The sequence below is a fragment of the Psittacula echo genome (genome assembly GCF_963264785.1).
Source record: "Psittacula echo genome assembly, chromosome: 1".
Lineage (NCBI taxonomy): Eukaryota > Metazoa > Chordata > Aves > Psittaciformes > Psittacidae > Psittacula > Psittacula echo.
The window spans coordinates 108,741,151-108,863,046 of record NC_137735.1 but is presented as its reverse complement, the minus strand read 5'-3'; the positions used below and the strand labels follow the sequence as shown (position 1 = coordinate 108,863,046).

Below are 121,896 nucleotides of genomic sequence, written 5' to 3'. Positions count from 1 at the left end.
TTCTCCACTGCAGCATCCATTATATGTGAGCTCTTTGCACCTTCTGCAATGACCCAGCTCCTTGACAGCAGGAAAGCTCCTGAGCAGCAGGAAAGTTCACCAGTGGTTGAACAAGGAGAAATCCAAGATTTCAAATAATTGACAATACTGTCAAAAACTTAGCTTCTGCACATTATATTGTCTTTTTCTTTCTGCTCCTTCTGCTGTTCCCCAAAACACATGTTCCTTCGGCACACTGCAGTCTAATCTGCTCCTAGCGTTTTATCTACCTAACAGAGCCTCAGCGCTCCCAATACAGCTTCTTTGTGCACTAAGTCACTTGTGGACAACTGCATCCAGGCTCAGTGCTCCAAGAAATGAGAAGCTGGTTGTTGAAAGCTTCAACTCACTCTCTGCCAGTCCAGTCTGGCTATTGTTTTTGTCTCCACAGCAGGCAATACCCACTTCTTTGAACAAAATAGCCCTGGACTTTGGTCTGAATGCAGATTTGAACTTTACAAATTGGGTCTCCCCCAACTAACAAAGTGGGCATTTTACTCACTTTCCTGCTAGCAGTAACAAAACTCCCTGCTCCCGTGCACAGCTGGGAGCATTTTAGTCAGGCAATCCCTCTGTAATCTATTATAACTTTTTTCTTCCTTCCACAGTGCGTTGGTGAAAATCCGCTATTGCCTGGCCATAATTCTCTCTGAATACAGGCTCCAGCAGAGCTCCTGAGGGGAGCAATTCAGGTTCCTGAACACAGATGTGCAGTGCCATAATAAACTATTTAGGCTAGCCAAGATACCCACACCAGGCTGGCGGATGTGATATTGGAGCTATGGAAGATACACACCTTTCCAGAGGGGCAGTCAGTGCCCAGGCAGTCTTGACAAGATCTCAAACACCTGCAGACTGTCCAGGCAACACCATACCATCAGAGCGGAAGATTGCTTCTGTGCTCATCAGCTGAATGGATGAGTAAGTTTGGCCCGCATGTTATCAAGGTTCAAAAATGGATCATTACATGATGGTATAGAAACCAGCACTTTAGTGTTTATACTAACATTCCCACCTTTGCAAGGACAAACATCAGTATGTTTGTATTATAATCCTTATGCCTACAGGTAACTACTTATGTATCTTATACATGCCTGCATCTGCCTGCATGTGTCAGATTTTCCAATCCTTTCGTCAACTAAATCTATTGGCCTGTGGGTTAAACTCTTTGGAGGAGAAAGGGAAGCTTTGTTCCTTGAATTGCTTTAGCTTTAGGATTCTTTCTTATCTTGGTTTAGTGAAAACTCTAGCATTAGCTACACTTTGTGTGCAGGAGAAGTTTCTCATTAGAAAAATTTGGCTGGACCAAGACTCCTAAATCTGCCTCACATTCCCAACCAAGATCCCCTCTTCATAAATCCGCATCCCACTCCATCAGGGACAACTCAGGAGCTCAAGGACAGCAACACACACAATGGCTGCAGGTCAGACCAAAGGTTTAGCTCTCAGTCTCAGATCATGGAGTATAAGCACCTATCTGGGAAATGTTTAGGTAAACTCAGCCCATGGCACAGGGAACTACCATTCTTGGAAAGCAGAGGCTGAGGGGCCAGCGCACACAAAGCAGAGACCTGACGTCTCTTTTGGGCTGGGGGAGCAGTAAGGAAGCAGGAAGGGTAAAAGCAGGAAAGCAGCTATGATACAGAGAGCGCAAGGAGAGATGGTGGCCTGCTTAACCTGGTTTCCATTACCTATTTTGGCTGAATAAGAGTGAATTTCCTTAATTGCAAGAACATTATCTCTGCAAGGGATTGGACTGGATAGTTTGGCTCTTGTTTCTGCCCTTCATTTGTATGCCCTGGGATGTTGGCGAGACAAAATGCTGCATAAATGCATGGATAAATACCCTGCAGTGTAACACTCAAATTCAATGGGACCACAGCATCATCCTTCCCATGCTCCCAGGACTCTCCTCCAGTTTACAGATCTCACTGTTTTGTGCTGGCTCCTTTGAGCATCTGGCCATTTTCTGCCCATACTGCACAGCTCCATTTCACAAAATCTAAACCTCAAACTGAAAATGGGTATAGTAATACATCCTGGAAGGGAGATGTGTGTGGAGATATGCTAATTGCTAATGGATAAAGTCCCAATAGATGGCACTTATTTCTCCTAGACCAGATCAAACTTCCTTCCATGCATTGCAAGCAGCTTTCCACGTGCATCCCTTTACAATAAGCTCTTAACAGCAAACACGCTACCCTGCTTTTTGTACAGATCTGTTGCTAAAAAGAACAAGTATTATGGTTTGAAAGTCGCTTTTTTGGAGCATCTTGTATTTTATTTAATAATATAACATAAAAGCTAAAGAAAACAAAAGTGACCCTGACATTGATAAAACTTACACCTAACCCATCCAAACTGGAATCTCAAATCTTATGACAAGGAAAAGATATGGAAAAGCTTTTAAAGAAGTAAAACCAGGATGTCTGATACAGTGCTGCTATTCTACAATGCCATTTTAATCCAGTTACACAACTAGAATTTAGTAAAGTCACTACAAAGCTTTCCCCATCTCTGAACTGAATTAATTATTCCCATTTAAAAATATAATCACTTTAGCTAAAGTAACCACAGTATTGTTGTCACAGCTCTGTGTCACTGCAGCTAGATAGGATACCTTAAATCTTTCTCAAGCAATATAGCTGAAAGCAAACTCTTGCAGCAAACAGGTTGAATGCCATATCACAACTACATGACATCCCTTAGGACTGATAATTCCCTTGAGTTTAGGACATTTTATATAAAAAACACTGTTCCTTGGAAAGCAAACAGTTAATTTCATCACTATTTTAACCTCATTGGCTGCAGGTGTGTTTCCTTCAAACCCCATTCTCCATTCTAAAATTTCTTCTTTTTATCATCTGTTTTTGTTCAAATGTTGTATAACAATAACAAACCAGTCCCCTTCAGAATATTGGACCTATTCTAGAGGTAGCATATAGTTAGTCTAGTCTAGTGCCTGAGAAGACAAGGGCCTGGCACACCTAACAAACTGGCTGCAGGGATGTCTGTCCCATGAATCACAAAGCGGTGATTTCATGTTTTAATACAGACCATGTAAAAGACCTGGTTTTACAGCACATGTTCTTAAAGAGCCACATCAGCCATAGCCATGGGACAGCGAAGCCCTGAGCAAGGTTTGAAAGGACTGGTGAGGAGCAGGATATTCTCAAACTGGCTGTGAGAATGAAACCTGTCACAGGGTATACAACCCCCTCTGAATACTATGGAACTGCTCTCTCAGACCCGGTTTGAGCCACCAGAACATCTGATCCACTGATGAATATTGAAAAGTCTGAGCATGGCCAGCAGCAACACTAGCTCCTTGTGTCCCATATAAACTGTAGATTTATACTGCGTTGTATGTGTGCACTGAGGCTTTCCACAGTGGCAAATTAAAAGCTTCAGAGTGAGCCAGTAAGGAAGTTTTTTAATTTTTTGGCGTGCTGTTTCGTGGGATGCTGAGATTTGGGCTGAACAGATTCATTTTCATAAAAAGCATTTGACTCCTGGGGAGATCACAGTTCTGTATGAAAACATGAATGCCCAGTCCCCAGCTACTTGAGGCTGGAGTAGAGATGTTGTTTTCAGTGCTTTACCACACTATAGACAGAGTTTGTGTCCTTTCCCATTGTGGACCCCTGCCCAACTTTGAGGGAAGTCTTGTGGCACTAGAGTGGGACTGAGTCAGTAGGAGGACCTCAGCTATTCTGTCAGAAGGAATATCCAGTTTCCTTCTCCCTGGGAACCACAATATAATTTCCAAAGAGATGTATTTAAAATAAAAATAATTCAAAACCTGAATAATTGAATGACTAAATTTGAAAAATATAAAGCTTTTTAAAGACAGACATGATCAATTCAAGGGTTATTATAACATGTTAGATCAGAGGTTTGTCTTGCTCCATTACCCTGTCTCTGGCAGCAGCCAATACTGTGTGCTTAGGGAAGCACATAGTGATTGTTCCCAAGGAAACACCAATCCTCCAGCAATTTGCAGCTCAGGCTTCCTAAGACACAGGAAGAGTCTCTGGAAAAAATGCCCCTCCATGAATTTTACTTCTAGGAATCTGTGCAGCTACTTTTGTAAAGTTGTGAAGTTTTACTATCTACAATATCCTGTAGCAAGGAACCACACAGTTTAATTCCCCATCATGTGAAAAACCACCTCCTTTTTCATTTTTAGTCTGATCTCTGCTAATTATGCACCTACTAAACATCATTTAGTCTTTGCTTACACATTGTCAAGTGAATGCTGAAATAAAATATGCTATCATCACATCTACTATCATTATCATAGTAGTCAAACAGGTTATACAAAAATGGATCTAGCATAGCAATATCCCTATGAGGCAGCAAGAGTAAAAGGGTTATCTGCGTTGGCATTTCAGTTTGCACCATTAGTGCACTTCTGAAATTAATCTCCTAGTTGTCCCTACCTAAAATGCTTTTTTTATATATTGTAGAGAGGTCACAGTAACAGCTGGATTCACCCTAAATGAAACTAAATTAAGATGCATACTAAGATGGCTCCTAAGCCTCATGGATGTTCAGCACTATGGATCAGACTAGACTTTTTTCAGGGAAAAAAACAACCTGTGAGGTTGGTGTGTGTGTGGAGGGTGAACATCAGCTCCTTACCTTCAACTTTCAGTCTCCAAACCCGATCCTTTTACACTTCACTGCTTGGTAGTGTAGACAAAGCCTACACAACTTACTCAAGGCTATAGAGAACATGAAAATAAAGCTCAACCCTCCTGAGCTGCTTCTTACCTCTTTGAGATATGTAACACAGTTAAGTGTGCAGTTACAACTTACTGCATCCAGACATTTCAGGCCTCATATCAGGGTGCACATTTGATCTATCACCAGCTGCAGTCAGACAAGATTCCCTCCCTCGCCCCTCCTTCCCCCCCATCACTTGGACCTGTCCCTCTCATCTTTCTTTTCCACAGAAAAAGTGCTTTTATTTCCATCAATGAGTTCCGCAGTGACCTGGAACAATTCCATCCACTGGCTTCTAACAAACCAACTTAGTCATGGATGATGATATAATTTGACTAATAATAGGTCAGCAGTGCAAATACTGGGAGGTCAGAAATAATATAGCATGGTGATGACAGTCTCTTTGTGCTGAAAGGATAAGTGGGCAGTATTACTTTTCTAATGAGATTTATTGACCATAAGCTGAAGGTGAAGAGGATGCAAGTCATCCCATCAGTAGACTTTCTTCCACTGTTTAACAAGTGGTTATTTGCTCTGCTGTGTAGGTTGTTTACAGTTAGTCAAATCATATCATCTGAGTATCTTACAGAATACCAGCATTTCAATTCCTTAGTGCCAGTTGGAGGGCTTATAGCACTGTCATTTGGCTTCAGGGTTTACATACATACATAGTCTCTGGTTTAAGGGGGGCAGTGGGAAAGTACATTACTTTCTGGCAAGTTCAGTGTATTTTATTTTCATGTTCCATCAGGAAATAATTGTATTTTTTAAAAATGCCTTTCTGTAAATACCTTAGTATGTATTTTCTTATTTGTTATACTGCCAAATTTTGAGGAGATTAAGGACTGGATTAGAAAAACCCCACATTGACATACCTAAATATCACAGCTAGTTAATCTGTCTTGACTCTTACGACAATCTCACTAGGCATTTGCAGGCCTTCGGAAACCTGGCCATGTGGAAAATGGTTTGCAGATCCACAGATCTGTCAAATATTTGTTGGTTTATCCATTTTATCCCCACACTCCTCACCCCAAGAGTTTAGTTTTTTGGAAATAAAAATAAGGTTGATATGTTATAGAGGGTCTAATGCATTTAGCATTGTAGAAGAATTACAGAAAACAGGGAGTGGGAAGAGAGACAAAGAGATTTAGTCACTAATGAAATTCTCTGGTCAAAACTAATGGCAATGCTCCATTGAGACTTCAGGAAAGCAAGTTCAGGCCGTGAACCGCAACTACCACAACTAGAAGAGAATAAAAGCACATTGTCTAGACAAGACATGTGCAGTGTAAATTCAGAGATGGATGCTACTTGGTTATTTTAGCATGTTGCATTTATGAGCCAGACCCAGGGCTGCAGTTACCTGAGTGCTCCTTATTTGAGCATGAATTAAGTTTCATGTAACATTTACTAGCTGCAGAACAGATCAGTGCTTGTTTGTAGCGACACAATAACTTACACAATGTTCCAAAGAGTGTGGCAGGTCCTGAAGAGCTGTAGAGAGCAGAGAGGAAGAAGACTTGTGTATGCAATTAGAATTGCAAAGGAAATTAAATAAGCAGAACATCATTGCCAGGTTGGTATTTAGCCTATAAACAGGCTATAATATACTTGCTTTTACAAACTCCTCCTTCAAGAAATCTGATGTAAACTCCTTAATATACTGCAAATAATTAGGTTCTTGGATTTCCTTTAATCTCACATGTGGGACTTAATCTTGAGTGAGGCACCTGTGGTTTGAAGCTGATTTGTTGAGTTCATCTGTATCTGATAGTCCCTGACACAGCACTGTAAATTAGACATGGCTAATTTGGTTATAGCTATGTTATCTCTTTTTGTTATGACATCCTCTGTCTCAGAATGAGCACTATCCGCACTGCATTTAACTCATCTATGTTTTCTTTTCCAAATGATCAGGAGCAGAAGTGAAGGAAAACAAACGTTTGTAACTCCCTCTTTTCCTGTCAAACCAAGCCTGCAGTCTGCCTTCCCAGCCTGGGGATCTGACAATAAAATAAGATTACTTTTGTAGACTCCACTTTTTGACTGAAGTCCTCAAATTCCAGTCAAATGGAGCAGAACAGGGTGATCTAGACTTTTTCATTTAAAGCTCACACCAGTTTCCAGAAAGACCCTGATATCAGAGTGAATTCATTTCAACAGCCTTTTCAGTTACAGACCCTTGCTGGCCCTCTGCTCAGATTCACTGGCAGCAGATATTACAGACAGAATTGCCTTCCTTCAGTGACAGTTTTTTCTGTCAACACATTAATGGTCTTTATTTATTTATGGCATGCAGTTTTTTCCTGTATTGTTGTATTTATTAATTTAATTTTTCTAAAACGTCTGTGTATTTAATATTTTTTAAAATAGTCTAATAAGAAGATGAATGCTAAGACTAATAGAATGACTTAAAAGATGAGATTTGTTTCATTCATCCTGAACCATAATCTTGATGTGCTTTCTGTGAATGGGGTGAAAAGAAATATTCATTTCTCTTTGCTTTTTCATACATATCAGAAAAATAATAGGATTTAAGCTTCCAAACCTGCCATTAGTAGTTTCCACTGATATATCCACAAAGATCGATCCCACAAGACCCCTGGAAGTACTTCACACGGAGGTCTTCCTGGACACAGCTCTGTCAGACTGGGAAGTCCTGTTGGTTTTCTTCTGACAAGAACCGGCCAAGTGATAGCACCTCTCATTCATATCCCGGAGTCTGTGGTCTATAAATAACTCATCTGATTTACATACAGGTAGCTATCAAATGCTCCTATCATCCGAGCAGTTGCACTGATATTACCTGGCAGCCACTCAACCACTCAGATCTAAACCCATTGGGCTGGCATTTCTTTAATTAGATGAAAAAAGGAAAAGCAAACCCAGAAGCTGCCAACTCTTCCCAGCTCCTTGTTCAATCTTTCTTTCCACCTGCATTGCTCTTCTGGTTTGGTCAGTTCTTGGTTGAACATATTCAGCTTCTCTGCCCAGTCACTTTCCAGTCTGCATTTTCCATTTCCAAGCTAGACAAGATAATACTGAAAAATCTGCTCCAGATGTGCTTCATTTCTTATAGACACCTTTCCCTACAGACAACATCTGCTTTCGCTTATCCTCTCTGAGAAGCATGGCAAGATGACAGAAAACAGCTTTTTTTTGTCTACACAAATCTATTTTCCTGTTATCTCTATTAGACTAAACCTCATTTTCCCTTTTACAGTGGCTTGTTAACAAATAGTTTTGAAAGCCCATGAGCATGAAGCTGTGCTAGCCTTTATTCTGCTGAATTCAGTGATGAAATTCCTGTTGGCAGAAATTACTGGATCCAGTCCCACATAAATAAAGCCAGCTCTTGACTACTGGAAACAGAAAAGTGCCACCAGTTTAGATATGGCAATATCAGCCGTGCCTAACCTGTGTTGTCCCACCAGGGCAGGCCCCAGGAGGGCTCAGTGCTCTAGGGTGCCCTGGAGACGGAGTGCAGATGCTGAAATCCAGGCAGTTAGTGACAGTCAAGATGCCCCCTGGTTTCCACCCTCTTCCAGAAGGGTGTGGATCTCCTAGAAGTCCTCTGTCACATCCTGAGCAACACAGAGTTGTCTCTGACATCCCGAAACACCAAAAAATGGCACTAGAAGCCCATGGTTAAGCAACTGAATTCCACCTTTCAGGTCCTTGCTGAGAGTGGTGTTTCTGACTGAATGTCCACTTTCACAACATGTGGTCCTGAGGCCATGCGGAGACAAACAGGACAAATTCAAACAAGACTCTTTTGCTTACCAGTGTGCCTGGGGTCATTGTGGCAGGACTAGGTGGGCTAGCTGAAGGATACAGGGAACTAATGCACAGGGACTGATACTCTGGGGAGGAGCCACTGCAGCTGAGCATTATGGGTGATCAATTGACCAAATTCCCTGGAGACCCCAGACAATTCCTTACAGATTAACAGCCCTGTATCGTTTCACAGTCACCTTTCAGGTAGACCTGCACCTCCATCAGTGGGTGTTTCAGATTGAAGAGCTGTTCCAGGGAGCTACTGTTTCCTTAGAGCCGGCTTCACAACATGGCCTCTGGTCTTCCCAGCTGCCGCTGCCTCTCCTCCCTTCTCCAGCTGGCTCTGGTGCTTAGTAATCCCTTTGCTTCCCACCCGCTCACCCCAAAAGCAAGTATTTATGTCATTTTGAAGGCTTCCCTCAGTTCAAGGAAAGAAGCACCCAAGGACCAAGAGCTGCAGGTGGAAGCTCTGTATTGAGCCCTTAGAGTGGCTCTGGAGGACCAAACCACCCCTTGAGGGCCCTCCCAGCTCAGGATAGCCCTCCCAGCTCCCAACTGCAGACTGCAGGAGCCAACAAAAGCCATCCCCCTCAGCAACATGGTTGCAGAGCTGTTCTCTGCGGAGCTCAGCACTGCAGAAGATACTTTTCTTTTTGGCCTCCCCAACTACTATCACCACCTTTCCACTGTTTCTGTGAAGTTTCTGGGTTATAAATTTAAAATATTTACAAAATATGTTAACATTTTTGTATTACTAAAGATACATATGAAGATAAGCCAATTAATAAAATCTGTGTTCTCCCTTGGAGCCTCTGCAACCCAAGGTGACAGTACAACTTGCTTTCGGTAGCAAAACATCAAAATGCGTATTTTTCAGGTACCTGTCTCTATAACCTCCATAAAAGAAATGGGTAAAACATGGTGTAAAGAGGTGAGGTCTCTTTATGATGTTGAATGCCTGACAAATCATGAATTGGATAATATTGCTTTAGAAAGCTTGGGAACCCCACACTGACCCTATGTGGCTGGCACTGGAGAAGCCATCCAGATCCCTGACACAGCATCCAAGCAGATAAGAAACCAGGTCTGGTACAATGAACACAGTGTGGAGCCAGTGTGGCTTCCCTGTGTGCCTGGTGCTGTGTAAAGACACAATGAGCCCTTCTCTCTATTACAGTTGCGTTTCTTCCCTCCATGGGCTCATGCATCTACCCTCATCTGCTTCTGGACTCCCCCCAGCTCTCAACAGTGCACATCTGCCCACCCAGCTCTGCTGAGCACATCCCTGCTGGGAGATCAATCCTGTTGGCTTGTATTTTTCCTCCTCCTTTCCTCAGTAGGAGTGTTTTCTCCATTTTGCAAGAACATAACTGACTGCCATGGAAAAGAGGATGAACCAGTTGGTTCCCAGCCCTTCTTGCCAACCCACTGCCTCCATGTTTCAGAGGACATGGGGTTCCAGAGAAAGGGGGCATGAATTCTGCTTGCAGAGATACCAGAGGCCCTCCTGACCAAACTGCTTTTTGAACTGCTCTTCTCCCTCTGCTCCCCTTGTAGAGAAGGTGCTGCAGAGGCAGTCTCCAGACCAAGTATTGACTACAAAACCACCTCTGAAGAGGGGGATCTCTGGATCTCACCTCAACTGACCACTTGTGCCTTTTCAGTCCTTCTGCCACTGCCTAGGTAAGCCCATCTCTAGCCAATACATGGAGTTCTGTTTCAGCTGCTCTCTAACGCTGCTTCGGTAAGCCGGGAAAGATCTAACCCTGCCTCAGTAAGCCAGGAAAGATCTAACCCTGCCTCAGTAAGCCAGGAAAGATCTAACCCTGCCTCAGTAAGCCAGGAAAGATCTAACCCTGCCTCAGTAAGCCAGGAAAGATCGAACCCTGCCTCAGTAAGCCAGGAAAGATCTAACCCTGCCTCAGTAAGCCAGGAAAGATCTAACCCTGCCTCAGTAAGCCATTCATCTGCAGATCTGGGAAAGCTTGTGGGTTTTGGGGAAATAAAAAAGCTGCTCATTTTGTCAATGCTGTTCAATGAGAGCAATCTTTCAGCCACCCACGCCTATCAGCTAACTGTGCTTGGCCAGACATCAGAAAGTCAAGCCTGAACCGCCAACAATTTCAGTATAACCTTTGCCTAGGAGGAGCCCGGAAAAGCCCAGATGTTTTCAGACTGCATTAATGCCTGCTTCTTGGCTTGCTAACAGATGCTTTCCTGCCTCTATCCACTCATCTCATCCGTATAAATTTCACTGGTATCTGTCTGACAGGGAGGCAGCAGCTCTACAAACATGGAGGCTTGTGGGGGCAAAACATCTCACTTCTGTTTGACTGAGGCATCAGCAGCTGAAATACTCTTTCCATGTTCCCAGCTGTTCCACACCTGATAAACTTAAGGAAGGGAAGGTCAGGTGTGAAGCTTACTCAGGGTAGGGGTAAGAAACTGTATTCACAAACATTTACAGAGAGATCAGCAGCCAAAGGTACATGAGTTTGGAAAGAACAGATCTGCCTGCATGTGTTGAAGAAATATCACTAAATTAAGTCTCACGTATATAATTAAAGACAAAGTGAAGCTCACTTTTACTGAAGAAAGCAAAGTTTACCATGACCTGTTAAGTAATGGGGTCTGAATTAAAACAAATATGAGATCCAGTGGCTGCAGAGGGGGTCTCTGGTCCATCAGAAGTGAAGCACATCATAAGTTGAATGCTGCAGAGTCCCTTTCTTCTTATGTTTTGGGCAGTTGTTTTACAAAGTACTTTGTCATCTGTGGATACCACAGATAACCTGACACTTCCTGGTAAAGCTGGACAAATGGTCACCCGCTCAATATGTACAAATGTACAGCAATTTTTCCACTTTGGAAGGGAAAAAACATTCTCTTCTAATTTCTAAATACTAGACAGCTGGCCACAGTTACAGCACCATCTAGTACTTTTTGGTTAGCCTTAGTTAAACACATATTTGTAATTTTCAAAACCTAAACTGTAGTTACGGAGTTATGATGGTATCCGTTACACTGATGCTTTTTTATCATTATTACAACTTCTGCCCAAAATGTTGGCAGTATTAGGACAATTCAGCAGCATGTAATTTAACTTACCTCACATCCAGAGTTGAGGGTGGTCCCTCTGATCAGGTCTGAGGTCACTGATGGGGCAGGTTCAGAGAAAGTTGCTCTTGCCTTTGCTAGGGTCAGCCCAACTAAGGAAACCCAAAAGCATTCCTCTTTTATCAGCTCTCCCCCACCATCACTGCGTGACCTGCACCAGATCTCACTCATGTGAGAACCGTCAGCTAATGGCAAGACAAAAGAGCTAATCACCATCTCAGCAGTCAGCCTGCAAAGGTCACTCTGCAAGAATTGCTGGGTCAAGATATTGATTGTCTGTGGTGTCAGACGTGATACAACTGGTTTTCTTTCACTTCATTTGATTTTTTTATTGTTTTTCTAATTTCAGTGATGTAAGGGAATCCATTTACATCAGAGAAATACCAATGCCAGACTTACTTAAGCTAGCTGTGATCATAAAACAGCCATGCTTTGCTCTTGTAGGATCTCCCTCGCAGGACGGGAAGGAAAGCCCCGGCTTGCTTTGGTTCAAAGTCCCAGGTCTTCTAATGGGACAAGCCAGCCTTTTAACACAGACCCTAAATGTGTTGTAATGCACCAAGAACATGATTGTAACATGAGTTTGTGGACCTCCTGTGTGGCCTCTCTTCCTGTAGGGACTGACAAAGTACCATCCCAAATGGAAATATCTTACAAAAGAAGGGATCTGAGTCTTCTCTGTTGCTCTATGCTTCACATTGGCGATTGCACTTTGAAGTGATGAGGTACGTAGATTTAGTTGTAAGATGTAAGTTTAAAAAAGGGTGGCCATAAGCTGTCCCATGAAGGTGGCCATCTTCGTGTGCTCTAGATGTGATTCAGAGTGCCATGGTAAAACATTTGGGGTGTGAAAGCATGGCGTGTCTTTGTCTGTCTGCAGTGACCCCAGGACAGGTTTTCTTCCTGCAGCTCTTCGAGATGTCTCTTTTGGGTCTGGTGGACGTGTTTAATTTCAGTTGCTCAGTTAACAAATAAACACTCAGTGACAGAAGAAAAGAAAAAGAAGGATGCAGGGAGTGAAAATAAGGGGACGGAGAAGAGAATCCAATAAAAATAAAGGGAGAGGAAAAAAAAGGATGAAATAGGATGAGGTGAAAGCAAAAAAAAAAAAAAAGGGGGCTCATTACAGAACAGATAATGCATTCTCAGCCACAGCCGGAATGAAAAATCTTTCATCAAATCAATGGCTTTGGAGACTTGGTGGGTGTACTTTATGTCTCTCTTGTCTAGTAGCAGCAATTTCCACACAGCCTCACACCTCCTGCGCTCACCACAGGCAGCAGGGAACAAAGATGCTCAGAAAGCAGGAGTGCTGTTGGGAAGGGCTGTGGCATTCCTTGCTGTTGCAGAGCAGGGAGGACCCCTTGGATCACACCAGATGGGTAATTTGAGGGAAGGGCATCCTCCACAGGCACGCAGGGAGCCCTGGTGGGATGGGCAGGAGCCAAGGTGCGAAGAGGGCAGGCAAGGGTGTGGGACTGCCTGCAGGCAGGTATGAAACCTCAGCCAAACTCAGGGCCCTGAGATATAAATCGGATTCTGGTCTCTCTCGCTTTCTTTAGAAGAAACGGCATTGCTTAACTAATGGCTAAGCACATGCTGTACAGACAGAAGCGGCTCTGGCATTTTTATCAAAACTGTGTTCACTTCAGACTTGGCCAGGAGAGGACAATCAAGTGCTATTTTTGAGTACGACTGACAGCAGGGCCTTGGAATAAGCATCTCTAAGAGACCTCAGCTGACATCTTTTAAAGAGCCAGCAAAAATCCCAAGGAAGGGAAGGGAAGGATTTTTTTTCCTGTCAGAGAGAATGCCTTTTCCACAACTCCAAAGGAATATGTTTAATTAGTTCTGACTGGGTGTTAAGTATACTAAAAAACTAAAGTGAAGGAGCAGCCAATGCATCTAAAATTGAACCTTGCTATACCTTTCAAAGGAGAAGACAGAATATCAAGAGAGTAGGTATGCCCACAGTAGGAAAAGATTGCAGAATGCTGTTGTACACAGATTTCTATTTTCTCAAAAATTGAAAAAAAAGAAATAAAAAGAACAATAGAATGGTTTGGGTTGGAAGAGACCTTAAAGCTCATCTAGTTCCAATCCCTTTGCCATGGGCAGGGACACCTTCCACTAGACCAGGTTGCCCAGAACCACAACCAGCCTGGGCTTGAATATCTAATACTAAGGATCACATTTATTTACTCCAGTTCTACTGAATTCCGACAGCCTTGTCTCAAATTCTTCTTGGAACTACCATGGATTCATTTTGAATGCCTCAAAATAAGTTACTTTGCTGTCCTTAGCATCATTTGCTTATTTTTGAGATGCACTAGATCATCACACAAAAAGTAGATGAAAGTGCAGTTTTTCCACTGTGTGAATATTTTTCCTACTGTTTTTACAAATAGTACCCTCACAATTCACTAGCAAAAAAAGTTAAATGAAACAGATTTGGGGAGAAGGGGGCGGAAACATCCAAATATTTTCTACATTGACTCTTACTTTTGTGCTGATACAGCACACGGATCATGTACAAAAAGCAAAATCATTTTCCAATGGTCTCATTTAGACAAGACAAAATGCAGCCAAGGCACTTACTTCAAGCAAGCTGACATCCCTCAGTCATTCTGCCGTTTCTGTGGAGGAGGAGCAAGCAGTGTTTTACGTTCACAAAAGCTCAGCAAACCAAGTCACAATGAAATGATGTAAGGGGAATTACAACCAGAGAGGATGTGGAGGAATCTGTGCTCCTCTGACACATATAGCACGGCCGCAACCTGAGCCTGGTACATACACAGGCTGCTGTTTAACTTCTGCGAAGGACTACCTACCTGGGAAAGGCCATCCCACAGATCGATATCATCCTGTGATGGGTTTCTTGTCCAGTTGTACTAGTGTTCTCACTAGTATCAAGAGTGAGAAACTTGGGAGATGAGCTGTCAAGCTCAGATGGGTAAGGTAAAGGCAATATGATTATGGCATGAACACCTTCCCCGTTCCAGCAGGTGTGAACTGCTCCTCAGGCATCAGGATTTCTTATTCCAAACAGCCTAGCAAGCCACACCTAATACATATGTATACACAATTTTCTTATGCAATATGGATTAACACCACCGCAGAATACAGAAAAGTCACATCTGCATACCTGTAAAAGCCTTTCATAGAATACTAAATCTAAACTGCTGAAACATTGCAAGAGGCTCACCAGAGGCTATCATTCACAGAAAATGTTTTTAAGAGCCCATACTCTCTTTTTCTGCCACAGCTGGCACCTACTATTTTCTCCATCAACAACAGTTTCACAAACAGACCAAAAATAGAAACACTCCTTTAGAAAACAAAGATATCAAGATCACATTGACTGATGAGTAGAGCATATTCTCTGTGTTCAGTGGAACAAACAGTGTATTTTTACTGACACTCACTCCTGGAAGGAGTCATCTTCACAGCGGTATATCTACACACCACTTGATGTAAGGTTGGTGGTGTTCAATTGGTGACCTTATATAATTAGATATTAAATAATAATTGCATTCACTTCAGTTACCAGTATGCTTGAAATACGGGCTGTCATCCACATACACTTGCTAGTTCAATTATGTGTCATTACAAGGACGTACTGTATTTAATCTGGAAACTGTCTCTGTTTTAATTCCATTATACCGACATGGATGTAAGAACAAAACTGCACTGCGCCTGCTTTCAGAAGTGCAGTCTGTCACATGTTGGGGACACTGGTTGTAGCTCGCTGTGCTCCAGAAGCCATCTGGGGCTATGCTTTTCACTCTACCCCACGCTGTATGAGGCAGGAGATTTCACCAGGGCCAGGCTCGCAGCACTGACTGATTGCATGTGTTCAGGCACAGAAGCAGTCATGAACTGGATAGGCAAAGCAGATGCAACAATATTTTTTCATGGGCCAAATTCAGTAGTAGTTTGAGTTTCTGGATGAGACAGGAACACATTAATGCTACAAAAGCTCCAAATTAATGGAATTACTCACGGTGCTGACAAGCAATTTGCCATGTTGGGGTGTTACAGTCAGTCTCCAGCAACTTCCAGCACTTACCATACACTAGTTAGGACAGCTAACCTGGAAAAGCAGACAGCATTTCTTTCCAAATCATGAAATAGCATTTGTCATCACTGCACCAACTTATCATGTGTGGAATGTACTGATTCAAACACTGTTATGAAACTTGTTTGTTCTTCATTGCTATTGTCCTTGGCTGCTGTGCCCTCCCTCTGTAAAAGGTAACTATGGAAAAGTAACTGTAAAAAGTAACTATGTAAAAAGTAACTATGCTAGGATTGCATACACTATGCTATCTTGCCTTCTCTATCTGCTAACACATTACAGATCCATCAGGAAGTGGTTTTAAACTGAAGAAGTACTTCAGTCTATCAGAAACTTGATCTGAAATATCCCTGGTTTTAATTATTTCTCTTGACTAAATTACTCAGAACCGTCCATGTACACTGAATGCTTACTAAGGCAAACTGTCTTAATCCTGCTAGAAATAACTCTCAGGCAATTTTTCCTGCCAGAAAACTTGCCCTAGAAGCAGTCCCTGTGACACACAAGAAGCCTTCCCATCTATGCAGGGTGCCTGACTTGTGGCAGAACAACCTGAGAGCTGTTGCTTCTCGCATTGGGAATCTTGCTGGCACCTGTGAGCCTTTGCTCATTTGATTTTCGTCTCTCCATACTCATCTAGTGTCAAATGAGATAGTTTATCGTGTAAATTGAGCCTATATAGTATCTGTAAGTGTGTCTTATTATTACTTATTCTTTTAATGGTGTGCAATTTGTTTTCCAAGGCACGTGATAATAGTTCTGTGTATGACTGAGCAGATGACTCTTAAAAAGCAGACTAATGAACACCCAGCAGCCTATACTTGTTCTCATTGTTTTCTTCTAAATACTTATTCACCAGTGATTTTACTCCCCTACAATTAAAATGATTTGAACTTAGATCTAATCAGTCCAAAGAGAGCACAGCAAAAGAAAAGCCCTCAAAGCACATGCTTTGTCACACAGTGACAATTTTGTAAGCACGTTCTCCCACTTGAACAGCTTTAATGATTTGCCAGTAAAAACTACAAATAGTTGTACTCTGCCCCATTTACAACAAATCAAACTTTATTGTTACAGCTTTGGATGAGAGAAATATTTAATCCTTCCTATCATTACTGAATTATCTAGTTTTTCTATGCAGATCTACTAAAAGTTCAGCCGTATCACAGTGACCATGGCACTAAACACTGTTTAATTTTATTGTACATAAAACATAAAATCATTTACCAGATCAGTGTTCTCATATGACATCAGGACTATTTAAAAAGCTGTTCGCAATTTGCAAAGATTACTTGGGACAATGTAGAAAAGCAGGTCTCCAGGAAGTAGTGGTAATCCTTCATCTATCTTATTTTTACTCAGAAATGCAGACAGAAGAAGGGGAGAGGTGTGTGTCTGTGGTGGTGTGTGGTTTCTCCTTTAGAGAAAGGAGAAATTAGTAAATTAGTTTGTTCATCAGTTTGATCCTAAAATTAGATTTCTGTCCCAAAGTTCTTTCCACTGTAATTAAATACCGCTTACAAAGGAAATAAAGGATCAAAAATTGCAGTCTAGAGAATCAGATGGAAACAGTTTCTGTATTTTTGGTATTAGGGTACTTACTTTTCTTACACCAGCAAGAAAAATAACTCAGTGGTATAAAGGGAGCATTTCAGTCTTCTTTTCTTGGACTCTGTTAGCATAATGAAACATTTTACTTTCCAATCTAAATCAGAATTACATTGGCTATTAATCCCTGAAGTCAACAGCAGCTCTGTAATCTGGAGTTCTCCAACATCTCCATCAGTTAGCTGAATGACGGTCACCTGCTATTAAATATGTCTGCTTCACATAATTTGCCTACAGAAATATGTTAACTATTTATTGAAACCATAAGGACTGTAGAGGTAGCCAGAGACAACACTGGACACATTTTAAACTGATAGCATCCTAAAAACCAGGCTGTGTATGGGCTCAGGATGCTCTGTAAGTGTGGGGGGAACAAATACTGTCAAGAAGGTATCTTTCAGTCAAATTTTGTTTACGAGAATGTGTTATAAAATCTTACTTTAAGGAGTGAGAATGCTGCAGGCAAAGAAGCTTCCCTGCCACAGAGAATGGAATGAAGAATTCTGTACGTACACAGCAAAGCTGCTATTGTCTTTTATTTGCAATGGATCAGAGAGGATGATCCTTATCATTCTTCTTGAAAGATCATTCAGGTCAATAAAAAGATTCCCTTGAGCTTCAGGGGCTTTTGTATAAAAGGAATGGACAAATGCCTAGTGCCAATAATGACCAATAAAACAGAGGACTGTTTTGAGTGGGGAATGTGTATATATACATTGAATTAATTTGCTTATGGGAGATATATCATCTATTTTTTTTCCAGTAAGCAGAAACCATAACATACTTCTGAGTATTTCCCATCTGACTTTGTTTATTTCCTCATATCTTAACAAACGCAACAAACTGAAACATGGAGCTATTTATTTTCTGTTCTGTGATAAAAAAGGTACATTACTTTGATGCCCAGAAATTACATTAAACATTCATTTATTTGTGAGAGTTTCATTATATTATTACATATGCCTCGCTTTGGTGCATAGCAAGTGTACAGTTTAACATGCTAATCTTATTACCGATTTTTAAAAGGTACAGAGCTTTACTCTATAATAGACAGGAGGTACAGGTCTGAGATTTCCATGTATTGTTGAGTACAGATGAGATTGGAATTTGAGCAATATGCCTTATCCTTGTAAGAGGCTACTTTCAGTGAGAGGTACTTGTTTAAGTAGAAACAAATATAATCTTACAATCAAATAATAGGTAAAAAAAGGAGTATTTTTTTTTAATGTGTGCAATAGCCTGCTAGCCTCTTGCTATTTCTGATTCTTTTTTGCATTTCCTCCTGTAGCCATAGCTGGATGGCGTTTTTTAAATATCTAGGCTAAACTTTTCAGGAATAATTGGCAATTCTGGATGCCTCTTCAGAGTTATCCTACTGGGACCTGAAAGCGAGTATTTAGCACTTTCTGACAACCTGACTCCTTCAAGGTAGTTAATACTGAGGTGAAATTACCAATATTTACCAAACTTCGTCCATCCAAAGACACCATATATTCATTCCAATGAACTCTGATATCCGTTTTGTTCCATATCTTCAGTCGCTCTAGTTTTCTGGCCAAGGAGCAATGGTTAATATCTACCTGAACATTTAGAAAAGTTTTAAATTTCACTAGGCAGCCGAGCACTTTTACACACTACTTATTTATACAGACAACTACATCAGGCTCACTTAAATTGCTCCACCTTATGTCTAATCAACATAATAGGTTGTTATTTGTCTTAAACTATAAACCAAATATTTAAACAAAACAAAACAAAATGCTACGGCATTTTACAAAAAAGTATATGACATAATAGTTTGTGGTAATGATTTAGGTTGGAGTGGCTCACTTGTCTGGGAATTTAAACACTCTCTCAGAACCAGTACTCAGAGACAAAGATGTGAACATTGACGATGTTACGATGGGATACCACTCCACCCATGACGTAGTTCATCTCCAGCTTCAGGATGGCATGGAAAGGTCCAACAATGGGCCTTACCTGGCGAACTACACCTGTTGAGATAGAAATAGATTGCTGAGATTAATAGGAGAATCAGATGGGTTTGGATGAGCTACACTCCCTTTCATTTTCAATATAGCTGATGGAAAGTTAGATCCACAAAGAGCTTGCAAGAATGCTTGTAAAATAAGAATAAAATACAACTTTTAAACCAAAATACCTTAAAGAAGATCTAGAAAGAACACTAAAGTACCGCTAATGCAGAAAAACTACATATTCTGAAATTAGTAATGGGGGTTTTTTTACATTTTATTCAGAGAGATAAATTCTGTAAGCAGTCTGCTTTTAAGTAGAGCATAAGAAGACTTTCCCTAGGTAAGGCAGCACACACATTGCCCTGAGAACTACATAAGCATGCACACCTGAGACTGTGTTGAAAACCACATTTCACTTGGAACAGTAGAAATGAGTTGTAATGCAACAGTAAAACCAACATTTTCCCTATAAACATCAGATAAAAATCATCTGTGAATTGTTAGTGTGGACAACCCCAGCAGAGGAGTTTAGTGAGGAAAGTGAGACTATTACGGCATCTGTTCCTGTGTCATTCCTCACATGGATGGTGGCCATTCCTTCATCAACTTCAGGGCTTGATAATGAGGAAGGAATTGACAAGGAAGAAGTGAGCTATGTCTTTTTGGGCTTTAGTCCTTTTGTTTGCTTTACACAGAGAAGCCCCAGTGCTGGGATGCAGCAGGATGAGGACTGTTGGGGGCTGAGAGTGGTGAGGTCCTCAGGGAGGTGGCAAGGCAGGGCTTCTCCAGATCAGGCTTGTCCCACCACTCCAGCCAGGCAGCAGGGCAGGCCAAGAGGCAGACAGGTTCATCCAAGGGCCCACATCACTGGCCAAGTTCATAGTGATGACACTGGGCCAAAGTCAAACTGCAGAGGCAATGTGTGAGTCAGAGTCCAGAACAAGAGGACATACAGCTGCGATGGAGCTGGAGACAAGCCCTCTTCCAGCACTGCTCAGGCAGGGACTGAAGCTGAAATGGGGCTCCTGGCCTATGGGCATAGTGTGGGAGAGGACCTGGGGAAGGCCCATTTGCGTCATGAGGTCTTACTCATGCCTTGGCAAAAGGTGGCTAAACAAAGTACTTTTACAGTTTCAGACCTATGCAAAAGAAAGTCCACAGGAGCTTTGCCATTGACTCCAAAGGATCAAGATCAGATCATAAACATGTTCTCACTTCAGGGTCATTTTCTAGGTCCGGTGTCACAGAGCAGGGAGGTACCAAACGTCTCTCATCTGAAAGGTCGTATCCAAAAGGTCAAAATCACATAAATTTGAGGTCAGCCAGCAAGCAGAGGCAGTCTGGTGGAAACCCCCTTCCTCAGGCACCTCCTTCTGACAATTGACTTATCTGACAGGGTGTTTGATTCAGAAGGAAATGCACAGTTCAAGAAAGGATTATTTAAGATCATAGAATCATAGAATAGTTAGGGTTGGAAAGGACCTTAAGATCATCTAGTTCCAACCCCCCTGCCATGGGCAGGGACACCCCACACTAAACCATGTCACCCAAGGCCTCATCCAACCTGGCCTTGAACACCGCCAAGGATGGAGCATTCACAACCTCTCTGGACAACCCATTCCAGTGCCTCACCACCCTCTCAGTAAAGAATTTCTTCCTTATATCCAATCTAAACTTCCCCTGTTTAAGTTTGAACCCGTTACCCCTTGTCCTGTCACTGCAGTCCCTGATGAATAGTCCATCCTCAGCATCCTTGTAGGCCCCCTTCAGATACTGGAAGGCTGCTATGAGGTCTCCACGCAGCCTTCTCTTCTCCCGGCTGAACAGCCTCAACTTTCTCAGCCTGGCTTCATACTGGAGGTGCTCCAGTCCCCTGATCATCCTCATGGCCCTCCTCTGGACTTGTTCCAACAGTTCCATGTCCTTTCTATGTTGAGGACACCAGAACTGTACACAATACTCCAAGTGAGGTCTCACAAGAGCAGAGTAGAGGGGCAGGATCACCTCCTTTGACCTGCTGGTCATGCTCCTCTTGATGCAGCCCAGGATACAGTTGGCTTTCTGGGCTGTGAGCGCACACTGAAGCTGGCTCATGTTCATTTTCTCATCGACCAGCACCCCCAAGTCCTTCTCTGCAGGGCTGTTCTGAATCTCTTCTCTGCCCAACCTGTAGCTGTGCCTGGGATTGCTCCGACCCAGGTGTAGGACCTTGCACTTGGCATGGTTAAACTTCATAAGGTTGGCATCAGCCCACCTCACAAGCGTGTCGAGGTCCCTCTGGATGGCATCCCTTCCCTCCGGCGTATCAACCAAACCACACAGCTTGGTGTCATTGGCAAACTTGCTGAGGGCGCACTCAATCCCACTGTCCATGTCACCAACAAAGATGTTGAACAAGACCGGTCCCAACACATATCCCTGAGGGACACCACTCGTTACTGGTCTCCAGCCGGACATCGAGCCATTGACCACAACTCTTTGCGTGTGGCCATCCAGCCAGTTCTTTATCTACCAAGTGGTCCACCCATCAAATTGATGTCTCTCCAATTTAGAGACAAGGATGTTGTGTGGGACAGTGTCTGACGCTTTGCACAAGCCCAGGTAGATGACATCAACCGCTCTGCCCCTGTCCATCAGTTTCGTAGCCCCATCATAGAAGGCCACCAAATTGGTCAGGCAGGATTTCCCCTTAGTGAAGCCATGCTGGCTGTCACCAACCACCTTGTTGTTTTTCATGTGCCTTAGCATGCCTTCCAGGAGAATCTGCTCCAAGATTTTGCCAGGGACAGAGGTGAGGCTGACTGGTCTGTAATTCCCTGGGTCATCCGTTTTCCCCTTCTTGAAAATGGGGGTTATATTTCCCTTCTTCCAGTCATTGGGAACTTCACCTGACTGCCATGATTTTTCAAATATGATGGCCAGTGGCTTAGCAACTTCATTCGCCAGCTCCTTCAGGACTTGCGGATGGATTTCGTCAGGTCCCATGGACTTGTGTACATTTAGGTTTTTAAGATGGTCTCGAACCAGATCCTCTCCTACAGTGGGCCTAGGGTCTTCATTCTCACAGTCCCTGTGTTCGCCTTCCAAGACTTGGGTGATGCAGTCAGAGCCTTTGCCAGTGAAGACCGAGGCAAAGAAATCATTAAGAACCTCAACCTTCTCCAAATCCAGGGTAGCCAGTTCTCCCGATATCTTCCTAAGGGGGCCTACGTTGTCCCTAGTCTGTCTTTTATGCGCTACATACCTATAGAATCCCTTCCTATTATCCTTAACATCCCTAGCCAAGTTCAATTCTAACTGGGCCTTAGCCTTCCTAACCTGGTCCCTAGCTTCCCGAACAGCATCCTTGTATTCTTCCCAGGCCGCCTGTCCCTGCTTCCACCTTCTATAAGCCTCTTTTTTCCTTTGAATTTTCCTGAGCAGCTCCTTATCCATCCAAGGAGGTCTCCTGGCCCTCTTGCTGCCCTTCCTTCTAGTTGGTATGTATTCCTTCTGCATGCTTCACAAACAGGCAGCACACCAGTGCCTTCCCAGAGTCCCAGATGAACTCCTACAGCAGTCCCCTACGAACACATTGGCTTGAGATCTGATGGGGGAGGTAAACATTTGCTTATGCAGACTGTCAGCACCTTCTTCTAAGGCAGTGATGACATTACAATTTTTTCCTAAATACTAACTAATATCTTCAGCATGCAGTAAAATTGCAAACTTTTCACCACATTCGCTTTGCTTGCCATATTTGAAGAATACATTTTCAAGCCTCCTTCCCCCTACAATTTATATGTATGTACATACATACATATATATATACATATTTATTTATTTTATTGTAGTTTTCTTGGCTGCTCTCTTGCACCTTATAAAAATGGTTTGGCTTGGCAGATGATATATTGAAAAAGAAAAGCCTTGCTAAAATTGCCCTCCCTTTAGGGTAGCATTTAAAGCATTTTGCTAACAGCACATCACATTATTGCAGGCGCTGCTTTAACTGACAACCACAGAAACACACAGCACTGGAATCACTCAGTACTGGCAAGCTTTTTAACCAAGCCTGTTAGAGCTCATGCGGTGATCACCAATCCTCAGATGGCAAAGGTTGCTGTTTCCATTTACCAATCTTTTTATAGTGCTCTACACTTTCTTGCTCTACTCCAGTGGAGTCTACTGTAGCCTAGAAGTGGGATTGCAAATCACGTTTTTTTCTGACATGATGCCATTCTCCTAAAGGTAGTTTATGCCATAGTATGGCATCTATCTATACATTATTGACACAGCGTTCAAAGCAGTTAGTAACTTTCTTATTCTTGTTTGGATGCATTCTGCTAATATAAGATTTATTTTCGAGGTAGAACAGGCAAACACACTGTGATCCATGTGGCAGTACTTTTCCACTCAGTTCTCTTGCTGCAGTTTTAAAATCTAGCCTAATAATCGTCTGAGAAGTGAATGCTGCACATGTTAAGACACATACATCAAAGCAAGAAATTGAGTGAATGCACAAACAAACAATACTCTTATGATATTTATTTATCCAGTTTGCTGTGTCAGTGTCCTAGATGGTGCTGAAATGATCACCAGTGCAAAAGAACTACTTTTCTTTCTCTCCTATTAAATAAATAAGATAACTCAGATGGGTTTGTGCTTATCTGTGTGTATCAGAATGCAGTCATTCTAAATGTGCAAAAGAGTAGAAAAACAGAGTAAGAATAAAACCATGAAATGTTCTACTGGACAAAAGCATGTGGCAGGTTTTCAGTTCCTGGCAGATTTACTCATTGCGAGCTTTTTTTTTTCAATTTAATGAAAAGGGCTAAAATGGAAAACCTGAGTTTTTTCTCCATCAAACTCAAGGACAAATGAGGGTGGAAACCATGCAATAGCAAAACTGCTCAGAGCCTGAAATGTGGCTACATGTTTATCTAGTTCCCAGTGATCCTGTTGCAGTAGTCCTAGAGTTTGTTTCAGGAACAGCATTAAAGACTTCCTGCTATAATGTGTCACTGCCTTTTGATGCTACCTGTGTCTAATTCTCTAATGTCATGTGCCATTAGGGATGAGGGAAAACGCAGCTAACCCAGACCCAGACAAAGCCAGCAGTACCTTTTGCCTACTTCCACAAACATGTCTTTAAGATGTCTTTAAAAAAAGCCTGAGACTCATGCCTGGTACATATAATTCACATACATGGCTGAATGCATCAGTTGATATCTCAAGGGCATTTAGCACAGGACACATTTGCAGATGCCATGTGCAATAATTCTGGATGTTTTTAAGCAATGTGGATTTATCAGTTGCTGCAACATTTTCCTAAACATGTTGTTCCACTATGCCCTTTGGCAGACTACTACTGGGTCCAGATTTGTGGTCTGGCATCCTTCAGCGTTTATAGCTGAATAGCAAGTATAAAAGCATACTTTATAGTAATAGGAAGGTTACCATTTTTAAATGTACTAAACAGAATCACTGACTGCTCTTTGATCTCTATTATACCAATCTAAATCCAAAGTAGCTGAATGGAGCCACTCAGATTTGACATGGGAATAACTGCAGGTTGGGACTTGGTCCTGGATCACTGTAGCATTACACACTGTCCTGTGAGTCAGCCTCTGTAAGAGGCCAGGAGAACAGTGGTGTTGCTCATTAAATGACCTTAAAATAGAGGGCTCTCAAATACTGCCATCAGCTAGTCCTCTCTGGGACCAGAGCTCCAGACTCTGCAGTCTGAGTTTATTTAAGCAAATTCACTCACATCCTTTTCCAACAAAATAAGATTTCAGCTAGGTTATCATTTTGCACAAACACACACCCCTCCCTCCCCTCCAAAACAAACAGGCAAATATTCAGCTATATTAAAGTAGGGTGAATCACTGATAACTGAACAAGGAAATTCATACTGCTGCTGAATTTCATATGCCAGGCAATACTGGGCCTCTCTGTTGGCTTGCCTACAGGCACATCTATGCAAGCAAGTGCTTTTACCCTTCACTCTCATGTGCTCCTGTTGCTGTTTATACTCTTCAGTTCATAATCTGTGAGCCAAACACAGACTCAGCCTACAGAAACCCCTATGTGTCACAGGCCAAGCAGCCTACTTTCCATCAGCTCCCCTTTGTTTGGTTTTGCTTTTTGTTAACTGAGCACAGATGTTATTACACGTCCCAGATTTGCTTGGGTATCTTCATGGTTTGCTGACCTCTTTTCAAAAAACAGTGATAAGTCTTCTTTTTCTTCCACACTTTGCCCTTATTGTAAACAGGAGCTACACCAATTCTTTCTGTCCGCTGATCTGTGTAAGCAAACAGCCTTGGCTTGGGAGGCGGCAAGTTTTTGGATGTCACAGTTATTTCTGCAATGATAGTCAGACCATGGCCCGGAACTTTTAAAGCTCTGTGATGAATACACTGAACTGCCCTCTTGCTCTGTTTCTTCTTCTTTCATGTTTCATATTTTGGTTTTGTCTAAGGTAAAAGTATGTACCATATGAGGTGAAGACATTAACCTAAATAATATATAATACTTATTTACAAGTGAGAATAATGATAACAGCCAAGTCTTAGAGTTGCTGTCACTGGATTACTGAGGCTTTGCTTATCAACGGAGATGGGATAAATAAGGCGTTAAGGCTAATATTGTTAATCTTCTTAAGCCTTTCAGCAGAATTTCTGGTATTGTAATCAGATAGAATCATAGAATAGGTTGGGAAAGACCCTTAAGATCATCAGCCTCAGCCGTTAACCTGACACTGCCAAGTCCACTACTAAACCATGTCCCTAAAAGCCAGATCTACACGTCTTTTAAATACCTCCAGGGATGGGGACTCAACCACTTCCCTGGGCAGCCTGTTCCAGTGCTTGATAGCCCTTCTTGGTGAAGAAACTTTTCCTAATATCCAATCTAAACCTCTCCTGGTGCGACTTGAGGCCATTTCCTCTTGTTCTATTACTTGTTATTTAGGAGAAGAGACTAACCCCCACCTCACTGTAACCTCCTTTCAGGTAGCTGTAGAGAGCGATAGGGTCCCCCCTTGAGCCTCCTTTTCTCCGGGCTGAACAACCTGAGTTCCCTCAGTCATTCCTCATAAGACTTGTTCTTTATATGCCACAGGTATTCCTTGGCTTGTCTATACCTCTTTAAGATATCATTACATTTCTCTGCTTTGAAATATGTCAGAACCTCAGGCAATTCACCTCTGTATCTGGTTTCTGCTTGTAATTTTGCGTTAGGCAGTTGATTTGCTAAGAAGCTCTATTTTGAACTTAGGAGAAACACTGCTGTTTTGTTACCATATTAACCCATTCTGGATGACAAGTCCCCACATTACCATGCATTCATATCTTGTCTCTAGAAATCCAGACTCCTAATTCTGGCTTCTGTGCTAAGCTCAGTGCTCACAGTACGCTGAAGGAGGACTTGCAAAGCTCTTTATATACTTAAATAATAAGCTCTTTAAATACTTAAAGAAAACCCAAACCTTTTCTTATTTTCCTTTTTTTTTCTTTCTTCCCCCCTTTTTTTTTTTTCTTTTCATTGCTAACCACAAAATTTGCAGCAATTACACTTGCAATGAGTGTGGGTCACTGTGTTCCTTACACCTCTCACTGAATACTGCATTTGCATTTTCTCTAGAGAAAGTTCCTCTAAACAGAGATGGCCACAGTTTGCCTGAAAGCAAAGCAGAACTAAAGAAGCTTATTTTCACACTGCCAGTAGATAAGGCTGTTTGGGGTCAGTAGTGAGGATATGTGGTTTTATGTTTTCTGTTCCAGAAGTGAAGGTGACAGTATTTTCCACAAGGATTGATTCTTGAGTCTAGTCAAGTATTTAAATCAGTATCATCATAAGAACACAGTACAGACATGAATTGCATGCATTCCTCAAAAAGAGAGCCTCAGATAACCTAAATTCTAAGGACCCCCCCAAAAAAAGCTGAGAAGTATTAGGAGAGCAGGCAAGGAATCAGAGGCTTAAGAGAGGGTCAGCAAGGACTGCTGATTACTGCAGAGCTGTATCAGATGATTGCTGGAAGAGGGGATGTGCTGAAGTAAATTTCCTCTTGCCTTACCTGCATATGCAGGCATATGCCGTTGTGGATATAGAAACAATCCAAACTACTGCCAAATCAAAAGCTGTTCTTCCAGATAGCCCATGGGCTATGCTCAGGAAAATACAATAAACACAGTTATCCAAAATGTGATCAATTCCCTCAACCACATTTCAAGCTCTGTGTTAAGTAACAAGAATAAGAGACCTTTCTGTCTTACCACCTTCCCATCTTTTCCCCTGTACACACGGTTACAGCTATATTGTTTTGTTCTGGTCATCACATGCCAAAGGAGAGTAACAAAACCACTTTTTTTGTTTTTCTTTTTCCTCACAGCAAGCACACAGTCTCCTTTCTGTGATTCTTCTCTGGTGGCAAGTTAACAGAGATGTGGCTTTTTACTATCAGTTGAATCAAAAAATCTTGCCCCATTTTCATTAGTGCAAGACTTCACATATGCCATTACAGGCGAGTACTCATTTGGCCAGTTTTTCTAGGAACCAACACTTTATTTAGGAAAATTTGCTTTTTTTTTCCCTTTCTTCTTTACATTCTTTCATTGTATGAGCTGTGATCCAATGAAAAATGACCACAAACTGACTAAACTTAGGATGGATGGTGAGGAGTTATGAAGAGAGCATAAGGTGGTGAAAAGAAGAACAATTCACTTTTCTGAATCATTAATCTATAGTTAACATATTAATCCCGTCTTAAATAGAACAAAACACATCTTTTTATTAATTCAGAGATCTCTTTTAAATGAAGCACTCTGTAAAAGATATCTAAAAGAATAAGAATGGGATATATATTTGAAATACCACAGGCAGACAAACAAGTCTGAGCATAGGTCATTGTTTGCTTTTCCTTCAAAGTAAGCATACACTGCACTGGGGAGGAAACTTGTGTTTGCATCCCGGCCATGCAATATTAAAAGAAACTAACAGGACAACTGAGAATTAGTCTTCATTCACTCTACTGCAAGTGGAACTACTGACCATATATATATAAAAAAAGAGTATTTATATATAAAAAAAGAGTATTTGGCATTAGCTAGAATTAACAGCAACTCAGTATATGAAATATATGAATTAGTGCGTGGAATATGACTGCATAAGAATGCTAATATCAGCTCCACTGTAAAATACACTCATAGATAGCAACAGGTCTAGGGGTTGAGGAAAGCTAAAAAATATCCATCACAAAATGTACCCCTTTTAAAAAAAACCAACACAGGAAGGCTTGTCAAGAGAATGTGCTATTACATAATGACAGATGGTGCTGCCTCTTTTCAGATGGAGCTTATGGGATGAGCTGCTAGCGACAACTACAAGAAAGAGATTTCAATGACACAAAAAGACACCTTATAAATTCTCCTCTAGCTATTTTCCTTGTGCTTTAAACAGATACTTGGAACATGAAATTATTAATTTGGAAAAATTGAACCACCAGAGAACGTGGTGAGAGCTGTGGAGCGGGAGCCTAAACTCAACTGAAACTTAGGTAATTTATTGTACTTTATATTAACTTTCAATTAATCTCAGCATATGTCCTGAAGTCCCACATTTGGCTGTTCCTGGATCTGTTTCCCCACAAAAACCACTTCAGTCTTTTTTACATCCTTGTCGGAGATGAACAGTCCTAGCTGCCACAATACAACAGTAACTGTGCTTTTTTAAACAGTAGGTCTTTTGGAATCAGAAAAATAACCTTTAAATAGTCTGCTAGTCTGTGTCAGTCAACAGGTACATATGATAATATACAAAGGATGGACATAGGCTCTCCCCTAACATTAGTGAACTTCTTTAGTCCCATGTGGATGTTGAAGTAATGAAGCAGAGGTGATCACCTCAGCCTCCTGGAACCTAAAGCCAGTGCATGGCTATTAAAAGAAAAACAGCCCTGAACACCAGCATGCTAGTGTAACATGTGGAGAACAACTTTTTGTAGGGGAAAAGCATGTTTATGAGTTTCCCTTAAGCAATACAAGAAGACCAATCTCCTCATGTTAATGCAAGATCCTGGACTATAATTTCAAGTTTGCTTTTCTCCTCTAGGCCTCTTGCTTTATACTGCTGGCCAAGATTTTCAAAATTAAGAGTAAACATCTCAGATGCATCAGTGTTACTTAAGAGCCGAGTTATAGTTTCAAAGAAGATGTGCAGGCAATTAGGAAGTTTAGGACTAGAGAAATGATCGTTACAGCGGCTATTTTAAAAGGCAGAGTTGATAGGATCATTCCAGAAGTGAGCAAAAGAAAAAAATCCAGCCATGCTGGGTGCTTCCTTGGATCAAACCATAGACAATGAGTTGCTGGTTAGGCTTGAATACCAGACTATCTCAACCTAAAACATGTAAATACTTATCTATAGGGTGGAGCCAAAACTATATAGCCAAATTGGTTTTTTGCTCTGTAGACAACTCAAAGAAGTCATGTTAAGATTTGTAAGAAAAAAGTTATTTCTCATTCAGTATTCATTACAAATATATGAACTTCATCAATAAGGTTGACAAATAATTCACATCCTGATCACAAACAGAAAATACATATTTTAGGGTATTTTATCCAGGGTTTGCTTTTTTTTTTTTCCCTGCAAAAAGCTTTGAGGCTCTGCATACATTAAAGTTTAATTAAATTCCTTTCCTAAAGGCTGCTCTTTATTCCAAAGGTTATGCCAAAATAATGATTTTTGGTGCTTAACTTGCTCTGCCAACATACTTACTAGAGTACTTACTGACCCAGGGGAGAAGGGAAGTGGATCAACTGTTGGGTAATCGCATAATGTATCCTAGCTTTGAAAATATAATGCTTCAACCATTGCACATTATAGAGAATCTTTTACTGCCTTTGGTACAGTGAAAGCTATGAAGTCCAGTCCTGTCATGTTTTCAATGTCACTGCAATCCAGAATCAAAATCATGGAACAGTTGAGACAGGAAGCACCTCTGAAGACCAATCCTTTGCTCAAAGCATAGTCACCTAGAGCATCTTGCTCTGGTCTGTGTTCAGTCTGGTTTTGAATACCTAAATGGATGGAAACTCCTCAGCTCTAGGCAACCAGTTCCAGTGTTCAACCACCTTTACAGTAAAGAAGTGTTTTCATATGTTTAAATGGAATGTCCTGTATTTCAATTTGTGCGCATTGACTTTTGTCCTTTCTGTGCCACTGAAAAGAGTTTTTCTTCTTTATTTCCTACCATTACATTGGTCAGATTTCCTTTGAGCCTCCTCTCCTCCAGGCTGAACAGCACCAACTCTCCCAGCCTCTACTCATATTATGGATGCTTCAGTGCCTTAATCATCTTCTAGACTCTCTCCACTATGTCCACTATGTCTTGTACCAGGAAGTCCAGAAGTGGACACAGCACTCCAGTGGTGACCTCACCAGTGCTGAGTAGAAGGGAAGGATGACCTAGTTCAGCCTGGTGCCAATGCTCTTCCTTTCGCAGCCCATTGGCTGCATTTGGCGCAAGGGCACGTCATTAGCTCAGGATCAACTTGGTGTCCCCCAGGACCCTCAGGTCTTTCTCTGTAAAACTGTTTTCCAGCTGGTAAGCCTCAGTGTGTATTAGTACACAGGGCTATTGGTTCCCTGGGGTAGGACTGTGCATTTCCCTTTGCTAAACTTCATGAGGTTCCTCTCAGCCCGTTACTCAGTCCCATCATCCAGGCCATTAATGAAGAAATTGGCCCCAGTACTGAACCTTCAGTTATACCACTGGTGACTGGCTGCTAGCTGTGCTGCTGATCACAAACCTTTGAGTGTGGCAGTTCAGATGTTTTTCAATCTACCTCACTGTCCACTTATCAAGTCTACATTTCCTCAGGTTGCCTATGAGAATATTAGGGGAGACAGTGTTGAAAACCTTAATGCCTCTGTCTTACTAAAGTCAAAATAAGCAACATTCATTCTTCTCTCATCTGCTAATCCAGTAATCTTTTTGTAGAAGGCTGTTGGGTTGGCACAATTTCCTCTTCATAAACCCTTGTTGACTACTCCCAGCCATCTTCTTGTCCTCAGTACATTTGGAAATATTCTCCAGGTGGATTTGCTCCATCACCTTCCCAGGGACTGAGGTGAGGCTGACAGGTCTGTAGTTCCTTAGATCCTCCTTCTTGAAGATTGCAGTAACATTTGCCTTCTTCCAGTCCACAGGAAATTCTGATCACCACAGTCTTTCAAAAATAATTGAGAGTGGCTTCACAATGACATTGGCCAGTTCCCTCAGCACTTGTGGGGGCATTCCATCAGCTCTCATGGACTTGGGTATGTCCAGTTTTTTGTTTGGGGGTGCAGATTGATGAAGCTGAACATAAGCCAGTGTGTGCCCAGGCAGCCGAGAAGGCAAATGATAACCTGCCTTGTATTAGAGATGGTGTGGTCAGCAGGGCCAGGGCAGTGGTCGTCCCCCTGTACTTGGCACTGGTAAGGCCACACCTTGAATCCTGTGCTCAGTTCTGGTCTCCTCACTACAAGAAAAACACTGAGGTGCTGGAACGGATCCAGAGAAGGGCAGCAGAGCTGGTGAAGGGTCTGGAGCACAAATGTGATGAGGAATGGCTGAGGGAACTCTGGTTGTTTAGTCTGGAGAAGAGAAGGCTCAGGGGAGACCTTATCGCTCTCTACAACTGTCTGAAAGGAGATTGTACTGAGGTGGGAGTCAGTCTCTTCTCCCAAGTAACAAGTGATAGGACAAGGGGTAACGGCCTCAAGCTGTGCCAGGGGAGGTTTAGATTGGATATTAGGAAACATTTCTTCACCGAAAGGTGCTCAGGCATTGGAACAGGCTGCCCAGGGCAGTGGTGGAATCACCATCCCTGGAGATAGTTAAAAGATATGTAGATGTGGCATTTAGTGACATGGTTTAGTGGTGGACTTGGCAGTGATGGGACGAAGGTTGGACTTGATGATCTAGGTCATTCTATAATTCTATGAAATGTTCCCTAACCTGATCCTCCTCCACTGAGGGTTAGTATTTCTTGCTCCATACTCTTCTATTGCTACGAGGGCTTCAGGACTCATGAAGGCCAATCTTATCAGTGAAGAATGGGGTAAAGGTGTCATTCAATTCAGCTTTCTCTATGTCATTAGTCGCCAGATTTTCTGCCCCATTCATAGGCACATTTTTCCTAGTCTTCCTCTTGCTGTTGATGTACCTGCAGAAGCCCTTCTTGTCCTGCTTCACAGCAGTGGGCTGTGCCTCTGTAAGCAGTCTCACAGGCATTATGTTCCTTCAGTCCTCCTTAGTTCATGACTGTGCCTAAAGGCACAATCTAGCTGTCAGATGACAGGCGCTTCCCAGACCACCAGATGTCTGCTGACTTCAGACAGTTAATGTATACCTTAGATTCCTCCATCTCTCAAAAGCTAAACAATCCTTTTCATTTTCTCTTTTTTTTTTTTTTTATTTTTTCCTGAAAGCTATCTGTATTTCTCTCAATTATTTGTGACAATAACAATGTAGGCTCCTGCTGTGTGGTGCTCTGATAGTTTCTGATACAATCTGTTTTTACTAATAAGTGGCTGCTCTTCGGAAAATGAAATATTTCTTGGTAATCATCACTGCAGGCATCAAATCATATACAGAAATATAGCTCTGAAGATATCATTAGTCCTTGAGCTGCCACAGCTGACAAACATAAACATGGTTACAGGACAGAAAACTCATTAATCAAAATACAAGTATTGAAATAGATTTCCTCTTGCTTTGAAGTATATTGCCTTCGTAACATTGTGAATTAGACCTTCATTCAAGTTTGATGGTGAACACTTCACAAAATAATAGATTTCGAGAATCAATTTAGAGTTGGATGTTAACAAGTTTTCCATGCTGATGGAGAACTGCTTCATAGCAATGTGGCTGGCTATACATACCTTTGCTGAAGTATCTGGGGACACGATTTTCAAAAACATGTGCTTTTCAAACATGGATCTCCCAGATCTTTATTCAAATTCCTAAAAGAATGGCCTAATTTTCAACTATTGAGAAACCAAGGGCTTATAAATTCTTCAGAAGTCAGTCTGAACATAAAATCATATTTTCATAAGGTACATACACTCAGGGCTATTTCACTGTTGGTTTAAGCTGACCAAAAATAGTGGCCCTGCTATATCCTCCACCCCTTCCCTTGGATTAACACCTGAAAGAAAAGAACCAAAAACATAGCTTGCCACACAAGCACTAATGCTGACAACAGGGAAAGGGCTGGAGTGTTAGCTCAGAGGTTGACAGGAGAGGAGTTTCCCTTCAGAGCACCCGCAAAGCTCCAGATCACATAATACAATCCCAGTGTTCCCTATTAGGGAACAGAAAGGCAATGGCGGTTTAGGTACAGTAATGGTGAGTATCACCTCAGTGGTATAAACAGGACTCCTAATGACTTAGGCCAGTTGGTGCAGTGCTGACCATGTTATCGCAGGAACAGACAAAAATACCTGTGTCCCTGAGGCAATTCAATAACTGCTATCCAACAGTGCAGCTCAAAGCTGTATTGTTTCCTTCTCTGAGAGGTGTAAAAGAGGATCAGGGGAAGGGCAAGACATCCCTCAGAAAAAAAAGTGTAGTGTAACAAGGTAGTCCCAAGCCTGCGACCATAAGCAACACCTATTGCTCATATCTCTCCACGGTAAGAGCATCTATTGACTAAAGTAATCATTTTTAAACCATGTAAAGACAAGGCCCTCCTTTAAAGACTGTGCAAACATTTGTCTCTAGAACTCTCCAGGTACTCATAGTCTTTGAAGTTTCCACCTACTGTACAGATCTCAGGTTAAGTTAAACTAAAATGGAATCTGCTTCTCTTTTTGCCTTTAATTTTACCTCTGAAGAAAAAAGGACATTACAGTACAGGAACTGCATTTCAGCATGAAAAGGCATCTTTCTGCCTCATTCAAGAGATCAGAAATTTGGGATTCAATTTATTAGAAATGCTATCCTTCAACCACTCAATGAAGTTTAATTTCATTAACACTTGGGCTTCTCTAGAAAGCTTTGGTTGCTGAAATATATCAAATAAAGAAGCAATAAAGAGGCCTCATGGTATTAATACATTTTTTGGCCAGAAACAAATGGTAAATATTTTCAAAGCTATTATCTGTCGTGTTGGATCATATGAAGCCTTGCTATTATAAAAGAATTAAAAACAACCTTTGATTTTACTGAGGTTTGGCTAGTTTACAAATACTATGATCTTTATTAAGGATACCAAATAACTTCAGAGAGATGTGCTCTTATCTTGGTTTGGCAAACTTGAAGTGCTTTTAGATCTCTGGTTTGCCTTCCAGCCAAACCTTGCAATGGGTTTTAACGTTGACAATGCTGTGAAATCACTCATGCCTAAAATGCAATAACTGTACTTAAAGTAGCCTTATGAAAAAAATAGTTTCCACCATACATTTTTTAATCCTTCTTTTTCCACCTTTGAGAACATGTCATACTTTATGTAGTACAAGAACCTCACATATTACAAAAACAGGTGGAAAAAACTTATGGGCTGAATTGCAAAACAGGCAAAAAACGTGTATATCAGCTTCCTGATTTTATCCCTACTACCTCATTACCAGGGGTTTAGTGTCCACTGTGGTACATCATCATGTACATGCAATCTCTCCATTTAGCAAGAGTGGCTTTGTTTACCCTACCTGTCCTGCAACCACATTATTCTGTTTCAGCCAAGCTTGGATACTGTAGCATATCCATGACACCTGGGCAATTAATTATTGTCACCCTAAGCATTTCTTGGCAAAAAGCCACGCTGTGGCACACAGCGCGATATGGCTCTGTGATTCAATTTACCATGGAAGAAAAGTACCTAATCCTGAGGATTTGACATGAAAGCCCTTCTGTAGCTGCTCAGTCATCACCTACAGGCGACAGCTCTGCGGGTATTGTTAGCAGAACTTCTGATAAGGGAAGCTCTCTGAATCTTAATGCGTGTTAATCCCTGACCAAATTCTCAAAACAAGGCTAAAATAAGGGGTCATTTCACCACATTTGACCCCTTTAAAAATAAAAGTTTTTAAAGTAATCCATGCATCTGTGCATCATACTGGGAAAGATTTATGATATGCTTTGAGTCTTTTATCTTCTGTCTCCATTTTTATAGGGTGTGTAGGTGCTACTGCAGGAATGAGATGCTTGCTATCAACACACGAACTCAGGAGCAGCAGCAGAAGCAACTGAATCGGTCACACAAATATTTCACACTTGGAGATCCTCAGAAAAGTAGGTCTCTGACTACTCTAAACCAGGGCAAAGAACCTCAGAAAGCTGAATTCACACAGAACTCTCTCAGAGGAATTGCTGTAGGATGTTTTTCAGTGTACTGAATTCCAAATATGGCTTTATTGGCTCATTTATGTAATATCTCAGCTCAGTGTTTAAAGTTAATACCAAAAAATGCATGCTATGTAATCTGAATCAAGGACCTTCGGCAGTCCCCTTAGCTGTTCCCTGACTCAGTCTGTTTCTTTCCCAAGCTGGCAGGTTTTATACTTCATGCCACAGTTCACAAAACTCCGTCAGAGCTGCAGTGTGATTTATTTGTCTGTTTGCTTTATGGAAGCTGTAACTAAAGGTGGTCTGTATGAGTGTTTTTGTGATATATTATACCTTCCTACCTGAGGGGTGAGATGAACATTGGTCAAGGAGGAGTGTTTGATTAACCAGATACTTGCAATGTGCTAGAGTGAAATTTGGCATTAGGAAGGTTGTTCCACTTGAGCATGAGACTCATTCTCACCAGAAAAGCACCTTCAGCATTTCTCAGATATGAAATGGAAATTCACCTCCTGCTCAAGTTGCCTGTTTGCCTCCAGAAGAGCTCTCCAGCCTGACATTTTTTCTGGAGGGGAGGGAGGGTATTGAGAGATTTGACTACTGAACAGTGCACTCATCAGCATCCCAAAAGGGCAGGTTCAGGCAATAAATCTAGGATTCCGTTTACCAAATGGCTTCTGGGCACTCTCATCTCAAATGCATAGCTACTAATTTCAACAGGGCAACCTGGCATAGAGAAAAACTCACAAAATATTCTTTGCTGAGGGAGTCCTCTTGTGAAAGGGGCAAGCTTAGATGAAATCAGAACAAAGATACTGAAAGGGACTGTGTCTTTTTAATGTAAGGCTGCAAGAGCCTGTCGAGAAACCTGCTGAATTATGTCCCTGCTCTCTGTGCTTACTGTGAATGACTGGACAGCATCAGTTTTGTATTGCCAGACACCATTGTCATTTCATGCTAATGACATTATAGTCATGACAAAAGGTGGCTATTGTTGCTTACTTTCTAGTAAGAGTACCCACAAGGGGAGATAACGTATGTGCTGAAATCCTCACCCATGAACAGCAGAGCTCTCCTGGACACCCTGACTCTGCCTACACCTAGCCTCCATTTCCCCACAGAGAAGCAATTGCAGGTGAACTGCTACTTTCAGCATTAGAGCTGTGCCAAGAAGCCCAAATCAGTCCAGGGATCTCATTATGCTAAACACGGCAACAAATGCATGGTAAGAGCCAGCCAGCCTCTGGCCCAAAGATAACGTCTAAAGCAACAGAGGATAAGGGAAAAGCAGAGAGGAATGTGAAAGTACTTGCCCAGCACTGCAGAGTGGGTCCAGGGACAAAGTTCAGAACCGAATCTTTTGCAGTCCAGTGCCTCTGAATGTAATGTCAGACCATACCAATGTCAGACCACACAAATGTCAGACCACAGCGTGGCAGACTGTGAAAAGACCTTGCCACACTGGGAATGGCCAAACTACTTAGAAGACACAGAACTACTACCCTGTGTTAAGGAGAGGTTTCCTCAAAAGTCAAATAAGCCTCCAGTCTCCTTCTCCTGTCCCCAACTAATATGGATTACACAAACAGATTTTCTTATGGTATCTGTTTTTGTTTACCTTATGATCATTTTTTAAATGTGTCTTCCCAGCCTCTGGAACATACTACATCATCATGATACCATAGTAAAAATTAGACTACTACTAAATCTACTGTTGTGCTGAAATGAAAATGAAAGTTGAGACACTTTCTGTAGTAATTCAAGGGTAATATCATGAACTCTCACACATGTACGTGTGGCTGGAAAGCCAGCACAGAGATAGCAGTGAAATCCTTGCCATAACAGTGGAGAACAGCAGTACATGTCTGTAAAATTATAGGCAACACTGATATCAGTGTATTCTAGCACCAGTACAACACCCTTGAGAAGCTCTACAGTTACAAGTGAAATTTTATAATTGTATTGACTCTGCATGTTTTTGATCAGAATAATACAATTCTGATTAATAGGCAAGAGTATCTGCTTAAGTTAATATCGAATGCAACACGAAAGATTTCAGCCTATCAAAACTACTTTTTGCTGTATGACAAAATTTTACAATCTTCCTGAAGTTTACCAGACTACAAGGTGGTATTACAGTCACCTAAGGAAATGAATGCCTAGCTGAGGGGGGAAATGTTTTATAGTATCTGATAACACCTTAGGCATTGATAGGACATTTTTGTACAGGTTGAAAATACATTCTTCATTTTTCACTGACAGCTGGTTAAAGGAGGAATGCACTGAAAAGTCTATAAAAGCTTTTTTAAAAAAAAATCCACAACTGGATAGGTCTGCACTTCTGTTTTCCTCCCATCCATGCTAATAAGTGGTGTGCAGTTGTTAATAGTGTCGTTTGGATTCAGCGCCACCTTGGACTGTAACCACACCAGGCAGCAAAGACTCTACAGCACTTCTTGAACCATGAAAGAAAGGGGTTTCACATCTCTTAATACAATAACGTAGAAATATTGGAGACAGCTTTTTACACAATTATTTTTCTTCAGCTTGCAAGAAGTCTATGCACTATAACTCCAGCAGGCTGGCTTTCATTCCTTCTCTTCCACTGGAAGATACTTCCTGTAGGTCGGCATAGCTAGTTCTGGAGTCTGTTCTTACTTCGTTTGACTCCTCCATGTCTGATACGACTGATCACTGATTCCCATTTGATATATTTTCTTTCCTTGATCTTGCAATACTGTCCTTACCTCTTTCTTCTCCACACTTGTGCCTGCTTTTCCTACGTCTCCTTTGGGAGACTGTGCTCTTTCTTTTTCTAACATTTCCTGGAGCAGCTATTTCCTCTGCTTCTCGTGTCTTTTCTTTCCCTCCTCACAAACTGCTCCTACACACTCTCATCTCCCCCTATGACCTCAGCTTCTGTCTTTCCATCAACAAATCACAAAACAGTCTGACAAGCCACTCTCCATCCAACCCTACATATTTCTCAGCTTCACTAACATCTTCTCCTTGATGTCTCAGTGTCAACTTAAATAGATAATGGCTAAAACTGATGACCTGATTCTTCAGTCCACAGTTCTTTGTCAGCATTGAAGTCCTCACTTTTCTTCTGTAACTCCTCTAACAGCTCCTCTTACTCTCTAAGCCTTTACCAAAAAGAACCTGTACCTTTTCACTTTTTTTTCAGTGCTACAATTTTGAGAGCATCTTGTTCCTTTCCATTCACACAAACATAGGTCCTTCTTAAGGTGTCATCTCGTGTTTGTGACAACCTAGCAAAAACCTGGTTTATTAATGAAGGATTTCCTGCAAGGGCATCTTCATTGATCTGTCCTTTCTCCCCCTCTTTTCTCAGTGCTTCCTCTTTTCTTTGAATGCCTTCATCAGTTTCCTCCGCTCTGATATAAAGTCAGGGGGTTTTATTACACTCAGCCCTTTCAGTAACACTAGTAATTATTTTCATGCTTTTTTTTTCATATGCTGTTATGCATTTCATCTCTCTCTGAGCTAGCCAATGTCTTTTCTTTAAAGAAAATAAACCCACAGAACTCCTGTAGAGATTTTCTACCTTTTCTCTCGTAGAGAAAATTTGTCTTGTAGACAAAGGTATTTGATGATCTGATTTCCATTAGCAGATTAAATAGCTTTGATACTCTAGTCATTTCTCCTGAAATATTACACAGAATGAAACATGCTTATTATTCCTTTTACCCACACATCCATGATTTCAGGGTTAATGTATTCTTTCCTTTACAATACATACAGCAAAAATTAATAATAATTAAAAATAGGTTACACAGATTTAAGAGACATATGTCCATCGGTGGTCACCAAGCATGGTGGCCCAGGTGCACTTTCCCAGAAGCATATAAACTGCTGATTGCAGCAAGTTGGAACATTACATTTGCAGAAAGATTCCTATATACCTCTCTGTTACTGGCTTATATGTTGGACAATGGTTACTGAGCTAGTTGGGAATTTGTTCTGCTAGAGTCCCTATGTTACATCCCCACAGTTCTTATGTTCATGTAACTTAATGGGATAATCAACGAAGCTTTCTGATATTGTTTATGCCCTTTGTCTTGTTGCATCTTTATGCAAGCCCTTCTTTTTTCTTTACAAGAGGGACTCACTTTCTGAACTCTGGAGGACTAGGATCCCATCTTATTTATTGTCTTGAAAACTACTCAGCACTTTCATGGAAACATCTAACATTCTGATTATTAACAAGAAGAAAGTGACATTCTGATGAGAGCAGCAGTACTGCTGCTGGCAGAATTATTTGTAATCCTGATTTCAGACATACCACATGCTGCCCTGAACCTCTGCTCCTTCAGGTAAGTATCAGCTGGGGTTTTGTTTTGTTTTCCATTTTCCAATTCTGCTTCAGGCAGTTTACTTTGCAGCTTCCATCCAATAATCTCAAAGTAGTTTTATGTAGAGGACTTAATTAAGAATCTTACATACAAGAATTAATTAAGACAGTAGTAGGCATGTTTTATCATCTCCATGTTGCACATGGGGGAACTGAGGTGAAGAAAGAGTTGCTCAATTCTTTTGCAGAACTGGGAATGTACTTAGGCGTATATCATATCCTCTCAACCTGCTGTATAAGAATATCCTTTTTCTCCTAACGCTGTGAGGCAGATATCCAATTTACCAAGTAAAATACCATGGACATGCAGTCCTGTTATTCAGAATGGAAAAGCTTCCCTCAGGCGAATACCTTGGCCAGCCAAATTTCTAAACACATCCTCTTTCTTATTTCAGACAGAAAGAAGTACACAGCACGAAAAGCAAACTACTGTAACTACTGTGGGATCTGATAACATTTATACTCTTCTAAAGACTCAACCCAATACCTGAAATCTGTAATCTTATCATCCCACTTTAGCAGACTTTCCCTCTTTCTCAGCATTCACATATATACTTCTGTTTGATAAAGAAAGAAATAGAAACCTAATGACAGATGATTTTTATCTACAGTTGGTAAAACCTTTCCACAACTCAGGCTGTAATATCACGCTTCTGAAATGCAAGAGTGCCACCTTCAGATCATGCTAAGTATGACTTTTTCACAAACCATCAGCATGGAAGAAGCAGAGCAGCAATTTTCCTATTCTTCCAAAGTCCTGCTAGAAAACCCAGAAGCACATAGATTTATGGAATCGTTTTAGTTGAAAAAGACCTTTAAGATCATCAAGTTCAACCATTAACCCAGCACTGTCAAGCTCACCACTAAGCCATGTCCCAAATTGCCACATCTACAAGTTTTTTAAACTGAGAAACACAAGTACTTCTAAAACACAAGCTAACTTACTCTCCAGTAACATGGTCCGAATTATGACCTGCATGATATGCAATCGATTTAAAGAAAAAAAACCCTAACCAAACCTTGCACCATGCATTGTTTCACTATTAGAGCACTACAAATAATCACAGAGAAATCCACTATTTTCACTGTAAAATATTTCTGCCCAGTTTCTGCTGTGTTTTTGACTCCTGAAAACTGATACAGTCTCACATGTGTAAACCTGAGCAGAACCTTCACATTCACATATTGAAGCACCAATGTTCAGTGGGAACAGTAGTCCTCTATTTTCATAAATAGACATCAATAAAGAGCAATCAAATATTACCTTTTAATACCTGGCATATTAATTCTTTAAGCATGAGAATCACATCATATTCCCTTGCTACAGCACTAGCAACTTGCATCAGGCAGAGCAGCACATCAGCTGGGACCTGCTCCTGCTCTGCAACCCTCACATGATTTGCCACCTACTCTTGGGTATGCTGGTTCCCAGAGTGAAAGCCAAGCAGCATAACACTGTAAATAGATACCTGTGTACATGTATACATATATATATACACTAGATACACTATACACATTATATACTGCATACATTATGCACTATATCCCCCAAAACAGCCCTGCTCTGAGAGCAGCCCACCAGAAAGAATGACCCCGGGTTGTGTTGCAGCCACTCCCTGCTATATAAGTAGATGCAGGTCTACAACATGATCCGTATACACAGGTATACCTCCTGCCACGTTCCCTCCCTGCAAAGCTGAGACTGTAAATCAAATGTGTATGCTCCATTATGAAGTTTCTTCCTAACCACAGCATTTGTCAGATTCCTTTTACCTTCAACAAAGATATTTATTTAAAACTGAACCAGTCTGTCATTAAGTATTAAAACAGGTAACAGTTCCAGTAGATTCAGTCCTGCTTTAAAAAAAATTTTATCCAAAAATTGGTGCAATGCTGTTTAAACAAGAACCCTTAATTAAACTTACAGTCTCTTTGCTAACATGCTGTATTATTATATTAGGTTTGATTATAATGGGCAAAGCTCATCATTTTAAAATGAAGCCATTTGCATTTGTAATTAGCACCCATTCTGAAAGAAGTTAGAACATTTCTCAAATTGAAGTTTAGGCCTCTACTATTTTTAATAAAAAACTAATTGTGATATTAGTTCAAATTACATAGATTGGACTGGAGAATAATAAATCAGTACAGGCTTGAAAATCAAGGTGGGAGTTAATTACTTGAGTTAATTTCCTTGACCTTGTTCTACAATATTACTGAGAGAAGAAAGTAAACAGAAAACACTACTCACCCACTGTCATGCCATCCATGTAACGCTTGATAATATCAAAGGAATCTCTTAAATTTCCTTCTGTTATGTCAAATATGATATCTGCCTGGTTGGCCGGATATGTAGGTGTGATGGCACGAAGAAAAATAATCTCTGCAAAGAAACAAGATCACAGAATGTACTGAGAAGTATGTGAAAACATCACTGAAGAACCCGACAGAATGTGATCCATAATGACTTGCCCTCAAAGCTGGTGGAGGACAACCCCCTCCCCCACCACTCTCCGTTTGTCCTTTAAAATGAAAAGAAAGAAAATCTGGGGGAAGGGAGCACTCAGACAGATTTATTTTCTCCTCCTACACCATCCAAGAAACCCTGAAGCCAAAACACTATTACTTTTAGAGTCCAGAAAGACAATGCTTGGAAATCAGGCAGACTTCCAGACAAAGTCCCAAAGAGGACAACACTGAGGATCCACAGGGTGGGCAGGGGAGGGGGACCAAACATATAAACCCCTGAACTCTGATTCCATTAGGCAGTTAAAATATTGCCATTACAAATTAGAGCCCTTTTGAGTATTGGAAAAAGGTTTTAGATTTAAAAAACAGTAAGAGTATCTTAGCCCCTTGGGAGGTGTGTGGTGGGGTGTGTGTGTGTAAGTATTACTACTCTCATTATTATCCTTGCTCTACAGATGATGAAAATAAATCATGGAGCTGTAAGAATTCACTCAAAGCCATGCACTGAATTACAGTTTAGGAACATGTCCTGGGCTTCAGTCATACTCTCAGATTGCTAGGTCTCATTTCTTTTTATTAAATCGTAAGGGTGGACTAATGAGGGGAACAGTTTGGGAAGCATCCTAGGCCAAATCCTTAGCTCTGCTGCCAGTACACCTGGTGAAGCTGAAGGGGCGTGTATGGGAGTAGAAGTGGCTATGGGGCATTCCTCCGCTTCCTGTGAAGTAGGGCCAGCCAAGGCCTGAAACAGGCCTGGCACAATCTATAGCAGCTCTACACAGCTAAGTTATTGGTGGTTAAATTGTTCCTATAGGAACAAGGACTGGGACATCTCTTGCCCTACTTCTTTTGCCTGGTACAGAAGTGAAGAAACAACTTTGGCTTTCATTTAGGACAAATTTATGACACAGCAAGGCTGAGACTCTGCATGCATCAGAAATGGAGATTTAGGTGCTTTAAAATCCCCTCCAAAATAATCTTCCTTCCTCTGCCACTTCTCTCTCTGTGTCTGTGCCGTACAGCAAATTGTTGAGTAGGTTCATCCTACAAAGAAGCAGGGCTGAAAGCAGTCATCCCACCTATGGATGTGTACACAGTCCCCAGTGAAGCTGCCAGAAAGTGAATACCAGTGCCAAGCAGCAAAAATTGGCTCTTGATCTGTATGTACGTACGTGAACTAAGCAAAGTGAATGCAATCCTTATGAAACTGCAGGACTTAAAGACTTGCAGGTGCTGCAGAAGCTGAAGGAACTAAACAAATGAGAATGCAGCATCTGGGGCTGGAAAATTCACTTCAGATGACTGGACAGATGCTCTTGGATACTTTTTGAGAATCCTAGCTTAGAAACTTCCTGTCCAGCCCTTGAAATTTCCCTTCCTTTATTCTATATTTTAGAAAACATTTATTTCATAGGTCAAAAATTAGCAAATCACATTACTAGATAGCATATTCAGTAGAATGTATTTTGTGATTAATGTTTTTGTATAGACAAAGGCTATATTTTTGGAACATGTCACCTGTCAATAGAAAACAACAGACCACAAATAGATGAGAGGAATATAATGAGTACCTACTTCCTATGGCAAAATCTGCAAAAAGGGAAAAAAAGTCATGGGGCACACGGCTATTATGTGGGTAAATGTGGTACCTGGGAATTCAGACTCAATATTTATTTCCTAGGAAGCTATGTGAGTTAGAGCTCTGAATGACTTTCTCTGCCCCATAAAATTAAAACTCCTGGATATCGAAGGTTTTAATTAAATGAATAGTACACTATAATTTGGAACTGTGCAAACATTTTACTGCACCGGTAGCAAGTCTGGCTTTAGGCAAGGATTTCCGGTGGAGGTTTTATATGTTGTAGTCTATTAAATGGAACAAGGAACAAACCACTTACCTTCAGGTCTTGTAAATTCCCTGAACGTGGGCAGTGAAATGACAGTGTGGGAAATTGTGTGGACTGGATCCAACACACAGTTGACATCATTAGGTCGACAAGACTTAATGCAACGGATAGTATCTGTCTTTTCAAGTCTGACACTAAGAGAAACGAGAGAGAAACATGCATATATATTCTGAAAGTTAATTACTTCTTTGTGTTTTGCAATCTGGGGAGCTAGAAACTATAATTGATAGAAGTGTTCATTCTTCACCTCAAAAGCTGAGACAAATGCAGATCGTCAGAACTGCTAGACCACTGAAAAACTTGGCTTAGCTGAGTTGCGGTCAAAATCCCATTAAATCCAGTTCTTCAAGCCAGACATGTGAAAACACGCAGAATTGTAGAGCATGAGATGCCAAGATGCCATGTAAAATCTCTTCCAAAGTACAAACAAGACCAAACAATTAGGCCCAGATCTTCAGCTGCAGTGCGCTGGCATGGTCTCACCAATTTCAGTGAAGCTGCGCTTATTTGCACAAGCCTTTTTGTACTCCATGTGATATCAGCCATATAAACAAGAAACAATTCCCACTCTGGAAATCTGAAAGACCAACTTTCTTTCACGATTTTCAGTGCAAAAAGAGCCAGAAAAGCCTCTCTGAAGTTTTTTTGTTGTGTTTGGTTTTTTTTTTTAGCTCACATGCCCCCTTTCCATTTAAACTGAGAAAACAGAAGAATGGAAACTGGGAGATGAAAAAAGTTAACTGTATTATTTAAAACCTCAAAGATAGAATTCTGAGTTTGGGGAAATGGTAAGGGTCATTTCATATTCGATCTCAACCAGCTGCTCATTCGTCCCTGAAAGTCTATTAAAAGTTAAATGATGACTTCTCACCCTTGTCCACTAGAGTGAATTTAAAGTCACTTACAGTTCAAGAACTTCACACAATACCCAGTCTGTGTTCATGAGAGATGAAAGGGCTATGCTGGGACTTACAATGTGACTAAGCCCCACAAATGATCTCAACTTTGACCTGCCCATTTCTTCATATTTCTAAGTGGAAAAAGAAAAGACTGCAGTGTCAGAGGGGGGGAATTAAAAGATTAAAAGGAAATAAAAATCACTGAGTAAAAGGGAAACAAAAATGGAAGCTTTCGTTTGCCAGATACCTCTAGAAACAAATGGGTCTTGCTGTTTTCAAAATGTTGCCCAAGTCCACACCTACAAGCCATCTTTTTTCTGATGTTCCTTGACTCTACGGGACTTTATGGCTCTATTAATACCAAATACATCAGTGACTTCTTATTACATGCTACCCACATTTGCTCACCAAAGAAAGCAAAGCCAAACAAGCTGATATTGCATGAAGCTAAAATAAAGATAAAAGAGAAAACATGAATCAACATTAAGGAAATCATTCTTTAACAGATGTGAACGGGCATAGTCCACAGGAAGGCAGTGAAGCTGCCTTAATTTACACCAGCTGAGCCTGGCTTGTGATTTTCACTCTGTAGTTGACGTTTTGAGACTGGCCAAGAGATGGAGGCCAGGAGAGACCTTTTACTTCCCACTGTTACCTGGGTACAAAATTTCGCCATTTCCTAGACATCTCACAGAGAACAGAATACGGCTTTTTGCTGAAATGCTTCATGCTGGTCATTTCAGAACAGATTAATTAGGGATATATGGACATAATAGTCTGATCTACAGTAACAGATTCCATCCCCTTAAACCTCAGCTGCCAAATTAAGAAACGACTTACAGCTAGCTGATCCTCATGTCTGTGAAATAAGGATCAGCTAAATTACACAGGCTAGCTCCAGCTTAATATAGTCTATTTCAAAATACATAATAAATAGAATTGAAACAAAATGTGCATCATTCATGTTTGTTTCCCTCTCCCCCCTTTTTCTTTTTTTCCCCTGGCTGCATATAGGAGAGTTTAGCAGACCTTTACATCTATACATTCATGCAAACAAACACTGCATCTTTCCTCGGGATCCTGCTGAGCTGGGGTCACAACAGCCAAGTCAGAAAGGTTTTACTTCCAACAACATGTTTAAAAATGCTGGAAAAGTTCTTTAAAATTTTTTCTCTTTGCATTACATAATGCAAATAATAACTATAGCATCCTCTAAAGGTTTTAGGGACACCAATAAACAGTAACTTGCATAACTCACACTGGAACGTCATTACTAATGAAGTACTACTGATACAATATATACAGCATCCTACATTTTCATAGCTGCATTTAGATAATAGGATTTATATGCAGAAACACTGGTGGGAGTGTCTGAAGCACTCAGCATTGGTCTACCTTTGCTCCTTCCTAGAAAGAAAAAGGAGCTTTACTCTTGCCTTCAGCTAGAACAGAATTTGGCAAATAGGAACATTTCTGAAATTCTCATCCAAAAAGCCAGGAATTTAAGACGAAGTTCTAAGACTTGCATTCATAATTCTCACTTTTGATTCACTGAAGTAAAGCATTCTGACATGAATTAGGTACCCTGCATACAGAAACTGAGGATCACAGTGGTCACAAGTGATTTGTGTTAGTTCCTGACTAAAACTGGTTTTTAGATAATCCAGCTTGTAACCATACATGTTACAGACAAATGTTTGCCAGCTCTATTTTTTGCACCATTTCTGTCTCCTCTTATAGATCCCACAACTTTTTTTTTTTATTGCATGCTCTGTCCATACTACTAAATTTGAGTTTATGCTTTCATTTTCTCCTGCTCAAATATTCATTCTTTTATCACCTTTCTTTTGATATCCCTGCTAATTGCTTCAGCATATCCAAAGTACAGTTGGGTAACACTTTGTTCTCTTACTGCCTCAACATCCCATTTTTAGACAATTCCTGGAGTAATTTCTTTGACAACTAGCATCTATTTAAAATCCTGTTATTTGTTATTAATGATGTGCTCTGATCTTAAAATACTTTTTAATTTTATCCTTACACATCACCTTTACATTTGATCTTCTGATTAACTGATGTTTTCCTTTCTGCTCATGTCCTTCTATAGTAGGGACAGTGAGTGACAAAAGTTTCTTCCTAAGTGCTGAGAAATGTCTTTATTCAAATCTTTTCTTCAAGTTTTCCCCCTCTAACAAAAATTGCAGCTCTGGAGCTGGTGCCTCTTTGAGATCTTTTTCATTTAAGAGAAAAAAATTAAGAAACAACTCAGTTGCTCTGATTATTTTGCAAATGATCTTTCCTGAATATAATTTTTCATTTCTTCTCGGGTCCTGGTGCAATTTATTTTCGTATTCTCTCTTAGATTCAATTAGTAAGTTCTTTGGTTCAGGAACTGTGATTTCATTTCCATTTGGAAAGAACCGTGCACAAAAATGGCACTACATAATTACATACATGTTCTTGAAAGTTCCAGCCACATTGCAGCATTAAAGCGCCTAATACAGGAGGATCTGAGCTCCATGTTCTTGAATTACTTGCTGAATGCAATTAATATAGTAACATTTTACAATACTGAGGGCCAAATTCTCACACTGCCTTCCTTTCCTGCCAAACAAATATATATTAATGCTTGCAAAAATTAAGTTTATTTTTGAATCTTTATCCTACTTAATTACGGCCTCATAATGAACTGGTAGCCAGAAGGCATTTATATATGAGCACCTTCTGTGGTGGTAAGAAACCCCATTAGTTCAAGTAGCACGGGCTTGTGCTTTCAATATTTAAAACTGGGACTCTATCCCCACTGGCAACTTCTGGCAGCTTCATAAGTATGTGTCAACAGACTTATTAAACATTGGCATTCCTTGTGAGACTTGAACTCCTGTCAGCCAGCTGGGATAAACTTTGCCTCAGGGAACATGTAATACTCTGGCAGAGTGCTGCAATCATGCCCCAATCTAGTCCTTGGCTGATGATGAGCCCAAGAGCCTGCAGCTTACAGCTAATAGAGTAATTCCTTGTGTTCAGGTGATTAAGGCTTGTGATCTTGGCTTAGAATGTTCGCAGTTTCTAACCTTGTACCTTTCCTGTGTCTTCTGCATTTATTTGGTGAAGCATTCTTTTTTTTCGTATGTGCATTCATGTGGATTATTCTTCATCTGAGGACTGACTATTCTGCCTACGTACCAGGCGGCATAGATATCTGAGCCTAGGATCATGTAAACAACACTGATTTTTAGATCATACCTCCGGGACTGAGCTTTTAATATTTATCAATACAAAGACTGAAGAGTAAAATAAATCTTTTTCCAGCTCACAAAACAAAAGAACTCTGAAGAAATTCCTGTTGTATTTGCTACATTTTTCTTGATTGCATAGAGGTGAATGAAGAAACTTGTAGCAGTAAAGGACGAACGATTTGCCCCTCTACACTGCTCTCGTGAGACCTCACCTGGAGTATTGTGTGCAGTTCTGGTGTCCTCAACATAAAAAGGACACGGAACTGTTGGAACAAGGACAGAGGAGGGCCACGAGGATGATCAGGGGACTGGAGCACCTCCCGTATGAAGCCAGGCTGAGAAAGTTGGGGCTGTTCAGCCTGGAGAAGAGAAGGCTACGTGGAGACCTCATAGCAGCCTTCCAGTATCTGAAGGGGGCGTACAAGGATGCTGAGCAGGGAATCTTCATCAGGGACTGTAGTGACAGGACAAGGGGTAACGGGTTAAAACTTAAACAGGGGAAGTTTAGATTGGATATAAGGAAGAAATTCTTTACTGTGAGGGTGGTGAGGCACTGGAATGGGTTGCCCAGGGAGGTTGTGAATGCTCCATCCCTGGCGGTGTTCAAGGCCAGGTTGGATGAGGCCTTGGGTGACATGGTTTAGTGTGGGGTGTCCCTGCCCATAGTAGGGGGGTTGGAACTAGATGATCTTAAGGTCCTTTCCAACCCTAACTATTCTATGATTCTATGATTCTATATCGGAATTCTGGCATGTCTTTCAGGGCTGCTAGGGTTTGGTTGGGATTTTTTCGGTAGTGGTCGTGGGTAAAGTCTTTAAAATTAAATATTTATCAGCTTTGATACGGAAGTTGGAGAGAGACCAACTAAATATCTTTTTCAAATGTTCCTATAGACACATCTCAGGATATTGCCTGTGAAATAGAAAAGAGCTCTCTGCTAGTAGCTGAATGCTGTTAGGAATTTCCTTGCTGTTTTCCCATCATTAGTTTTTCAGTTCAGTGAAAATTCCACAGAAAAGAAGATGAAAAACATCAATAAATGTTCTTTAGAAGAGATTCTCTTTTGTACCGTCTTTAAATGTTAGAACTGGGATCTGCTGATGGAAATCAGCACAAGCTCATTGGCTACAACAGAGCAATGATAACTAGTGCAGCTTGAGAATATGGCTCCCGATTTTTAAAGCCACTTGTGTGTTGGGGCACTGTGAGGTCCTAAGGGCCTAAGTTACACTCTTTAATAGATTTTCAGAAAATGCACAGAAAATTTGCCCCTGAATTGACGAAACTCGCTAAAGATGTCTCAGTTGAGACAGGTCAAATTATATGCCTATTTTGTTTAAAAAATTTAGACCTGAAAATATGCAGCTGTGTATCATCAAATGAAATCAACTCCACTACTGTGTGAAGTAAATGAATTGTTTTCAGTACTCAGTATACTCAGGCAATAAGCTCTTGGACACCTGTTTCTGCTTTTTATAATGTCACAGAGTACATGTAAGAATCTCCCTAAATTGAGACATTCAGTTATGGGGGAAAGTGGAGAACTGTAATGATGATGGCAAATAAAATGCAAGTGCAGCATGCAACAGATGAACTAAAACTTTATTAAAACTGGGAAATAAAAGCTACTTTTAAAAGAGAAAAGGTAGCCAATGTTAGGGATCAAGTTAGGGATCAAAGCTGTGCAGAGACAAAGATAAAAAGTTTGGCAATAAATGTGTTGACAGTTCCATGGCGGAAAAGTTGCATTTGAATTGTCAGAAGAAGGTCTCTGGGCTCTGTGATTTGCCGCTGCATGACCACAATGCCACTGTGGTTGTTCACTTTTTTTGTGGTGAAAAACCCCTCCTGGTTCCCGCTGATGATGGACAGCAGAATTTTATCCCCAGGGACAGCATTGGAAGGGCCCATGCGGAAAATGTCGGTGGGTACTTGAATGTTGGTAGGAAAAGAGAGGTGATAGTAGGTTATTCTCAGAGGCAGGCTCTGGCACTCCTTATTTTCATTACAAGGCAAGCGCTCACAGCGACTGCAAGAAAAGTGAGAACACAAGACAAGAGGAAGATTAGCGTACATTTAGCAAGCGTGATAGTAGAGCAAGGGCAGTGGGGGTGGGAAAAGATATCTTGATTTGCACAGCGTATCCATTCTTCAGCCTGGCACCTCACTCTTATTGCAAATGGGCATTTTTTAAACAAGGACGAACTTTTCTGGAGGAGCATTGCCATTTTCAGAAGTGCTGCACTTCCTTTGCATGCACAGATGGACTGAGCCTGGCACCTCAGTACGAGTGAGAGTTTATTTGCATCTAGATCAGCTAAGCTTTTCCCAGGAAGAACGCTGCCTTCCCCCTTGCTCAGTGTTATTCTTTTGTTGTTTGGACATAATATTAAATAAAGGAAGAGATCCTAAGTGGTTACTGAGTTGACTGTGTCCTACTTCGCATGTCTGGCTGGATTTTAAGACTGAGCAAAGTATTCTGAAAACCACAAATATACAAAGAGTCAGTCTTTCTGAGAGAGAAGAGGCACTTTAGATACTGCACTACGTATGTTCATCATCTGACAGCATACAGAGGAATGTAAAACTTATTTCCAACACTGCCTGTATGTTAAGTTTTATTGACTTTGAAGGAAAACCTTACTCCTCTTGATTTGGCACAATATTCCTCTGTGCTACCAGGACAGCCAACATGAGTCAGTCTTAACACCCATCTAGGAAAGCACTGAAAGCAAGGTCCAACAGCTTGATGTCTCCAGCATGTGACCTACACATTCAGTCCACTCTTATGCAGCCTTGAGTTACAGGAATGATGCTGGTGAGTAAGAAAGTTGCCCTTTGCTGTTTCTTTCCCTTATCACAAGACATTATATTACAGTGAAAAAGTCAAGAGGACTAAGAAGAAATCTCCCATACAGGCTGAAAGTGAACAATGAACATCAGCACTAGAAATCATGATTTGCATGGAAAGAGCAATCTCCCGCCTTTTTGTTACTGAGAACTGTGAAGTTCATCCAGTAGACTGTGGCACAACAGGTATGAGCATGAAAGTCACTGCTATTAAAGAATGTTGTAGTCTACCAGCACATTAATGGAGATCTGACATGTCATGATATCTGATGGGTTTGAGAAGTGTTTGAAGAATTGCATACAAGGAGAGTTTATATGAATTTCAGATTAAAGATGCCCAACACCACATTCAAGTTGTGGTGAGTATCCTCTCAAGACAAGTGCATGGAAGTAGAGATAGACATGATGATCTCACTTGGATATTGACTTTGCAAAATTTGGGTATGATGAGGTTGTCCATTTAGCTCCAAACTTGCCTCATGCACAGCTATGACTCAATTACATTATGTACAAGAGTCTCTCCACTCAAAAGCAATATTAAGTTCACAGGCTGAGGCTTTAGAACCTAAACTATTTACTCACTCCTTTACTAACAAATGCTCCAGCATGAAAGCCTGGCTTGCTTCTTACTGCCTCAAGGACACGTGAGTGCCCATTTCATTTATTTTATTTTGACATATGAAATAGAGCTCCTATCAGGAGTATTGAGTATTAACAGAACTGTAGCTCATAAGCAAACCCCATTTTGTTGCCAATGCATCGTGACCTGAATTCCAGAAACTTTTCATTATATGCAAAATAACCACTTTCAAAAAGAGTAATTAAAAGCACCCTCAGTTCTTCGGTTAATGCGTTCTATATTTTCTTTTAATACCACTTGCAAATGAAAGTACAAAGCAATTCTTTGAAGACTTAAATGCATTCTTAATTTTGTTCATCTGTGTAAAGAGCATGCACAAGTCTTCACAGGATGACCAGCTAATTAGGTGTGGATACTCCTGGAATATTTTCAGGTATAGCAAGTTCTGCATTCTTTTCTGAAATGTCATCAATAACTCCACTAAAAAGAATTACTTGGTTTTGCTGAAATCATGAAACAAGTCAAGACAGTTAATTTCTTAGTTGGAAATGTTTTCTTCATGTAAATCTTTTTGGAATCATGTACCTACTCATGAGCATTTACATGCTTATAAAAATGCCCTGATTTATTCTTTTATAAATAAAATACATTTTATAATAATAGCTAGATTTTTTAAGAGAACAGAACCCTAAAGCTTCCAGTTTCCTAATAACAACTTTCTCAATCACGACATTTTCCTGATTCATTTGTGAAGACTGATGTACCTGCAGCTAGGAGCTAGAATTATTCAGAATTCATTATCTTTTATCATATTCTTTGAGGGTGCGCACTACACACGCTACACACTTCACTATAGGTTTAGTTGCTATTCACTAATTGTTTCATCAAATAACCACAAAGGAGAGATAGCAAATATTATTGCTTTCAAGAACCAGAGTTCATTCTGGGGTCATGTACAACGAAGGCAATAAGCAGTGAGCATTTAAATCCCCGTGTACTCTTTAGACCTTATTTAAATACTTCCCTTCAGTGTCCAGAAGAAAATCGTAAGGCAAGGGAATCCAACAACCTACCACTAGTGAGTAAGCAGCCCAAGATCCGGGATGCTGCTCCAGCTCCTTGGCATCTTAGGATGGATGAGCTGGCCGTACAGCCACCATACCCTGCCACCACGCCGTGTCGCTGTGGGAGAGAGCACAGGGGACCCAGCGAGAGAAGGGGAGGGCTGAGGAAACAGCAAGAAGCTACCAGAGGAACCCAACCCAGGGCCCAAATAAAACATGCACTGCTTTGCAGTGAGGTGGGATTATATACATCTTTGCAAATGTTTGCAATTAGGCACATGAGCTAGAAAAATAAGCACATGCTGCTGCTAAACACTTTTTCCTGAATTTGTTCCTGATTATTTTAGCTCACTCACTACTCTGTTCGCCTACGTTTGATTTTGTGGCTGAAATATTGGTTTTGAACAATTTCTCATAGTATGAGTTTCATATACAAAACACTGGTTACTCATAAAGGAAAAGAAAACTACCAGAACTAAAGAGATTCCGTTTTAGATAACGAATACAACATCTCCTAATGGAGAAATCAGGAGAAAATATTTTCTGCCTTCCCTCCTGCTAATTTCTGAGCCTCGTTTTTACTCCTTTGTGCCCAAAAGAGTTGAGTGGTATGCAACAACTCCTCGTGTGCTGAAGAGACAAGAACTTTTTATTAGCAGGATTTATGACTTTGTAATTTACTTCATACGTGGAAAACATTTCGACATGCTGAGCAACTAAGCAAGTCTTATTACTAAACTATACACTACATATCTCTGAAATTCAACCCTATGGATTTCCTGTAATAACCTTCCAGATCTCCTTGAATATATTCCATTACAATGGCCTTTGCTCCTGCTATGGTTAGTCTGTATTTCTTTCCAGTAGGTTGCACCACACCTTGAGGCCCAGGTGAGCTATCAGCCAGGCTGCATCACCACATCATGGATCCCTACATTGATGTTAATAGAGCAGCTATGTCGAGAAGGGGGGTTTTGTCTTGGACTAGAACTTAAAGGGAATGAAACCAGCTGATAGCCGATTTTCACAGACATTTCTTAAGCAGAGTTGAATCTGGAGTTCCACTTCAGGCCGACACAGGAATACAGCATCAGCAGTACAGCAGACAGGATGGACAACCTTGCATGTCCCTCCTGTCTGGAGCTGGAAAGTCTCAAGGAGTTTTCAAGCCATAGAAGAGACAGAAGCTCAGATCTGCTAAATCAGAAGACCATTGTTTGTTGCTTTTTTCTTAAATGAACAAAACAATGTGTTGCTCCCTATGCTTGTTCTTGGAAATGAGTGAACGGCTTTTGCCAATATTTGCCAAAACTTGAGTTCGAATCAGACACTTGGCATGTGAAATTTTAGCCATTGGTTACGTTCTGGAATTCTAAGCAGTTAAAAACAGGTCCCAATAATGAAAAGTGACAGGTAATCTTAATAATACGCAGACATGTCTAGAACATAAAGATATTTCCCGATCTGGCTCACTGCAGCACACATTTCTGACACGCCGCCATAACCACTTCTTTATCTTTTCTGCTGTTTTTCTTGGCTTAAATATTATAAATGTTAGACTTCAGTGTCGCATAAAGAGAATTTAATTGTTATGCAATTTGAAAACAAAAAGTGTTTGGCAAGGCAGTAGAGCAAGTTAAGTTCTATTGTGAGTAGATCTTAATTATCCTTGGAAAAACACCAAGCCTAAAGGCTGATCAAGGCAAAAAAAAAATGAATTTAAGCAAAAGAGATAAGACCTTCAATAAAATTGTTACCACTAAGAATCAGGCCATGCCAGGCACTTTGCTGGCCTCTGGAAAGATTACACAGGCTGTTTCCTCCTGAAGCTCAGCGTATTTATACAGCATCCTGAGCTTTCAGCCTTTGACATAGGATGATTCTGCAATTACTTCACCTGAAGACAATCACCACTGCAACAGCCACCATGCAAAAATCTCTGCTTTAAAGGTATTAGGTAAGGAAACTTCTGGATCACTGAGTACTGTTGTCTCTATATAAGGGTTTTCAGGAAAAATAAGAATGAACAAACTTGGATTTGTAGGACTGAGGCCTATTAAATGATAGCTGTTCCAAAGAAAATATTGGAGAATAGGGTAAAAAATCCCCTGAGGTGCCAACTGGATAGAATGGAAAATGTGTTGTCTTTCTTATGATGTGCCAAATTGGTGAAACTGAAATGTGTTTTGAATAAAAAGGAGAGGGAAATGGTATCTGTGTTAGATTTGATGTTATAAGAAGCCAACTATATTGATTTCAGAACCCTGGCACTAGGTTAGGTAAGAAAATGATTTAATGTCATTATCATGCAAAACCTATTGAAGATATGCTATCTATCAGCTATGGTGGGTTATATATGTCAAAAAAAGAAAAAAAAAATAAAATTCAAGAATATGTAAATTCATTTGGATGTTAAAAGGGTGCTAAAGAGCTGCCTTATCAGACTGTTCCTCAGTGGGCACAAGGTAACACAAGACGTAAACCCTGATTCTGGCATAGAATCATAGGATCATAGAATGGTTTGGGTTGGAAAGGACCTTCATATCATCAAGTTCCAACCCCCACACCGTGGGCAGAGATGCCTCACACTCGACCATGTCGTTCAAGGCTCTGTCCTTGACCATTCACCACTTCTTTGGGCAGCCTGTTGCAGTGCCTCAGCACCCTCACAGTAAAGTTCTTCCTTATACCTAACCTAAACTTCCCCTGTTTTAAGTTTAAACCCATGTTTAAGTTTAACAATGTTTAAATTTATACCATGTTGGTATAATACTCGCATACTGGCTAAACATGAGAGTACCCATCTCCCCATTGAACTAACTTGAACATTTTGCAATAAAGATAATGAACTCATATTCTCTTTGGTTTATGCAAACACATTTTTTACAATAAATTTAGTAACTGTCTGTAATTGTTGAGAGGGAAAAACCTAATAAATCTAACAAGATAGTAACTCAAGGAATTAAAGTAATTAGAACTTCACTGAGCAGCTATGGGGTTTGTGTCTGACTCATAGCCTAATTATAGCCCTAGTACATCAGAAGAATCTCTCTCTATGAGTCTGTTTGAATTTGGCAGAGTAAGCCATTACAGGGCCCCAAAAACCCAGACATAGAAAAACAATTCACACATTCTACTCCTTCCCTAAAAGAGCCTTAACATCTCAGCCATTAATTTCAACATATGCATAAAAATATAGATCAGATAGAAGATGAAATGGAATGTGTGTACGATTCGTGGTTTATAAACTGAACTTTGTAACTCAAGGATGTCCATAAGAGTAGAAATCTGCTAATTCTGCTTAGTAGCCCATTGTAAATGACTCTTTTTGAATTAGGATATAAATGAACATACAATATTACAAATAAAGAGAACATCTGCATCACACGGCACTACTTGTTTAGTGATGTGACAAACTGATCAAAAATTCAATTACTATTAACACTTGTAAAAATACAAGCATATTTTATAAGTATCTGGGCTTATACCATGAACTCACTCTATAGCATTCTGATCAAACACATCTGTTGTGACACTTCTATGGCGTTTCACAGATTAAGGTTTAAATGGAAACTAACTAATCCCCACAAAGTCCCTCTGATGGTCAGCATTAGCTTCATTCTACAGAGGTACCACAGAGCACTTGATTTTATCTAAAAGATGGTGGGTATATGAACACTGACTGTGAAAAGCAATAGCGAGCTGATGACAAATGTGATTTATCACCTTTCCTCCCTAGCTGGTGGAGGAAACACTTACCTCAGCGTGGGCCACATGTGGGGGACCATGGAGCAACCCTTGAAACAATTGCTGGAGTACAGGTTGGCCATAAAGGGTGGCCATAGAGCCACAGGGTGCGAGGAAAAGCAGCCATCTTCACCAGCATAAACTCTAGCTACAAGACTGAAATTTTGAAACAGCTTCTCAACTTAGCACCATTTGATAAGTACAAATGAACTGCCAGCTGTGCCTGCTCCGAAAGCTGTCATATATTTTCAACACCAGAATGAATAGACTTTCTTTGAGCTAGGTTAAGAGACACAAACATGAGCTGAAGCTAACATACCACCCTTCCTAGGGTTTCCAGCTTTTTTAACAGAGGTAAAATGGAACTAAAAATAAGACATTCTTGCAATACTTTGCAACAGCACCTGTAAGATTTCAGAGAGGGACCTAAAAAGAACTCTTTCACTGTGTGCTAGTGAAATAGTGTAATAGTAAAGAAGGACTACGTGTGAAAGAGAATAGGAGTCAGAATCTGAAGCTGAGTATCACCCTCCAAACAGGTTGCCTGCAAAGTAGCCAGAAAGAGAACATCTGCTCATGGCTCTAGATATCATCAAAATGCAAACTACTGGGACTTGGCCTTTTTTAAGGGGATACCTTTTTCTTAGACTCAAACAGGAGCATGAGAAAGGTACCAATCCTGTATTTGCAAAACATAGCGTAGGCCTACCAACAAAATACATATTTGTATGTATACATGTTCTGTATTCAGTAGGCAGTGGCATGAGAGACCATGTCACCAAAAAACTGTTCAACCTTGAAAAAGAATGTACTTACGTATCTCCTGACTTGCGGTAATTTTCTGGACATTCCAAAGACAGACAGCGAAAGCCCCCCTGGATGTTAAAGCAAGTCTCATTGAAAGAGCAGTTATGACTTTCTGCAACACACTCATCAATATCTGAAAAGGGAAAAAGGTGAATTAAACACATGCTTTTCCTCTACATTCCTCTACACCTGCAGGTGTCAGGTGATGAAAGTATCACATTAGGTACTAGAGAACATGGGGTGCAATTAAACATTATTACAGGATTGGAAGAAGAGGGCAGAAGAACAAAAAAGAAGAAACTAGCCCAAATAACAGGCAAGAACAGGAAAAGGAAGAGCAGCAGTGCCACTAAGTGGACAAGACCTAGATATTTGTTGAAATGCTTACATGATACTTTCTTTTAATGCTGAACTGTAACAAAGTGTGTGAACTTTTCATAGCATTCACAGTGGGAATCTTAATCTCCAGAATATTTTATAATTCTTTAGTAATATTATAAAAAGTATTTTCTACTTCATTCTATAGTTTACAACAGAAATTTCCAGTATATTTATTATAAAATATTGTTTTCTTCAGATTTCAAGCTGATGTTTACTGCTTTACTGATAATGTTGTAGGTAAAGACAACTTTTTAAACATAAAAACTTGATAAACTTTTCAGAAGTCCACAACCCAATTAGGTCTTCCTGCAGTTACTGAACTCACCTTGGCAGTTGCGTGCATTGGGGGCCAACCTGTAGCCGGTGGAAGGACAAGTACATTGAAAGCTCCCAGGAATATTAATACATCGATAGGAACAGATATGTCCTCCAGTAGGTAAAGCACATTCATCAATATCTTTAAAAAGAAAACTACTTTATTATGGATTCGTGACATTCAACCAAGCACACATGTACAGTGTTCCTGCTGCAAGCTTCAAAAGCAAGTTCATTATTCTAATTGCTGGGCAAGGAGAAAGATCATCAGATAGATGTGGCTCTAGTCAATATAAGGCTGTCAGGAACGAATGGAAGTGTGAAGAAAATTAAAAGCAATATAAGGGCCCAAGAAGTAAACTAAATGCATAAGAGCAAAGCACTTCACAGTGACGTATATCATAGTACTTTACAAAAGGGAGGGAGAGGAATAGTTTTATCCTTGTTCTTACAAAAAGAAAATTGAGATGAGGTGATCTGCCCTTGGTCTGACTGTCTAGTAAGTCCTGTAGACCCAAATCCAAATTCAGGATCTTGTCCATGAGGTCACACCCACATCCTCCTTGTATTTGAGGAGAACCTACTTACACATTAGTTCAGAATCAGCCACAAAAAGAGGCTATATAAAATACTACCTAGTAATATTATATATTACATAGGTAAGATATGTGTTTGCATCTTCACTTGCTGAAGACTAAAAATTCTGTTAGTTCCTAAGGAAAAAAAAAAACCAAACCAAAACCAAACCAAACCAAACCAAACCCAACACTACATTTCTGACAAGTTACAAAATTATGCAAGCTACATATCAGTGTAAAAAACAAACTGACACCACACAAGCAGAAATATTTCTAAACTTGGACATTAAATATGGTTTCATAGTTTCACAGGAAAATACCAAAGACAGTCAACTGTTAAAATGAAACAAATACAGGTACCTGGAATTGTTCATGTATGTTATAGTTAGAATAAGAAATGGTCACTCATCTTCTATCTGCAAAATGGTAATACCTACCTTCACATGAAATCCCATCTATGTCACTGAGTTGAAAGCCACGGCGGCAGTAACACTGATAGGAGCCATACACATTGGCACACTCTTGACTACAGGGGCTGCTCTCACACTCATTTAAATCTGAAATGCAAAATTATATACCTGAACCACAAACATCTTGCTGTATTCTTCATTCCTATTACAGGAATAAAACAAAGGTTTTGATGACAATTTTCTTTTTTTTTTCATTAAAAAAAGATGGGATGCATGTCACTGAGTAAGCTGGAAATAGGAGGCTTTGGGTGTATTATGCTCAACAGGGTCTCACAGTATAGGCTCATCTGCACTGTGCTATTCAAGGTGTATGACTTGGAGGAAGTCTTCAAGACTACACTTGCATTTTTCTATCTGGATATCAGCAAGGCTGGTTTTAAAGGTCTTGAGTCCAACCTAGTTGGATCACCCTTCAAAATGCAGTAAATGCAGACCCACACATCTCTGCATGATCCAGCCTAAGGGCAATGTATTTGAACTCTGGGCTACAGTGGCCTCGACTAACAGCATTCACATAACTGGAGATAACACAATGGCTTGATTTCTCATGCCATTCCAGTGCAGTCCTACAAGCTAAAATCATTTGGAAATAGCTAAAGAGCATTAAGTTGTATCTCACACTGTTTAGCCAGAGCATATGACAGCCATACCTTCACATGACCTGCCATCAGCTGAAAGTTTGAATCCCATGGTGCAAGTGCAGTAATAAGAACCAGGAGTATTCTCACACTTGTGAGCACAAAGGCGGCCTGGATAGCGTCTGCATTCATTGATATCTGCAATTATATACAAAAGTCTAGATATATATTGGCTGGCTTCACTGCAGTAGTAGTCTGGACAAGAATGTGGTCATAAAAGCTTGATTTTTACTTTCCAGATCTAAATTTCATTTAGAAGCACTCCCGTGCATAATTGAATTAGATCTATAAAGAAGATAGTTGCTTTGATCTTCCAAAGGAATGTTTCGCTGTAGGTGCATATAAAAATATCACAGAAAGCAATTACACACATTCTCATAATCTTACCTTTTAATAGGATAACAGATAACATGTTGACAATACTAATACATCTTCCTTTGAAGTATCCACAGCTCTTTAATATGGTATTAGATTTATACAAATAATATAGTAGTCAATTTTGCATTCCGATGAAAGAGGTTATGCAGAGAGCAGCAACATTCTTTACACAGGATCATTTTTTAAAATGCCCTGGCTGCATTTATTTAAGTAGATAGGTGCAACTTACCAATGCAAGTTCTACTGATGACATCAAAAGAGTAGCCAGTTTTGCACTCACAACGGTAGTTGCCTGGGGCATTTATACAAACATGTCCTTCTCCACAAGGCTGATTAGAGGATGAGCACTCATCCACATCTAAAAAATCGAGAGAAGTGATTGAAAGCACTCTTCCGAGCATGCAAGTTGAAAGAAGAGCAACATGTTTAGATATTTCTGTTTTCCTTGCAGTGCTTTGATATAAGCCGTTTACAAAAATTGAAAACACATGCAAAAATACCTCACTTTGCAAACGGCACCTTAGTTAAAAGCCACCCAAAGGCACATAATATATCCCTTTCAACACTACTTAAATGGCTTCTATGCAACATCAAGTGGGCTTTGTGTTATACTTCTGTGTATTGAGAAGACCACACAGCATTGCTCCAATACATTAATATAGTCACAGACAATAACATATGTTTGGGGATGATTATTATTTCTCCTCTTCTCAGAATATAGGGTTTCATGAGTTATTTGAAGGACAGAAAGTAGATACTTGTCATTCTTCACTTGTTAGGACTTCCATGAGGGAAAGGACTGATCAACAACTGACTGTGGGAATGTGAAAAATTTGGCCAAAGTTCAAGAAACTGGTAAACATAAATGATAGATTTATTTATTTTCTTCAAACTGTGTTTTCTTCCTAACTGTTACTTACCTACGCATCTTGTTCCATCTTCATTGAGATGATAACCTCGGCCACAGCTGGGTGACATTCGCTGGCAGGTGTATGAGCCATCAGTGTTAATACATATCTGTCCAGCCGGGCATGGTGTGTTGGTGCTCAGGCATTCATTGATATCTAAAAGAGCACAATAAGTTAGTGTAACTATCTGCTGTCTGAAGATGTTTAAGATGCTTTCCTTACATAATTCCTCAGATTTTTAAAAGTTCTGCCCATGGGAGAATACAACTATTCATGTCATTTAGCTTCACTGATATAAGGCTTCCAGAGTGAAAATCAGGAGAGGTATGAGAAGCCCAAATCCCACTGAAAAGCAGTGGAAATTGGATATAGATTTTTTATTTGTTTAAAAGCCTTTGAAGGTCTCCCCTAAACAATACGAAGAGATAACCAACAATTCAGTTCACCAGCTCAACCAGTTACACTGCAGTCTGTGGGTTGTGGCTCTCAGTGAATTAGCTATTTGGTAGTATGTGCTCATATAGGTAGTAGCTGACTCTATTTTTCCAGAGAGATAAACTACTGCTCACAGGTATTCACCATGAATACCTTACTTTGTCTTAGGATAAGTTGTCCATGTAAACACGTAAGAATGTGAATAGCTTATTTATGTTACTACAAGACTATGCAACCCTCTTCCATCTTTCAAATGTATGCCTGGCTTTTTACTAACTGGACATTGTATCACTTTGTGACAAAGAAAACTTTTGCCTGGTAAGAACCCATTGTAAAATAAAATCTCAGAAAATGTAATAAGACTAAGCTGTGTTAGAGTATAATCTGTGTGGTGTACGCAGCCAAGATGGTAAGGAGCCCATTGTTACGCAAGGTTAGCATGTGCTATTAGTTTGGGGGAAAAGAGTTTCAGAGCCAGGAATCAGTGGCTGCAGGAGATACTGAGGCTATCTGGAAATGTTAGTGTAAGTAAGACCTGACAGTTTGTAGGAGCAGCACTGCTTGTGAGTGTTTGGGTTTGCATCCCATAACCTTCAGCAATGTCCAGCTTCATGCAAATACTTCTCTACCTAAAATTTTCCTTTTTCACTGGGATATTATCATAATTTTACACAGTGGTACTGTTAATTGTTGAAGATCTACTGCTTTCTAGTTGGCATGGTATAGTATTAAGTACAGCATCCAGCTTGCAAAACGTTGGCTGCCAGACATGGAGAAGGGGACCTGGTATAATGAGAAACATTTGAGCCAAGCCTATCTCAGCTCACTAAAGTGTAAAATTTTCAAATTACAAAGACACTGAAAAGACAGGAAAGTTTTCATACTTTTTCCCTTCAATACCATATAGGGTAGCATTTGATTCACATTTGAATCAGCCTCTGAAATTGTTTTGGTATATGTTTTGAGCAAATGCATTTTAGGAGACATAACTTTTGCTGCTGCAAACTGACATGTCTGTGAAGGCAAACTAACTACTAACTGCCATGGACCTGGTGCTAGCTATGGCAGATACACTTTTTCAAAGGGGTTGTTGTGCACAAGCACTTCATTTTAAAGGCTGCAATTTTGTTTTCAGTCTCAGTGTTTCCAGTGTCAGATTTCGGCACTACAGGGTATCATATGGTCAGGAGACCGAGGGGTTGACAATGAGCTAGACTTGGCAGCTGCTGCCGCTCAGCCAGTTCCACAAGTCCAAGACACGCTATGCCGATGGGGGAATTCAAAGTTAAGTTGAGACTTGAAAATACTACTCAAGGGAATAACTGATAGATTTGTAGGTCACATTAGACAATTCCATTTAGAGTCTGCTGGAAACCACTAACATAAACGTTATAATTCTGTTTTGTAGGAGTCTGGGAAACAAGGCATTAACTTGACAGATTGCAATCAGTCTTTAAAATAGAACTCCCTCCCCAGTGTGTCATAACTGGCCCATCATTCTCATGCACAGTGATAAGCTGTAACTAATGGAGGACAGGTCTGGAAAGACCTACATACCTGTAAAACTATGCATACTAATATCAACAAAGTGTGTTACAGACAATTTAATAAATTACAGCTTTTTATACTAAGCTTTTGTTGAAACCTTTTGGATAGAGGTAAAACATATTGCAAATTTTTTGTTTCAGATAAAATACCCCAAAACTTAAGGAAAATGTTCAAGAGTAGGTAAGTGCCTTAGGTAACCAAATCTCATTAAAAATAGAGATCCAGTACTTAAGTCTTTCATTTAAATTATTTTCATCTGTAAATCTTGCATGTAAGATGAAGCCTTCCTTTAAAGTAGCAGAAAAAACACATAAAGCAATACATACATGCACAAAGAATGACTTGAGAAGCTCAGAACTTGCTGAAACTAAACTTAACTCATAGGCAACATTTAAGTATTCACCGAAATAAGAATATCTTACCAATACAATTGCCTAGCGCATCTTGTATAAACCCATTCATGCACTGTAGCTTGGGTCGGCAACGGAAAGATCCTGGAGTATTCTGACAGATAAAATCGGGGGGGCAGTTATGAGTACCAGTCTCACATTCGTCAATATCTGGTACATCACAAAAAAAAATTGTTAGCAGGAGTTTGACAGAAGCTTTTTCATCACATTTGAAACATAAGACAGTTAAAAATGTCAAATAGATATACCCTTAGCATACCTCCATGCAATTCAATGCAGTGATGCAAGATTAATCTGACCTACTAGCTCAAACAGAATCACAGTAAAACCAAGTAGAACACGTTAAGATTTTTTTATTATTTCATTATTAACATTACATATAGGGAGGGTCTGTGTGCTTATTATGCTTTACAGGTTTAGCTCTCACAACTAAATGATTCAAAATTGTTATAGAGCACCTGAAGCATCATGTTCAGCAGTGTTCAGCCATGATTCAGCAGTGTGCTCTGCTTAAGTCAGCAAGATTTAATATGTCCAAGTGCAATTTAAATTTTAACTTCAGATCTAATGCAGATGTTAATTTCTTTCATAAGCAAATTAATTGGCCTTGATTCTCATCCATATTAAGGCTTGCAATATCCTTGTGTTATTGTGCTTTTAAATGCACATAAATACTATTTTCAATTTAATATTCCAGTTCAGAATTGACATTAAATATTTGTGAATAAAATATAGTTCAGATAACGAAGACAAGGGCTAGTGAATGTAACACTATCCACATAGAAGCAACTAAAATTTAATGTTTGCCATATCCTAAAGCTATTAAAATACAGAAACTTTCCACAAATAGGATGCCTCAGCTTTCCCACTCATGCAGTTGATGTAACAGCAGATGCCACTGCTTATCCCTCGAGCTTTGTGAGATTGTGGAGCCCATTTTAAGTTTATGATGGATTAATATTAAATTGGGTTCAGCAGGTTAATGGTTGGACTCAATGATCTTAGGTCTTTTCCTAACTATATTATTCTACAATTCTATGTTGAACAACTCAGTCATTTTCCTTGGTATTTAAAAATCATACCTGAAGATTATTAATTTTCTATTTTCATTGCTATTAACATAACATCAATAATTAACATTCTTAACAGATCTTTTCCAGATAAGAAATTTCTAACATTAATGGCATTCATAATTTACTATCTGTACTCCTGTTATTCCAGAAAAGAAAGATAGTTAATACTTGCAGGTAAGATATTTGCTGGCCTAAATCTGATGTCATTCAAATCAACAGAAATTTTGCTTCAAAAGGATCAAAGTTAGACCCTGACACTTTGAAAAATATTGCCTGTATATTCTGCAGGTTTTTCATTGGAGTAAGCTTTTTTTAGTCCATCTATTATTCATCACTGACCAATTCCTACAATATAACCTCACCCATAATTTTGGTTAATTTACCCAGTTGAATGAAATTTGTCTGTTTCTAAACAGTTCTAGGCTTTGGGGGAACAGACTTTCCCATAGTATAAACCTATTCCACACCAAATGGAATCTGCTGCTAATTTAATAATAATTTCTACAAAGTCAGGTGAAGTTATGAATGAATGTAACAGCATACTTTGAGCTAGATGCAACTTGAATTCAGTCATTTCTTAAGTAAAAAAAAGACTATTACCCTCATGTTCAAAACCAGCTAGTCAAGAACAGTATTTGTAGCCCTTTTTAATTTTTAAATACTTAAAAATGTTGTGATTAAGAAATTTATCCTTTTGTAACAAATTTAAACCTCCTGAGGATAAAGGCTTACTTTTTTTTAAAAGGTGCATCTAGCTTTTCAAATTGAATCACCTTGTCACTCCACTTGCCACACTCCATTTAACACTCCAAAGTGTGCAAACTTGATTCTTTCAGGTGAAACTAAACTATTAGACATGGTCCAGAGGCAGGACTTAGACACTCCACTCACTAACAAGAAACTAATTCACAGGACAGGGCTAGAGCGAGCCAGAAGTAAACACCAGAAAAACATGTATAGTGTGAGTGCTGGGCCTTCAAAATCAAGTGTTTCCACTCTCAGACAAGTTCCTATTGCACAGCACAAATTGCCAGTGTAAAAGAAATGTAGTTATCTCTCCTGGAAGTCTCTGTAGTAGTACACAGACAGCCTGATCTGGTATCTGCAAGGCAACAGCTAGAAAACTACTGTTCCAGAAGAACTAGCACTGCCTGTGTGTCCCTTTGTAACTATGGCTCACACCTATTTACCAAAAGTAAAAGAGCATGACATGATGATGTACTTATTTTTTTACCAATGTCTGGAAAATTGCAGTTTCTCTGCACAGGACGTACCTTTGCAACGACTGTCATCTGTTAGTTCATAGCCAGTTCCACAGCTCGTGTCCCGCTGACAGCGAAAGGATCCTAACGTATTGACACAGGTTTGTCCAATCCCGCAACTGTGTGTCCCAGTGATACACTCATTAATATCTAGAATATGAAAAATTATTGGGGGTGGGAGGGAGAGAGCAAAGAAGTGTGAATAAGAAACATTAAATCATTTGGCATCCACATATATCAAACGTAAAAGTTTTCCTTTTTATATTTCACAGTAAGTTAATCTTCAATACCTGACCTGATCAATCATCGATACCTATTTTATATTCAGAAGTTTGTATACGGCCTACTTACCTAGACTCCCTTTTCAGTCAATGACAGAAAAAGGCACTCCTGATAAGTAATGCTTGTCATCCTAGAATAGCTATGCAGAACAGGCAAGATGAGCTGTGCCCTGCAGGTGCTTCCCTCTCAGTCAGCAACAAAAGGAGTCTAGGCTGATATTTGCTCAGAAGCAAATATCTACATTGCACATGTCTGAAGTCAAATACAATGACCCCTATCCCAGCCCATTTAACTTCATATGTCTTCAGTTCTTCTGGGAGACACTTAATCCTTAGTCTTGACTCTTCCTATGCCACGTAATCCTTACTCTTGACTCTTCCTATGCCGCATATGATATCCAAAACTTTCATCCTTTCTGTCAGTTGTGTCCTTAACAAGGTGAAGAATCCTACTCTACTTCATCTGCCTTATCAATTACTATCTACTATTACAAAAAAGAAGAGGTATTTTATTTTGGTTTTATTCATAACAATAAATTCAGAATCTTCTGCCTCTTCTCTCTAAATCCTGTGTCCCTTCTGATTCTTTCTTAATTCCATCTTCCCACAATTCTCATTCCAACCCTCCATTTATATCAACTTTTTATGATGTCACCTCTTTTGCCAGCTGGCAAAGCATATTCTGATCTCTTCTGTCTGCATCTTTTCTAATCTAGTCTTGCTCATTTAAAAATATAATGCTGATAACTGAGACAATTATTTCTTTTACCTTCGCAATTGACACCATCTGCTTGAAGCTGATATCCAACAAAGCAGGAGCAGACGTAACTGGATCCTGTGTCTCTGCACTGCTGAGAGCATGGACCACCACCTAATCGGATATTTTAACAAGTCTTATATAATTAAGAGGCTCTTCACAGGAACGGAAACAAACCATTAATATACAAGATGTTTTCTGATTTATTTAGAAAACAGATAACTTAACATGCACATATACAAAAGAAGTGTTTGTAATCCCTTGATTCTTTTAGCTCTAAAAGTGAATTCAAGAAGTGTATTAAGAAGTCAGCCATTGCCCGTCACTGTTACAAGTTGAAGGAAAAGTGCTGATGAGCTCAGACACCTCCTCAGGTTTTGGCTGGAAGTTAAAAATTTGTAATGGTGATTACTGTAAAATAAGGAAGACAAGATGCATCATCGTAAGTTAATGAAACATTTTCTCTATTAGCTGCATTAGGCTATATTTTTAGCCCATCATTATTAGGACCATACTCCTGAACTAGCTATTGTGTGCATTCTTTTCCTACTTAGTAGGCAGGAAACATGAAAGGGAGAAGAGGCTATTGTGAATGACAAAGGCTTCAGAGAACCTGAAGACTTAGTACTGGAGAACTAACAATGTAGTGAGGCTCTTGCAGGAGTCACAAAGGATGAGAAACAAAGGTGGGGTTATTCTGGCAAACATAAAGAGAGAATATAACAGGACATTTACACAACATTTAGCTCATCATTAAGAAAACCTTTTTTTCTGAACTTGTTAAAAGATAATTTTAATATTAAAAACATTTCATATTCTCATAGTAGAGAAAAGGTTATGTACTTCCAACCATTTTTTATATGAGTATTGATACTCTTATTACAAATAGAACCAGTCCTCTTCTGTTTTTCAGAATAGCTGGATAGGCATAATAACAAAAGGGTTAAGAAAAACACAATCAATGCTGGCAATGCAGCTGGAATACTTTAAACTTTTGAGTGAACTAAATATCTTTTTTTAAGTGTAAAGATTTCCAATGAGGACAGGGCCATTATTACACCACAGAAAATTAGGTCTGTACACAGTACTGGCAAAGACAATGACATTAGAAGGAACCATAGTCTTGTAGTTGAAATGGACAGCTACTGCTTTCTGAACCTTTGCTAATACTTGAGCTGCTGTCAGCCACAGTAAAACCTATCATGAAGCTGTTGGAAGAACAGAATTAATTTCCTCATATACCAGAAAGGTGCTCCAAAACACACTGCTGGAAGTTCCATTGCCTAAGAAATTTAAGTTTCCCCTAGTGAAGTTCAGAAGACCACAAGCAATTTTGGCATGCCAAGTTTATCAGAAAACATACTGTAAAAAGAAACTTTAATATGTAACTAGTCATACCAATCCATCTCTTGCAGGCACCTGATTAACTGACAAATGCAACAGAGTACATAAAGAAATAATGCTAGGAAAATATGTAACACATTCTCCTATGTCATCTCTTATAATTAGCAGCTGGACACAAGGACAGCCGGCATTGGCTTTGACTAGCTAATGACCTAGTAGGCATTTCCATCCTCTCTAGAGTGTAAAGCTATGCAACATGCCACACAGTAAATCATCTCTCAACTAGAATATAAGACTACTAAATTGATTTTATCCTAAATACATTACTTAGTTATGAGACGCTTGTAGAAAATAATAAATCACTGCTGGTTTAAGTTTATAGACATGTAAATCACATGTGAGAAGCAATAAATCAGAATACCTTGCAGAACAATATCCCAACAACACATTCTTCCCAGGAAGCAGAACAGTCTGACTAACGAGGACAATAGACACTTTTCTTTCCTTTTTTGAGGCGGTGTATGAAAAAGAAAACACGTTTCATTTCATATTCAATCACCCTGATCATCCCAAGAGGAAAATCATAGAATCATAGAATAGTTAGGGTTGGAAAGGACCTCCAAAATCATTTTGTTCCAACCCCCCTGCCATGGGCAGGGACACCTCACACTAAACCATGCCACCCAAGGCCTCATCCAACCTGGCCTTGAACGCCACCAAGGATGGAGCATTCACAGAATAAAAGAATGCACATATTTAATATAGGATCCCCATATCCTGGAGAATCCAGAGTACTCCACAGGTTCAATAGGTAACACCTCTGAGGTACTACCCACTAGAAGTTAAATAAAAGTTAAATGCATAGTCTAAGTTTCAGGTGGGTAAAACGGACTCCATTATGGAGGACAATGTCTCCCTTGTATTTAAGAACTATTGAGGCATCACATATAATGGCCTACTATTTCTTAGAAAGGATCTTCATTCTGTTATTTTTACCCATAACTAGCCTGGGCAAAAGGTTTTGACTAATCTCTAGATCTCAGTTTGCTTCACTTTTATTGGAGGCAATCACAAAAGAGCTGGCTAACAGGACTAGTCACCTGACTTACCTCTGCAGCCATCATGCAGATAGGGATCTTCTTGGTCTAGTTCTTCCTTTGAAATTTCAACTAAAAGGAGGAGAGATAGGCATTAGTAAAAAGCTGACTGCTTGGCATGGGACTCAGACTAGGGTTTTGGATAAACCAGGACAAAATTAAAGAACATTATTTACATATTTTACAGCTATTTCATACTTAAATTTGCCATTCAAATGTACATGGCCACCAGGCATTTTCCATCCGACTGATTCAATATGAAAGTCGTGCTGTGATCATAGATTAAATTTGGACTGAGATTTTCAAATGCAGGTTCTTAACATTAGGCTTTTAACCAGTGCTTAACCTCATTTTCATAAGACATGTTGCTGAGGCATGCTTGGCTTCCACTAACTTTATAGTAGCTTGGGGTATTCACAGTTATAATGAAAATCACATTAATCTCAGTTATTTATTTAGACTTCATTCCAAAAAGAACTTCACACCCAATTTTTGGGTACCTACTTATGGCATTCTTTCATATGTACTTCATATACCTTAACTCAGAGTTTTGATCAGAGGTACTTGTGCTACATGCATGTGTCCTGAGAGTTGTTTCTCTCTACAAGGAAACCATAAAAGGCTGAAATGGGTTCACTGTCTGAACCCATTGCTTGCCCAAAGGACTAGCTAATGGACTTCTTCCCATCCTGTCACTTTGAACACAAGGGAAATGATAGGCTGGTAGTGAGATGTGTAAAAACAAAATCTAAAAATATTCTGGTTATTGAATAGGAAGCTTGGTATCATTTCATATGATTGTCCATAAGCCTATCCAAACAGAAGTCTCTTGCAAGCAAATAATAAATAATAAATAATGGATGTGAAAGCAAGATTTGTGCAGTGGCACGAGGCTGGGTTGATACACTGAGTCCTCACACTATAGGGACATTTTGGTCATAAGGAAGATAAAGAAATCAATTTGTCCAAATCTGGTTTGATTTTATAGAGATCTCTGGGGACACAATACCAGAGAATATTCATTACATTATCAAGAAAGTGTCATACAAGAAATCAGCTTGCCTTATGCTCTGCAGTAGAATGCCTTAAATGTCTTTCTATTGCATAACACAAACACAAGGTGTTAGTCCAAGAAGCTGTCTTGCAAAATGGAGACTAAGTGTCTATTAATATTGTTGGCTCTGTCTTTCTACAGGCAATTTTTATTGTCAATAGGGATATTTGAGATATATTGAACTACCTGCTTGCTTCTTAGTTTAATGGTGAGAACATTGTCCTGCCCTGCTTGCTGACATAGACTTATTTTTTCAATGAACAATGTTTGGCACAATGACCATACTAAAACCATACTAACCATATGCATAGTGGTTATTATGCACACCACTTGCTTCCAAGGGTAAGTATGGAAAGACTGTATGCTGTGCTCACAATCTGGATTTTCAGGTGCTGATGTTTTTTTCATGTCATGCAGGTACATTGAGCCTAAAAATTTTTCTTATTAGCAGAGTGCTCTAAGTACAAGGTATCTACTAGTCCAGTCACTTCAGCCAGAGCTAATGGACAAGGAGAATTCCCCTGCTGAAACAGTGGCACACAAAGAAACTGGAATGGCGTTTCTAAACGTTACTTGATAAGGGCAGACACTGACATAAGCCAGGTTTGAAAGACCTGAAACAAGTCTGATAACCCACTGGCTCAAGCTGACCAAAGCAAGCTCTTGTGGTAGGGTCTGGGCTTGACTTTGTTTGGTTAGGATGATGTCTTCAAAATCTGTCACTGGTGATCTGCAAGCCAGACTGCATGTTTTCAGTGCTCAACTGCCCACTAAGGAGGCAGCACTACACAGTATGACTTTTCTGCAATTTTAGGACTGTCTGCTAAGCGAAAAAGGAAAAATTCACCAACATAGTGCCTGTAAGGATCAGGATGTCCACACAGAATTCCAACAGAAATAATTTAAAGTACAAGCACTCCTTGTACCTCATATCATTTTGCATTTCCCTTTTTACACTTGCAACGTAAAATACCTTGCTCCTTTTTAGGAGCATCATCGCTGATGGACAGATCTTGACCCTTCACACAGCAAGCTCTGAAGACAATTCCACACTGGTATCCTATCTTTGGGTTGGGTTCACAACTCTGTCCTTGAACTTGGGCATTCTTTCCCAGCAGACAACAGTAGCAGCATACCTGTTAATAAATAAATAAATAATAATTGAAAGAGAGGCAAATCCTAGCCCTGAACAAATCAATGTGAATTTTGTCAGTAGTGTCAATAGTGTCATCCCACCTTGGCAAACTTATGGAATACATTCTGCAAACTCTTTAAGAAGTCCTGGTATACTTAGTCTCAGACATTTTGATCTGTATTTGAGTTCAGTGAGCTTTGCATCAGGCCTACATACAGCCAAGCACAGAACCCAGATCCAGTTCTCACAAAAACTGTGTATGTGTGAATGTGTGTGAAAGGTGATGTGAAGGACCAGAATGGTTCTCTGCCTGCATAGTCCAGTTTCACACACCAGCAAACAGTGGAACCTCTTAAGACCTCTGCTTCCCTTTTATGTCCAGTTCAATTAAAACAGGACACAATCAATGAAGAGTATGACTCAGTTTATAATTAAACTGCCTAGTCAACTTAACCAGCAAAAAATACCCCTCTCTGAACTAACAGACAAACAAGCCAACAAACATGATTCATCCAAGGTTAGTGTTAACATGTCATAAAGAGAAGCAGTTTTGCTCTGAAAAACAGACTACATAGTCAAACATTATTTAAAAGCATCACAGTCCTGACATGGCTTCCAGCAACAAAACATGGTCTGCCTCTTTCAGACCTGCTGAACTACAGCCCGGAATACACCACAGAAGTGAACACAGGGCAAGTTAATCCTATGGAGGCCTCCTTTTAGTTAAACTTGAGGGGACACTGCTAACTAATTCAGTTTTCTTCCTTGCTGTTAGAAATCAGCAAAGATGTTTGGTTCTCTGGAACTAGTCTGCTACCACTACTGTCACGTAAAAGCAGATTTAGGCTTTTATTCTTAATTATTCTTCCAGACTTGTTTATTGCTTGAGAAAAATAGCCTGCACCATGAAACAGAACAGATGAATATCAAGTAACTGAACATTGAACTAAAAGTCTGTAATTTGGTGCCTTAAGCACTACAACTATCGAAAAGGCGGCAACTATGACATTTCTTTCATTACTCTCAGATGCATACCCCTGCCTATATTCTACAAGGTGTTATGCATGTTTTTCCCTCTGTACTGCAGTGAAAGGTTCTTCTAACACCTCAAGCAGAGTGAAAGTAAAATAATAAAATAATAAAATAATTTTTCTGTGTTTCTTCAATCTTCTTCTACTTTACAGCATTTTGAAGTATCTAAGCATGCTATTTTGTACTTTGTCTTTCAATACATAGACAAATTCTCTCCCTGCTGCAGACTGCTGTACAGCAGGAACTCTCCCCTCTTGGCCAATGCTGTGCTGTTGTTTTCATGCTCACTCTAACATTAAGATACATGTTTTCCCTTATTAACTACTGTTTAGTGGGACAGTTCCTCACTACCCATTTCTGTTACTTGGTTCTCCAGCTACTTGCATCTAGTGATGGATGCTCTGTTTTCATGACTAATGTGACTGGGATATTTCCATCTTTTCTGGCTTTTCCGGATGACTTTAGAAATAAATACTTGATGACCTCTTCCAAGAATTGCAACATTTCTGAATATGTATTCTGTCTAACATGTCTAACATTTTCATGAGGCATCCTTCTCAAAGTTTTTAACATCTGTCTATAATTTTGTCAAGATTTCCATTTTTCTCAACCACAAATTAGAAGACAGAAATGAAAACTGTGCTACAGATTCATTGACTTAAGCTCGTGTATTTTTGATAACAAACCTTATTTAAGTTACTGAATAGAGCCTTGCCCGATTTTGACATCATATACTTCTGGATATCCTCACTGTCTTTTACTGTTAGGCATATGAAGTGACTCAGTCTAGTTCTTTTTTTTTGTCGCATAATGTTCAAATTGGGATTTACAGTGTTCCTTTAGACTTTTTAAAGAGTAATCATTAATCTTGCCATTCCTGAAAGTGCTGAATAGACTTATGTTCATCATTTTGTCTGGGTTGAGTCACCACTTGAAAGACCTCTGTCTCCAGCTAACATGAATCTTCAATTACAGAGCTTGCTAAGTCTTGCAACATCTGTAAGAAACTGCATTTTCATTTACCGTAATAGTATGCATTGAACCATTTGTTCCAACCTATGTGTGCATGATGCATCTTGATTTAACACCTTGAAAATGATAATAATATATATTGCTTTACCACAGCCAAAACAAAGATGGAAAGTGTCAAACGTTTTCTTAACTGATGTTCATGGTAACTAGCTTTTAATGTTGACCCTAGAAGATTCTGCACTGGCAGTCCTAAGGATTAACATTTCCTGCTCAACTAAAGAAAACAGATGAATAAGCTGTTGAATGGCTTTGTGCTCAGAGTACACTCAGAACTCCACATATTTCACTTCTAAACTTAGAAAGTCACCTTTTCTTTCAGTTCTCCCACTGTGGAATGGTAGTAATATAGCAATGATAAGGCTAGTTTAACTTACGCTCACGGAGCACTCTGGTATTATTATAACTATCACTATTCTGATAAGATTAATCTCAACATTTCTTTTTTTCACACAAATTTTTCCAGGGTTGTTAGCCTTTTCTGAAAGACTTTGATCCTTTAGTCCAGACTGCAGTTCTAGACTCCATATCAGTTCAGTTCTTGATGTGTTTGCAGCCATTTTCCAAAGGTTGCCAGCAACCTGGAGGCATGTTTCAATGACCATTCACCCATTCGTACTAGAACCATCACTGCCTTCATGAATAGTACAACCTAATGATGGAGTTGCTACCACACACTTTCACTGCCCATAAATTTGCCTTTGCTTCTCAAGTGATCCCAATAATAAATATCTTAATGACTTCTTAGGTTCTTAATGACTCCTTTGCCTCGGTCTTCACTGGCAAAGGCTCTGACGGCACCACCCAAGTCTTGGAAGGCAGATGCAGGGACTGTGAGAATGAAGACCCTAGGCCCACTGTAGGAGAGGATCTGGTTCGAGACCATCTTAAAAACCTAAACGTACACAAGTCCATGGGACCTGATGAAATCCATCTGCAAGTCCCAAAGGAGCTGGCAAATGAAGTTGCTAAGCCACTGTCCATCATATTTGAAAAATCATGGCAGTCAGGTGAAGTTCCCGACGACTGGAAAAAGGGAAATATAACCCCGATTTTTAAGAAGGGAAAAACGGATGACCCAGGGAATTACAGACCAGTCAGTCTCACCTCTGTGCCTGGCAAAATCTTGGATCAGACTCTCCTGGAAGGCATGCTAAGGCACATGAAAAACAAGGAGGTGGTTGGTGACAGCCAGCATGGCTTCACTAAGGGGAAATCCTGCCTGACCAGTTTGGTGGCTTTCTATGATGGGGCTACGAAACTGATGGACAGGGGCAGAGCAGTTGATGTCATCTACCTGGACTTGTGCAAAGCATTCGACACTGTCCCACACGACATCCTTGTCTCTAAATTGGAGAGACATCAATTTGATGGGTGGACCACTCGGTGGATAAAGAACTGGCTGGATGGCTGCACGCAAAGAGTTGTGGTCAATGGCTCGATGTCCGGCTGGAGACCGGTAACGAGTGGTGTCCCTCACGGATCTGTGTTGGGACCAGTCTTGTTCAACATCTTTGTCGGAGACATGGACAGTGGGATTGAGTGCACCCTCAGCAAGTTTGCCGATGACACCAAGCTGTGTGGTTCGGTTGATACGCCGGAGGGAAGGGATGCCATCCAGAGGGACCTTGACACGCTTGTGAGGTGGGCTGATGCCCACCTGATGAAGTTTAACCATGCCAAGTGCAAGGTCCTACACCTGGGTCGGAGCAATCCCAGGCACAGCTACAGGTTGGGCAGAGAAGAGATTCAGAGCAGCCCTGCAGAGAAGGACGTGGGGGTGCTGGTTGATGAGAAAATGAACATGAGCCGGCTTCAGTGTGCGCTCGCAGCCCAGAAAGCCAACCGTATCCTGGGCTGCATCAAAAGGATCGTGACCAGCAGGTCGAAGGAGGTGATCCTGCCCCTCTACTCTGCTCTCGTGAGACCTCACTTGGAGTATTGTGTGCAGTTCTGGTGTCCTCAACATAAAAAGGACATGGAACTGTTGGAGCAAGTCCAGAGGAGGGCCACGAGGATGATCAGGGGGCTGGAGCACCTCCCCTATGAAGCCAGGCTGAGAAAGTTGGGGCTGCTCAGCCTGGAGAAGAGAAGGCTGCATGGAGACCTCATAGCAGCCTTCCAGTATCTGAAGGGGGCCTACAAGGATGCTGGGAAGGACTATTCATCAGGGACTGCAGTGACAGGACAAGGGGTAACGGGTTCAAACTTAAACAGTGGAAGTCTAGATTGGATATAAGGAAGAAATTCTTTACTGAGAGGGTGGTGAGGCACTGGAATGGGTTGCCCACGGAGGTTGTGAATGCTCCATCCTTGGTGGTGTTCAAGGCCAGGCTGGATGAGGCCTTGGGTGGCATGGTTTAGTGTGAGGTGTCCCTGCCCATGGCAGGGGGGTTGGAACTAGATGATCTTAAGGTCCTTTCCAACCCTAACTATTCTATGGTTCTATGATCTTCTCTTTGCCTCTCCCCTGTTATTAGCAAAAGTCCATGCAGTTTCAGAGCCATGCCTTGATATTCATGTTTGGGTAGAAACCTGTGTCCTACTTGAAGTCCTATGATCCCTTGTCTGCTCTTATATCTTGCCTTTTCACAGAAAGGAATAAAGATGGAAAGGAATAAGGGAATAGTTACATGTGAGAAGCTTGAAGATTTAATTTTGGTGTAATTAAAAAACACCTGAAATTTCTATCATCAATAAGGTCTTTTAATTAGTAAAAATGTATAGTAGTGCTTTATTATGTATGTTACCAGAGTTTAAGAGACATATTATTTAAATTACTAGATCTGGCTGAACCATGTATTAATATTGCTTTTGCCTATCTGTCCACAAGAGGTCTCTCACTTGCTGAAACCCAGACTAAGCAGTCAATGCCATGAAAAACAGACTGAAAAAAAATTCAAGTCAGCCAGTGGAATTTTTCAGGACTTTAGAAGATCTGAACAAAAATTAAAAATAAGCTCAACAGTCCAAAGCAATAGAACTTTTATGCTCACCCAATATACACAAACACCGTATTCTTGCCAAAACTGGGGAGATAAGGCCATATGTTGATCTTTGGGAAAAGAAAACCTTTTATAAATCCATTTCTACATTGCCTGTGCCAGAAACAAATCTGAAATTGATTACTGTTTTTTGATCAAGATTTAAAAGTTAATTGTTGCATCCTTTTTTCCAAGATGTTATGCTTCCAAAAAAACAAAGGAGTAAAATTATGCCCATCATTACCTATGCCTACTGCCTTTGTGTGTAAAAGCCAAGGCAAGTGTTTTCAAAATATGGTCCTTTTATCTTCTTTCCAATCACAAGTTTTAGATTCAAAAGAAAGATTTGCTGCCTCATTTGCTGCAAACTACTGTGATTAATCCTACTGACTGAATTACTAAATCACTCTTTCTGCTTCTTTGAAGGAGACAAAGAAGATACAAAAGATTTCCTATGCTACCTGAGCTAAACAGAAACTGAGAAACTCGGGCAAAACGAGATTCAAGCTCATATCAGATGGGCTTGGTATTAAAGTTTGTTTGCTACAGCACAGCACAACTGCAAGATACATTGTCTTGCAAGGCCATCAGGTTCAAACTGTATTCAACGAAAGAAATAATGAATTGTTCACTCATATTAGATCATAAATCATTTATGTCCATCATGGATCAAACAGACTATCTATAAAGACATACTTACAGCTATCTTGGTAGAGTTATTAAGTGTAAGATATTCCTATTGTGGGGGAAGAGGGAGGCAGAATGTGGCTGATGACGATTAAATAACACTGACTGTGTTTATACAAGTAAATTAAACAGGGACAGAATATGGGCTTTGGCATTGCCCTTCAATCATCTGTAATGTTTAAATATTAGGAAGCTCTAATGGCAACTAACATCCTTTCAGACAATGCTGAAGCATATTTTGGGGTTAGCACAGGCCAGCAAGTGTTCCCAACTGCCCTTACACACTGTGTTTTGCAGGAGAAAGATGTCAGTTACGTGACATGAGCTGTGCTGAGCAGTTTATTCTCAGGGCCAGAAACCAAGGCCAAGTTCATTTTGTTTAATAATACAGCTGTCGCCATGAAAACCTGACATCTTTAAAGAAGTCTGGCCATTGTGAAAAGCATCATTAACTCTTCCTCATGCTGACAAGCCCACATAGGGAAACACCAGTCAATTGATGGGAAAGTGGGTTTCCTTGAACAGTTCTATTCTGGTTTAGAGTTGTCCCATGGCATGTGTTTAAAATAGTGCTGCTGTTATAAACCTGTCTCTGTTTGCAAGCACTTGAATCTGTAGAGTAGGAACCATCATGGTCTTTGTTCATCTGTTCATAGCCCTTCAAAGTACTGACACATAGGGCTAAATATTTTTTCATGCCCCATGCACATTGGGATGGACACACTTCTTAATAGCAAAGGCTGCACAGAAGAATCTCTAAGCCAGGAGCAGGGTCCTAGTGGACAGCAGGATGACCATGAGCCAACACTGTGCCCTTGTGGCCAAGAAGGCCAATGGCATCCTGGGGTGTATTAGAAGGGGGGTGGTCAGTAGGTTGAGAGAGGTCCTCCTTCCCCTCTACTCTGCCCTGGTGAGACCGCACCTGGAATATTGTGTCCAGTTCTGGGCCCCTCAGTTCAAGAAGGACAGGGACCTGCTGGAGAGAGTCCAGCGCAGGGCAACTAAGATGATTAAGGGAGTGGAGCATCTCCCTTATGAGGAAAGGCTGAGGGAGCTGGGTCTCTATAGTTTGGAGAAGAGGAGACTGCGGGGGGACCTTATTAGTGTATATAAATATATAAAGGGGGAGTGTCATGAGGATGGAGCCAGGCTCTTCTCAGTGGCAAACAATGATAGGACAAGGGGTAATGGGTACAAACTGGAACACAAGAGGTTCCACTTAAACTTGAGAAGAAACTTCTTCTCAGTGAGGGTGACAGAACACTGGAACAGGCTGCCCAGGGAGGTTGTGGAGTCTCCTTCTCTGGAGACATTCAAAACCCGCCTGGACACATTCCTGTGTAACCTCATCTAGGTGTTCCTGCTCTGGCAGGGGGATTGGACTAGATGATCTTTTGAGGTCCCTTCCAATCTCTAGCATACTGTGATACTGTGATACCCTGGACATGGCCAACAGGAGACTTATGGCTCCTCTGGGGGACACACTCCACCGTGGACAGAATCAGGCTGCAAATGTAGACAAGTTTGTGACAACCCAACAATGCCAGCCTCATCAGCATGTGTTACCTTTCTTACGCTCACAGTGAGAACATGGATCACTTCACAGCCCTGGCACCAGCGACATCCTACTGCCAGGAACATGATCAAGATGTCATTTTGAAGAGACATGAAACTTGTGAGTCAGACATTATCTGCCATCTTCTATATAGTTGATTTTTTTTTAACTGAATGACCTAAAACACTTAGCGTTTTTGAGCAGTGGGGAAAATTAAAATCATTCTCATCTATTTTCATCACCACTGAAGGAAATCTGTAACAGGACCAGAGCTGTTAATGACTGGGTCATGGTCAAGGTCAAGATCTTGCTGATAGAACTTTCTTCCAAAAGCACTCTGCAGAGTGCTATGAATAGGCTCCCTTTCAAAAACTGAGAGGCAAAGATGGTAGTAAACGCGGAAGGCAGGGCATAGATTAACTAAAGATGCCAACAGTAGGCATTTTTATTCTAATATCAAATACTATTATCACAAGCTTACACGTCTCCATTCAATTGTAAATCAAAATGGTGTTATCTAAGGACACATACACAAGCTAGAATAATAAGTACACTAAGAGGATTAACTTCAGTCCTACCCCTTTACTGAAAATCACTGAGTTTGACCTTAATCCATGAAGCTCTAATGAAAGCTAAAGTCTGAAATGTGGCCAAGTTTTTCACCCATCCTACAGCGTTTATGTCTTATCTTTATGCAAAATTAGTTTCATAGCCAATTACCCATTCAAGACTTTCCACCCTTTTGCATTCTACCCTTTGCTTGTGCTAAAAATGTAATGAAACAGTCTGCTTCACTCAACAAGGAACTGTTTATCTCAAAGAAGCATAAAGTGGACAGCCTTAACAGAGACACGAAGTTTAGGAGGGGAAAAAACCTGTTTATGTGCATCAAACTGAGTATCGTGACCTTCAGAGTCAACCCTTAATAGTAATCTAGACAGTCAATACCATTTCTTAAAGATGAACAGGAGTACCTCTTATGTCTCACCTTGAAGTAGTCAGCTTCACAGGTGGAATTTTCACCAATATGTGACTCACACTCTTCACGTACATTGGCAAACTCAATCCCATCTGAGCAGTACTGCTTCTCCAGTTGGCTGCGGCAGCACTGTACCTGAGTCATGCTGACAAAAGGATGGAAGCAATAGGAGAAAAATGTCATACATAGGTCAAGAACAGGTAATGCAAGTTTTGATAATTAGCATTTATCTTATGGAAAGAGGTTCACATTTTAGGTACAATGTCAAATATTCTTAGAAGCAGGCAGAACGTCTGGGTGATATGTTTAATACAGTTTAACAGCCTGTCTACCTTGCGGTATGCCCTAACACTTTTTTATGAAAATGGGTAACTTCAACCACATTTGCCACAGAGCTCAAGGTCTTTAGGACTTGCATTCTTGCATGTTTTGTAATAACTGATGGCTGAAGACAAGGTGGCATCCAAGTCAGTGCTCTGATGGAAGTGACAAGCGAGAGTCTGCAGTCCTGCAGCCAGGCTACCCTCACACCTGCTGCCCTTTGCTCAAATGAACAGATACAGCATGTTGAAAAAGCTCAAAGTGTTGCTCTGTGGGGGAAATGTAGATACAGGGAAGTGAAGATACCAAGGAAAATCATAGTGAGAAGAGTGTATTGCAAGCAAGAATTGAAGAAAGACGGGAGAGAACAGTGTTACAGGACAAGAAGATGTGCAGAGGAGAAAGGATAAAAATCTGCAGAAACTCAGCTCTTTGGTACTTCCACTGCTCATAAAATCATTCTATTTTATCTCAGTTTCAGTGAATAAATTAAAAACTCCTTCCTGTGGCAAAATAATCTGTATGAGGAGGTTTTAAACTCCTCCAATCTTGTTGCTACTGCCACTTGAATGCAAAGCCCACCGAAGGAGATATCTTCCCTTTCTCCACACTGTTTTTAGCATAACTTGGCTTTGTTGGGTAGCACCGTGGGTGGAGCTTGCAGTTTAAAGCTCTTCCACTGCTACCTCCTGTAACAGACACTGAGAAATGGAGAAAGCTAAAAAGAACAGTAGCAAGTCAGATTACACATACAAGGGTATAAACATATCCATGTGTTTTGTAATAACTCAGTTTCTTTCACTAAGAATGATGGAACCTGAGTTTGCCAGGGGGAAAGGAAACTATCCCAAAGGCAATCCAAGCTGGTAAATTCTGTTTACAGTACAATTGGTCATGCCCTGATATGTTAGAGCTCTATAAGAAGTGCACAGAAAAACCCTATAAATGCACTTCTATACCCAGCAGCATGGGAAATCTTATATATCTTACAGACCAACAACAACACTGAACACATTCTGTTTGCTTTTATGAGTATTCACCTACTTTTTTTCCCCCTCATCTCTAGTTATGTGAACTGACAAGTAAAATCTTTTAAAGGGTTGCTTAGAAATACATAAAAACATGTATAGATATTCAGCACACTATTACCCTTTACTCTTAAAAATCCTCCATTTACACCGTTAGATATTTTGAAAGTGTAAGGAAGAGGGGTGGGCTAGTTGCACCACTGAGCCACAGGCTTCTACTCTCATCTGAGATAAGTGGATTCCCATTCATCACCTCTGGAGTAACCTCCCTGCTCTCGATGACCATAAGATGAGCTTTCATTTCCCAAGTGGTGTGAGGGACTCCCTCAGCTCTAAGGCCAGGTTATCCAGTCCAGCCCACTAAAAGCAGGGGCTTTATGAGTATTGGGCTAAGATTCTGCATCTCTGTGCATATTGGTTTTTAAGCTACAGTCCTATGTCAAGGTTGTTAAGCTACAATCCTGAAGATCCCCAATTTTTATTTATTGGATTTTGCAATGGTCTGATTGTGCAGCTCTCCCTTGGACAAAAACAGCTATGAGATTTCAATGCATGGGAACAAAAACCAGGATAAATTAATGAACAAATTATTCGAAAATAGACTCTAAAGTCACAGCAAGAAGTTAAGCCCAGGACAGTAACTTTATTGGCAGAATATTTGAAGGTTTTGATATTTGATTTAGTTCCAGTTTGGAAGAATATGCAGCTTTTTGTTGCTGAAATTCCCTCTGAAGAAGAATTTCCATTCCCTGCCCAGCTCTGGGGTGGTCTGACTGTTAGGACTTTGGGAGCCTGTAAAACCTGAACTTCAAGCGCCAGAGTGTGGGAGTTGAGATTTTCCAGCTCCTTTAGCCCTCCAGGTCCTGTTGAGGAGCTAGATTTGTTAGCCACAGACAAATAAACAGACAAACAACAGCAGTCTTTCAGTAGATCTGTTTGATTTCCACTGTGGGCTTCCCCCCCCCCCCCCCCCCCAATACAAATAATCTCTTTGAAATCTCTGAGAAATTGGCAATTTCAACCAGAACAAAAAAGTTTCTTAAAATGTTTCCCACAGCTGTATTCGTAAATCATGTGGCCCACCCCAACTGTAATAAGGAATTAAACATCAATTGAATACTAGATTAAAATACCATTTGTTCATTCTCAGAACAACAACAATAAAATCACACTTCACTGCCCAAATCCTACAGTGAAGTTGCACTGGTAGCAAATATTACTTGAGACTGTAAACACTTGTATGTCTGTAACAGAGGTAGAAATACTTGTAAGATGAAGAAGAAAAATGCTAAAAAATCTGCACAGTACTAGTCTTCTGGCTGCAACTTAGCTTGCACAGCTGACTATCCTTTTCCCTTTGCTGATGGTTGCTAAAGCATACCACCACAAGCTCTTCAGACTAGTACTTTTGAGATGATGAGTATCCATCCCTATCCTTGCTAGGTTATGTGTGTCCCCCTGGCTCAGACCCTAATATAATATATACCCTCTTTCTACTTCACAGCAGAAGGACTGAAAGGAGGTTGTACTGAGGTGGAGGTCAGTCTCCTCTCCCAAGTAACAAGTGATAAGACAAGAGGAAATGGCCTCAAGCTGCACCAGGGGAGGTTTAGATTGGATATTAGGAACAATTTCTTCACTGAGGGGGTGCTCAGGCATTGGAACAGGCTGCCCAGAGCAGTGGTGGAATCACCGTCCCTGGCAGTGTTCACACCATGTAGATGAAGCCCTCAGTGACACGATTTACTGGTGGTCTTGGCAGTGCTGGGGTAATGGTTGGACTTGATGATCTTGAAAGGTCTTTTCTAACCCAGCTGATTCTACGATTAGCCGGTAGAGGCTACTGATTTGTTTCTTTGTGTAAAAGCTTTCAACATTTCCTGTGTAGCATTCCTATTAACTTCATGTCTACGAACAGCATACAATGTTGGTCTCTAAAAAGAGAGAAAGTAGAGGAGTACTTTCCTGTGGTTTTGGCTGTATTTTTTTTAGTCACTCCTAATAATTAAAAGGCTACTTCTACCTTATCTGCCATATTCTGATTTTCAGTTAAAATAGTGCAGCAGAACTTTACTGAAATAAATGGTTATTTGCAATATGGCTGAAATGTTAAGACACTAAATATGAAATATCTGGGAGCATGAGGACTCATAACTGACATTCATGCAGAGTATTACAGGTAAAATCATGTATCTTTGAAATAAGTTTTATTCATGGCTCACTAGTGAACAGAAATCACTCGGACATTTAAAAAATCCTTATTCTTTGTTGCAGATGCTGATCTAAAAGTTATTTCATTACTAGGTAATTTGATAATAAATCAAGATAAAAAATAATGGTTTATATTTTTACTTTTACTTTCTGTTTATATTTAACTGATGTTACTGGTTTTTATGGAATAAATTTCCAGCTGAAAATCTACATGCCTATTTATCTCCACAACCCCTTCATATTTACTATTCTCCTTTGCAGAGGATGCAGTCTTAAACCAGCACAGATTTCATAATCACCTGGTTTTCCTTTCATTTCTTTCCATTAAAGCATTAAAATCTAACTTTTCTCTGAAACAATGTCTCTGTTGTCCATTTCATTTCATCACCCTCTCCCTCTCTCCTTTTACTTATTAGCATATCTTCAAACTATGTCAGTTCTATTCATGTGCACAGTGGAAGGTCTTGGACAAAAAATATTCGAATTAAAAAGAGGTTGATTCCGTGCCAGAATTATTTTGCAAAGACAAGCTGGGTTTTCCCCTCTTGGTCCTTTCAGTTTGCAGTTTAACATGCAATAGAAATGGATTTAAGAAAATTAAGAGCAAGATCTGGTATTATGTGTAACACAGTATGACAAATGAAAATAATAAAGAGTGCCTCAACAATGAAAATACATACATTTGATCATGTTTTATAAATTAGCAAAGGATTCAAGTAAAAATAATTGATTCAACAAATCTCAAAATTAATCAGCTGCAATTCATAAAAAACTTTACAGATTATATAATAAAAGTTTTCTTGAAGGTAAAGGGTAAAATTATATTGATCCTATGTATTATGTAGAGAAACAACACTGATCATGTGACAGAGAAGGATGCAGTTTGGCATTATTCACAAAGTGAAGTAAGCAAATTATCCTAAATGAGTGGCAATAAAACCCTCACCACATCATAGTAGACTGTTCAACCGCTCTCACTGTGAAGCCAAAAAATTTTAGTGACTGTGAGGCACACTTAGCAGACTACAGAGAAGAGATAATAATTGATAAAGACAACTTCTCCAAAAGTAACTTTAAACAGCTTTTTCATACATACAACTGTCACAATTTTGATGTCCAAAATCTCAAGCTCTCCTAGACTTACAATGGCATAAATCAATAAACATCCATCAGCAGTCAGCATCTGGTGCCTATCACTCCAAATACATTAGTCTCATTACTTCCTTGTGTTCCTGTCTGAGTCTGTATCCAAGTGCTGCCACTTTTCTCTGCTTGGGAAAACAGATGACCTTTTTGTTCTGTTCTTGCACTGTACCTAGCAGAATGTTCTGTAGCTTCTTCTTTTATGCGTTCTTGCAACACTAATAATAAATAATGTAACTCCAAAGACTTTACTCAGCGCTAAAGGCATGCAATTCTCATATGGAGATAGACAGTTTCTGGCCCAGGAATTAAGTTCACTTACTAAAAGCTCTGGGCAGGTGAAACTCCTCATTTTAAAATGAAGAAGATTTATTGGGCAGGTTGAGTTCCAAAAAAAAAAACAAAACTGAAAAAGGCAGCTGTGCTCTTTATTCCCAGCTGCTGTGAGCTTAACCACATCACAAGAAAATAGATGAATGGGCAAAAAGCTGCTGTTATGACAGCCAAAGATATTATTCATTAAAACTCTACACTCATATTTACTGAGCCATGAAGACACAGAAAAATATCATTGTTGTCCATAGTGATAATACACTGGGGTATACTCGTTTGTGGCACAAGCAACCACAGTAAGAGATTGCAGATATGACTGGACAGTGAGCCCGGAGCCTGGTTTCAACTTAGATGCAACTGAGTAACAAAAGCCAAGTAGATCTTGTGAATTCACGTGAACTTCAGAAAGGGCCTGGCTCACCTGTGCTGACAAGAAAGTGAGCATATCTGCAGTTTAACCTGTGCCATATTCAGCAAGTACCACTCACATGGATAGCAAGGCCCTCAGGAGCCACAAGAGATCTAGGGGGAAGGATCCTAAAAAGATATTGAAACCCAGATCTGTCAGCTTGTTTCTAGCATACATGGCAGGTGTGAGAAATTCAGCACTCATGTGGAACCCCTTCTTGATTACTAGGAATGTGCTTTAAATTGTTGGGAAAAGGTCAAGGGGATGCAATTCTAATTCACTATGTAAATTCACATGTAAATTCTTGTAATGTGTGCTGGGGAAAGTACTCACATCCAGTCTGTTCTGTGTTGCATGGTCTTTGCAAAGTAACTGCACAAAATCATTTTTTCTTCATCAAAACTGCTCATTTCACAACGTATTTTACCCTTGCATTCAACTGCTAACCTTGCAAACCTAAGCTAAAATACACAGGGCAAACAGCTCCATCTGGTTTGAAGTAATATGGGTTTGTACACTCGAGAGGCCATGCTCTTTTAGAGCCCTCCAAGTCAGATGATCTATGCTGTTCAACACGGTGCTGCACTGGACAGTCAAAAGATCCCAGCTGGAGTTTAAACAACTGCATAAATGCCAGGTGTTTAAATAAACATTTGTTTATGTTTATTTAAATGCAGGTGTTTAAATAGAAAGGAAGTTCTTTGGAAAATCTGTAACCAATAAGGCATCTGTGCCATATTCTCACCTGCCTAGACCTCAGCAAGTGCAATGAACCTGGTTCTGCCCGCATCTCTGTGCAGCAGGAAAAAATGTACAAAATTGGTGCCATTACCCTCACGTGTTTGCAAAGGGAATCATGCTCCCTCACTGCTCATTCTGGCTCCAGTTGCACCAGCAAGTAGAAGTAGTATTTGTCCTTTATTTTTCTGTCTGAAAAGGCATTGTAAAGGGATTTTTCTGTATCTCACAGATAAGCCAGTTTGCAATTGTAAGTGGAGTAAAATAATATTGCCATTAAAGAAAATAGTCAAAGGAGCCAAAGGTTCACATTTTTAGAGTGAAGTCAAGCTTCACTCAAACATAAATGTATTTATTTATCATGCAGTCATGAATGAATGCAACTGAACTGCATTTATCTATATTTTTTTTGTTTGTCAATAAATGCTCATGCCTCTCACAGAATACGTGACTCTACCCATTTCTGAATTACCATTACATCACTATGATTTTCTTAATTACATATCAATTATGCACAAAAGCTAGATGAAGTGTTAGAAAGTGTTTTCAGTTCCTATTAAGTCCTAAAGGCTCTCTAAAATGGCAGTCTTTAAAAGAATAAATTACATTTACAGCAGAATCACAACTCACATTAATCAAATTAAATCATCGAGATTCTCACTCCCAGATTGTTCAGTAAACTTGGTTTCCTGTTTTTGCTGCCTCTGTTTTGTCTGTAACTCTTCTGATTCTTCAAGGTATTTTCTAAATTGGGATTTAAGTCCTATCTGTCAATTCTTCTGCGTAAGAGACTGCTTTCAATGCCAATATAAATGCAAAAGTCAGAGAACATGGACAGACTTGCCTGCAAGACACATTCTTTCCATAATAAAGATCAATCCAACACATCTACAGTTACTGAGGTTAAATCACTTTGCAATGCATTTGAAAAGATGGGAGCAATGTAACGTCTTAAATACAAAGTCCTCTGTGAAACTGCCCCTCGAATTACCAATCACAAACTGTTAACTCCACAAATTAAATGCAACAAGTGCATTTAACAGCAAAAATAACACAAACTATCACTGACATAAAAAATAAGAATGTCCCAACCATATAAGAGATTCAGTATAAACAAAATATTACTGTTCAAATAATTTTAACCTTTTAATTATTTCATTTGCTAGATTACATAATAAAAATTAGGATCATATTAAATGTCAGTAGGTTTAAGAAATCTATTTATAAACTAAAGGTTACTATTGTCTGTGGTCAAATACATTTGATGGAAGTCAGACACTCTACATAACCAGTAATCTCCTTGACTTAAACTTTAAGTTGCCACACACAGCAATTCAACTGAGACCTGCAGGATAATTACCTGTGTGGCACTACACGGAAGAAACAGTTTTAAAAGGCTGTCTTACGTAAATACATATGTATGTATTCAATCCATAGATTATTCATGTACAGGATCTGTCATGTCTCTTGATACATTTTTGTTCAAGAATTTGGACCATTGCTAAGCTAGATCCACAATCCTTATAAACTGAAGAAGCTTTGCTGACATTAGTGGTGCCACACTGAGATGTATTGACTGTAGGCAAAGTCCAAGCCCTGTGAGTATAGTACTCTTCTGCCTAAGAGGCAGTACATGTCAAACAGATAGAGCTGGATGACTCTATACTAGAACAGCAAAAATTTAAAGGACATAATGGAAGAAAAGTAGGTACTCAGTAAGTACTCCCCAAGGCTAGAGGTGGATTTGAAAAACTTGAATTTAGGAGCTGGGTACTTTATCTTCTAAATCAGCTTCCATACCTGCCATTCCCATGGTTTTACATGCAAATACAAACTGTAGTTTAATATACAATACTTAACTATATACCTGCATTCTCTGGACTCAGATATTAAGGGTAGAGAAGTACATATTCTGTTTTTATTTGCCCATTCAATGCCCTTGTCACAGCATTCTTCCATTGAAAGATCTGCAGAAATGAGGAAAGAAAGAAAAAGACAATATATTTAATACAACCTTAGTAAATGGTATTGCATCTGCCAGTTAAAAACAAACACATGAAACAAAAAGAGAATCCATTCGTTTTCCCTAATCTACACACAGAATAGTGCACCCATCAATAAGGCAGCCATAGCCAAACGAAGCATTTGTTAGCACCTTGCAATAAGCCCAGATGCTGGAGCATAGTCCAGATAAAGCAAATTACAGTTTCCCTTTACCTGCCACATAAATACAGCCTAGAGTTTGATACTCTAGCAGAAAAAAGTTCATATAGATAAGAGTACTGCACAATAAAAGGATCTGTCAGATTGCACTCCTTGATTATCAAAAACATCAGTAGCAATAAGCAACCTTTGAAAATCCTGAAAAATACAGTATTAATGACGCTATTGGGATTGGAACTAGATGATCTTTAAGGTCCCTTCAGATGCAAACCATCCTATGATTCCATGAAATCAAGTGACTGTCTGATATGGAAGATAGATTAACCTCATTACAAGTTAGTTTGCAGAACTATTTTTTTCCTGAGGTTATTTTTCAATTAATGCTGTACTCAAAAGCATGTCTGTAAATGCAGAAGTATTGTAGATAGACAGCATTTTGAGAACATATGAAAGAAAAATTAATACAGATACCAACTTATAAGAACCCTGAAACTAAGGGAAATCATAATGAAGATAATGATTTGTTGAGAGGATATTTTTGCTAAAGTCTCTAATTTAATAAATCTAAATACTGTTAATGAACTGACAAGCACTACAGATTTGCTTCATATTCCAAGTGCAAAAGTTCGCTGCACAGCAGGTGTATCAGAACTTGGAATAAACATGAGTCATACTTTCCTATTAATTATCTTGTAGTCCAGATATTGAACAGTTCCTTGTATAACAAATATGCAATCTGTGTAAAAGAAAAACAAAAAATCTGATTATCAAGGGGGACAGTTTTCTAATGTTTTCTCTTTTCTCGTAAGTTTTTTGCTTGATGGCCCTGAACGGATGCACCCTTGAGTGCTGAGGAAGTTGGTTGATGTCACTGCCAGGCTACTCACAACTATCTTTGAGAGGTCATGGTGAACAAGAGAAGTTCCTGAAGAATGGAAGAGAACAAATTCCACCCCCATCTTCAAGACAGACGTAGTTTCCCTTATCTTCAAGAGGGAAGATCTGGGAAACTATAGGCTGGCCAACCTCTTCTCATTGTCTGTGAAGGTGACAGAAAAAATCCTCCTGGTAGCAGGGTCCAAACACATGAAGGACAAGAAGGTGATCAGGAGAAGTCAGCTTGGATTTATGAAAGGTATATCATGCTTATACCTTGTACAATGAGGTGGCTAGCTTGGTCGATGAGTGAAGAGCAGTGGATGGTTTTTACCTTGATACAAATACGGGTTTTATCTCTGTCTCCCGTAACATTGTCATAGACAAGCTGACAAAGTTAGGTAAGTGGACAGCGAAACGGACACTGGGAAGGAGTACACCCTCAACAAGTTCACAGCTGATACAAATCCATGATGTTCTGTGGTTGATGCACCAGGGAGTTGTGCTGCCATCCAGAGGGACCTCAACAAGACTGGAAAAATGGGCTGGCAGGAAACTCACGAAGTTCAGCAAAGGGAAATGCAAAGTCATGCATCTGAGGAGGAATAAGCCCTATGCACCAGTACACACTGAGGACTGACCAGCTGAAAAGCAGCTCTGCAAAGAAGGACCTAGGTGACCACCAGGACACTGCCAGCAATACACACTCACAAAGCCAGCAACCTGCATCCAGCTCTGCATTTGAGTTAAATGTGTATCATTTTTTCAACACAGTTAAGATTGACTGCAGACAACAGCACTAAAAATACGGTGATTTGTAACACATTGTATGAAATTTGATGCATACAGCGTTTGTTAGCAATACACTGGCAGACAGAGCACATGAAACAATGTCCCTATTCCCGAAGAAGAGATCAGACACAAATTCTCTCTTTTCCAGCACCATCTTGGGCTGCATCAAACAGAATATTGGCAGTGAGTTGAGGGAGGTGATTCTTCTCCTTTGCTCAGCATCAATGAAGTGCTGTGAGCTCACCATCATCTGGAGCATCATGATGCTGACTGGAGTCAGCATCATCTGGAATGTTGTGTCCACCAAGATGATTTATGCACTGGAGTATCTTTCATGTGAGGAAAGACAGAGAGCTGGAACTGTGAAGCTTGGAGAAAAAAAGGTTCAGGAGAAATCTGATTGATGTTTATAAATACCTGACAAGAGCAGATGAAGAAAATGGAGCCAGACTTCTCTCCAGTGTCCACTGGCAGGACAAGAGGCAGTTGACACAAATTATACTATATGAAGTTCCATCTGAATACAGCAAAACACTTCTTTTCTGTGAGTGTTCAGACACTGTATGATCTCAAGAGGTCCCTTCCAACCTAGATGATTTTTTACTAATTACTTAACAAAAAATAAGTAAGACCCATTCATCTGTAGGTTGCTGTGCTGCACAGAGGAAAGCAAACTTCATTTACTTCTTTTTGATGGAGAAGCTGAAGTAAAGATTGATGAAATTACTTGTCCACATTACACAGCAAGCAGGTGGCAAAACAGGGAGCGCACAATGGGTCATTCCCAGACCATCTTTCTACTGGATCATAAAATGCCTCACATGATTGTCTCATTCTTAGTTTTGCTCCAAGCATATCTAAAAGGAGCAAAATTCAATAAGCAGCAGCAGCATTATATTCAAGACTATCCATCTTAACAAGTTACTTCCTGCATAGCCTAGTAAGGACAAGCATCTGTCTCCTCTGGCTCTCCCTACACCAGTTACAAAACCATCATTCCCCAGGTGCCCTTGATGTAGAATGAGGTTTACAGCCTCTTTCCATCTCTTCATGTACCCTAACCCTAACCTGTTGCAGTTATCAAAATAAGTGGAAATATTAAATCTGTTCATGATCACACTTACTTTGACACATATCAGTTTACATGAGTACTTCAAATGGCAGATCTTCATATGTGGGAAAGGACAAATAAGCAGGTAAAGATAATTTCCTCAAGTAACTCAGTTGTTTGCAGGGAACAACATATATATCCCGACTAGTGATTATAATCCAACAATTCAAAGCAAAATGGAAAGAGTTAAATGAGATTTTAGGATGCATCATTCATCTTAAGGTAGGGACTCTTAAGGTAATTATCTGATCTACAGTACAAAGCTCTGGAGTATTAAGCATAATTCTGGCCATCCCTCTTTAGAAAAGATTACATCAAAATGGAAAAATATGTAAAGAAAGACAAGAGAGATGGTCAGAGGAATCAAAGCCCTACTCTATGAGGAAAAGTTGGAAAAAATAGACCATTTTAAGCCTAGATAAGTGAAGCTTATTAAAGAGTGTAGTTCCTGTCAACAAATATTACAGTAGTAAACAATAATCAGAATTATGGGATCAAATAAACCAAATGTGTTTTAATAAGAAAATCATTATAGTTACAAACAAAATTACTTTAAATGTCAGTTAATAACAGAGGTCTGTACTCCATGACCCAGGTCACCCTTCTAGTCTTACTTGCATACCCAAAATAATGGTCAAAATTCTGTTATTACAAAGTCAAAGCAGTATTCCTTTCGAATTCCTCAGTGTGTCCAGAATTCATGCCAGTGTCTGAAAGCCAACTGCAGTTCATAATGCTACAAAGAAAATCAGTCTTGTAAATAAATATCTGACTGTGCTGAAAGACATGAATTTGTGTCTGATCTCTTCTTCGGGAATAGGGACATTGTTTCATGTGCTCTGTCTGCCAGTGTATTGCTAACAAACGCTGTATGCATCAAATTTCATACAATGTGTTACAAATAACCCTATTTCTAGTGCTGTTGTCTGCAATCAATCTTAACTGTGTTGAAAAATGATACACATTTAACTCAAGTGCAGAGCTGGCTGCAGGTTTTTGCAGGGCTTTGCACAAATGGGTCTTTAGCCAAGTTCCTCCTCAGAAGGACAATCCCTGGCTCTGGACGCCAGCTCTTCCTTTCCAGCTCTGGCAACACACCTCTATTGCAACCAAATAACTCAAGAATTCAAAGCAGGCCAAGCTAAGCAAGCTTGCCTGTAGGAGTGCACCCAGGCAAAGAAGGATTTCAGATAGTTTTCTGAGGGAGAGCTGTGGTCCAGACTCATTGTTTTGGTGACATCACAATTCATATCCTTCAAAGATCCTGCCAAAAATCTCTTGAGAATAGAGGGAAGTGAAAAACAAGCAATAAAAAAAGGACTCCACCCTCAAGGCCATTCTTCTAAAACGTAAGAATAAACCAGTGAAAAACATTTTCTCTACGTTGGCCTTGAAGTTTGCTTTTAAAAATGGTCATTTGTGGACAAATCTCTACTCTTTCAAAGTCTGAGAAAGTGCACGTCTCACACTTCACGTGTCAACTCCTGATTGTGTTGGAATCGATTGTGACTACTTTGGCATGAAGAGTTGTTAATGAGTATTCAGAACCAGGACAGACTTACCATCTCGTAACTGTAGTTTTCCACTGTTGTGGATTCAACCTTACATGTGCATATTCATATGGCTCCCAGTTGGAAGCCTTTGGGCAAGCAGTTCATACTGAGGCCACTTATGCCTCCTTACACCCTCTTCAGGGAACTAAAAGCATCGGGGGCCATGGCCTCTCTTCAGTTTCTCATAACTGGAGGTTTGTAATGCAGGATATCTGAAAGGAAAGGGAGGCAGGAAGCAGATGGTAGAAACTACGCTGATTACGACATCTCAGAGAATGTCACTTACTGTGAAGAAAGTGATGTGGTTTTTCTCTGAATGTGACCATGTGTCTTTTATTGCTCATGGCACCCCTCAGAGCTGGAGTGCTAAAGATGATCAAACAGAAATTACAGTACTGTTCTGCTGAACCTGGTGCCCCTTAATGTTTTGCCAAGTGCATAATGTTTCATACAAATGAGCCAGAGAAATCTCAGGCATCTGAGAGACAAAACACTTCTAGGAAAGGCTGATGATATTTTCTGTGTCCAGCTGAAATGTGCCATTTTATCTGGAGGGAGAAATCCTACAGGAAAGTTGTAAAATGTGGGAATACACTACCTGGTCCATTTTGTAAGTTTGTGAAGTAATTGTTCAGCTTTTTGGTGTCACAAGACAGAGAAGTATGAAGATAAACCAGAGGTCTGTTAAGATGGTAGCATGTTTACTTCCTTTCCACTCAGATACAGTAATTTTGCATGATAATTGACTAATTGAGAAAATCCAAGTCTATATTAGATAAAATCAAATGCAGCTTTTTCACTGCTTCGTCCCTGTAAATAAGTATGTGCAGCAGGGCATCCAAAAGAATTTGAGTTGTGTTAGTATGGTAAAAACCAAGGATGCCTGTCCTCATGTCAAGGTGTTACATTAGTATTATGACAGAGATTTCAGGAGTCTCTCAAGAGGACAGTAGAAACATCTGGAACTCCGATCTCTACTTTTACAAAACCTGTGACAAAGAAGACCTGTCAGATAAGAAGTGATTAGAGGTCACACAAATTCAAGTATTTTGTGTAGATGATGCATCCATGTGCTAGCAATGAACTATGCTTGCATCAGCAAAATGCATACAGGCATATGGCTGTTTTAAAAAAAGGTAGTCTGCTAATCTTAACAGGATTGCCATACTGTGTGGGAGTTCAAAGCAAGGAATGTGGTTAAAATCTGTATAACCTTAGACTTCTATGATGTAATAATTGCTTATTCAGCTGCTACAGTGAATATTTTCTGCAAAATAAAGATAAGCTGAAGAATGCTACCCAAAAGCATGATTCCTGGAATGAGAAACCCTGAATTGTTTCTGGGAATTGTGCAAAAAAAATAAGCAGAAATAAAAAGGACTGGATAATTTTCACGGCAGTAGCATTTCATCTAGATCAAAAAGGGACAGATTTTTTTAAGTAACAATCTATAACAGCAGCTATTCTGTACAGCTGCTGCTGATGGAAAATCCTGTGTACAGTCCAGGATTAGATAGCTGTTCATTACTCAGTGCTGATCTATGGAACATTTATAAAGCTAGTGATAATATCAAACCAATGCTACACCTGAGCTTAGGTGGGTTTAACAGGCTAGTGCTAGTAAAGCTTTCCAGTTCTTCAGTGCAATAAGTGATGTGACCATCAAATTCATCGACTTCTCAGCCCACATAACCAGCTATAGCTGGGTATGGATTTGAAAGTGAGCGCAGGTCAAGGAGTCAAAGTCACACCTCCTTATTTTGATGTTTTTAATCTTTTAAAGACATATATTGATAACGTTTGTAAAATGTGGTGCAGGTCTTTGCCTTCACTCAATTTACTCTGTCAGAGTCTCAGCACTATGGAATGTGAGAAAACAGAACATGATTATCACTTCTCAGCATATGCAGACACAGGCAGCAGATGGACTCTGTGAAAGCTCAGCACTAGTCCAACATGCTTCAGTAACAGTATGTCATCCAGAATTTTTGGAACTCATGATTACAACAGACATGCATTCATTTAGATTTCCAGTAAGAAAAATGCTTCCAACTTTCACAGCATTCTTTTCTGACAAAACTTTTCTTGTCCTGTCAAGAAAATCTCTTACTAGTGATGCTCATCCATCTGTCAGCTGAAAAAACCTTCAAGTTTACATATGGATTTTGATCCTCAAAATAACACATTGGTCACCTGTATTATTCAGAGTCACATTGTCTTCCAACCTCCCTTTACATCTGTAGTCTCCTGACAAAAAAAGCCTGAGCGACTGCACATCGCTTTGGCCAAGGCTCAACTGTGATATAGGTTCAGGGCAGACAAAGTGTGCTTGGCCTGATCTGCTATGCCAAGGCAATCATTCTTGGAACAATGACACCTGGCTAATATTAGGTGGACAAGTCAGTTGCTTTTGTAGCAGGGACGGCAGTCAAGTGCTGCCAGCTGGGATTTGTAGTCTTGAGTTTTTGGCTGTCCTGTGGAAATGCTGTTTCTGGCAATGCAAAAACACTCTGGCTGGTCCCTGAAAGCATCAAATAGACCCAAAGATATGTTTAGACAAGAGAGAAGCCAGCTGACTTCAAAAGTCCAACTGGTAATAGACTAACATGATAAGTACAGCCTTGTTACATCTTGATCTTGTGTATAAACCTAGGGATTAGGCACTCAGAGTAGAGGAAAGGGTGAAGGACACCTGAAGCTGTGAAAAAGAAAGACATAAATCAGAAAATCAGGCCTCATGATTCCCTGAAACAAACGGTTTGAATTGGAGTAATGGGGTGACATAGGAAACCATTACCATTCTCCATCTGAGATGATGTATTTGCTGGATCTCTTCAGGCTGGAGTTGGCATGAAAATGCCCCTCCTCCATTTCGTATGCAGAGAAAGAACTAAAATGAATAGGAGCTTCTCTTTTTCTTCAGAGACATTCTTGTTTACCTCAAGACTGCACATCAAATATGCCAATACACCAATGGGGTAAGATGAATAGACACAGCTGAGCTGTGGCATTAGTCACCCTTCAACAGTAAGCTGTTCTTAGTCCTTCCACACTAGATTATTCTTACAGATTCCCTTAAAGAATATACCAATCTAAACTTTCCTAACATAAAACTTGGAGCCAAGATGCCTTTTCTTGTAATACCCACAACAGCACAAGCCAGGAAGCAATTTCTAGTGCATCTGTTGCAGCCCACAAGGCTGTCTCTCTACTGTTTGCCCTCAAAGAGAGCCTATTATAATAGTGCTTCTGTCTTCCAAGTGTGGAGGTCATACTGGATCTTTAAGGACTGGCAATCACTTACAGTTCATGTGCTAAGAAATATGACATTCTTCCTGAATAGGCTTTAAGTGTTTGAACCTTTAACTTCAGATGAATTCTCAGCTAAGTGTGATTATTTCAGAATAGCTGAAATCATTGAAGAAACCCAGTCAGCACACTAAACTAAAGCAGCAGCACCCTAAAGGAAATGCCTGGTATGTTAGTGTGTTTTGTGGTTGGTTTTAAAACAGCCAACATTTTACTGGAAATTTTCTTAGGTCTGGAGAACACTCATTTATGGGGAATGTGGCTCTGGTGGCACCAGCAGTGGCCATCGCACAATTAGGGGGATTTTTCAGATATGGCCAAACCTCCTTTTGAGATGTCTGTTTGCAATTTATAAAAGCAGCTCTTAAAATCATTCATGGTGATGAGGTAGCTGCTATGTTTGATGATAAGGACAGTCCTAAGGGAGGCAATGTTATGTTGCAACATGCCTTGTTTTCTCTGGTGGGGAAAGTAAGTGCTTTACTGTGGCTTTTTTATTTTGTTTCAGGCCTAGTAAGAAAATTTTTCAAGAAAGTAGACAACTGGCTACTAAAAAGCTAGAAAAAGTGACTCCATCTGTCGCAGGAAGACTATAAGGCATTTTGAATATATATCAAAACACCATAAAAGACAGGGATGTAGGATCCCTGAAGGGGTTGTCTTCTCTTACCCACTAATCTCAGGCAAAACTGATAAAATATGGTCAGTTTTAGGCAGATTCCTATCTAGTTGTTCAAAACAATATCAAGTGGGGCTGATCCCACAACCGCTCTAGGCAATGACAGAGAATTTTTAATAATACATTACCTCACCGTCCACTTCAAAAGCCTATTGAGACCTAATTTTTTTGTTACTGTTTCTTACACGCAGGCTACTACACACTTCAACAACCTTCTATGTGTCTGAAGATTGCTACTTCATGTGGATGGATGACTTTTCTGTAAAAAAATTAACTTGAATTCTTTCATCTTTACGGGTAGATTATTTTGGGGACTTCTGTGAGGATGCTGGAGTTCAAAAGATCCTGAAAGTAGAAGACTGAAGGCTGTTCTGAAGATTTCTAGAAGACATGAAGATATTGAGAGAAACTTAATACTACAGCCCACCAAGTCAGCATCATGTAAACAGCTTAGTATAAGTAATGGCTATCCTAGACTTTCATATTCACAAAAACAGGAAAAAAGAGTGCATTCACAGCTCTGATGGACACAGGTGGTCTAAAGAACAGAGTAGATCTATTTCACTTAAGCAGTATATAAAAGCATAGTTATTCTTGCTCATTTTCTGATCAGATGAAAATAGAGAAATCCCACTGTGAAAATGCTTTTCCTGTAACCATTTTTCATGAGAAAATACAAGAATGTTTAAGCATATGTATGTTCGATACTCTGAGACATGCTGCTTTGTCATATTCTCAGATCCTTCCTATTTCAGTTGCTTTAATTTGAATATATATATTTGGGCTTAATTCAAAGCTCTTTAAGATTTATCTAAAGACCGCCATTTACTTCAGTACATTTTGGATTAAGCTCATACAAATGAAAGGGACTAACAATAGCTTAATTGTTACCTCTTTCATAAAACTTTCTAAACACACATTTCAGCTGTTTATTGCTGAATATATATATATATTAAAAAAAATAATGGACAATGATGAAGGATTCTCATATTCACTACTGCCATATTTAAAGATTAGTCTGGAAACATTAAGTAGATGGGATAAACTTTATCTACAGTGGGACAAGGTTCAAGTATGGAGGGAACCACAGACTTTACAGAGCATGAAGAAAAAAAAGATCCAGTTTTTGGCATGTAATTATATGGCAATGATTTGGAGAAAGTTTTGTTTTGGAGAAAACATTACTAAAACTTTTTCTTACATGAGATTTTCCTCATTTTTAAAATTATGTATACTGAGCTGCAAACAGGTATCTAGCTCTTCCAGATTTTCTGCCAAAGTATTGATACTAGAAGTACTCAATACTTGAAATTTAGTCAGTGGTAGAGAACTTCAAGGCTGGGGGATTGTAGTATTTTGAAAGGATGTACTGCTGGTAGCATTTGTACAGTATATCCTTCCAGTGCTTACTAAATCCTTGGAAATACCTTAAAAAGCTGGAATAAATCTGGCAAAGTATTTCAATATCCATACACTTACTTTGGCATTGAGACAGAAGATTTTTTTAGGTATTGCTTTATTATTAATCTTAAGGTCTCAATCCAGATTTTGACTAGACTCAAAAGTGAACCCTTTAGCAGTGAACATCTTACATCCTTGTCCAGCATGGGTCTTTTATGGATGCTACCATAATCCAGAAAACAACATAATTCCTAGACTTGTGTAGTATGTACCCAAAACCTCATCCCAGATATCCTTCAGCTTTTTTTGAATGAAGATTTTCCGCTAATTTGATTTACTGAAAAGAATTCTCATGAGAATTTGTGAGAATCTAGAAATTCAGTATCTTCTTAAGATCCAACAGCACATACTTGAAATCAAAAGGGCGATTTCTCAAAACTTTTAAGGACGTTATACAAGCACAAATCAAAGACAAAGTATTCATGAGAGGAATAGGGGGGAAAAGTGCTACTTGTTTAAATAAATGAAGGCAAGACACTTCAGTAACTACATAGTCAAATATAATCATGGAATGGTTTGGACTGGAAAGGACCTTAAAGATCATCTAGTTCCAAACTCCCTGCCACAGGCAGGAACACCTTCCACTAGACCAGGTTGCTCAAAGCCCCATCCAACCTGGTCTATTACAAATACAAATCTGTGAATTCAGGACAGCATTAGCACTGGAGATCCTTCTTTAGGACTGGTGCATCCAGTTGATCAGAGAAGACTTTTCCAACTTTCACCGGACTGCTCCAGTGACTTGCCAGAAATTAATTCAGCAGGACAAAAATCCTCACGAAGTGTATAAACAGGCAGGTTTCTGTCACAGTTACCATATACACTCTTCCTGTCACTGTAAATTACCCAGCACATCATATTTGTAGGTACTACTTTGACTACTCCTCCACCTACTTGACATTATTCAGAGCATTTCTAAACCAATTTTTACTCACAAAATATTATGGCCGGAAATTCTTTACATTTTTCTAGGGCTCTTCACTGATCTGTAATGACCCTTTCTCTCCTATATATTCTGGTTTTGCTTCTTGTGCCCTATTCCTCTGTATTCCCTTTTCTCCTGACAACTCCTTCATGGACTTCTTTGTGGACAATTTTTCCATCCTTTCTCAGCCTGCAATCTTCTCAATGCTGCGCCTTCACCTCTATATCTTATCTTGGAGCACTGTTATCCACCATCCCAGTTTAATTATATGTGATGACTATTGAAATCTCAACAGCTGGCCTACTTCTTTCCATCAAATAGACACATAAATACACGTGCCTGATATTTTTCTGAGTGCTTTACAAGAACTTTTGCCCATTCTGGCTAAAATGACCTTCTTAATTTGTTCTTTCTTAACTTTGCTCATTTTCCTTACTCCCTGTCACTGCTAGCCATCATTTTTTGCTACCTTTTTCACAAAAGCTTTTGTTCATTTATCTTTTTCATACTAAACCACTCTATGTTACCATTAAAATTCCTGACTATGCTCTGATGGTTTCTTATTTGGATTTCAGCTCTCTTTCTTGATCTTCTCTGTCTCATCCCCTTTTATTCTCTACAGATACTTTACTAGATCTAGTAAATCCATGTCTTCTGCTTACTGGATTGGTTTTTGTCACCTACTTTTTTACATCTATACATAACTCACAAAAGCAAACTTAAATTCTTTCATGGTCCCTGGTAATTCTATTTCTGTCAACTCCCTGAGGGCTAACACACATCTTTCAGAAAATGTTAATAAAAGTATTATAGAACAAGTTGGTCTCAATACAACTATCTATTAAAAACACATGTAAAGTTGATATGAAACTTGTAGAATGGGCTAAAGTGCAACAATAAATAAATAACTTTTGAAAATGCATTGACCTGCTATCAGGTAGTGCCTGAAATCTGACAGAGTGATATGAATATACTGGAGTAACTTGATAAGCTAGTTTATGGATTTTCATCTTGGATTTCACTAACAAGTCTGCTTTCAATTACACAGATGAAAACCAAGAGTTTTAACATTTTGCTCTTCCCCTGACTGCAATAAAATGTCATGTCTGAAAATGGACTATTAAAAAAACCCTCAAAACTAATTTAGAGATAGCACTCATATTTTAGAACTCTAGTTTTCGGTACTATGTGATTTTGGGGGGAGATTTTTATCTATGATAGCAGGCAAGAAAGCACAGATTTAGCCTTTTGCAAGTTCTACCTCCACCCATACACTTCTTACAAATTTATTGCTGTAAATGCACACGTAAAAATCATAATCTTAAAATAAAACTCATTCCACAAAGTCAGTGGAACATTTTCTTTATTACAAACTCTAAGCTCACTCTGAATAGACATGTTTCCAGATGTTTAGTGAGTTAAACTGTCTGTGCCTGTAGCACCAAGACATGCCAAAGACGCAGCTAGAGGATGAACTATTCAGACAGTGACTGGACATAATGATGTGAACAATTCATATTCTTCAGTAGATGGTAGTTTATATTATAAGGAAAACAACAACAACAACAACAACAAGAATTGTTTAAAAATGCAAATTTTGCAATAAAATAAGGTTGCATTATAAAATTTAGAAGGTTTTTAAGACCCTTACTCCTGCAAAGAATGATGTGCGTATCCATATTTACATGCACTGGACAGTTCCACTGAAGGCAGCAGTCCCTTGGGGTTTTTTTCAGAATGAGGACTTTAACTAATAGATACTGATGATTTGGTGATTCATTAGTAATGAAAAGCAATTAAGAAACCTGATGGTAATAAGCTTAGGAAGAAGCTGTTTCAGAAATATGTTGTTCTAGTAACTTGGCCATTATACTACTAAAGCACTTAGGAGCTCATCTTTGCCCCGACCCCCCTTATTCTAGTCACACAGACGAAAGAAGGCACTCTCCCAAAGAGCCTGCACTTAAACAACATGATCTCACAAGGTAATTACTTCATTTGCCTGCAAAACACAGATGGCCATGTGAAATAATACAGAAAAAAAAGTATCTTTCTTTCAGCAATTACAATTACCAATAACTATTTCACCTGAGTGAAATCTACCCTTCAAAATGCAGTGTCCTAAGCCAGAACTATCATCTGGTTTTAGATATTTAAATCTAATTTTATCTAGTGTACTGCATTTAGAATTCTATAGATGTAGAAATTCTCAGCGAATTAGAGTATGGATTTTTATTGGAGAATAAAAATGTGGTATATATTTTACAGCCAAATTTGGCTATATTTTGCGTTCAAAAAAACCCTGTGAAAACCTGAACTTATATATCTAATTACTTATACTTTTTCTAAGAAGTAGTCCAGTAATTAAGGTTAAATGTGCAGAGATTACAAGATTAAATTCTTCCATGTTTTACCATAACTCAGAATGCTTAAAATTACTATGTCTGATCACTGCGATATATCAAAGCTACATTTTTGGTGATGTACTGTTATCTGAGAGAAAGTAGGAGTGATCTGAGGATTCTGGCACTAAATACTGCTTTTCTAAACTTTATTTTGTCCCTCCTTTTTTAAAAGGGAGTGGCTAACATCTCTCTATCAAAAAGCAAATATTCTGAAGGATATCTGTGAGTAGTGCTCTTCCATATGAAAATCAAAGAGCCAAAACACTATGATAGTAACAGCTTACTTCACTGGCTTTTGTCTGCCATTGTTAAGCCTATGCCAGAGACCATATGTTTCTAAACGTTTTCCTGGACTACAGCACAATCAAGCCTCAAGTCTGAATGTCCCCTTGGGGTTACTCTAATAGAAAAAGTCACTTACATGTTAGCTATGATAAATTTATTCTCACCATATGAGAAGTAGTTTCTTTGTCATATCTTACCACTTCTATTTTCATTGGATTGCTACACTGAATTAAAACAACTGAATATCCTTTTTTTTTATACAGTATCGAGACAACAGGGGAAAAGTGTGTAGTATGGGAAGGGAGCCATGGCCTGGACACAGATCCCTGCTTTCAAAAGCAACCACATCACACACCATAATTCATAAATGTTTCACATTTTATCTTCAAAAAGCCTGCATCCTTTGCTTTGCTATTCCTCCTGCTCCACTGAGATTTCAAGTAATTCGTGCTCCTGTTTCTCATTCTTGGGGGGATGTAATTTGGTCCCCTGCAGATCAGACTTGACACTTCCCCTGATCACCCGTTTTGGGATACATCACCTTCACGGTGTGCAATTTCACCCGACCCCCATACACACCGGGCACCTTTCGTTGCAGAGGGGCAACGCGCGACAGCGCCAACACTCCGATAAGGGACATTTGTGACGCTATTGGGACATTGGCTTGCAAGAGCCCCGTGGCCACTCTCGGGAACCCGGCCGGCTGATTCTCTGGGAAGACAGCGCTGCTCGGCCTCGCAAAGGACCCACTCACCAATTGCTGCTGGCCAAGTCCGTCCCGGCGGAGCCTCACATCGACCCTCCAGGGCACAACTAAAGCGCTCCGGAGGCGGCGGCCCCGGGGGGCAGCAGGAGCCGACAGCAGTGGGCAGCTGCTGCGGAACCGGTGCACGCCACGCCTTTCAGCTCACTTGAACGTGGCAGAGGCGCTTTAAAGCCTGCTCGGGACGCCCAGGGGTACGGGAAAGGTGGGGGGACGGGGGACACCAGGGGAAGCCCTGAGGAACAACTGCCCTACGGATCCGCAGCCGCGGGTCACAGCTCGCTGTCCGGAGCGCGGCCGACCGCTTCCCCAGGAGCGGGTACCACCGGGGCAGCGAGGCGTCCCGCCGCCCACAGTCTCCTGGCCCGGACCCCTGCCGCTAGCCCCGGTGCACAGCCGGGCCCACGGGCGCCGGGGAGGCGGCGGAAGAAGGGGGAGCGAGGCTCAGCGCAGTCCGGCGGACGCCCGCGGCTGGGCTCTGTGCCGCTTGCCGCACTTACCTTGGCCCCGGAGCGAAGGCACCAGCGCCAGGAGCAAAAGCAGCCGCAGCGGCCGGGCCCCGCAGAGGTTGTCCATCGGCCGCCCGCAGCTGCCCGTCAGCGGGAGCACTCACACCGAGCTTGGCTTGGCTGTCCTGCAGCGTCCGGCGGGCTCCTTCCTTTTTGCTTGTTGCTGCTGCTGTTTCTGATGTTATCCCAGCCGCCTGAGACCGGTTGGAAAAGAGTTTGCAGGAACCCCCCACTCGGTGGGCTTTACAAAGATTTAATTCACTGCCTGCCTGGTTAATTATACCGCCTGCAAGTGCTCAGCAGAACAGAACTGCCACCACAGCTCGGCGGCAGAGCCCCGTTGCTGCTGATACCCTACCTCTCTCCCCGCCACCCCACGCACACACCCCCCGCTGTAAAAGCGACTCCCTTTAGCTCGGAAAACTTTACAGATCCTCAGCGTGAATCTAAGGCCGGCGTGACTGGTTCTGTGAAGGAGAAATGCAGCGACTTCTCTCGGTGCCAAGGAGGAGAAAGCCACAAACAAAGGCAAAACAAAACAAAAGAAGCCACCTAGCAGAGAAGGAAAGGTTTAACCTCTGGAGAGGAGATTTTTCAACCCCCGTTCTTGGTCTTTCCGTGGATTTTACTCCAACACAACTTTTGTCAATAAAAAGGGATTTTATAAAGGAGGGATATTCTAGAATCTTTCAATGAAATTCATGGGGGGGGGGGGAATCACCCCTTCCCCATTCCTTAAAAAGTCAGGATGAGAATTTCAACCCCAATGCGGCAGTCAGCTCTCTCCTCCCTCCCCCCATCTTCCCCTTTCTTCTTATTCTTCTTCTTTTTTTTTTTTTTTTTTTTTTTTTTAAACCTCCTTATCTTATTTAAACAGGAACACAAACACTGATAGTGGTCAAAGGAAGAGCTGAAGTTGAAAGCACACAGTTGGCTATGCTGTTGCAAAGATCTTTAAGATAATGAGGGGGATAATATTTGCAGGCAAACGTGCATGGAAACAAATGGAGAGTTCATCACCTATACTTTGCCCTCAGTTTTACTCAAACAGTTGGAAATCAGTGTGTGTTTACTTGGTAGTTGTGCCACATGGACTCTGGTTAGACTGTTCCTCTTGTAGCTACTCAGTAATGCAATTTTTGAGTAACTCTTTTCAAAATGCCCCATTGGGAAAAGTATTTAAGGCAGTAAGAGTTGAAAGTGTGCATGTTTTGTTCAGCACCAGGTTACTTGTTCTTCTCTTTTCTTACTCAAGAATATAAATGGGGCTGGATGGGACTTTGAGCAATGTGGTTTAGTGGAAAGTGCCCCTGCTCATGGCTGGGGGGTTGGAACTACATGATCTGTAAGGTCCTTTCTGGCCCAAATAATTTTACTATTCTATGATAAAAATAGCCGTATGGCCAAGCATTCAACTGTCGCAATAGCCCATTTTCAGCAATGATCCTAAATGGTTTCCAAAAGAAGAGTATGAACAAGGGAAACACATGGTAAGTCTCCCAACTGCTGTCCCAGCCTTCAGCTGCTCTGAGTTTGAAGCATTTCCTCGGTGGAATGTGGTTTCTGTGTACTTAGCAGCCTCCAGTGAATTCCTCTTCCACTTATTTATCCTGTCTCCCCATAAGCTCTTGAAAACTTTTATAATCCAAAATATGCTCTGGCAATAGGTTGCAATGATCGACCAGTGACTGTGTGAGGGGCCATTTCCTTTTGTTGCTTTTGAACCTGACTCCACTAACCCTCTCATGGTGCCTTCCAACTCAACTGACAAAAACCGTGTAAAGTCACACATAATAGCTTGTCCACACGAGTTACTCTGATTAACACCATGTGTGGACATTCTTACTCCAGAGTGAGGTTGTTCCATGTTCCTGTTTAGTTTGCCACCACAACCTGTTCACCAGAAATAAAGCAAATTCAAGGAACAGTTTAAGAAATATTTCTAGAAACCATCATGGCTATGGTCGTCTGCAGATCTGATAGTAGGTTTTTCCTTCATTTGGGGTGGGTTTTTTTTGCATAATATTAATACACATTTCCAGCATAAATCGGCACTCTCACCTACAATCAGATTTAGTGGCCTTGAGTACATGTGATTCCAATTACTGACCCCAAGCTTTGTAGAAAGCTAAGCCATGCACTTCGGGCTCAATTCAAAGGTCCTGGAAGTCAGCAGAAAGTAAGGGCATATGTGAGAGAACATTTTGCATAACCAAATTTTTTCTTACATCTGTTTGCAAAAGCCCAGTAATCCTTTGTGTAGCTTTTAAAACAAACAAATTCTTTAATGAGGATTTTATTTTTACTTCAGAAGAATAAAAATCATTTGCAGAAGCTCAGATTAATGAGTAATGACAGCATAACAAATTATTGCGCAAGTCATTTCCAAGGGTCTTATTGAGAGTAGATACATACAAGTAGACTGACAAAGAATTTATAATTACTCTAACAAATCAAACCATCTATGGCAGCAAGTTCACAGATGTCATTTGGTTACTTAGTTTCATAGGAACAGGAATTCTTGAGATGGCCTGAATAAGCCTATGTAAGGACATCAACCTCTGCCTTGTAGTCCCAGCTGTTCTGTCTTCCAGCTCCTCTGTCTTACTGCAGGGTAAAATATATCCTGATTTTTTCTGCTCCACCCATCTGTCCCAGAAGTTGAGCAAAAGAGAGGGAAAGGAAATTGCTGTGTCTTCTCTGTTTTCAGGAAGAATGTTGCAAGGAAGAAAAGAGAAATGAAATCTAACTGTAGTTAGATTTAATTTCCATTGCCATAGGGCCCAAGAAGTTTCACTTCTTGGGCCCTATGGCAAAAAAAAAAACTGGTTCTCGTTATGGAAATGTGCCACACTAAAGATGCATAAAAAGGCCTCTTTTCCTTCTTAATAGGAAGAATACATGACTGAGTGCTACAGATGCATGCAAGATGATTTACTGAGAATCTTCATTCTCAAATCCCAAACTACTGACTATCCACACCAAATGGATACCAACCTGAGTCCTTTGCTTATTTACAGGCTCTAAGTAAACAAAGGAAGGTGGGAGGACTTGAGACCCTCCTGTTTCTCTGCTGTGAACGAAACTGTGCCTCCAAGCCTAGCCAAGAAGGCTGACATAGCCACCACATTTACGCCATATGGCTTATGATGGCATCTCTAAAGTCAAGGCAGGACTGGCTCAGAACTTCTTCCAGAATAATTGCAATGTCAGATGACATTTATAACCATCCTAAATTTGGACTGTTCTTTATATAAATAATAAAATATTTATACCTATGCAATAATACCTACTATATATAACACCTATATAATAACCTACTTATATATGTAGTACCTATATAAGTAGTATTACATATATACATATATATACTTATGTAGATACCAATAGCTGAAGCCACATACACCATATGGGTACTATATTACTACCATATGGGTAGCAATACAGATGCCTGCATCCAAACCAGGGTATCTACTTGGGCTCTGTGTTTCAAATACCTAAAGACTGTTAGAAGAGGCTTGGCTTACTTTATAGAGCTTTTCTTGTACAGACAAACCCTTCACTGCTAGATTAATCTCTGAACATTTTTTTTTCCTCTTTGCATGAATCAGTTAAATATTCCAGGCTCGGAATCATAACCCTGAGCCCTTTTCAACAGCACTGCTTCTAAGCATTTTGAGTTTTTACCCATTTTAGAGTTTGTATCCATCTGTAAGTGTTGCCTACATTTTCTTTCTTGTCTGATGAAGCAAAATGCATATAGCTATCTTGGATACTCGAAACACACACTAGTTTTCTATTAATATGTGTAGCGTCTGCTTCTAAGACAAGAAGGAGTTTATTGGGGTATAAAGGAATGCTTTGATGATCCATGTCATTTCCCTTGTGGCATTACTTGTAGAAATCAGGAATAACTCAATCTGACATTCATGGGGCATTTCCTGCCTCTCCTTGTAGAGATGCATCCTCCCAGTCTCTCAGATCTCCCCCTTCCCATAAATTTTCTTTCCCCTTCTCGACTCATGTTGCTGCAGGCAGAGCTAGTCTTATGTGTGAATAGGCAAGCCATTTTCCGGGACCCGTGGCCTAGGAAGGCTGTCCTCCTTTTGGATAAGCTGGAGAGCAGTTCGAGTCATGTACACACAGTTTGGAGGGGATGATGGCATATGCCTTAGACTTTGCTTGGGGCCTTCACAAATCTAACAAACAACAGCAGGGATCAGTCAACACTTTAGCTGCAACCACACCGACGGTGACTTAAATTTGTTAATCAGCATCTGTAGCAATGGCTATTTTCACTGTTCAAACAAACATAAAATCTCATAAAGGGTGGGGAAAAGACATCCATAAAGTAAATGGCAATTCTGTCAAAACACCATTTCAATTCCTGACATCCCTGATAAATCTGAGCTCCATCAATGTCAAACAAAAATAATATCCAAGTATGTGACCAAATGATTTTTGGGAAACAGAAAATACACAAGTGAATATAAGACATTACAGGTTTGCATAAATAAAATTCCAGAGTCTTTTCTATCTACCAGCTTAAAATCAGGACCACACAGTCTTCCACGTTCCCTTACGATCACTTAAAATCTGCTTCATTCAGCTATTTCATAATTGTTTAATGAATTTGCTGTATTATTTACAAAAGTTTTTGCATAAGACTAATAAAGAAAGAAGCCATCCTATCCATCTACAAACATTCCCAGCCTGCCAGAAAAAAATTATCTTTACCAATAGAAACTGCAGTTTAAACTCAGTATAATATAAGCAGACAGTCAATGAAGAGTATGAACACTGATAAAGCTCTTCAACAAATTCATGTATGCTGGGTTTCCTCCTTTTCCCTCAGCCTCATAGACAGCTTCTGTTTCTTTTCCTTAGTGTTAGTTTCTTTTAAAGAGGTTCCCAAATATTATTTAATGTACCACATCTTTTAGACTTTACAGCCTTGGGCTGTAATATCTTTGTCTCAGGAACCCAAGATCATCCTTGGTGGCCTGATTCTACAAACACATGTTAATAATATACACAGGGAGTGGGCCTTGCATTTACACAATGTTTACACAGTTCTGAGTGGTGGCTATGGGAGGGTACCTAACACAAATTAATTGAAAAGTTATTGTGGTGTAGCAAGCATATTATAAACTTACCATATTTTCTGGCACAATTCTGTAGAAACTGGCTGACATGTGGCATATGCAAAGTTGACGAACACTGGCTCTTAACTGGAAGGGTGAATGGATCAGAATATCTTTGGACAGCTGCAGAAGGAAAAGTAAACAGATTAACCTTATTAAATGAACGTAATGGGTTAAACTGTTCCATGCTACATGTTGTGGCTTCTAGGTCTCAGGGCAGACATTTTCATTTTTATATACTACATCATTAGCCACAGACTACATAGATGAGGAGACTGGCTCAGAGTCTTTGGAGAAAAGCTGTAATGTACTTCCTTCCAGTTTTGCAAAATAATTGAGCTTTCTGCCTGTCAGGGACTATTCTGCCATTCTTTTCTTAGCTCCTGGCTGAGCTTTGGAAGCAGAGCTAGCAACAGAATTTAGGTTCCATATAAAAAACCTCAAATCAACCACCCTGTACAGCCCATTTTACTCCAGAAAACCCTTTCCTCCCACTCTTATTTCTTTCAACTATGATTTCACAACTGTTTTTTGGTCATAGAGTTTGGGACTGGGTCAATGAGATATTCCTACGAGAGGGAAGAATAGTCTCTAGTGCAATGTAAAAAAAGAGGATGTGACATACAGACAGCAAAAAGTTGTACTAACAGCAGGTAGAGAAAACAGTCAGCTCTCAGAAATGACCCCCCAACCTAACGCAAGTTCTAATTATTTAGGAATTAATTATCTGTGAGAAATGTGGCCTGCTAAACAGCAAGTTTGAGCAGACTTTAAGAGAGGATCTGTTTCCAGCTCTCCCTCTAGCTTATGAGATGTCTTTTGGCAAAATACTTTACCTCTCTGTGCCTCATTTTATCTATAAGAATAACCTGATTTGTAAAGTGGTTTGAGCTCCATAAAACTAAACAAGCTACATACATAAGAGTTAGTTGTTATAAACTAGCAACCTTGAGCCATTAACTTTTCATGAATGTGGCATAAGTAATCTGAGGCAATTTTAGCTCAACTTCTATTTCACCCATTTAAAAGCAGCATCCTATATAATCGTCTACATTAGAATAACGTTAGTATTCAGAATAGCTCTCATATAACTTTCTCTATACTTCAAAATGTACAGACAGGCAAAATTTCCAGCTGAATAGTAGATCTATACATTTGCTTTTATAGTTATTCCATACATCGTACTTTACTTTTGAAACATTCCACAAACATACAGGCTAGTCATTATGAGGATCTAACTTGCTCGTGTAACTATTAGCTTCATTCCCAGTCAGAAAACAGGATTATTTCAAGATTTCAGATTTCCCATTAAATAGGTGTATTCTCTGTATATTCAGGAGTAATATAAATTGAGTCTTAACTCTCATAAAGCAGATTGCTAGTAAGAAACACATTTGCAGAAGCATTAACATGAATCCGAAATAAGAAGTTTCATTATCTGTAGCTTTCACTTTTCCCCTCCATTTATGCAATATACTGCATTTAATAGCTCTGCTAAAGACGAGCGAAATCTTGGCTCTACAGAAATCACTGGCAAAAGTCCCACTGACTTCAGTGGGGCCAATTCTGCTGTTAACTCTTCCCTACAAGGAAAATCCAGATTGCCGAAGAAACTGGCCTGCCTCTGTTATGACCGTGATCTGGACTGCTTACAAGTTGAACTGACCTTGCACAATTACTAAGGCTGTTGTTCTTGAGAATTTGCCAAAACCTTAAGACAAAGCTAGCATCATAAATCAGCCCCCAACTTTTACCCTGCAGTAAAACAAACCTCCTTACTTTATAAATGAAAGCACCTATGCAGACTTACATCTTCCAATGGTTTCACTGACAGTTTGCTTTTGTAGAAATCAAAAAATATCATTCTCAGTTTCGGAAAGAAACTCGTTTCTTAAATGAACACTGGTTAAACGTTTTACCTTCAGGTCTGACTTTTCACTATAAATGCACTAAAATATACAAAATTAGGTGAAATATTAATGTATATATTTTGTATCCATGTCCTGAAGCTACCAGAATTAAGGTTGACTTTAAGATATGTTTACAGCATGCCATTCATTACAGCAGACCATTTAGATTGCTTGTTCCCATCAAAAGATAAAGATAACTTTATGAATAGGAAAAAAACAATTAAATGTAAAGGAGATGTACGCACAAAGAAGTACGCAGACACACGACACACAGATAGTGTACTTTCCATCAAACACTAAGCAATCTACTTTAGTAATCTACTGACTTTTCTACACTCATTTAGTTATAATGGGCCTTGCTCCTCCGATCTATTCCACTTAGCAGTATCAACTTAATGAATAGGTAGTAATAGTATAATAATAATAGTATAATAATAATATATAATATAATAATATATAATATATAATATAATAATAATAAAAGTATAATAATAATAGTAGTAACTTAATGAATAGGAAAAAACCAATTAAATGTAAAGGAGATGTACGCACAAAGAAGTACGCAGACACACGACACACAGATAGTGCACTTTCCATCAAACACTAAGCAATCTACTTTAGTAATCTACTGACTTTTCTACACTCATTTAGTTATAATGGGCCTTGCTCCTCCGATCTATTCCACTTAGCAGTAGCAATACCAAAAACCAGCACTGTTTTGTTTGCTTCATTAGTATCAATCATAATTTGACCTTATATTGCATATTCTACTGCTTAGCTATATATTGCAATCATGACCAGTTTGGTTTTATTACATTTCATATGATGCATTGTGTGTAACTTAATTCTGCCCATTTCCTGACCACTACAAAAGTATTGAAAGCCAGGTCTTGAACTGCCACTGGATAACAAGAAACTGCCTTCAATATGTAACAGAAAGTTGAGCAACGTTGTCATAGTGCAAGAAAACCCCCAAAAATTCATAGGAGTTCTCTATGATACGCTGAGAATCTTCCACATTTAAAGTGCTTTGATAAACATGCTGAATGCAGATACATGTTAGCGGTCGCTGAACATATTTCTGTGTCCCGTTGGTAAGTGTCTCTAGTCATTTAGATGCATTTTTCTTTTGAACTTTGGGAAACTTTGCAACACATGTTAAACTACTGTCGTTCTATTCCTAAGTGAAAGAAATTTGACTGTTTGCTCTGAACCAGCAAAGCTAATAATAGCTTTAACTTTGCAAGTAACTGCCACTGAAGTAAATGGTAATATTTCTATTGGAGTGCTGTAAGCCTTGATCCCATGAGATGGTATGTAGTCTGATTTCAATATAGCAGAACACTTCATCATTTTTTAATAGACTTATTAACTTCAGTGGGATTACTCACACACCTAATGCCCTTAAATTCTTTGCTGAACTGTGTTATATGTAGTGTCCTAAACAGAAAAGCTCACTGATGCTTTTCATTTTACAAAGCATATGTTGGGAACTGTAGTCTTTCACTACCATTTCTCAAGTGCTATTTAAAAGCTAACCTTTGCCAGACTCCATCATGGGTCAAAGAATCTTTTTCACATACATGCTACTCGTACCTCCTTCTGTATATTCTGACAGCTCACACAGTTTGAGGTCTTTTTGACCTAATTCATTGTCACAAATGTTGCTACAATGTTGGTACCATGTTTATATTTCCTTCTTTAGAAAAGCCCGCCACACAAGAAATGTTCATAAACTCTCTTCTGTTTTGCTGTTCTGTTTCTAGTAACAAAATTCATGCTGGAGCTCCCACAGTTTTCACTGCTGGTTTTCTGTTCAACTCAATATTGGAGAAGAGGACCTGAACAATAACATCAGCATTGCTTTTATACATCTAAAATTAACTTTAGTTGTTGAAAAAGTGGAACAGTCTGTTTCTCCTATATACTGAGTTTCTTTCTTTTGTGAAAGAGGCAATGACTGTTCTCCTTTTAAAAAGCTAGATAGCTTGTTATTGAATTTTTCTTCAGAAATTACTTTCTTGAAGAATAGACACAAAAGTGTGTTTGTATCTCAGGAAAGCATATCCCATATGCACTTTAATCAGGAGCGAGGACACAGTAGTAGGGACTTTCAGTAGACTACAGGCAAATATACTATCACATCATCGTGACTATTGTTCATTGTGTTAGCTAAATGTAATCTGTTTCAGGCACAGCTAAACATGGTAGAATCCCTCCTTTATTTGATTACACAGACATTGGCACTGTGATATCCCATTTGGAAAGGCAGACTCTGAGATAATACCTTGATATAAACAGCAACTAATGATAGTAATAATGGTATATGTACTTTCAGTAAAAAAATTGCAATAATGGTATATGTACTTACAGTAAAAAACAATGTTATTCTGATGATTGCTATGGCTGTCCTGGAACCATTGTATTCCACAGGTACTCTTTGCTTCTGTGACACACCGATTAATAAAGGCACTTTAAAGTTCCTTTGTTCTGTTTAGAGTAATACAAAAGGGATTTGTTACAATCTCTTTCTTATTAACAGACACAGTTGAGCAACACATACAGCAGCCTTCCACAACTTTAAGTTATACGTTATTATTGCAAAGGCTGTATACCACTTAAGAACCAGAATGCACAAAGAATGTTTTCTGTCTTATCTCTGACCCATGTGATAACGTTCAAAATTTGTACTTTTTTTTTTTTTTTTTTTGGTAGAGTATGAGAAAATGCTCATCAGCCAGTGTGAGTTTCTCTGGCTCACATTTTACTCAGTTTGTGCTACTTTTGGCTTTGGCATTCCCATTTACCACACAGGTTGTATTTTGTTTGGAGATTCCTCTATGCTTCAGAGGACTCAAATAAAAGTAAACAAACCAGCTGTTTTCCATTGTACATAGGACAGTGGGCTGACATTTCCTTTGCAACGTGGGACTGGAGCTGTCATTATAGCACATTTATACAATGGATTACATACATTTATATCATAGCATATTCGTACAATGAATTGTTTAGGTAGTCTTAGTTATCAAAAGAACAGTATATGTATTTTCTGGGGGACGCATACAAAAATTACTTAAATTACCACCCTCTCTTTTGACCCTAACACGTATGAAAAGCACTCAATTATTTGTGAAACACCACATAAATATGAAGTTTGAGTATGTATTTCTTTGTTTGTGTATTTATGTATATATGTATGCATTTTTATGCTGGCCTGGGTTTTGGATCAACACATGCCCAGTTCCAGCTGAAATACACAGGAGGTTAATGTTCAATGTCTCTCAAAATGAAGAATTCTTATTTAAAAGACCATTTGTACATTTCAGCAAGTTAGACGTTTTGCCTCAGGACTCCTGCACTCTAGCAATAATTTCAGGGAAAGACTGAACAGATACATAATCTAAAAAGTCACCCATGGCATGAAGAAAAACAGAAGTTATGTCATAACCAAAAATGTAAAGGAAGTAAATATATATATGTCAAAGTTCTCAAATGTGCAAATCCTCATGGCTCCACTGATTTCAACAAAACTGCGCAAATTTACAACAGAAGAGGATTTCCAACTCTTGGAAAAATAAGGAGGTGCAGTATCCTTTGTATTTCTGTATTTCTATATGTAGAATAGGAATTTTATTAATGTTTCTTCAAAGATATTCTAGTTCATATCTTCATCTAAAAAAGTAGAAAAAGAAAAAAAAAATAGCTTTTTAAAAAATCCTAACCAAAGTTTTGAAACTTAGACTTGGAAAAATACTGGTCACTGTAAAGTCAGAACTTCAACACATCATGGTATAAAGCACTCCACTTAGTTGTAATACTTAAAGATATTCTGACACTGCTTGTAAAATCATATATAGGACTTGGAGTTAAAGTTTTTCCTGTTATTACATTTCCTGTCTCCTTTTTTTAATGTGGGGTTTTTTTTTTTCCTTTTTTCCTTCCCCCCACCCCCGAGTTGAAACTTCTTAAAGCCTCTGCTTCAAATGGAAGAAAATCTGGTCCCAGATGTCACTAATTGAGAACAGGTTAGCAGAGAGATTTAAACAGAGATGCCTGAAGTTACAATTCATCATGTGGGATCTGACAACAGCCTATTTCACTAGGCTCTTTCATTTAGTTTGCATAATAATAAGCTTTAACTAGTACCACCTAAAACACAAAGGATGCATTTAAGCAGGAAAATTGCATTAATGTTGATCTTTCTAAATGCTATTTGTGTTTGCAATATACTATATAACATATGCCATGTACTTATCTCCTTTCTATCCACAGGTTTGGCATAAGCACAGATTGAAATGAAATCCATTGTTCAAAGTATTTTATTTCTCATATTAAGCAACCTGTTTCTTAACTTCTGACACTTAAAAAGTACATTTAAATTGAAAGAGTAAATGTCTTTCAGGAGATTATTAAAGAACATTTTAAAATTAATTCTCTCTAATGATATTTGGTGAGGGAAGGAGGAGTAGGGGAATTGTGGTTAGTTATGATGTAGATTTGGTTTTGCTGCTGGAATCAGCAGGAATTTTTGCTATTAATTTCAAGGGCAGAAGGATCAAGCAAACTACATTACAGTTGCACTAAACAAATCAATGGAAATAGTTACTGCCCAGAGGGTTGAAATATGCCATGCTTTATTTGAAAGCTAGTCTTTAAAAAATTAAAAACATCTAATTGCAAATAACCAAGACAGTTTTATCCATTTACATGCAAGCTTTGTCCAAAGACTAATGAAGTCAGCTAACAATTGTTAACACATTCCAACTAGTTAAGATTGCCTGATACTCAACAGCCTACTATCTGCTAATTATTTAACTGAGAGAGATACTAACACTTGTACTCAATTAAAAAATTGGATTAGTTTTTATATGACTTCTTTTTCCTATGATACAGTGTGACAATGTAATTAAACATATAAATTCCGGCATGCTCCAAATTGCAGTATTTTGTGAGCCTTATTATCCATTGTCCTGTGTCTCAGGTTTTTCCTTCGTTTTCTTTGCTTTATCTCAAATGACTCTACAAGCATCTGGGCGATTGGTCCACTGAAGTCTATGGCAAAATTTACCTTACTTCATAGGAAATGGGATCCAATCCAAGCTATGTGAAACATTTTACATTGTGGAGATGACTTTAGACATACTCAGTCCTGCGAACAAAATGAAAAATGGCATGCAGTTGGTATGTACACATATACTAATTAGCCATATATTCATTATTCTAGGCTGTCATTTATTAACGTACAAATTCTTTTTACTCTTAATTTGTGAGTATTAAGATTTGCCCTTGAATACTGCAGTTGAGATACACTGGTTCTGAAAAGAAAGGTTTTAAATAGCAAGATCCTATGTTCTTTTTCAAGACTAGTTTTCATTGCTGGATTCATAGCTCATTATAATTACTCTGATATGCAGTACTAGAGAGTCTGACCTCCTTTCCTGTAGTAGCCTTTGACATACAGTGTTCTATTGTGGGAGCCAGGCAACCACTGGACATTGAGGAAGGTGTATCCCTCTTGGAAGCCTCAGCTCAGGAGAAGGGGAGATGCAACTTAAAATTGAATTTCAACAAAAAATAAATTTTTCACTTAAAAGCAAATTGGTGTAAATTTTTCATTTAGTGCAACTGGCAGCTGCACCTGAATTCTAACACAGAGTTCCTGTTGGATTAAAAAGATTCTGTAGTTTTTCTGTTCATTTAATCCCTGATTTCTTCAGTGGGTTCATAAAAAGTCTCCAAACAGAAGAGCTTAGAGGGCTTATCCATATAGGTGAAATGGAGAAAAGCAAACTGTCATCTTCTTACAACAATCGTGTTAAACACGCAAGTAAAGGCATAACCAGAGGCTGTCTTACAACTAGTAATGCAGGCATACAAAGGGACAGGAGCAACTCACTCAAGTACTTGCTCTGCTGCACTGCAATCTGGGGCCTTACTTTCGGGCTCTGTGGCTGTATCAAGTCTGTAAGGGTCTAACGGGCTCCCACTTGAAGAAGTAGCAGAAGTGGAACATGATTTTTTCATGGACTTTGGAGGGGTCAGAATGAAAAATGGTAGTTGAAGCAAAAGGTAAAAATGTTATTTCTGGTTTTGTGATGTCCATAGCGTGCTTAAAGCATTACTGGTAATTACTGTTAGTTCTGAGTTGTACATTAAATTCACTATGGTAATTAAATATGAACATCAAGATTACTGTGAGAATAAAAATAAAAAGCATTTTTACAATTCTTTCAATCTTCTAGAAGTACTAAGAGAACAAGAAAGAGACTGGTTGAGGGCTGCCTTGGTTGCAGCGACCACGAGATGGTGGAATTCAGGATCTTGTGTGGTAGGACCAGTACAATAGCAAGTAGAATTGCAACCCTGGACTTCAGCAGGGCAAACTTTGGCCTTTTCAAGCAATTGCTAGGGGAAGTCCCATGGGCAAGGCTGCTTGAAGGTAAAGGGGCCCAGGATAGTTGGTTGACATTCAAGAATTGCTTATTCCAAGCTCAAGAGCTGAGCATCCCGACACGTAGGAAGTCAAGGAAGAGGGCCAGGAGACCAGCGTGGCTGAATAAGGAACTGCTGGGTATGCTCAAGTGGAAGAGCAGAGTTTATAGGTCATGGAAGGAGGGGCTGGCCACTCGGGAGGAATATAAGGCTGCTGCTAGAGGATGTAGGAAGGCAGCTAGGATGGCTAAGGCCTCCTTAGAATTAAATCTGGCCAGAGGGGTCAAGGACAACAGAAAGAGCTTTTTCAAATACATAGCTGATAAAACTAACACCAGAAGCAAGGTAGGCCCACTGGTGAATGGGATGGGTGCCCTGGTGACAGAAGATACTGAGATGGCAGAGTTATTGAATGCCTTCTTTGTCTCTGTCTACTCTGCCGGAGGCAGTCCTGAAGAGCCCTGTACTCCTGAGACCTCAGATGAAGTCAGGTCACTGGAGCGGTTTGCCTTAGTCCATGAGGAATGGGTTAGGGACCAGTTGAGCAATCTGGACATCCATAAATCCATGGGTCCAGATGGGATGCACCCGCGGGTGCTGAGGGAACTGGCGGAAGTCATTGCTAGACCACTCTCCATCATCTTTACCAAGTCTTGGGAAACGGGAGAGGTGCCTGAGGACTGGAGGAAAGCAAATGTCACTCCAGTCTTCAAAAAGGGCAAGAAGGAGGACCCGGGTAACTATAGACCGGTCAGCCTCACCTCCATCCCTGGGAAAGTGATGGAACACCTTTATCCTTGATGCCATCTTAAGGCATGTCAAGGATAAGAGGGTTATGAGGGGCAGTCAACATGGCTTTACCAAGGGGAAGTCATGCTTGACCAACCTCCTAGCCTTTTATGAGGAAATAACATTGTGGATGGATGATGGCAGAGCGGTGGATGTGGTCTACCTTGACTTCAGCAAAGCATTTGACACAGTCTCCCACAGCATCCTCATAGCTAAATTGAGGAAGTGTGGCCTGGATGATCAGGTAGTGAGATGGACTGCGAACTGGCTGAAGGACAGAAGCCAGAGAGTTGTAGTCTATGGGGCGGAGTCCAGTTGGAGGCCTGTATCTAGTGGAGTGCCTCAAGGGTCAGTATTGGGACCAGTATTATTTAATATATTCATCAATGATTTAGATGAGGGAATTGAGTGTACTGTCAGCAAGTTTGCTGATGACACTAAGCTGGGAGGAGTGGCTGACACGCCAGAAGGCTGTGCTGCCATCCAGCGGGACCTGGACAGGCTGGAGAGTTGGGCAGGGAGAAACTTGATGAAATATAACAAGGGAAAGTGTAGAGTCCTGCATCTGGGCAGGAACAACCCCAGGTTCCAATATAGGTTGGGGAACGACCTGTTAGAGAGTAGTGTAGGGGAGAGGGACCTGGGGGTCCTAGTGGATGGCAGGATGACCATGAGCCAACACTGTGCCCTTGTGGCCAAGAAGGCCAATGGCATCCTGGGGTGTATTAGAAGGGGGGTGGTCAGTAGGTTGAGAGAGGTCCTCCTTCCCCTCTACTCTGCCCTGGTGAGACCGCATCTGGAATATTGTGTCCAGTTCTGGGCCCCTCAGTTCAAGAAGGACAGGGACCTGCTGGAGAGAGTACAGCGCAGGGCAACTAAGATGATTAAGGGAGTGGAGCATCTCCCTTATGAGGAAAGACTGAGGGAGCTGGGTCTCTATAGTTTGGAGAAGAGGAGACTGCGGGGGGACCTTATTAGTGTATATAAATATATAAAGGGGGAGTGTCATGAGGATGGAGCCAGGCTCTTCTCAATGGCAAACAATGATAAGACAAGGGGTAATGGGTATAAACTGGAACACAAGAGGTTCCACTTAAACTTGAGAAGAAACTTCTTCTCAGTGAGGGTGACGGAACACTGGAACAGGCTGCCCAGGGAGGTTGTGGAGTCTCCTTCTCTGGAGACATTCAAAACCCGCCTGGACACATTCCTGTGTAACCTCATCTAGGTGTTCCTGCTCCGGCAGGGGGATTGGACTAGATGATCTTTTGAGGTCCCTTCCAATCTCTAACATACTGTGATACTGTGATACTGTGAAGATAATTTAAAAGCAAATATTTCTGTTCATACCTGCTGTGTTTCCTTTCAAAAAAGCAGTTTGGCTTCCCTGTGAGGAACAGGAAAATAAATCTACTATACTGACTGGGAGTATAATTTTCAGACTACATTCAGTCCACACAGGCACAGGCCTCAGATCTGTCCCACAGATCTAAAGAAAACAAGGTAATGCAACTTCTGCTGTAGACTAAAATTTTCATTGCTCCTAAACTAGCCATTTGCAACCACTTTAGAATCTGAATTTCAAACAGATTTGCCTGTACTAGACCCTCTGATATACTAAGGGCAATTTTTAACAATATGAGAAAAATAATATAGTGGAGCCTTTCTGGCAATTTGCCTGCATCTAAACACATATCATATATTGGCAAGATAGAAATTGTTTAGTTAGGTAGAAAGTGGCATACATTAATTTAAGAAACAAACCCCCTATGAAACAAGGAATTTAAACACCAGTGGAACTGTTAAGTACTTGAAGTGACAACCTATGTTAAGCATCTTCCCAAATGAAGGCCTAACACACAGGAACTGATACACTTCAATATTTACTAGCTGTGCAGACCAAGAAACAGGCTGTTGTCTACTACCTGATGTTTTACTGCACATTAGCCTGACATTAAGAACTAAAGTGATATGCTAACCTTACAGATGACAATTATTGAGGATTAATATACACTGCAAAAAACAATAATATAAGCAAAAGCTTTGATGTAGGAAGAAAAGCCCCAATTTTATCAGAAATCTTTTAAGAGATTGCTAGGCATACTGTATATACATATATATCCATATATATAGGGAGATATATATATATACTCACAAATATATTAAATTTCTAATCAGCCAGGAGGAGTCTTTAGGTGGAATTCAGAGTCCTAGTGTGCTAACTAGTAGACTTAACTGTGAACTGAGTAGGCATGTTAATGATGGACAGTGTGGTACCATCTGGGTAGACAGTGAATAAATAGTGATTTCACTATTTATCCTTTCATTAATAGTTTTATGCTAATATAATTATATTCTTTTCAAAATCCTAAACTTGCACAAATCTCATGAAGTTGAACAAATAACAAGATTAACTGCTGTTAACAGCATTAAGCTGAAGTTAATAATGTAAAATATACTCTTCTTAAATGCCTGGAATTCATTAAAGAAAAGGTTATACATTGTAGCTGTGGTGGACTGAATCTTAATCTAATGCAAATGCCTTGGGAACTTCTACTCATACATAAATTCTCAGCTGAAATATATGAAAGTATTAATATAATCTTGGACAGCAATATTCTTCTAGATCTTAAACTGTTTAGTTTGAGGTTTTAAGAAATATATGCATTAAGGAATCACATAATTTTTTGTTGAGTCTTAGCTGAAAAGTTGGTTCTTCAGAAAAGCTATTGTAAAGGGTTACACATTCTGGAGTGTTACAGGAGCCTCAGTGAATCAGCAAATGCGGAGTGCAGTATTCTGCTGGAATGAACAACAGAATACATTTATGGAACAGTCATGTTCCTAGAAAATCATGATTAACATCAGCTTGATTTTGAACTCTGGTGTTTTTTGTTTTTATAGGCTTTGGAGATGAAAATTTAAAACAGAAACATGAGTTTCTTCTCACCATGTATAGAAAGTATGTATAGTAGCTTAGTAATCTTAAAGAATAAGAGAAGAGATGAATCCTTAACTAAAGCACAAAAGTCAACGTAAGTTTAACCAGAATCATTACTCTCTAATATTGTCTGTATTTTATTTTATGTCCCAGTTTTCAAAAACAAAACCAATTAAATATCTAAACTAGACTGCAATTCAGTCAGATTTGGAAGCCAGACTCCCTTCATGTGTTATGAAAATATTAGCTCAAAATTCTTACTTAGATATCTAAATAAATATATCCTAATAACAGAAAACACCACATTCCCAACAATCTCTAACTAGGTGACTTCAGTCTTTATTGTTTTTAAAACATAAACACATTATTTGCACTTATATTCTCAGCATGAGTGCTCAGCATCAGCAGCTGAACAAAAGAAATAAGGCTCATATAAGATCAGAACTGCATCTATGAATTCAAACCAGGCGTCCATTTAGTCTAGTATCTTTTCTAATAGTAGCTGTAAGTGGATACTCAACAAAGAGCAACAGAGAAAAAACAGATGACTTCCCTTCAATAGTCCTTCAGTCTGCAGTTACATTCAGCTCTCGTAATTTCCTGAGCTTAATGGAATCTTTCTTTTTAGTAATCTTCAGTGATTTTCTTTTCTAAGTGCTTGTCCACTCTCCCTTAAAATACACATAAATATGAGCATTTATAGTGCCTTTTGGTGAGCAGTTCTGTGGGTGTTCTATCCTTTACATAAAGAACTACCATATTATATTTTTGGAAGTTGGCTTAGCCAGCTTCATTTGGCAGTCCTTAGTTTCTGTATGAGAAGAGACAGTGGACAGCTGATCCACATCAGCTGTCCACATGAAAGACAGGATTCTGTGGATCTGCCATCAGCCCTCTAAATCACCCTTTTCAGAGTTAAAAATGCCTAGCATGCTAATCCATCCCTTCTATAGAAACTTCATCCTTTCATTACCTCTTTTGATTTCTCTGAACATTTTTCAGTTGCAATCTCCTTTTGAGATCAAGGGATCAGATTGTGCACCATATTCGAATTTTGAATGAAATGTACATGATGGCATAATGGTGTGGCATAATGGTGTTCTATCATTATCAATCCTGAAAATGCCTAACAGTTGACCTGTTTTTTTGGCTGTCACTGAGCAATGAATCAATGTTTTATGAAACCAGAGATCATAACCTCAGAATCTTGTTCTTGAGTGGTAACAGCTGGTTCAATTTTACATATGACTCAACTCGATTTCACCATGTGTATCACTTCACGTCTATCTATGCTGAATCTCAACTGCCATTTTATTGCCCAGTCACTCAGTTTTAGAAGTTCTCTTTCACAGTCTTCTCTTCTTCTTTCTACCCTGAATAACCTAGTATCTTCTACAAACTTTGAATCTAAATGTTCACCTCTGCTTGAGGTTATTTATGAATATGCTGAATAAAGTAGATCTTGGCACAGATCGCTGCTGAACTTAGCAAATGACCAGTCCATTGTAAACCTGACTTTTATACACTTATCCTGCTTAGTCAAAATTTTAGCCAACTATTTAGCTATGCAGGGAGCTTCCTTTTAGTTGCATGGCTGATTAATTTTATTAAAAGCTTCCAGTGAGGGACTTCATTAAATGCATTACGTATTTACACAGACTACATTGCCTGGAACAATATCGTCCACAAAAGTGCTGATCCTCTGAAAGATAGAATCATAGAATCATAGAATCATAGAATCATAGAATAGTTAGG

General features: G+C 39.8%; 1 protein-coding gene across 1 annotated transcript; it reads right to left on the bottom strand.

The window, feature by feature from the left end:
• Positions 1 to 19,156: 19,156 nt before the first annotated feature.
• FBLN1 (fibulin 1) lies at positions 19,157 to 103,032 on the bottom strand. The gene is made up of 17 exons (XM_080632182.1): positions 102,917 to 103,032; positions 87,962 to 88,061; positions 79,921 to 80,056; positions 71,484 to 71,646; positions 69,469 to 69,528; positions 67,028 to 67,129; positions 65,990 to 66,127; positions 63,655 to 63,792; positions 61,262 to 61,405; positions 60,571 to 60,699; positions 59,976 to 60,101; positions 59,293 to 59,412; positions 58,288 to 58,419; positions 57,591 to 57,714; positions 44,387 to 44,529; positions 42,271 to 42,402; positions 19,157 to 19,344 (listed from the first exon to the last, which is right to left on the bottom strand). The coding sequence occupies exons 1-17, from the start codon at positions 102,990 to 102,992 to the stop codon at positions 19,205 to 19,207; spliced, it is 2,103 nt and encodes a 700-aa protein (XP_080488308.1). The 5' UTR covers positions 102,993 to 103,032; the 3' UTR covers positions 19,157 to 19,204.
• Between the last annotated feature and the right edge of the window lie 18,864 nt (positions 103,033 to 121,896).

Excerpts from the sequence above, each read along its gene's own strand:
- FBLN1 (XM_080632182.1), bottom strand. The coding sequence starts at position 102,992 with ATGGACAACCTCTGCGGGGCCCGGCCGCTGCGGCTGCTTTTGCTCCTG. Across the intron at positions 63,793-65,989 it reads AGATGACAGTCGTTGCAAAG|ATATTGACGAATGTGAGACT; the intron begins GTACGTCCTGTG and ends GTGATGTACCAG. Across the intron at positions 61,406-63,654 it reads TGCGCTAGGCAATTGTATTG|ATATCAATGAATGCCTGAGC; the intron begins GTAAGATATTCT and ends GTGCTCTTTTAG.